The 121,076-nt window shown below is 41.2% G+C and overlaps 2 protein-coding genes, 2 long non-coding RNA genes and 1 pseudogene across 7 annotated transcripts in view; 3 read left to right on the top strand and 2 right to left on the bottom strand.

Annotated features, from left to right (window-relative positions):
* The first annotated feature begins 10,581 nt into the window (after nucleotides 1-10,581).
* On the top strand, nucleotides 10,582-11,206 carry LOC133498394 (uncharacterized). The gene is made up of 4 exons (XR_009794298.1): nucleotides 10,582-10,702; nucleotides 10,782-10,856; nucleotides 10,954-11,032; nucleotides 11,113-11,206. It is a non-coding gene; the product is annotated as an uncharacterized LOC133498394 (long non-coding RNA).
* Nucleotides 11,207-14,182: 2,976 nt separating this feature from the next.
* LOC133498391 (excitatory amino acid transporter 2-like) lies at nucleotides 14,183-49,334 on the bottom strand. Its single transcript, XM_061815142.1, has 11 exons — nucleotides 49,212-49,334; nucleotides 21,141-21,280; nucleotides 20,756-20,908; nucleotides 18,843-19,093; nucleotides 18,612-18,720; nucleotides 18,392-18,518; nucleotides 18,046-18,279; nucleotides 17,181-17,375; nucleotides 16,892-17,026; nucleotides 15,246-15,456; nucleotides 14,183-14,320 (listed from the first exon to the last, which is right to left on the bottom strand). Exons 2-11 carry the CDS (start codon nucleotides 21,268-21,270, stop codon nucleotides 14,249-14,251), a joined length of 1,617 nt encoding a protein of 538 aa, XP_061671126.1. The 5' UTR covers nucleotides 21,271-21,280; nucleotides 49,212-49,334; the 3' UTR covers nucleotides 14,183-14,248.
* LOC133498740 (5S ribosomal RNA) lies at nucleotides 35,885-36,003 on the top strand (annotated as a pseudogene).
* slc35c1 (solute carrier family 35 member C1) lies at nucleotides 36,281-81,463 on the bottom strand. Of its 4 annotated transcripts, XM_061815144.1 has the most exons (6): nucleotides 80,973-81,463; nucleotides 55,328-55,434; nucleotides 54,870-54,923; nucleotides 50,350-50,415; nucleotides 49,212-49,717; nucleotides 36,281-39,502 (listed from the first exon to the last, which is right to left on the bottom strand). In XM_061815144.1, the coding sequence occupies exons 4-6, from the start codon at nucleotides 50,385-50,387 to the stop codon at nucleotides 38,922-38,924; spliced, it is 1,125 nt and encodes a 374-aa protein (XP_061671128.1). In that variant the 5' UTR covers nucleotides 50,388-50,415; nucleotides 54,870-54,923; nucleotides 55,328-55,434; nucleotides 80,973-81,463; the 3' UTR covers nucleotides 36,281-38,921. The 4 variants fall into 4 exon arrangements, 3 of the variants coding, with proteins under 3 accessions (XP_061671128.1, XP_061671127.1, XP_061671129.1); XM_061815143.1 differs by lacking the exons at nucleotides 54,870-54,923; nucleotides 55,328-55,434; nucleotides 80,973-81,463 and adding an exon at nucleotides 50,509-50,656; XM_061815145.1 differs by lacking the exons at nucleotides 50,350-50,415; nucleotides 54,870-54,923; nucleotides 55,328-55,434; nucleotides 80,973-81,463 and adding an exon at nucleotides 49,915-50,004.
* Nucleotides 81,464-114,918: 33,455 nt separating this feature from the next.
* The window catches only part of LOC133497902 (uncharacterized), a 6,381-nt gene continuing 223 nt past the window's right edge, over nucleotides 114,919-121,076 (top strand). The window contains exons 1-3 of the long non-coding RNA XR_009794139.1: nucleotides 114,919-115,526; nucleotides 120,549-120,771; nucleotides 120,851-121,076. The exon at nucleotides 120,851-121,076 is cut by the window's right edge and continues 223 nt beyond it. This is a non-coding gene — a long non-coding RNA (uncharacterized LOC133497902). The remainder of the gene's footprint in view (nucleotides 115,527-120,548; nucleotides 120,772-120,850) is intronic.

Below are 121,076 nucleotides of genomic sequence, written 5' to 3'. Positions count from 1 at the left end.
CCAAGGAGAAACTTGCTCTGGTTGATGGAGTTGACCCCTACGAGTTACCCAAACAGGAATGGACAACAGATGTGACATACTATCCTGCTGTAACTTAGCCTGACAATGTGAACTATTTTATCTTAACTCCAAGTGTTTATACCATGGGTGACCTGAAAGCTTACGAGAGCATGGATGGATACAATCAGTTTGTGTGTGGCTGGGTTCGCGATGTGGGAGCTGTTGTCAGAAATGGATACCACCTAGTCAATGGAAAGATTAGTGTTACATTTCATATGATCTATATATCATTACACTGTGGCTTTTCTCAGTTCAATGTAGATGTTCCCACTACAGCTTTTTAACAAATCCAATTAATTAATTCATATACATTTAAATGTATGTAATGTTTGTGAGGCCAGGAGTAGTTTAATGATCATTTGCAACTGATAATTTGACAGTTAAGTAACATCATGGAGGAAAGAGTATAAGTAATTTCTTTTTGTTATGTTTCCATCTCATTGTACTACATATATTTCCAAAATCATATTTGAAATAGACATTTTTTTCAATAAAATATGAATTTCTTTACCGTACATTCTTTTGTGAAATTTTCATTTGCTACAATGATGATGGGTGATTGCTGAACAAAGTGGGAAAATTGTTGGTGCACATTGCAACTGCAAGGCTGGCCTGGGAGAAGCCGGTTCACATGTTTCAGCACTGCTGTTTTGGGTTGAAGCCAACATCAGGATTCGGGACTCAAAGACTGTCACACAAGAGAAAGCATCCTGAAAAGGGGGCCAACACCTTTAAAGGATGTAGAGTATTGTCCAATTGGTGAAATTGACTTTACTTCAGCAAAGACAAAAAGCCTTATCACAATGTTTTGACAGTATAAATGTGCTGTAGCCAATGTTATGTAAGTGCGAAAACAAACAAACCAATTGTACTTCAAAATTTTATTGTCTCCTTCTCCATCTAACATATCAGGCTGTTCTGTACCTTGAAAATTGTGTTGAGTTCTACTTGTAACAGCCACGCACTGTATTTGAAACAAAAAGCTATGTGCTAATATAGATATATATGTATGTAATGATGTAAAAATGTACAAATTTACATGAATTGCAATAAATCCCTTCCAAATGTAACAGGTTTCTTTGTTTTCAATTTAGACCTGTTGATACTATCGTTGAATAGCAAAATGTTCAAGGAAGAATGCAAAGTCCATTATCTCAGTGATTTCCAACCTTTATAGAGCCAATATATATACAATATAGGCACATATTTTACAATTGAAAAATCCCACGGCACATCAAAAAAATTGAATGTCTCCAAAAATGGATAAATTAATTACTGTATGTACTTCCTGCTATCTAATAGAAGAGGATTTTTTAGTTCTGTCTGTGATTGTGCCCCACTGGCATAAATAGATGAATAAAGATACATTATTTCTTGGAAATAAATGTTTTTTTAAGCAATTACATAAATTTGGATAACTTCCCACGGCACACCTGAAGAGCGCACACGGCACACTAATGCACCCGACACACTGTTTGGGAATCACTGCATTATCTTGAGCTTATAAAGCATGCTTGGGTATTATATAATTCCACAAAGACATGCAGTTAAGAATGCTCTTCACATATTTTTATGAATAAAGGGACACATTTTATTTCAATTTGCTGTACAGAGGGAATATTCCACTGATTTCCATAAAATTGTTTGTTGGTTGGAACCCAGTCCGGATTAGTGGAATCATACAGCTGTCCTGGCATGCCTGAAACAATAATCATAAATAACAAAATCTTAATATATTTATTTTTTGTTTGGCCACCTTACTTAATAAAACAGATCACATCATATTCAAATTTCAATAAGTTGTTGAAAGGATGCTGATGTTAAAATAAGTCCCCAGTCCTAAAATATTTCATAATTTAATTCATGATACTCAGTACAGTATCAAATAATAACCATATTATTCAGTGCACACCAGAAAAACATTTCAAAACAGTTTCAGAACAGTATTCACGTAACATCATTATAAGTACAAGCATGTTTTCCTGTTTAATATCAGCTTCAATGTTCACATGTTCCAAGTGCCAACGCACCATGCAGCCATACACGACCCACCATTGCCTGGGCTTGCAGATCTACGTCACCGGTTTACTTAAATGTATCACTCTAACAAAAAACACTTGCCAGTGACAAAATCATCCGAGCGGACACAATACTGGGACAGATTAGCCGTGTTTACATCTGAAGAGTTTGTTTTCAAAACGCGACATAGGCATTTTTTTCAGATTTACGAAACTCGCGCCAAAATTATCCAGCTCCGAATGGTAGTTATCGGGATACTCTGATTTTTGTTCAAAGTGCTACATATCGTTCTATATCAGCCAAGGAAGATCGCGTTTTATTTCAAAATGCAACATATCGAGATCTTATTTAGAGCAAAATGCGACATAATTTCGTTCAGTCAGCGTGCACTGCTGAAGCAAGCAGCATCCAATCAGAATTCGTCTAGAGGGAAGTTCCGGTATCTTCTCATTTTGTTGTTCAAAATATTTCACCAACGATCATTAATGAATGAATACATTTTTATAATTCTATACAATCTTTTTTTTTTTGCCATTTTTTATAAGGAAAGTTATCGGCTATGACTTAAGAAAAGTTTACATTAAAAGGAAATCAACACCCTTGGAGTAGACTCAATTTCTGTCTATGAGCATTATGAATACTGTTATTATTACTACAGATTTATATCCTATTCTGCAGTGTTCTTTCCCCCGACAGCGACAGCTATGAATAAAATCAAAAGAAAGCAGACTCAATGAGTCAGATTTCAAACAGTGAATTTGTGAGTTTGGAACTGATTTCATTTTGGAGATGTGTGTATGAGATCGACTACCTATTTTTTTTCTGCTGGTATCCCTCGCAACCCATATTAACCTTGGTAGACTGGTTTGAAGCAGTTTACTTTCTTAATGATCTTACATCAACTTATAAACAAAATTAATCAACTGAGTGCAGAATCGCATACAGATACACAAAATTACAATGATGTAAACTCAGACTTTCCAAGACCTCATACTGAACAACAGTTTCTAAATAACTGAAAAACACCTTTTTAAAAGAAATTCCCATTTTTTTCATCTCCTTTTTCAACATCTGACATTAGTGAGCTAATTGTGAAAATTGTGACTGGTGACTGACCCTTATTTCTGATACCTAACTCTCTAAATGTGGTGGTCATGGTCTTAAATATTATTTTAAAATGCTTGAAATGTTGAAAAGCAAATACTTTTCATGATTGCCTATCAAAAGCAACTGATTTTTAAAAAAAAAAATACAGCTGCTCCTGAATGTTTAAGGCAAAATTTGGATATGTCTCACTTTGCCAAGAATAGAATGTTTGGATATGTCTCATTTTGGAGAAACAATGAAATTTGTCATCAAAAAAACTCGGTCAATATTAAAGCCAATATTTTTTTATAGTATGGTGTTTAGTTACTTTTTAGCATCTCTTTCCATCCCCCAATAGTTAGAAACATAAATTGAGTTTATTGTTTTCACTTCAATACCAAGCCCTTTTCTCAAAATGAAAAAAACGGATATGTCTCATTTTGAAAACAAACTCTTCATTCTGCTCTGGACAATGCTGCCAGCTCTGTTGGAGCAGCCAATCACAGCACAGACGTTAACCATTCCTGGAGGCCGGTTGGTTTGTGCAAGTTTGAAAAAATAATGGGCTCACTAGTGTGTGGCAATACGGCCCCCCGGTGCACTTGTTTGTTGTTGTTGTACCCAGGCACTCGCATTGTTCAATCGACTTCTAGTTCCAGGAAGGCAGCCACTTTCTCCGTACATTTCCACAGGTCCATTGGTCAGCGTAGTGGGAGCCACTGCGCAGTTGAAGATGTGCTGCGTGTCGTGAGGGCCCTGTGCGCATTTCACGCAGAGGTTGACGATAGTATTGCCGACACGAGCCATATAGTTACTTTGCATGTGACCCTCCAAGCAATCGCCCGGTCTTCCAAAATGGCGCGAGGCCGAAAATCACCTGATTGTGATGTCATGTCGCAGCCCTCTCTTGGAAAGGTCATCGTTGCCATTAGAAGGGAATGGCGCTCGACTGTGTTTCCATTTTAGACGACAAAAACAACAGCTTTCATGCATTGTTTTCTTTCAAATATGGGTGACGATCTAAATACGATAGTTGACGACTGCCATTGTCAACCCAAATATGGATTTTCTAGTACATTTCTAAATTGAGAAAGCAGTTTGTGGTAAGTTTAAGATGGTTTTGTTCTTATTTTGGATCATCCTTATTGTCATGAAGATGCATGCATGTACAAGAAATGTGTTCTCTGCATTTTACGCATCACATATTATGTCACATTAGCTCTGTGTTATGGTCACAAGTAACTAAAAAGATCTTTTGAGGTACGTGCTACTTTTGCTCATGCGCACGCTGCACACTTCAGGCACTTGCACGCACATGCACACAACACTTCAAATTCACATTTTATTTAGTTTTAACAGTTTGACTTTTAATTTATGGTCGTTCATGGTCTTACAAATCAGAAGCTACCATTTATTCTGTACTTAAGTAGTTATTGTTTTTCACAGGGTACTTTCTATAATCTTAACTCATTTTTGGGAAAATTACTTTACTTGCGTTTTATTTCAGGGAGTCTTCGGGTTAAAACAGTCTCAATCTAAGACGTTTCGACTATACAACGCCCGTCCCTGTCCGCCATTTTGTCTGGGTAATGCTTGTCCGTGTTTGTGCGCTGGGATTATCTTTGCATTTTTTGCCCTCCTTTTTAGACATCATCACCCCAAAGAATAAAGCTGTCTTTTAGCAATGCTTCTGTAGCCAAAAGAAAATCCATTACCATGGAAACAAAGGTCAAGATTATAAAAAGATTGGAGAAAGGAGAGACACCAACACCACCAAGGCTTCGGTCAGTCAACCGTGGTGACAATTATTAAATACAAAGCCTGTATTTAAGCGCATGTGATGGAGGGTTCCATTCTTCTGTCCGATAATATGATCACAAAACAAGGTTCTTTGATACTTGTCAAGATGGAAAGGATTGAGGACCAGGTTCCTTCGCAATAGCTAAGCACACCCTCCCCTTCTTCTTCTCCATCCACCTCTCAGCAGTAATGCTAAGTACATCATCTTCTTTATTTCAATGGATTTGTTTTTTATACAAAGTATTTTGATGTAAATTCTGACTTTAATGGTGGAATCCGACTTAAATCGAAATTCGAGTTAAGTCGTTACTTTAGGAACGGATCTCTGTCGTAGTCCAGGAATTCCCGTACTTTCAAGTAACAGAATACTGTATTCTTACTTGGGTACAATCTTTGGCTACCCTAGCAACCTCTGTATATGACTGAGCTTGCTGTTTGTTTCACAGTAGGTGCAATATTCTTTTATTTGTAGACACAGGACAGTTAGTATTTTGTTAAAGAAAGAAAACCCCACAAGTCAAAGGAACATGTATTTTCCTGTAAGCATTATCCCTTGTTAATATTAGTATTTTCGCAAATTGTAGTCTCATCAGTTTCAAGTCATTTTTCTGATGAATGTTGGTTCTTTTTTTTTTTTTTTTTTAAACAAAAGCATACCAATAATTTTCCCTGTGTGACGTTTAGGAAGGTTAATGTCAGGTTTAAACAGCCTAGGACATTTAAAGTAAAATTATCAAGGAAGGAAGACAAGAGGAACTTCTGGCTCACGAGGAGAACGTGGAATCTGTCTCTTTCACAATCTCCAACCTGTTCTAATCACATCTCCACGTCTCCACTTTTTTATTCCTTAGCGTGGTCCGCATCACACAAAGCAAATTGTGACAAACAAAGCATGCGTAACAAAAATAGTCCATGTGAGAAAGAAAATATGAGAAAACTTTATATCCAATTAATCCAACAGAAAGAATATGGAATCTTGAGGACCCAGTTGTATTCCAGGGCTGCACTGTTAAACCTGGCACATGGTGTCTTGAATCTGTGCTGGGTGCAAAGAATTCTCAACACTATCAAGCCATTCTGTAATAAAATGTGCTGGACAGTTTCAGCAAGCGTGGTCACACTTGCAGATTTTCCAACAGAATAATGACACAAAAACACATTATGAAAAATAACAATGTCTAAGAAGAAAACAATGACCTATACTTCTATATAGTCCAAATACTATTGAACTGAACTGAACTGCTGTTAACAATGCAGAAACATACTCTAGAGTCTAGAGAAGTCGCCTTTCAAACCTGAGAACGTTGGAGTACTTTGCCAATGAATAGTGGGGTGAAATACCTGTCGAGACATGCTTGAAGTCTCATTCGGATGTGAAAAAATCGTTTAATTCCACTGATACCCTCAAAAAGTTGTGCAATCAAATCTTAGAGAAAGGGTATTTTTGATCTGGACATTTTCATAAATTTATCTTTTAAGATTACTTGTTGGATCACAAAAATAAAATAATAAATAATTGTTATTTGTTAAGTTTCAGTAAACATTTACACATTAATTATTTATGTTTTTGTCAGTATCAAGTTATATTAGCGGTCATTGTGAGGTTTTCTTTCATTAACAGAGGTAACAATGTTATACACAATGGTAGCTCTCCTTTTGTAATTTTTACCCTGTGCTTTGGTTAAATCCAGCACATTTATCAAAATCGGCAGACAAAACAATTTTAGCGCAATGAGCTTTCATGACATAGCAGAAGAAAAGTGTGGAAATTGGGTTCGTTGTGAGTTCTTTTTGAACTCACAGTGGAGTAAAAGTGAAATTTGGATGAACATATTTATGTTGTTCTGCAAAAAGTAAAGAGTAGCTCCTCAATGTTAGTTTAAGTTTAAGTACTGGCAATACAATTGTGATGGGCTTGCTCTTACTGTTCAGGCAACTCTGGTCAGTTATAACAAAGTTATTATATGACTCATAGTAACCATTAAAGTAATTATTTATTACGTAAAAAGAAAATGGATTTCATCATCATGAAATTGTATTTCAGTGTCACTATCAGTCTCATAACCTAAATCTTCACATCCATTTCACCTAAATATAATGTTAAGTAAAAGTGACGGAATTATCAAAAAAAAAAAAAACAATTCTAAAACCAACCAATATTAATACAGACTCTGGATGAAACTATGCAGTCATCTGCAAAGTTAGTAAATCTAAAAAAGTAAATTCATGCCATGGTTACACTATGTTCTCTGGAGTTATCATTTCGTGTTATTTTATATTTTACACACTAACTTGTATTTAGCAATTATTTGAAGTGTCTTGTGTACCATTTGTTTTCATGAGGATGTTCTTCATATAAAGTATTACATTTTATAATTCAGTCTTACATCGTGAAACTTTGTTGTCACTATTGCAAGACTGGACAAGTGCTCACCCACGCATGTTGAGCAATTCAAAAGAACTTTGCCAGTTCTCTATTATGCCTGATAGCCGAAGGCTACACACCTATGATGTGCCTCAGTCACCATTACGTCACACCACTTACTCACCTTATACACACTACACGTTGAACAAAATCTCTCAAATCTTCAAAATGATGTAGCTAACTTATTCTCAGGTGAGAGTTCCCCTGAATGATGGTGACCGTGAAGGAAGGTAGGGAAGGGAAGGTCCTATGACTGCATCACACATTGAGATAACCGGAAAATACAGAAGAGAGAGCTAAAGAAAAGTTGAGAGCATCACAAAGACAGAGAGACAAAGGACCTGTGTTTTCAGGAAGGGGCACAGAGACAGCCAACGATCCTGAGAGTCAGCAGGCTGAGATTGAGATACAAGCAGAGTGTGAGACACAGACAGAAAATACAGTACAGTATATGACCATCAGGTCTGCCCGTCCATCCATCCATCCATCCATCCATCCATCCATCCATCCATCCATCCATCCATCCATCCATCCATCCATCCATCCATCCATCCATCCATCCATCCATCCATCCATCTTCCGCTTATCTTGAGGTTGGATCACTGGGAAAGTAGCCTTAGCGGGAAAGCCCAGATTTCCCTCTCACGAGCCACTTCATCCAGCTGCTCCATGGGGATCCTGAGACTTTCCAAGTCTAGCTGGGAGACATAGTCTCTCCAGCGTGTTTTGGGTCATTCCCACGGTCTCCTCCTGGTGGTACCTGTTTGCAACACCTCCCCAGGGTGGTGTTCGGGAGGCATCCTAAACAGAACCTCCTCGTCTGGCTCCTCTCAATGCGGAGAAGCAGCAGCTCCACTCTGAACCCCTCTCAGATGGCCCAGCATCTCACTGTATCCCTAAGGGAGAGCCTTCAAAACTCATTCCTGCCGCTTGTATCCGGGGGATCTTGTTCCTTTGCTCACGACCCAAACCTCACTGTTTTTAATGGTAAAATGCAGTAAACAATCTAATAGTAATGTGTTTTTATATACAGAATGGATGAGAGGGATGTTTTTTTTGTCTTGAGTTAGTAATAATTTACAAAATGATATATACGCCTTGCCGTTTTTTGAACGCTTCATAGAAAACAACTTGAATGTTGAGTCACACACCACTTTTGCCTTTGCGTCAGAACTATTTCACAACTTTAATAATTACACCACAGTACTGTATAATCTTTGTTCTTTAGGGGGGCACAAGGGTTTTGAGACTCAATGTTCTGAACTGATAGTTTTTTTTATTATTATTATTTTAAGATGGAATCCTTGGAAGAGATTTCAGTGGATAAAGTCAGTCTTTCTGAATAAAACATTGTTCAGTTGTGAATGACAGATTTCTGATGAGGAAACCAAAAATTCAAAACACCGATTGTTATGATGAAGGGGAGTTATACACCACACTAAATCAAAACCACAAGATTTCAGCGTGCTCTGCTTGACAAGAAGGAAATGGGCATGGGAAACGTGCGAGGAAGTGGGTGTGTTCACAGGTGTTCGAGCCCTTGTGTTACCACTCATTGTGCTCACGCAACACAAACCTGGGGCCTATAAAAGGGTGAGGTGTGAGTAATCAGATTCAAGACTGGCTGAAAATAAGCGTCATTGTTACTGTTTGGAACAAGAATGAAGACCCCTCTTCTTTTTGGAATTTTTCTTGGACTTTGGGCAGTGGTCTATTCTACACTTGTTAATTGTAAGTGGCAGTCCTTGTGCTCCCCCCATAGTTTTTCTACTTTGGCTGGTGGCTAATTTAGTATTTTTATTTTAATTGTTGTTTTAAGGTTACGGTACTCTAACAGTATTGAGGAAATGAATCAATTTAAATGTATTAGTATTCATACTGTAACACTGTTGTTATTATAGACATCAAGAGCATACTATCGTTTTTAGATCGTCACCCATATTTGAATGTCATTTTCAGTACATATGGCATTGATTCAATTATGTCTTTTTCTCACCAAATTAGTCAGTGTTTGAAGTATTACCACCTTAAGTGCTCTTTCTGGTGTGCCATACTTTATCAAGGCCTTAAGAGCAATGTTTCATTGTCGCAGGGCAAGTTTCAGTCGGGATGTCACACCAAGGCATTTATCCAAAATATTGGTTGAATTCTTGATCTAGAAAGAAAAAACTGAAGAAAGCAAAGACAGAGTACACACCAGAAAATGTCATAGGAAACCGGAACTGAATATGAAAAGATGGGATCCACAACTTCTTTTTAAGTACATAATCACTCGACAGAAAAATAGTCAGGTTAGAATATGCGAATACATGGTAGCCTTTATTAAATTGTATTTAAATTTACCATAAAATTGACAGTTCATTACAAAATGGCAAAATTTATGAATCCCAGTTTATGATTTTGCTTCCCATTTGATAATTGAAATACATTTTCTGGGTGTCCCAAAAGTTTGATTAATTGATTTTCTAATGAAACTCCCTCTCAACCCACCTGCATATGAGTAGTCACCCAGGTTAATCATTACTGTCACACCTTAACAAAGCAGACACAAGTTTATACAAGAATTCCAGGCAGAACATGCAATCTCCTTTTAGGTCATAGATTACTCCTCAGGGGTGAGGAAAAAAAAAACTTTCCATGTCAAGTGTGGTAGGTAAATATTTGTGGTGATCCTTGTATTTTTCCATCTCTTTCAATCAGCTGTGACCCAAATTCCCATTACATCTGAGGAAGACGTGCTCCAAGAGGCTCTGACGGATGGGTTCCTTGTCGATCAGTTTCCCTCGCCGTCACTCAAATCCGAAGCACTTCAAGAAAACTCGACCACTCATAAGTCCAACCAAACATTCTTTGACACAGAAGACAGTCATAATCATACCCGGTTGAATGAGACCACTGAAGGCAGCACGTCAGGTGACGGGTTCTTCAAGCTCATGGGTGAAGGTCATTCAGCAACTGATAAACTAAATTTGTCAAGTTCCAACTCATCTGCTACCCTAAGTCCTCACGCTAACTGGACCTCTTTGGTAGAGCCAAATGCAACCCAGTCAAGTAACACCACAGAGCCCAGTCTGCCCTCCCAAACAAATAACTCAGAGAGTTTTTATTCTGGATCTGGAAATAGCGAGTTGCTAGACAAGTATTCTTCTCCACAACCTAGTATGAACCATACTCGAGATGATGTGGCAAGATCATCTTTCTCTAACATAGTACAGGAGGGTCTAGGAGATGAAGATTCCGGGTCAGGAGCAGGATTTAGACTGGCTAAGGAAAAAGCAAAAGCCAGACTCTTTGAACTTCCATCTGTCCAAGGTAAACATCCGTTATAGAAGCATGAAACCAAAACATCAGATGATAAACATGAAACTTCTTTTTTTTTTTTAACATCCAGATGGTGAATTTTACCAAGTTCCAAAGTTTGAAAATCCTCCAGGATCAGATCAACACAAAGGGCACGTGACACCAGGTGATTGTCACACAGATTCAAATGCTTCTAATTTTTAAGAGACATTTAAAACAAACACTGTGTATCAATAACCCTCCCAACTCTCCCCTATCACCAGATTGGATCATCATTATGGGTTTTGTTGTTGGCGTTGCAGCTCTGGTGATGCTTTGTGCTGCTATCGCTACCAGAGACAAGTGAGTCTCATTAACATTGAAGAGCGTAAATATTGTAATCTTAATCTCTGATATTTTTATGTACCATTTCTTCTTTTTAGGTGGAATGCGCCGAGACAAGCATCAAGTCCAGAAACCGAAGTTGACTCCTCACAGGGGCAGAAACCAGAAAATGAAGCCTTCCTTCAAAAAGACACACCCAAGGAAAATGGAAAGGGTGTAGAGTACACCGTTATCCCATTGGATGACCTTTCAGAGAAAGATTTACACTGACATAAACATTTTATTCCAAGAATGTCGACCTTTGCCCCCTCAGATGCTGGACAAAAAGATTCAGGGTAGTCTTGCAGCTTTGTATTGCAAGAAATATTTGGCTTCCTGGTGACATTCATAAATACTTTGCAACCATTACGCATTTCTATTTAGTTAGTGTCATACACTTTTGTTACCCATTAAAATATGGCCAATTAAGGAGTTACAAGTCTTTCTTCAATACCACCACGTATTTCAATGCGATAGTCAAATGAGTGGTAAGTATTGCTATGTTGATAGGCAATAAACAAATATGTATGTATGCATATGTATATATGTGTGTGTGTGTGTGTGTGTGTGTGTGTGTGTACCATCATCATGACTAATTATTTTTGACTATTTTTGTAATAATGTTATTGTATGTCAATTATGAAAGCACTGAATCGACTTGTGCAGCTTTGTAGAAGTTCCTATTCTGTACCATATGAAAGATGCTTAGAGAAATAGGTCCACCAGCATCTCATCAATAATTTATTTGTATCATTTGATATTTACATACACAAATGAAAACATTAGACACACTTTTGTCAGATGTTTTTTTGCCTGACAAAGACTTCTGCCCTGCAGTTGTTCAAAATGCGTGTAAATTTGGACTGTCTAGGTCAAGGTACATGGATGTCAGAAAGAAAAAAGAAATAGAAAATATATGTTGAATTTACTAAAGAGTTCACATTTTCATAAAAAAAAAGAAGATAAGAAAGAAATTACTACCCCAGATCAGTTGACCAAGAACATTTCCTGATCAGATCCAAAAAGATGCAAGGAAATATCAAAGTGAAGTTTTAAACTCAAGGGATAATATATTCGATTCACATGAGTTTGGTATGTAGATCATGACGCCGATCAGAATCAAGACAGATTTTTCCCATCTTCCTGAAAAGTGCAAGTTCAGTTTAACATGACACAGTTTGGTTGAGAACAGTATTGGCCAGACATTTCAATAAAATATTTACATCCAAAAGGGATGTTGTGTTCTTCCCATTCCATTCTTGGGCACTGTCACACAACAACATATTCTAATAACATATGCATTGTGTATTCAAGCCTTTATGTAGCCATGAACAGTCCAGCTGAAACCCCAATAACAAGGTGGCAAAAAGTTGTGGTACATGCAGGTCAGTTATTCTGGTACCTACCACATTTATGGAAACACATACTCTAAGCGAGATGACCTGTATTCCTTGATGATAAAGGCCCAAATGGAACATCTGACACAGGTCGTAGTAGTACTACTTAGCTGCCACCAACTTTTTCCAAGTTACAAAGATGTTTAACTTTTCTCATGATCCTAAAACAAGCAAATGGAGAACCAAACCATTACACAATTTATTTGATAATCAGCCTTATTCCCCTTGATCATGATTTGGAACTCATTAATTACTCTGAAATATGAAGGGCAAATATTGTAGCAATAATAAAACTTCACAAACAATCACAAAAACTACTGGCCCATTGCGGGGTATGCTAAACATATTCTAACATTGGTGACTAATTATAGAAAGTATAGCAAAAACAATTCAGAACAATGACAAGTAAGCTTAACACAAGTGTTACACATTTATCTAAAGAAAGTATATATACACAAAGTGCAAGGAGGCACTTTAAGCAAGAATATTTTTACATTAGGTGTTACTTTCTTTAGACCAAAATAAATGAGTGAGATTAAAGAGATGACAAAATCAAATGCTGTCGACCAAATCAATTCTGCACCTGACTACACAAATTAAGATGAGTAGTCACAACAAGAAAAACAAATTGGTCATGATCAAAGTCTTGTAGATGAGGAGGGCCCAGCCATCCTCAGTCAGCCTTTAAACTGGATACAAATATTTTCCTGTATTAATGGTGGTCCCATATTCACTTGTATCCTGAAATTTCCCCGATATACTTCCTGAGACATGCAGTTGATTTCTTCAAGGCAAGTTAAATATATAGCAAAAGAGAAAAACACACACACACAAAACATTGCACTGGGTTTGTATGTCGGAGTCATGCATGTCTACATTTTCCGTCTTTACTGACAGTCACTCGGCTTGTTTTCCATGTTAATCTTTCCCTTTTGTGCTCAGAAAGAACACATGATATATGAACACATGCATTCCAGACACACCCTATAACTGCTCCTAAAAATTCAGTGTTTCAGCATTGAGAAAAACGTTTACAAAACCTTGGACAAAATGACTTGGAGTGTACCCCCATGTACCGGTTTTATAACAACTTATCATGCGCTAGCTCTTGCCACAATTAGACACCATTGGTTTTCCCCCTTATGGTCTAAGACATAAGCTTTCGGCTTAGGCGTGACTGCGTGTGCCACATCAGAGTGTAATCCCATTAGTCGAAAAGTAAAAGGTACTGTCTTGCATCAGCCTGTCTTTGTATCGCACACAGTGATGCATTTTAGGTTTTCCTTCCATAACCTACTCATTGACCGTGTTTGCATTTTAAGATACCATTACATCTAAATCCAATCACCCGACCTTGAAAATGGGTAACATTCACCGTTTAAAAAAAAAAAATCTAAAGCATTGATCTTGGGATTTGCACCAGCTCCATGCTGTGCTTACTTATTATTTGCACTATGCAACACAAAAATGTTAAATACAAAAGTGAAACGAGATATTACAAAAGGTTGAAGAATTCTGTACCTGACTGAACATGAAGTTTGCAGCAGCAGCACCAAGTAAGGCCCAGATTCATTTTCAACCAAAATGTTGTTGGAACTTGTGTTTGGTTTGTGCAAATGCACATTCTAAGGTCATGTGAGGCTACCCAGATGGATAAAAGAACATCTTTAACCCTAAAGATGTATTCCTGAATAGTCTCAATGGTAATTGTCAGTTGAGTATTACTTTTATAGTTTTGTCATCAGAAGATAAAAGCTTGTAGAAGTTAGGGTAAGGCGCAGCAGCTCCTCGGTCTGTTTTAATCACATTTCCATGGTTCCTCTTCAACAAGAGAGAACCCTGCAGTCTTGCCATTTTTGCCCATGGTGACCTGAAAGCAATTATCAAAAGTTTCTAACTAAGGGCCGAAGGCACCATCATAACAAACTATTTGTGGTTGGAGCAGAGAAGCCAAAAGTTCTTGACATTCAGGCCACTGTCCTCAAGGTGGACATTTACGTGGGATTTCCCAGCGTATGTCTCTGAAGACTCTTGTAATGAGAGAGGAGGTGTTTCATGGTTATAGAAATACATAAAAACAGGATGAATGCATTTTGAGAGTTGGCCATGTATTTAATGGATTCTCTGCCCAACCGAATTACAATACGCCGAATGATGAGAATGCAAGTTCAGCATCATATGCAGTACAATGCAGTATCACCACCTCGTAAACATTTTTATGCTGCTGCTAGTAAAATAGCTTCACCATAATTAATGAAGGGTCTATTTGAATTAGCCTGCACATTATTTAGTGAAACAGCAGTCTTTATGTCATACCACAAACAAACATTTATCCTTTCGAGTATAAATAGAATTTAAAGAGTAGTTTGGTTGGGGCTGCCTTGAATACATAAATACATGTCCAATTATTAATGTAACGAAATAGTCACTTTCTTTCTGAGTTATAGACAACCACAAACAAATCATCGATACTTCAACATGCTGTATAAGGAATGCAACAAACATCTGTTGATCTGGTTGTAATACACAGACAACTTTTTTAAATGTAAGAAAAAAAAAATATGTAGAAAAATCCAAAGCGTTTTGCTCAGATGGTACCACAAAAACTGCTTTTTCATAATGCTGACTGCGTCAATCCAAAGAGATTTGTTTAGCTTCCCCGATGTTTTCCTTATTGAACATGACATTTACACATCCACTAATGAAGGAAGTCATAAACACAAGACAAAAACAAACACAGAGAAGAGGAGAATCCGCTACATACACGTCTCTATATCCGTTAAAATGAAATGTACCTTGCAGTCGTCTATCAGGATTGAATTATGGTGAGCGTATACATTCTGGTTGGTGTTATTGTCAAAGAAGGACTTTGTTTTAGTCATCTCAAAATCCTCCAGCCGAGATTGTTGTGCATCAAAGGAGTCGAGCTCATCTTTGGAAAGATGGTATACAATCCCAGCTCCATACGAGTCACCAACCACATTGACTGAGGTGCGGAAGCGATCCCTGCATGTCGAAAAAAGTGAAGATGGCCGCCCCAGTTACAGGGAGACGAAAGGAAAAACAATTACATTTACCATATTTTTCTGCCCTAACCACTTGTAAATTATAGCATTTTAAATGTAAACTATCAAATGGGCACAGCAAATCTATCATATAAGGTGTATGAAAAACGTTTCGGAACTGGTTGAAAACTAGATGAAAAAGTATAACCCGACAAGCAACCAGCACAGCAAGAAAGGGATCCTGTCACAGGTCAATTTATGGCTGCTTCACCTTCACAACATGGCTCTTCACAATGCCCTGAGCATGTGACAGTTCCTGTCCAAGAAGAGCATCACTGCGCCGGAGCAATTTCTCAATTCACGCCATGTGGATCAGTGTGATTTTTTTTTCCTCTATCTAAAGCTCATCAAGGGGCCTTGTTTTGAAGACCTGGACAACGTCAAGGTGGCCAGGAAGGACCACAGACAAATTATTCTTCCAGGGGTGCATGAAGACATTGCAGAAAAGGGTTTATATGTGTGTTGGACTCGAGGGGGCTTACTTTGAAGGGAAAAACTTGTAGTTTTCATTTGAAATATATTTTGTGACATGATTCTTGGAAGTTCTCTGACACACCTCGTATTTGTGCTGCGTTCTGGCAGGACTGAACTCATTATTGGGTTTATAAAAATTCACCTTGCCTTGTGAAATGTTTATTTTATTGATGATTATGCTGTATTGTATCTGATTTCCAATATTTCCTGGGATAATATTTGCTGTAACCAGGTCAGTGTCAAACCATGAACTTTTTGGAAATCCCAATGTATAATACCACTGGAATGGATAGTAAGGCCTTTAGCTTAGCTTCTACAGTTGTTTTATCCATCCCAGTTGTCAAATACTGGAACAGTTTTACATCCTTCCTAGCTTACCCCGTGGTGCATGGAGCTTTACCCAATGTATAATCTGTATTTATTTCCAAGGGTGTGGTTTTGAAATTACTTCTGATGACAATATGATGCCCTTTTAAAGAAAAGATAATTGGGTGATAACAGTGAAAATGACATACTGCCTATTGTTAAAATTACTTGTATTATCAGGCCAAAAAAGAAGAGAAAGGAGTGAATTTCTCCCCCAAAATAAATCCCGAGTCATTTTTAGAAATGAAATGAGGATACTTGAAGCTGTGTGACGTGTATGAAAACGTTCTGTTTGATATTTTTTGAAGACGATGACATTAATTTTAATGATGTCTATTGGGAATTAAAATTTGTGTTAAGTGCACTTTTAAACTTTTGCATTTAATGCACCATAGTAGGTGAAAAGTTTGGAAAAGTAAACAGACTGATTATTATGTAAACCGTGGGTTTGTTTAGAAAGAAGAGCTTTTGAATGGATTCAATGCACAGAAATGATAATGACACCTATATGAAATGATTTGGAGTGCCTTACTCACAGCAGCCAGTCGACAGCCACAAGAAGGCTGATGTCCTGAGTGGGAAGCCCCACTGCTGTAAGAATTAGCAGCATGGTTACGAGTCCAGCACTGGGGATACTGGCCGCTCCAACACTAGCCAGGGTTGCTGTCATACTATAGAAAACAGACATTCCAGTCTCAGAGAAAAAATGATAGGCTAAAGCGCCCACTTTGTATTCTTTCATGATGATGTGCGCTTTTAATCATGATTAATGGTACTAAGTGTGACTCAATTCCATGTTGATCACAAGTAGTGTGACATCCTCACCTGACTGTGACAATTTGCCCCCAGTCGAGATCAATTCCATTCATCTGAGCAATGAAGATGGCAGCCACGGCCTCATAGAGTGCCGTGCCATCCATGTTTATGGTGGCACCAACGGGGAGGACGAAACGGGTTACTCTCTTGTCAATTTTCAGATTCTCTTCTAAGCATCGGAATGTGACAGGCAAGGTTCCAGCACTTTCCAAAGTTGGAAGAAAAGAAAAATAGAAAAATTTATAGTATAAGTTTGTGACAGTCTTGCATACTCAGAATGGCTAAGCGTATAAAGAATTGTATTTCCTTTTTTTGGGGGAGTGGAACTAATGTAACTGGGTTGTAATTGGGATGTTTGCAAACAAATTTGCTGTGTTCCTCTACTCCCACAAAAAATATTAAACTGAATTATTTTGATTCATTAATTATTTAATAATTTAATAATTATTTGAATCATCAAGAAAGTGCACATTAAGTTGAAAAAAAAATAGCTGTGACTCAACAGCTGCAATGTTTGTTTTGTTTGACAATTAGTACTTCTTGTAGATGGTGGAGAAGCAAGCTGGCAGGAACTTTAAAGGATTGAGCTCACCTCAGGAGAGGAATGAGTGCATTTTGTGTCATTAATAAAACACAGAGTAAATGAAAAATATTCCACATGGAAACAAAGTTGGAAGTTGCTGCTGGCATGAATATTTCAGTTACTGCTTTTAATAAAAGTTACCGTTATTATTTTCCATATGACCTCAGAAACAAGGTAATGGTGAAAGCGTTCTTTAAATAATTAGTAAATCAGGATAAACACGTAGCAAATTTGTTCTACCCACTGTGACGTCACTAGAATCCTAATTGAAAAAAAAAATAATTATCATACCTTGATGCTGTTCCAAGTGCCGTCACCCAAGCTTGGAATATTCCCATGAAGAATTTGAAAGGATTTTGTTTGACTATTACAAAATATATTAATGGAAGGAAGATCCCTCCATGGATGATGAGGCCCACTATCACAGTGATCATGTACATTCCCAGCTGTCGGGCAACCACCTCTAAATCAGCAATGGAGATGATTTTCCCACAGATTAGGCAGGCAATTCCAAGTGGTGAGTACCTGAAGCCCAACGAGAAGAAACACTGCATTTAATATTGAAGGAGCATCAACAGTACACTGTAGATAATGTTCACTTTTCCCTTTTCTGGCTTTTTCTGAGGGGTACACTTACCACATAATTGCACTAACAATCTTCATGATGATCTCATTCAAGATGTTAAAGAACTCAAGCATAAGCTTGGCCTTATCCCCCATTTTCCCCATGATGACTCCGAAAGCAACAAAAAATCCAATCAAACCTTTGAGACAAAACATAAGTGCAAAGTAAAAGTCACAATGCAATCACAGTATCCTTAATACTTTTTTTGTCTGAAATTGGATCAATAGTCTACCAAGGACATTCATTCCACTCTTGAACTGAAGTGACCTCTTGATTGTGAACTGCGGGGGTGCTTTGGTTCTGTTAGTGGGCACTGGTACTTTTGTGGTCACTGTTTGTATCTACACAAGAAGAACAGAACAGCAGTTAGAGCTATGAAGAGAGAGTTATATATATTGTACATCATATATCCTAACTTCAGGGCACTGGGCTGCACATTAAGCATTGAGGGTAGGAGGCTTACCTGTTGGAAGCATGCTTGCACCAAATTTTCTGGAAACAGATTTCGGATAAGATCAAAGAAAGCATCCACACTAGAAACATCATCATTCTTCTTCCCCTGTCCAAGATTCGCTCTTAGCTTGGGGTTCCCTGGATGGATTAGCAGCACTAAGATCACCCCCAAGATGGCTGCAATGACTGTTGTTGACATGTAGTACACCATGGCTCTGGTGCCTAAACGGCCACTAGATTTGGCGTCCAACCCAGCCAATCCTGTTATGGCACAAATTTGACAAGAAGATCTATATAAGTACCAAGCATAATCATTCTGCAGTTTTGTGTGGCTCATGTTAATGTGCTGATTGTATAAAAAATAAAAATGTATGAAATACCTTTTTCATTGATTATCCATCCATTAATTTTATTTCCAATTAACCAGGGAAGCATCCACTTATTCAGAGAACCACAGAATGCCACCGTCCCAGTTAATACATTAAGTGGTCTTCCCACTGATTCACAATGTCCCTAGTTGAGATCCCCATGCTCCCATCACCACCAAATACAGTTTTTACAGTGCACAGTCTCCTCCTGAGTAGACAGGAATTTCAACAAAGCTGTCCATAACTCATACTCCAGACCAACCCAAACTCCTCCCATGTCAAAAGCTGCATGGCGCTCGGCCTGCCATTACCCTTCAGCTCTCTCCAGAGTCCCACAGGTCAAAAAAGCTATCTAGGACTATTTCTTCAGCTTGATGGCATCACCCACCAGTGGTGTCCACCACCATGTTCAAGGATTGCCTCCACGACTGGCACAGACCGCCACCTCAACAGTGGAGGCATGGAACAAGCCCCACTCAGAGTCAATGTCATGAACACCTTGCAGGATGTGGTGCAAATTATGCTAGAGGTAGGAGGAGACTCTCACAAAATGTTTCATTGGGCCAGGCCAGACCAGAACCCCACCCCCTCCTCCCGCCCCTGCCCTTCAACCCCCACAAGTATCTGTTGAGGCGAGCTCAATTGTTTCTAGTAAGAACCACTACACACACACACACACACACACACACACACACACACACACACACACACACACAAATATACACACAAATGTACACAAGCAAATAGAATACATTTTAAAATGAACTCATTTTGTGTTAATGTCTCTATTCGCAACTGAAACCTTTTTGTCTTCTAGCCTTTTCTTAGTCCCTTACAATTGGATGCCTAATTATTCAAACATTTTCCATACCACTTTTCCTCACTCGAGTCACAGCCATGCTGGACCCGATCCCAGCTGTCTCTGGGTGAGAGGTGCCATACACCTTGAACTGGTCACCACCCAATGGCAGGACAGGTATGAACAAACAACCATGGCACTCACGTTCATGCTGACGGGCAATTTTCTTCAATTCTCTTAAATTACTGGTAACCTACGATGAATGGTTTTGGGATGTGGGAAGGAACTGGAGTACCTGGCGAAAACCCATGCAGGTGTGGTGAGAACATGCAAACTCTACACATGTGAAACAGGATTTGAACGAGGATCGTCAAAACGATGAGGAGTTGCTACTTGGTCACTGTGTTGCCACTAGATAGATGATTATTTCAGTGCTGATGTGAATTGATAAATTAAAGTTATTTTTCCATCAAGCTACTAGTACATAAAGATGTGCGCGAGCTTTAACAAAATTCAAGTATAGGAATAGGATATTAATTAGAATTCAAAAATGACGATGTTCATAAGGTCCAATTCATTATTTCAGATTCCTGGAGCTATAATCAAGCTTATAAGACTTTGTAAACTCAAATTATTTTTCTTGGTGTTCACTGTTTTAGCTTGAGGCTCCAGACTCTAGCCTGCAGACTGCAGTCAAGAACACAGAACACACAAATCAAGCAGCACATTTGCAGCCACCACCTTCATTTTACCCACCTGTGACCAAACTTGAAACAACAAGAGGCAAAATAAGCATCTTCAACATCCTCATTAGGATCTCCCCTGGGAAGCTTATGATCATGATAACATCAGGTGGGAGAGGTGATATGTGTCGTAGCAGCATTCCAGCAATGGAGCCCAGAAACACGCCTGAATCAATGATGAACGACAAATAGATAAAAAGGCAACGCCAATTATATGTCAGACTATGGTCACCATTGCTTTGTGCCACTGTTGAAAACATTCAAAAAACAAAGAATCATTCTGTACGGCTACCACTATGGTACCCACTGGGTACTGCTAGTGCTATGAATCCAATCTTTTTTCATTGTTTAGTTTCTCAGCTAGTAGACAATCAATACTAATATGACCTTAAACTCACCAAGAATGGTCAGAGTTAGAACCATGTTCTTCATGATTTTATCACATACACTGCTACAAGCACTCTCACTCGTGTCCACTGTGGGCTCCAAGTGGTCCTCATCCATCCGGACCTCCACTTGCTTCTGCATCTTATTGGCACTGTGAGAAAAGAAAACAAAGAAAAGCTTTTCTTAGAAGATGGAAATAAAAAAGTGAAGTGGCTGGATGGTTTTTTTTTTCAAATTGAGCAAAACAAATCAAAATATTTCCAACAAATGAAAATAAATTAAAAATATTTTTAGTGGCCTTGTTCAACAGTGGGAAAATGGTCGATACTATGATTTATGTTTGACACTTAAAATATTCTACACTTGGTTGCAGAATTTTCAGACAGTGAGGCTAGTACTGAGATGAGTGCAAAAAGCACTATAAGCATTATTACTGAGACCCTACAATGCAACAAAGATATAAGTACATGCACAGATGACTAAGTTCATTTTAAGACTAATCATGTACTGATGGTTACGAAAGGTGCGTAGAAGAAATATAAAAAATGTCAGGAACCTGTGAATTGGTATTCCAGCCAGAAATAGTTTCAAAACATTCCATAGTTCCTCTGCATCTCTGGTTTACTTTCACAAACAGCATTTTTATATCACCCTTAAATTCTCTATTGGATTAAGGTCTGGGGATGGGCCTGACCACTCCGTAATGTAAGCATTGTAGTTCTGCACTCAAGATGCTGCTGGTTTACTTTTTTTAAAATATTCATTTACAGGTAGATGGCATTTGTCTTTGGCATAAGTACTCAAAGCAATATTGTGGCAAATTCTAGCTGATCCATGATCTTGATCTTGTATGCGATTAATGGGCCCCTTACCATACTATGACAAACATTGGTTTTCATCAGCCACAAAATGTTGCGCCATTTCTTTCAGCAACTCAATGAGTTGCCTGGACAACTGTAACCACTTCAGCACTTCCTGTTTTTGCAACAATTGACCTACAGGATGGCTTCTAGATGATGGCTTAGTTTCACATGGATGTCTGCAAGAATTGTAGAAGAATTGTGGAATGCAATCCAATCATCCTGGCCCAGAATAAAAGTTCAAAGGTGTCAGCATTGTATATAGACTATAGATTCCATGCTATAACGGTGAAGAAATTCACAGAAACCGTTCAGCAAATACTAAAAAAATAAAATGGTTATTCTCAGAAAAGCAAAATATTCAAGATAGATGCAATTAAAATCAGAAATACTTGACACAGCTTTAAAAAAAATATTAATTACAACCCACTTCATTGCATGTATAGATTTAGAATACAATGTCCAGTGTTACCCATGCATTGCATGCATTGATTTAGAATAAAATGTGCAGTGTTACCCATGTTGAAAGTTGCTTTTCTAACAACACATTGCTATTACTGTATTCTAAACACAACAGTTTATTCAATGTATTCCTCCTTGATACAAAATCCTTCCCTCTACAGTTTTGTCATTTTTTTTCCAGAACTGTTTCCACAATCTATATAACTTAAAAAATAAACAACAGTATTGAAAACAACCTGGTGGAGGATATTGAAACTTCATTTAAAGAAAAGATGTAAGTAGAGCATCTTGTTTCTTCCCACTTGAAAGTTTCAATGGGTCTGTTTATGGTGATTTTGTTGCTTACAAGTCACGCAGATTACTGCTGACCCAAGTTTTTCATCACACAGCTTCATCACAACACTGATGCAACATCTTGGAATGTTGTGGTCTTGCGTAAAGCCTCTTGGACTTAAAGATCAGCTCTCCCCTGTGTGGCATTTAAAGCTACTGTAGAGTACAGACGTTCAGAGTTATGCAACAAAGCTCATGCCAGTGAAACACTTGACCTTATTGACATTAACACCTGGATTATTACTTCTAACAGCAAGCAAAATATACTGTAGACATTTTCTATTTTGAGTTGAAAAGTAAAAAAAAAAAATAATCTTTTGTAAGCAATGAGAAATACTGCATATCACCTTGAAAAATACACATTTACTTTAAGCATGAAAAGATTAGCAGAAAAGGATGCGATTTTATGGACCATGTAAACACCATGCTGGCTGGTCGAAGTTTGATTAGATATCAAATGAACTACTGAAGAACTTTGTGTGCGACATGTTTGAAGGAAGAGAACTGCCAAGCCAAGCCAATCATGTCTGTCTGATACATGGTGCTCCAGCATTAATGAGACTTAAGTCTTTTCAAGGGGATAAAAGTAGCACCTTCAGCACACAAGTAATTGTTACGTAACAGAAAAGGGGCTTCCCGGGAAAAGTCAAGGTGCCACCAAGGTGTGCCTGGTGAATATAATGCAGGACATTTCCCAGTTGAGATCTGTTACTGCATTTAGATAGAACTACTACAGCTCTGGAAATGAGAAATTTAAACCAAATGGCAATTATGTTGGAATGTTTTCCTTTCCAATTCAAATTGCATCCACTGTACTGCGCACGAAGCATTAACCAATAAACTATTTTATGTCATGCAAAAGGGAAAAAAAACTTGTAAAAATAAAAAAAAGGAATCACAAAAACAATGACTCTAAGTTTATTTCACCTTGGAATGAATCAAAAGCACAATGACTGTAGGGACATGTTTTTGCGATAGCAAACAATGTACACACCTGCATGGATAACACATAAATCAAGAATGAAATCAAACTGTTCAACAATAGTCTGACAGATGTACACTCGCAATGTTTGTTTAGCATATCACATGAATTTCCATATTGCAACATCATACTATGCAACACATGTATTCCAAAGGCACTTACCTGATAATTTGCAAGCTGTGAAGAATGTAAATTGTATTTGAGATTGGTCGCACTGCTATCCGTCAGGTGAAAATGAATAAGGTCATGGCTTGTGTAGGTAAATCCAATTTGAAGGCCCAAAACAAAATATATTTTATCGCCTCAGAATGGGTTTAGTTTGCCTTGAAATGTTGCAGATCACTTCCTATTCAATATGAAAAATATACAGATCCAGATTCTCAGATGCTTGCATATGCAGCTGCAGAGACTTGTGGAAAGGTAAATTGGCTTTCCTGGAGCTCTGACAGAACACAACCAGACAAAAAGGGTGGAGTCAACCTGGCCAGATTAGCAATGGAACAAAATCCTTGCTGCTGTTATTATTTCCCCCAGTTCTGCCCCTTTTGACAGGCAGGTATTTGGATTGTTTATTGAGGGTTTCTCCAAACACATTGATAAATTAATAAAAACTAAAACGCAATGGCATAGTGACAACATATTTTCCTAAAATTATATCTATATAGCAACGTAGTAAAAGTAGATGGCAAGGTGACTATCAAAAAATCCATGTTGCAACACACTGTTTCTTTTTTTGTGTTGAGTGTTCGTTTGAATCGTAGATAAATCTATTCATCTTTATTCAACTTCCACAAATGTCCCTCCCCCAAAACATCTACAAGCTTTTTCCAAGCTAAGAACTTTGGCTTGTACATTATACTTCTGTATATGAATTATTGCTTCAAACCATTTTACACACATTTAACAATTGCTTTCACAGGAAATACAGTAAACTTTAGATTTGGGAAATAGTATTAGATTATATCAATCATGATTGTATTTTAGTGTAATTTTGTTTTACATAGCAAAACAAATAAAGTTAAAAGCTATGTTAATTAAACTATATCCATCCAGCCATTCATTGATCCAGCCATCTGTTTTCTACACTACTTGTAATCGGGGTCACGAATAGGCTGGAGCCAATCCCAGCTGACTTTAGGTAGGTGGTAGGCCACACCTTGGATTGGTCACCAGTCAGTCGCAGGCAACATAGACAAACGTCCATTCACGCTGAATGAATTAATGTAATGAAGCTGTGCTGTCTCTTACAATTAAAACAATCCCGATTTATTAACTACATTATACTTGTAAAAGAGAGTGCAAGGGCTTACCAGTTGTATGAGCGGAGAAAAAACTAAGCAGGTTTATGTCCTGGAGATCAGAAATCATCACTGAAATAACTTTATACTGACAAAAGTATTTGGGCAAATTACTGAAAATGACAAAATTACAAAAAGGTATTAATTCTTTGGTGGTTCAATAGGATTATTTTACAAATTCATGAAAGTGTCCTGTGCAAATATGATCCACCATTAACTTTACCGTACCATTAACTTTAACATTTTGTTCCACATTTTGATGCAAATCTTGTATTCAAGCAATTTCTGTAGCCATCATTGAGTTCCAACTTGTGCCGGCAGGATTTTTGGTCCATGGTCAGTGAGCAAACTGTTGCAATTGCTTAAGTTTTTATAGGTGAATTCATTTGTCAGCTGCTTCCACAGCACTTAAATTGGATTTACAGTACATCAGGGATCACAGTAGGAATGTTTTTTTTCTCATTCTTTTTTTAAAAGATCATTATGTTCATGGACAGTGTGCTTTTGGAGACAAGGTTCGCGAGAGCAGACTTCGATGGTTAGGACGTGCAGAGGTGAGAGAGTGAGTATATTGGTAGAAGGGTGATGAGGATGGAGCTGCTAGGCAAAAGAGCGAGAGGAAGACCAAAGAAAAGGTTGATGGATGTTGTGAGGGAGGACATGAGGGCAGTGGATGATAGAGAGGAGGATGCACGAGATGGGTTTAGATGGAAAAAGATGACACGCTGTGGCGACCCCTAATGGGACAAGCCGAAAGGAAAAAAGGAGAAGAAGAAGTTCATGGACTATGTGCACATACATTTATCAGAATGCATGTTAATATTTTGCACCTGATTTCGCCTTAAGTATTCAGACCCTTGCCTCAGTATTTAGTAGACACTCCCTTTTGAGCTAATACAGCCATGAGTCTTTTTTGTAATGACGCAGCAACAAGTTTTGTCTTCATGATTCTTATTTTCTCTGACACGCACTGTGATTCGTCACTTATAGAGATAGGTGTATGGCTTTCCTAATCAAGTCTAATCACTATAATGAAACAGAGATTGACTCCAATAAAAGTGTTGAACCATGTCAAGGATGATGAGAACAAAATGGACAACATAGTTAACTATATGAGTGTTACAGCAAGGGTCTGTATGTTTATGGCTTTGTGATATTTCAGTTTTTCGTTTTTAAATAATCAGCACAAATAAAAATTCTGTTTTTTTTCTGTCAGTAGGAGGTGCTGTGTTTACATTATTGAAATTATGTCAATGATTTTAGCAAAAGGCTTCAATATCTCAGAAAATTTTAAGGGGGTCTAAATAGTTTCCATCCCCACTGAGTACTTAGACTGGTCACCAGTTGGAGATTAGAAAGTGAGAAAACAGACACGCTCAGAGCACATGGCAAACCATTTGTCCATGCAATTTCACACTTCATGTCGCCTTTCCCCTATGCACTCCACACCAAGTCGACCTCATGCTGCAACACCTGACAACACACACAACGCTTAGACTGCAGGTGTCTATAATTAACTAATCCATCCTGAGCTATCCTAATCCAGCACACACAGAGATGGATCAGACACACTCAGAAAACTGGGCTGCAAGTGTAGTATCTTACAGCGCACTTCCTTGTATCTTTGAAAACACCAATTTTCCCCCACAGTCCTTTTCAAATGTGCAGTAGAAGGTGTTCAAGTCATCGGATCGTCCTTTATTATTCCCAGCATGGGTCACTTGTATTGGGTTAGGGATTGTAGTACTTGCCAGACGTTAGCAGTAAACTGTTTTACTAACTTGACTGCATAGTTTATTTTTGGAATGTTTATTTCTTTACTCAGCTGGTTTCTAGCACGACTGTACAGGGGCCTATTGCCACTCCAATATGCATCCTCTTTAGCCTGGCAAAGTTGCTTAAGTTTGGCAATAAACCAGTTTGTTGTAATTGAAAGTGCCAAATTACTTTGATGGTACACACACCTCTTCACAGAAAGTGTTCGTATAGTCATTCAGGCTGCTAGTTGCATTTCCTTTCTGTGCAATCTAGACAGCTTTGAAGTTCTATCTTGGCTTCGTTGGTCCACTTTTTCCATTGTTTTAACCGTACGCTTTCCACAATTAAGTTCTTGCCTCTATATTGGTATCAAGTGAATTAAGCAGTGATCAGACGAGCCCAGAACTTTGCGAGCTATGCATTATTAAGCGTAGTATAGCAGTGATCTAAAATGTTATTTTCCCTGGTAGGACAGTCAACGTGCTGCTTGTATTTCAAGAGTTCATGGTCGAGTTTGGTTTTACTACAGTCCCCAAGAATAATGTGGAGTGAGTCTGGGTGCACTTTTTTTTCAATTTCGTTTACTTGTTCAGTGACCGTTATCAGTGGAGAATTCATGTTAGCATGAGGCAGAACGTAAACACCGGCAAGAATGAAAGCTGCAAACTCAGGAGGTGAGTTGAATGGGTTACAGTTCAAAATCAGCGACTATAAATGTGGGCTCCGGTGTGTGCTGAGCTCCATGTTGTCAGTTCACCGTTTACATTGATAAAGAAGCATATCCTCCTGTTTTTTGTTTTCCGCAATAACGCCATGATGCGGTCTGCCCAGTGAAGATAGATTCCTAGAAACATTACAGCACCATTGTCGACACTCACAAAGCCAAGTCTCCATAAAGCACAGGGAGGGTGAATGTTCAAACTCTTTTCCAGTCTTTTTCAGAAGATGAAGCTTGTTCATTTTGTTGGGTAGGGAGCGCCGGTTTGCAAGGTAAATCAACGGAAACGCCAATCTATATCCTCTCTTGCGCCGCTTCTCCCTTCTTCATCTTTGTCTCCATTCATCATAGATTGCAGGCCTCGCCCCGGTGAGTAAATCAAGGAAGAGACTGAGTACATTTTCTAAAGTTGCTGGAAGAAAGGCCGGAGTAGACTCCGCGATGTTTAGCAAGTTTTCTCTTGTGTAAGTGAATTGTGTTATGTCTGCAAAGATGAATGAAAAACAGAGAGAGCACATAAGTGAGGCCTCCAGACGGATAAGCACCATCTTGGTGTTATGTGATAAATGTTGCCCACTCGAGATTCAGTGCAGCCTTGTCCCCGTAAAAAGGGTGCTCCATCTTAAGTCTCTTTTTGTGGTTTCTTCTTTTCTCCCCAAATTGCCGGATTGGGGGATTTAGATCAGGGAATGTTGTCAGTCTTTGTCAACTGTTGGGCCCTGAAGTCCTTCAAGACATGATTAAAGGGCTGTCCAAACAATCTTGACTTGATTAGATAAATAGTTCAAATAGATAAAATAGAAATGGAAGTTACTACTATGTCATTGTAAAGTTCAGTGATAGCTACTCACTTGATTGTTGCATTAAATTAAACCTTCGAGTAACTTGTAGGGAACTAATAAGCAATTGTCTATTTGAATTTTAGCATTCATTGCCTCGACTTTGCTGTCAAATCCACCAATTCATCGACCCGTTATCTGAAGTCCAAATCAAATCCATTGATTGCAGGAAGTCAACAGGAGTTCAGCTGTCAAATAATGTGTTATCCTTATCCATGCTAAAATTAGTTTTTGATTAACTGAGTGACCTCATTTGTTGCAAATCCTCACAGAAGCAGAAACACAAGAACAAAACCTTTGCATGATGAGACAAACAGACAGCGCATACTCTGGAAAAACTAATAAAAAAGGCCAGACAACCATAGCAGACAATAATTAATTATAACTACGCAACATGCTGTTAGAGACCGAATGGCATTCTTTTCATGGAAACGGAGCACAAATCACCTATGCCAAACATGTTTGGTGTGCTCCATTTCCACTCTCCATTTAGTGAACCTAAGACCATTTGAATGAAGCCTCTGCAGGCTTCCTTGCATTTCTGTTAAATATGTCTCACAGTTGCGCCAAACATGCTCTTGGAGTTATTATTAAGACATTTAAGCAAATTCATTTTCAACACAGACATTCATGTTTCAATGAAAAGGAGAAAATTGTAGTTGTAGTGCACACAATGGTCAACAAAGCAATTTGTCACTATATCTATGAGAATGTATAAGCTGCATAATGGGCCCATTTGGTTCTGTTTGGTTATGTTTGTCAACCTGAAAGCAGATGACGAATGGTAATCTGTGCTTCAGTCATGGAAGAATAGGGGTTGGAAAAATACAGAGTACAAATGAAAGAAAGGTACAGGTAAACACAAAAAGGTTTTGTTTTGCCCTTGGCTAGAATAGAAGAATGTATTGAAAAAGTAAAGTGCTTTTTTTAATTCATGTTTTAAATTTAACTCTTTTTTTTCCAATAACGCTTATTGACAGTTATTGTGGGCTGTGGAGAGAAAGGAAAACACATTCTTAATTGCAAAATCCCATTTTATCAAAATTTAGCAGGTTATATACATTATGTTGGCTCTAGTTGTACCACAGACTGAAGTGAAGTTACATTGCCATCAAGTGTCGTTGTACTGAATTACAACACGAAAAGCATTCATTTAGTTGCTCAATTGCAAATGTGAGGCTGAAACCATTACATTTCCTCCATGTTCCTTCCTTCATCTGCAAAACCATAAAATTGTATTTTTACAATTTCTTTTTGTACATCTAAAAATATATCCAACAATAATTTTAGAAATATAAAGAAAGTAGGTGGCACGTTGGTCTGCGGCAGCTGTAGAGCGTTGGCCTCACACTTCTGAGGACCAGGGTTTAAAACCCCAGCCCCGCTTATGTGGAATTTGCACGTTCTCCCCGTGCCTTCGTGGGTTTTCTCCAGGCACTCTGGTTTCCTCCCACATTCCAAAAACATGCAACATTATTTGACCACTTTAAATTGCCCCTAGGTGTAATAGTGGGCGCGACTGTTGTTTGTCTCTATGTGCCCTGCAGTTGGCTGGCAACCAGTTCAGGATGTACCCTGCCTCCTGCACTTTGATAGCTGGGATAGGCACTGGCATTCCCACAACCCTTGTGAGGATAGGCTGCTAAGAAAATGGATGGATAAAGAAAGTACAGTATTTGTTTTCCAGGCACATGAGCATCTTCCTTTCTGTTCTGATGTTTAACTGGGACATGTATCTCGGCTCTTGCCTGCAATCCTGAGCACTGACACGTGAGAGTAACATAAATTGATGGCTTCCCCCCAAATACATAGAGGAGACATGAAAACATCATACAGAAAGAAGATCTTACACCATTTCAATGTTAATAATGTATACTGCATCACTTTACTATTGAAAAAAGTAAACTCTTGATTGATGTTGGCCAGTGGAACACTGAATCTCAGAAATGACCTCGTAATCACTTACTGAACTACTCGCTATGTTTTCTTTTAAATTTTCCAGTTTTGTATTCAACCCACCATCCAGAGCACCACGCTCCAGAGTGGAAAAACTGAAAATACTTTATTTTACTGGCTGAAGTGAATGGAGATACTGCTTGGCAAAAGACAGGATTCATCCTCAGATCCAGAAAAAGGGGCATCATTCGTCAGTACTTTTTAGAAATGAAGTGAGAAAATCAGTGGCGTGTTGGAAATTCCTTTTTTGGAGAATAATTCAGGAACCAATCTTGTCTTTGTTTTTTTTTTTTTTTTTTTTTAAGACAAGTGAACTAAAACATTCAGAGAGAAGAAAAGAAAGAGGAGGCAAGGGGGTGCTGGTGCTCTTTGCAATTCCACACTCTCTGAATCAGAACGCCCCCCCCCCCCCCAAAAAAAAAAAAAGCATTATAAGGAAGGTCCTTCAGTTAGGTTCAGTAAATTTCAATAATCAGGACATTCCAACCAGCCACTTGGGAATATCTTTGAAAAAGACAAACAACTGCTTCCAAGGCTAGGATATCACGTTACACCAGTCAGGGAACAACTAAAAGAATACAATACAATACAAAATATATGCATGAAACCTTAGAAATGTTATCAGTAATGTTGTCAACTCAGTCTCACATCTTAATTATATAAATATTAATGAGATACAAACAAAATCACTAAGTAACAAGCAAGCACTTCAAATTTTTTCATAATTTTTCACCTTTATCTAGGATTAAAGAAATCTTAGACAGGCAATTTAAGCATCCAACAAATGAGTAATTCTGAGTCGTGCTCACCAATCATAATGTCATCAAAGCAATTTGAGGAAAAGTTCTGTTCAAAGGTAGGAGAGTGTCAGCGGTCTTAAGAAGCATGCTAATGTTAATAGCTTTGTGAGTTTAACTACCTCATGCCTAAAACAGTGTAGACCACCTAAAACACTCACTATTTATGTATTTTTGTTCTAATTTCACAACTTCCAACTTCACTCCTGGTGTCTTGACTTACTGTGTGAACGTGTCTCACTGGATGGCAGGGCCAGGACATATGAGGAGTTGGATGTTAAGTGGTACAGGGGGCAGAAATACAAGTCAAAAAGGAAAGAAGGTTGGAAAAGTTGCAAAACGGCAAGAGTGAAGTTGCTGATATCGGTATCAGCGTAAAAGGTTAGATTTTGAGAGTGTGACACACGAAGGAGGTTGAGAAACCTAATTGTCTGTACATTCCAAAGGTGGGAGGAGAAAGGGTGTGCGTCAAGAGGTTGAAGAATCAGGAAAGTGGAAACAAAAACAGGTTGTACTGAAAACATTTGTGAAGACAAACAACCGCTGTCTGAGCAGAAACGTACCATAGATGTGAAATTCATAGAGTATGCAACAAAAACAAAAAATCTGTCATAGGTGTCGTCTGTGTAAAGTCCTCAACTACCAATTATCAAAAGTGGACGTACTGATACACACATTGATTCCAATAATTGGAACAATTAATGCAAATCCACAGAGGAAGTACTAAAACAGACAGCATCATTCAGCATCATCAGGCTGATCATCCCCACTGCTCTTTGCAGAAGAGGAATGAGTTGGAAGTTGGAGGAGGTAGCATTGGAAGCAAGGAAGTGATGCGTGAATCCATGTAGCTCTTGGTTAGCAGGAAGGAAAACTTCAAAGGCCATGACAGTGGCGATATTTCTTTGTCATCACAAGTCGCTGGATTTAAATGTCATCAAGGAGTCCCTTGGCTGCTCCATGGCAGTACTGAGAGGACTTGTTTCCTGATATTGATTAGTCATTGTGCAATACCTGAACATCTTGAGTCCATCACCAGACATGGCATCAGCAGATGCAGATGATCCATTCCAATGGAGTGCCTAATAAGACATTCTCACAAAGGGGATAGGACGCATGGGTATTGTCACCTTCCAAAAAGACAATGACCATACCACACAGCTAAAATTACAGAGGAGTAGCTTCAGAACAACTCTGTGACTGTTCATCAATGCCCCACCCAAAGCCTGACTTCACCCCAATTGACCATCTCTGAAGAGACTTGAAGATGGCTGTCCAGCAATGTTCATCATCCAACCTGACAGAACTGGAGAGGCTCTGCAGTGAGGAATGGCAGAGGATCCCCAAATCCAGGTGTGAAAAACTTGTTGCATCGTTCCCCAAAAGATTGATGGCTGTATTAGCTCAATAGGCTGCTTCTTGTATATACTGAGTAAAGGGTCAGAATACCAATGGCTGTTATTTCAGTTTTCATTTGTAAGACATTGCAAAAATTTCAACAATTAATTTTTTCCCCCTCAATATCGGGTGCTGTGTGTACATTAATGAGGGGAAAAAAGAAAAGAAACTTTATCTTTGCTGACTGTATGGCAGTGTGGAGAATAGCAAGAATAACACTGCACTGATGCTTGTAATTGGTATGAACCTTGTGTGTGTATGTGTGTGTGTGTGTGTGTGTGGAGGGGGTAGGATGTCTCAATTTGCTGCCGTACAAGGCAAGTGAAGCGCTTTTGCTCCTGGACTGCCTCGTAGGACTCCACATTGTAAATGGACAACTTTTACAATTCAGTTTGCATTTTTGAGTGGCTAATTGAACAAGAGACTAAAGTGTGCGAGACGCTGAGGAAGAACAGAGGTGAACCTCAGCCAATAAGATCGGTCGTTGAGTGGGAGGAAAAAATGCACTGTAAAACTGCTAATATGCTACAAAAACACAATGCAAACAGTGGATGTGTGGAAAAAAAGGACACAAAAAGATGCCTATTTCCAAGCCAGAGTGGGTTGTGAAATACAACATGCACGTGAACGAAGTTGATAAACTTGACCCGAACACTGCGTATTATACATGAATGAGAAGGTCGACTAAACCGGCTAACAAATGCATATATCAATGCATATATTCTGTACAGACTGAAAAGAACAGGTAAAGCTCTAGCTCTTACAATTTGTAATAGGGGTACAAAAACCTGTACCACAACACACAAGGGTGCTGGTGATGTACAGCACCAAACTCGGTCACTGAACAGTACCGTAATGACCTTTGCAAGTTGGCTTGACGGACAGCTGAGCAGCACATGCTTGAATATCTCATGTCCACAATCAAAAAAAGAGACCACAGAGAAAACGCCGAGTCTGCCTGCGCCAAGAAAGTGCAGTGAGACAACCAGGTGGTGTCTCTCTTGTTGTATGCCCTTGGACAAAGGAGATTGCTTTCACATTTACCACACACACAAAAAGGACTTTTAGTAGGGTCAGTGTGAACATGCACACACGCACACATACACACACAGACACACACTACATAACTCCCTCATCAATACAGATGTTCTCTTCAGGATAGTAGTGTGTCTTGAATTAATTCACCAAGTAGTCCAGCATTTGCCATACATTGTACATTTTGTCTGACGCATCATGTGACGCATTTGTGTTTAAATGGAGGAACCGCTAAATTGTTTGATACCGGTTTCTTGCCATTGCTTTGCTAAAATGTGTGGTCCAGTGTTGTTTTTTTTTTGTTTTGTTTTTTGGAAAACTTGTTCAAAGAAAGGAAAAAAAGAAAAAAAAAAGTCTCAAAAATGTTTTGAGCTCTGGACCTGTGAGCAGTTACGACACATTGCTTCTGCTGTCTGGGAGACAGCTGGCTTGTGCTTTAAAAAAATGTGAGCAAACTTGTTTCTTTCTTTCACAACCTCAAGAAGCTCATTTGTCAGGAACAGGTTGAGGAAGTATGCTGGCTGATCAGAGTCCACGTCCGCGGCAGCGCCAAGGAGCCCAGGGTTGCCCTGAATAAGAGCTTTCTAGGTTTTCAATCAGAAGGCATCAACAGTCCCACTGCTGTTTGATGCACTTTCTGTAAATGATTAAAAAAATAATGTCTATAAAAAGAAACACTGCTGCAATATTTTTTTCACCTTTCTTGCCGATGTTGGAGCTACCATCTGCAAATTATGAAGTTATGTTCAATAACTACAGATTAGGTTCTACAGTGCGAGTGGGCAAGGTAAAAATATATATATAAATATACATAACACACATCACATTGTTTGAAAATCATATTTTTGTGCACGACTATCAATAAAATGACCCAGCAAATATGTGTTTCATCTTTCATCATTCATCAAACATCTAGGTGTTGTTTTTTTTTTTTTCAGCAGGTTGCATGATTTGTATTGTAGGAAAAAAAAAATTCTCGCTTATTTCTGCACATTCCATGCTAGAAATGGTAACCGTAGTAACCACTCAGAGAATGGACATTAGCTTTGAGGTTAGCACGTCCTTACCTCTTTCGTGACTTTCTGGGAGCTCAGGGACTGATGCTCTGCTGCTCCAAAATGACACCGATGGACAGTAGTCGCTTGAAAAACCAGGTTGAAGGCTCACAGATGTCTAACTCAACATTGGTAGTTGATGTTTCATGGGAATTGTCCACACCCACGCGGTGAGGACATTTCAGATAATTCCAGGGCCACCCTGGAGAACAGCTGGCAACTACAAACTGACATCCTCCCCTAGCCCAATGTGACCCGAATCCATACCTCTGGAAAAAGTGACTGCACTGTAAACCTAATAACTGCTTAGGCCGCCCTGAACAGCAAAAACTGCAATCAAGCATTTGTTTGCAATGAGTCTCTTACAGTCTTGTGGAGGAATTTTGGCCCAGTCATCTTTACAGAATTGTTGTAATTCAGCCACAGTGAAGGGTTTTCAAGCATGAACAGCCATTTTGAGGTCATGCCACTACATCCCAATAAGATTCAGGTCAGGACTTTGTAAAGGCCACTCCAAAGTCTTCATTTTGCTTTTCTTCAGACATTCAGAGGTGAACTTGCGAGTGTATTTTGGATCATGATCAGGCATCATGATCTAGAAATCATTTTAAATATAAATTAAAGAAACTTTGCCCAGTAGTTTGAAAAAAGGCTGTTATATATTAGCTAAAAGATAAGCAATGACTAAATACAGGTTAATTATTTGTCTGCATAAACTATTAGTAGACAATCGCCATTTATTACCATGCATGAATTTGTATCATCTCAGTATAGTGACTTTCGGCCTTTTGCCGTCAGGGGTCGCAATGGCAAGTCACTCACATTTGTTCTGCACTCTTCTTAAACCAGATGCCCTTCCTGCGTAACCCACATATTTATATCCAAGCTTGAGACTGGCAGTGGCTAGGGATTGATGCAGTGACTGAGATTCAAACCTGCGCTGTCTGCATTAAAGACAGCATCGCTTTCCACTACATTCCCAGGCACTTAATAATTCTAATAAGCATGCCCCAAATAGTTTTGGTTAGATTTTTTTTCATTACTTTTTCCAGTTAAAAGAACATCTTCAAGATAAAGTTTCCCGACCGGGTTGGGCCGGCCGGTCAGGGCGGGAAACTTTATTTTGAAGGTTTCCCGACACAGTGAGCTGAAAAAAAAAGGCTGGCGTGACAGCCAAAGATGCCAACAACGTAAAAGATGCTTTCCGGTAATTGAAAAAAAAAAATTCTGGACAAGTGTAAAAAACATTTATTATAGTACATACACTTACGGCCATGCTACCCAGAGAACGCCCGATCTCATCAGAACTCGGAAGCGAAGCGGGTTTGCCCCTGGTTAGTACTTGGATGGGAGACCTCTTGGGAATACCAGGTGCTGTAAGCTTCTCTCTCTGGCTAAATGCAAAAGGGTTGTGTCAGGAAGAGCATCCGGCCTAAAACTGGGCCAAACAAATATGCGTTCATCTAAGATAACATACTGTGGCGACCCCTAACGGGACAAGCTGAAAGGAAAAGAAGAAGAAGATATGGTACATACAGGCTTTGCTTCTTCAGAAATTCCACATTCTTACTAAATATGCGTATATATATATATATATATATATATATATATATAATTTTTTTTTTATTTATTTTTATTTATTTATTTTTTTTTACTGTAAGCTACAGTCCCAACAGGTCAGGCTTTACAATGCTTGTAGCAAAATAATATGATGACTTTCACAACAAGTCTGGATGCCTCAATAAAAACTTGCCTGACGGGCAGAACAATCCCCTCGGTTCTCGCCTGCGAGCCGTACATTTTACATCCTTGATACAAGTTATTATCTCACAAATAAGAATGAAACAGGAAATACGGTCAACTAAAAGTTATTTCTTGACTTAAGCACAACAAAATACATTTGTAAATACTGTAATGCGTGTTTATGAAATACAGTGGAACCGTGGTTTACGAACAACCAAGTTTAAAAAAAAAAAGTGAAGAAAAAATACCTCAGGTTACCTACTATTTTCAGGTTACAAACAGTGTTGCAGTGCTCGCATAAAGCTTGGAACTTTGTACACTCACATCACATAAACATCCCTGGCTCCATCTGTATGCCCAAGATGGCTGCCATTTAGGGCTTGCCATAAACATCCATCCATTTTCTTAGCCACTTATCCTCAGAAACGTTGTGGGAGTGCTGGACTCTATCCCAGCTATCTTCGGGCAGGAGGTAAGGCAGCCAATCACAGGGCACATGGAGCCAGACAACATATCCTATCACAATCATACCTAGGGGCAATTTAGAGTGTGCAATTAATGTTGCATGTTTTTGGGATGTGGGAGGAAAACAAAGTTCCTGGAGAAAACCCAGACAGGTACACGGGGAGTATGCAAAGTTCAGAGGCGGGGTCGGGAACCCTCAACTTCAGAACTGTGAGGCCAGCACTTTACAGCTGCGCTCACCGAGCTGCCTTGCCATAACCAGTGAACGTAAATTAACATCGGAGTGCCAAGACACTGTACAGCAATTTGCTAGCAAGCCCACTGGTACTTTATCATAAATTGTGTTTTCACATATTTCTATATTGCACAACATTTATTTTAACTACATAACGATCAAAATATGGATGGAACAAATTAATTTATTTTGCATTCATTTAAATGAGAAACCATTACCTTGGTTTGAAAATGTTTCGCTTTGAGAACGGGGTATCGGAACAAATTAAATTTTAGATTACAACTGCACCCTGATTTGGTGGTGACATACAATTTTGCCAGCCAATGCAAAGTTAATTGCAGTGTTCGCCCCCCATAAAAAATAAATACAATTTTAAAAAGTACAACTGAACATTGACTTATGACTGAACAAATTTACAGGTTTTACAAGTTTAGGAAGAATCTCTCAGTCAGGTTATTTGCTTAGTGCTGTACGCCAACTAAAGTAGGAGAACATTCATCTACAAATTCAGTCACATTATTAATTGAAGTTGTAAATCAAGGTACCAATGAAGAAGAAGAATCATCTTTATTCTCATGAAAAAGCCTGCACACAAAATTTGTTCTCTGGATTTTACCCATCTCAGTTAACCACTGGACCACAGCTGACCAGCTGATAGCATAAATACAAATATGTAAACGTTCACTCTATAACACAAAAAAACTGATTAAAGTTCAATCCACTACATAAAGGGTTTTACCTCATCCATCCATCAATTTCTCGTAACGCTTATGCCTTGATCAGATTACAGGATTTTAGCTCCAATATTGGCCCGGTTAGTTATAACGGGCAAGTTCCTCAATTGGGTGTGACATATTCTGTCGTGAACGACAAAACGTCTTGTAGTATGACAAAAACCAACAATTTGGCTCGATTATACCCCTATGATGCAAAAATGAAAGTCTATCACCTTTTATTTTTTTTTTTGGAGGGGGGTATCATCCATGTAGTGTGACATATTGACAACAACTGACAGATATTGCACCTCGACGTTGACCAATAGGATATTAGATATAGATATTATTTATTTTATTTTTATAGATATATTAGATATATGATACATATTGTGACCAACACTTGCCTCCCATGCCTTCTGTTGTCAACATATTTGGTCGCTGTTGTCCCACATTAATTTAAGCACACAAATCAATGTGTACTGACACTTCAGAGAATGATTCGAAAGAACACGGTCTTGATTACATACAAATGTTAGTGCTACCAGTAGCATAGTTGCATGCTTACGAGCCATATTGTATTAAAAGTATGTGAACAGACCTCTTCTTGAATGGACAGCCCACTATCGAGCACCAGTGACAACACCACACTCCCCCCTCCCCCCATTTTCTTCCCAACACCAATACATTGCCGCAATCTAATGCTGTGCTGTGGATCAAGTCTCGTAGACCAGAGAAACATGTTCTGTTTACACTTCATTGACAGGGTTTATTTTGACAAGATAAAGCCCAGTGATCATAAAAGACGGAATATGGTGCTATCCGAATAACTGACACGTCGTGTCGTTATGGCAGCAATTTTGACATAGTGCAATCACAAAAGAGCAAATTTCTCTCTGCAGCCTGATCTTGGCATTATCCTCGTTACGCTCATGGGTGTGCTGGTTCCGATCTCATCTTATTCTGGGTAAGAGATTGGCACATATAAACAAATAACCAGTCATAGTTAAAGTCACACTTATGGGAAATTGAGTCATTTGTCCTCAAGTACATAAAAAAAAAGTCAGAGGGAGACAAAAACTTTTAAGAACATTCTTAGATTCATGCTTTATCAAATTAAAATATTTTCTGCATCCATGAGTGCACTATACGCTTGTGTTTCCTTTCTCCCCAAATAAAAGTCTTTCTCTAGCGAAATCTTGAGACTGTCTTGAAGGAATCTTCTTCATTTCTTGACTCTTGACCCACGTGTAAGCTGAAGACCCAGCAAGAACCAACATATTACTAGTCCACCACAGAGGGCTCTTACTGTAAGAGTTGTACACCACTGCAATAACAGTCTGAGCACAGGCTTTTGCTGTGCCTGACACATTGTGCGTCAGTGGACTGGTATACTTGATCTGGAGGCCTGTGACATAACCAATGGCAAACCCAAACACTCCTCCAAGCGTCAGCATGCCCCAAAACTCAAGATCAGCGAGTCCACTGAAATTGCTGATCCGGCCCACCTCTCCAAACACAAGAATGAGTGGGAGGAAGAGGACGCATGCATTAATGTTGTTATAGTAGGATAGTTTCCAGATATTTCCATCCACTGCAGGCATCACTTTCTTAGTGAATATGGCATTGAGAGATACACATGCACTGGCTACCACGCCGAAGGAGACACCTGACAAGGAGAGGGAGCCTGCCAAGCCTTCCTGGTCTACACCAAGCCAGAATCCACCTGAGAAACAACAACACAAGAAGGATGATATTTTCACACCTGTTCAGATGCCAGGTTTTTGGGTTATAAAAAGTGAGACCAGGCTAATTAGCTTCCAAAATTTTTCCAGTTAATGACAAATGTTTCACTGGCAGATGTTTCTTCAAGCAAATGGTTAATGTTGAGTCAGTTGAGTACAAGGAAAAAAAAAACACATACACAGGGCCTGGGTCAAACTGTGTCCACATCAGGGGTGTCAAACTCCTTTTTGTCGTGGGCCATACTGTAGTTATAGTTTCCTTCAGAGGACTGTTATGACTGAAAACATAAACCTTTTATCGCCTCATCATATTTACACATGAAATTTATGAACTAGTTTTGGAATCAGAAATCAAGGGTAATGGGTTTTTACAACTATTCTTGATGTTGATGTTTGGTAAGCCAAAAATGCTTGCAATATCTCAATGTTATCATTTATGATATGACGATTTAAATTTTTTGTACAGATTTTAACAAGAATCATGGAAGTTGGGACACATGATTCACCTTCACGGACCACATAAAATCATGTGACGGGCTGGATCGGGCCCTGGGCCTTGAGTTTGACACCTGTGGTCAACATAATCTTAGACTATACAAAGTCATGAGAAGATAGCCAAGTGAGATTCACCAGTGCAAGTAAAGCCAGTTGGCACGGAGTTCAAGGGGGCAATTGATTTGAAAAGATAAATTTAAAATAAAGTAAGTTTCTTCCAGGGTCACCACAGCGTGTTATCTCAGAAGAACGCACATGTTTGGCACAATTTTTACGCTGGATGCCCTTCCTGACCCAACCCTTCTCAGGGAGTGGAGGCCCCAGTGGGATACGAACCCACAACTCCTGGTTTACCAAACCAGTGCTCTAACCACTAACTACGGGGCCTCCTTATAAAAAGATACATTTAAAATACTGTATATATTTACCCATATTATTGTCTGTCTGCTACAATTGGTATCATTTACTATAATTGCTGTAATATCCATCCATCAATCCATTTTTCAAGCCACATATCCTCGCAAGGGGTCCAAAATGCTGGATCTTATTCCAGCCAACTTCACCCAAAAGGCGGACAACACCCCTAACTGGTTGCCAGTCAGTTGCAGGGCACACATTTCAGTGCAGCAAAACTCTGGCTTGATCAGGCAAACAAGGCAATAAAACATTATATTAAATGTAAATTATCGTCAATAGAGATGCTATACATAAACAGGCAAGTGATTCAAAATAGTAAAATTTTTTGTTTCCAGTTGAGCTCAGCTGCGCCAGAGAACTGCACCGTATGGTCACTCATTCTGAAACTCCGGCTAATGACCAATGGGCAAGCAGCATCAGGCAGCACCACCTCGGTGGGATGAGAATGAATTGAAATAAATGTACCAATGAACTGAAAGTAAACTGTATGTACTGTTGGCCACAAGTGATTTGTTCATTGAATTATTTCATTTGCGATCCGGCAAGGAGAGGCATGTGGCCGTAAGGTGGTCGGTGCTTGTTGTGGCGGCAATCCCTGATCCCGTTGGTGGACACCGACGGTGAGGAATACCATCAAGCTGAAGAATTAGTCCTATCGGGCCTTTTGACCCTGTAAGACTCCTGAGCCAGCTAATGGGTACACATCAGGAGGGGGGAAGCTGCGCACCATCAACACTGTATAGTGCGGATGCGTTGCTGCTGAACCTGACTCAGGATGTTGTGAGTTGGTGGGAGAAAACTTTGAAGTCTCATTAGCGGGGCATTTAATAAAATTAAATAATTTTGGTGATCTTGAGTGATGTGAAACAGGAGTTTAATCTGATTTGACTTCAGACAGTAAGACAACAAAATATATATAGTGTATGTCAAGCTCAGTTTTCAAATGTATGTCTACAATATATTATCCAGTTCAGGGTGTACTCCGCCTCTTGCCCGAAGATAGGTAGGATAGGCTCGAGCACTCAAGCAAGCCTTCTGAGGATAAGCGGCTCAGACAATGAATGGATAGATACACACACACAAAAAGTTGTATGAATGACTCTCCTCTCTTGCATGTGTAAGACACCTTTTCCTTTTGCATGAACAAAAATATTCACAGTCACAGGGAAGTACCTTCTCCTTACGTCTTCCTTATTTTTAACTTTTTATTCTTAGACCTGCAGCAAGTTACTCTTTGGTGGAATACCCACAATATCTGCAACAGCAGAATTGCAGCAGCTCCTAATGGACATCCAATTCTTTTGTACACTATCCCTCATCTCTTTGGAGGACAAGATAAATTAAAACATGTCTCTCATGAGGCAGTCCAGGCCTGAAGACAAGATTGCCAATGAGGACCATATCCTTGTGATGAGATTGTATTCAAGATGTGCTGTTCTATAATGACAGAAAATTTCTTACACTCACCCACAACAGCAAATGAGGGCAAAAAGCTCTATCTCTTCCTGAGACCATACATACATAGTAACCTATACATTTCTATTTTTTGTATATATATTATATATTTTGTATATATATACGGAAGCAATATTTTTCTGTTCATTTTTACTTCCTCAAGTTTCTTCCGAGCTAAAATAGTGACTGTCTCCCAGGGCACAGAAATCAACAATTAACCCCACATGGCAATTATACAGCACTACACATCATGTCCTCATCACCTTAAGAGGTCTTTGTTTGCTACAAATCTAAGCCTGCTGATGAGCCACCAAGAAGGATTAAAACATGAAGAATAGATTATTATAGTGCATCAAACGGTGGCATTTATATTGTAATTGTACACTGTCCCTGAATTATTGTGGTATGATTCCATGGTGATCCCAAATGGGACTCTGGCTCATACATTTAAAATACTGCACGCCTTTAAATCACTGGACGTCTAGTAAATTATCCATCATCAATTTTCCGTACTGCTCATCCTCACTAGACTCACAGGCATCGTAGAGCCTATTCCGGCTAACTCTGGGTGAGAGACACCCTGTACTGGTCAGCATCTAATCGGAGGGCACGTAGATGAATTATCTTTTACTAAAATTGTAATACGGTAGCCTTGGATTGGGAGGCTGATATCACAGTTAAATGCATCTGCTATGAGAGGAGTTTATTTGAATGGAGTAACAAATGTATTTAAATTCAAGGCTTGATCATGTATTTACTCAAAGGATGAAGAGGAATACATGTATATCAGGTTATTTCAAATTGTGGTGAAGTGTGTTGGTGAGATCATGTTTAAATGTGACTTGTACATAAATGAGATTGAGCACCCAATCCCCTATTGTTCATTGATACCAAAAGATGTGATTAGCTGGCAACCAGTCCAGGGTGTCCCTCTCGCCCGAAGTCAGCTGAGATAGGAGCCACAACACCTGTGACCCTTGTGAGCATAAGTGATTAAGAGAACGGGTGGGTGGATAATACCAATGGCATTTTTCAACTCTGATTTCACCTGTGTGTCATGTTCAAACTTGTTTTTTTTTTTTTTTTAATCAGCAATGTACTGGGCTCATACTGAAAACTTGGTGAACTGCTGAAGCAAAAAAAATTAATTAGTTAAATGACTAGATATTAGAAAATTACACATTTTAAAATAAGTTTACTGTACTTGTGTTAACATTTTATAACTTTTATAAAGAACCAAAGTCTTCATGAATCACCCATTGTGATCACAAAAAATAAAGCAATAATTAATATTCAGTTGATAATTTGCAAGCATGTATTTATTTCGAGTTACCTTGGATTGGAAACAACATGTAGAGCAGCACTCACAAACAGTGTTGTTGAGGTTTAACTTCAACATGACAAATTATCACCTCTCATACTTATTGCTCTCTGGTAATTAACAGGTCACAACTTTAGTCAGTAACTCTCACTGTGGCTTAGTCCCTGACAAGAGTCACATCACTGCTGAACTGAAATCCTGACAATGGATTTCTGCTCTCCTTCCTGCCATCTGGGAGACATTGATGGAATGCTCAGATCTTTCCCCCAAGTGTGTGGTCCATAAACTCTGTCCAAAATGCAGCATAGACACCCCTTGAAAAACCATCTGCAGTCGCTCCTTTTTCATCGATGCAAGTGTATTGTAAGAGGTGTTTGCAGAGTGCTGCATCCTCTACTCCAGAAGATGGACTCTTTATTATTATTTATTAATTTTATGGCGCTGACACAAGATAATATAGAGCTGTGGAATAACTTGATTGATCACCTGTATTTGCTTTGTCTGGAGTTTTGAACGTTGCGGTTTGATACAAGAAGAGTGACTGATGGGATGGCCAGCTAATCTACTTCAAATTGCAGGGTGGCTTGATGTATGAAAGCGTCACACAGATAACCTGCCATGGCTTCTCTAAGGAAATAGCCAATCATCACATATGATCTGTTAGAAATTACATCTGCATCAACGATGGTTTGAGGATCAACGTATTGTCTCTCAGCTGTACATCAATATTTGCATCACATCTTTCCACAAGTCTATCAGTCTATTAGTGAAAAGGTAATACCTAAACACCCCATTATTAGTACATTGTGATATCTTCATCAAGCACAGCTTCCTCGTGATAGTCTAATGTGGCATAATGCAATGCTTCACATCTCCCAAATGTACTTTTTCAATTGGGAAAGAAAATGTTCTTTTGCATACTGTAAACCGTCAGCTTTTTGGGGACTCTGTGGACACATCAAGCAACCTCGATCCCCTTCCTTTGCATTTTCTTTTTTCTTTAAGTTCATGAATTCACTGCCACTCAATTTTTGTAGTCATCTTTTCACCCCATTTGCTGTTTTTTTTTTGTCTAGGTTCCTTACTGCTTTACAGTTGAAGTCCCCTCATGATCACCTGCATTATACTCATTCCCAGCGCCCATCTTTTTCAAGTGATTTATTTGTTATTCTCGTTTCTTTATTTGCATTTTCCAAACAGAATGGTCTTGGTGCTAACAGTTATCCGTATGTTGGGATTTATTCGGCCAGACTCTCGTCATCCAGGAACCCAATGACTGTGCCATCCATCTATTAAAACAGAAACAAATGTGTGCACAATTCAATGGGCTATGCACACTTAATTTATGTAGACTGATACCACTGTGTAATGCAATTGTGATGCAGTCTAAAAATTCATAAAGTCATAAAATACTGAAAACACCAGGAGTGCCCAATGATATGATTCTATCACAATACTTAAGTCAGAATTGAATTATTGTGACAGAGAAGTACCAACAATTTTATTAGTGTGTATATCTTGTATGTATATGTACATAGATGGATATAGATACAATCTTGTTTTTCTGACCTGAAATGCACAGTAAATTGCCCACTTGGCCAGAGGTTACGTGGTCAGTTCATGAGATAGTTCCATTCCAACGACAGGGCCATAATTTGTAAATCAGAATAGACTGTTGTCTCTAAGTAACATGATGTAGTAAAGTGATAATTGCAGTATTATTTATTTATTTATTTATTTTACAAAAAACACTTCCCGGCCATAAGAATCAAATGAAGAACTAGTCAAATTCTGCAACGTCACGACACTGCATTTGTACAAAAACTAATTTATTGAGTGTCGTTAGACACTGTCGTAAACTGTGGACTCCGTTATTTTTAGCTGACAGCAAGTCTGCGACCCACCTATGATTCGTGACCAACCCACCAGTTGAGAAGCAATGCCGCAGAGGATAACTACTACAGCAAACAAATCACCTCCATGCCTTGCTCGACATACACCAATAAAACTCACACCAGAGTTTCATTCAGTTAACTTGTGCAAGCACGAGTTGGCTGGCTATCATACAAGAGCTAAAACAATAAGATACTGTGAATAAACTTACATGTTTTTGCTCCAGGCATAAGATGCAATCTTCTGGTACACCATGACTTTGTAAAGAGCTCAGCAAATCCACGTTTTACATATCATTCAATGATAGAGGCCATTTCTAGCTGTATGTCCTCAACTCCACCTTGAAAGGATGCGAGTGACCACAGGGTTGCAACAGGTTGAGACCCTCTGTGAAGCCAACTGTTTCATGTTAAAAATATAATGTTGGAACATTAACTTTACGATGTAAAATGAGAAAACAATTTCTTAATCTGGAATTTATCACATTATAACATGAAAAGTATCGTGTTATGATGTGAAACATATCACATTATAAAATGAAACCTATGAGATAATGTGAAACTTATGACGTTGTAACATGATAAACCCTACTCAGGTGGCAAATGGTGGACAGAAATTGGAAAATGGTTTATTGTTCTGAGGTACAACAACTATGCTGTGATATGGTGTGAAAGACTTAATTTTAAGTAGTCAGTGCTATTGCAATGCAGCCCTATGGGGGCACAAACCAGTGCAATCTGTAGGCCGGTCCCAAGCCCGGATAAATGCAGAGGGTTGCGTCAGGAAGGGCATCCGGCGTAAAAACTGTGCCAAACAAATATGAGCGTTCATCTAAAGAATCCCATACCGGATCGGTCGTGGCCCGGGTTAACAACGCCCGCCCCCGGCACTGCTAACCTGCAGGGCGTCGGTGGAAATTCAGCTACTGTGGGTCGAAGACAAAGAAGAGGAGGAAACCGGATCCAGCGTCAGAAGAAAAAGAGGAATGCACAGAGCCTACAACTGAGTGTAGGGACTTTGAATGTTGGGACTATGACAGGAAAAGCACAGGAGTTGGTTGACATGATGATTAGGAGAAAGGTTGATATTCTGTGCATCCAAGAGAGCAGGTGGAAAGGTAGTAAGGCTAGAAGTTTGGGAGCAGGGTTTAAATTATTCTACTACGGAGTAGATGGGAAGAGAAATGGAGTAGGGGTTATTTTAAAGGAAGAGCTGGCTAAGAATGTCTTGGAGGTGAAAAGAGTATCAGATCGAGTGATGAGACTAAAATTTGAAATTGAGGGTGTTATGTATAATGTGGTTAGCGGCTATGCACCACAGGTAGGATGTGACCTAGAGTTGAAAGAGAAATTCTGGAAGGAACTAGATGAAGTAGTTCTGAGCATCCCAGACAGGGAGAGAGTTGTGATTGGTGCAGATTGTAATGGACATATTGGTAAAGGAAACAGGGGCGATGAAGAAGTGATGGGTAAGTACGGCATCCAGGAAAGGAACTATGAAGGGCAGATGGTGGTGGACTTTGCAAAAAGGATGGAGATGGCTGTAGTGAACACTTATTTCCAGAAGAGGGAGGAACATATAATGACCTACAAGAGCGGAGGTAGAACCACGCAGGTAGATTATATTTTGTGCAGACGATGTAATCTGAAGGAGGTTACTGACTGTAAAGTAGTGGTAGGGGAGAGTGTAGCTCGACAGCATAGGATGGTAGTATGTAGGATGATTCTGGTGGTGGGTAGGAAGATTAAGAAGACAAAGGTAGAGCAGAGAACCATGTGGTGGAAGCTGAGAAAGGAAGAATGTTGTGCGGCCTTCCGGAAAGAGGTGAGACAGGCTCTCGATGGACAACCGAAGCTCCCGGAAGACTGGACGACGACAGCCAAGGTGATCAGAAAGACAGGCAGGAGAGTACTTGGTGTGTCATCTGGTAGGAAAGGGGAGAAGGAGACTTGGTGGTGGAACCCCAAAATACAGGGAGTCATACAAGGAAAGAGATTAGCGAAGAAGAAGTGGGATACTGAGAGGACGGAGGAGAGGCGAAAGGAGTACATCGAGATGCGACGTAGGGCAAAGGTAGAGGTGGCAAAGGCTAAACAAGAGGCATATGAAGACATGTACACCAGGTTGGACACGAAAGAAGGAGAAAAGGATCTCTACAGGTTGGCCAGACAGAGGGATAGAGATGGGAAGGATGTGCAGAAGGTTAGGGTGATTAAGGATAGAGATGGAAATGTGTTGACTGGTGCCGGTAGTGTGCTAAATAGATGGAAAGAATACTTTGAGAAGTTGATGAATGAAGAAAATGAGAGAGAAGGAAGAGTTGAAGAGGCAAGAGTGAAGGACCAGGAAGTGGAAATGATTACTAAGGGGGAAGTCAGAAAGGCACTACAAAGGATGAAAAATGGAAAGGCAGTTGGTCCTGATGACATACCGGTAGAGGTATGGAAGCAATTTGGAGAGATGGCTGTGGAGTTTTTGACCAACTTATTCAACAGAATACTAGCGGGCGAAAAGATGCCTGAAGAATGGAGGAAAAGTGTTCTAGTTCCCATTTTTAAGAACAAAGGGGATGTTCAGAGCTGTGGGAACTATAGAGGAATAAAGTTGATGAGCCACACAATGAAGTTATGGGAAAGAGTAGTGGAGGCTAGACTCAGGACAGAAGTAAGTATCTGCGAGCAACAGTATGGTTTCATGCCTAGAAAGAGTACCACAGATGCATTATTTGCCTTGAGGATGCTCGTGGAAAAGTACAGAGAAGGTCAGAAGGAGCTACATTGTGTCTTTGTGGATCTAGAGAAAGCCTATGACAGAGTACCAAGAGAGGAACTGTGGTACTGCATGCGTAAGTCTGGTGTGGCAGAGAAGTATGTTAAAATAGTACAGGACATGTATGATGGCAGCAGAACAATGGTGAGGTGTGCCTTAGGTGTGACAGAGGAATTTAAGGTGGAGGTGGGACTGCATCAGGGATCAGCTCTGAGCCCCTTCCTGTTTGCAGTGGTAATGGATAGGCTGACAGATGAGGTTAGACTGGAATCCCCTTGGACCATGATGTTCGCAGATGATATTGTCATATGCAGTGAAAGCAGGGAGCACGCAGAGGAACAATTGGAAAGATGGAGACATGCACTGGAAAGGAGAGGAATGAAGATTAGCCGAAGTAAAACAGAATATTTGCGCGTGAATGAGAAAAGTGGAGGGGGAAGAGTGAGGCTACAGGGAGAAGAGATAGTGACAGTGGATGACTTCAAATATTTAGGGTCAACAATCCAGAGCAATGGTGAGTGTGATAAGGAAGTGAAGAAACGGGTCCAAGCAGGTTGGAACAGCTGGCGAAAGGTGTCTGGTGTGTTATGTGACAGAAGAGTGTCTGCTAGGATGAAGGGCAAAGTTTACAAAACAGTGGTGAGGCCGGCCATGATGTACGGATTAGAGACGGTGGCACTGAAGAAACAACAGGAAGCTGAACTGGAGGTGGCAGAAATGAAGATGTTGAGGTTCTCGCTCGGAGTGACCAGGTTGGATAGGATTAGAAATGAGCTCATTCGAGGGACAGCCAAAGCTGGAAGTTTTGGAGACAAGATTCGAGAGAGCAGACTTCGATGGTTTGGACATGTTCAGAGGCGAGAGAGTGAGTATATTGGTAGAAGGATGCTGAGGATGGAGCTCCCAGGCAAAAGAGCGAGAGGAAGACCAAAGAGAAGGTTTATGGATGTGGTGAGGGAAGACATGAGGGCAGTTGGGGTTAGAGAGGAAGATGCAGGAGATAGGCTAAGATGGCAAAAGATGACACGCTGTGGCGACCCCTAACGGGACAAGCCGAAAGGAAAAGAAGAAGAAGAAGAAGAAGTCAGTGCTATTGCCATTCATTTGCCGGTGATAGTAGCAGGTTAGTGCAAAACAAAAACGAAAAAATGTTTGTAAACAGTATTCTTTCTGTTTCTCCATTTGGTACAATTTGTTGTTAATTTAAATGAAGCTCTCCAGGATTCCATTTTAGGATTTTTTTTTTGTCACACATAAGGTTTCTCTAAAATCCCAAGACTACTTCAGATTATTTCTGACCGTTTTATTAAAAAGCGAAGTGGAAAAATGAATTTACGTACCTAGAATAATCCCACAGCACAATATGGCGTTGAAGGACGTGGTCTGTTTCAAGATCCCATATGACAGCAAAACATTAAATACAGTGGTGAGGGAACGTCCCACAGTGTAGAAGGCCACTCCGACGTATTTCAGACACAGGTTATTGAATGTTATCATGCCGATAAAGACCACCGAGAGGGGCAGAACTTCGCGGGACGTCTTCGCGTCAAACTTGACCGACGGGAAGTCAATCAATTGCGGCCAAGCAGCAGACAACAACCGCATGAACCAGCAGAGCACGACAGTCACAACACACTGGTAGAACGTCACGAACAGCGGCGCGTCCAGGTCGCGGTTGTCCAGTAGGTAACTATTGAGGAACACCATAGTAATGGAGACGAACCAGTACAATGCAACCACAGCTGCTATCCTTGCAGCCCGGAAAAGAAAGGTCTCCTCGAGTCCGTCTCGGTCCACCATTTCCTCACCAGCCATCCTCAAAATACTGGAACGCTTCAGCTGCGTCCTGTTCATAATGAAAGAGGAAAGTATTCATCTATATATCGCCAACTGGAGCAAACAAACCGCCTCCTAACGTATCTTGATGACGGCGAAAATTACGTCACTGCCGCCCAAAAACTCAATAAAAGTGCTCTTTTCCATGTCATTATTGTGCACAATTTTCTAAAGAAAAACAACAAAAAATAAAATTAAATTAATCACCGTCATCTGAGTGGCGAATTTGACGTAAATTCAAATTTACATTGTTTCATTGCTTGTATCTTGAAAGTGAATTTCGAGACCGGAAATGATGTAGTATGACATCAATTCCTCATTTAAGTATGCTTTTATTTAAAGAATTTTATATAACCATTAATTCATCAAAATTGACTGAGCTATGTAGACAACTAAGACATAAAAAATGGAAAATAATAGAAATCCCCCCCCCCCGATAAAAATGTTAGCGGTCACGTGAAAACGTTTACAAAATAAATAAATAAAATTAAAGATCCAGTTCCAGTTCTTAAAGACAAATACAGTATTGTATTCGTTTTTACCATTGCAATTTTACATTTGTGACTATGAAACTACAGTATACTGTTCTGTTTCTTTGGAACGTATTAATTTGTTCCAGCAGTTTTAGATAATTATTCTGACCTGATTTTTTGACAGATTCTTTTGAGTGAGTTCTTCATTGAACGGGTCTGGAGTCTTGTCTGTGATCTGTGAAAAGTAACCAAAATTTGTGATTAGCCGCAATTATTTTAGGATTCAACAAAATTTGAAAAGTTATATTAATATCCATCCACTATTTACTTTCTGTGCATCTTATTCCCACAAGTCTCGCGTATTATTATAAGTATATTAGTGTAAGTATAAGATGGCATCCATTTTCTTTGGCGCTTATCCTCACGAGGGTCCTCAGAACTGTTGAGGCCAACGCTTCTCCTTCACATTTCTGAATGCGGCCGGTGGACCTCTGCGTTGTGTCGTTTTAAAGACCCCGTCGTGACACAAGATTCGTCTCTGAGCCAATCTCTATTTATTTGACACAACTGCCGTGAACAAGGCGAAACAAACACTTTGTGGTTTCCGTCGCATCAAGCTCGGACCGAGACAAGTGTAAAAAAAAAAACAACCATTATCCTCTATACATATTACAAAGTGCGAATACTCTTCAGCCACGATGTAATTTACCAAAACATACATCGTCCAAAACAGGACGGGTGAAGACGGTCGCGGTACTTATTCCGGGAGTGCGTGGCAACTGTGAGTATACGTGGGGGTGCAAGGAAATTGTGCGGTACCTAATTGTAACGTTCCCCTCAAGGTTAATATGTCGGACAACTATTTACAAATTTTGTGTGATTATAAACATACACTAAACATATACTTTTAACTCGGTTACATGAAGACCAAAGTTCAAATTTGGCCGCACCTGTGAGGAGTTTACATGTTCTCCCCGTGCCTGCGCGTGGCTTTTCTCCGGGTACTCCCGTTTGCTGCCTCAATCCAAAAACATGCATGCCAAGTTAATTGAAGACTTTAGATTGCCCGTAAGTGTGAATATGAATGTGAACACTTGTTTGTTTATTGGGATTGCCTGGCGACCAGTTCAGGGCGTACACCCCATCTCGCCCAGAGTCAGTATAGATGGGTTCCAGCACACCTGCAACCCGAGGGAGGATAAGCGGTCCAGAAAATGATGGATTAGGGTCAACACTTAACTGTAATGTAGCATTACGACACAAGATGGCAGCCAACGAACGATTTTTTTCCCCTCACGCCGCCTTCACGGTAAACCTGTACACGTACATGATCATGTATTTTGTGACTTGTAAACACTCACACAGAAATTTAAAAGATACAATGTCAGTCTATCATTTTATTAGTGACGATCTATGTAGGAAATTACCAAAAGAGCTATCTAAATACTTTGAATGACAATATTAAATTTGACTTTATTATAATTTCACTTCTTCTTCTTCTTCTTCTTTTCCTTTCGGCTTGTCCCGTTGGGGTCGCCACAGCGTGTCATCTTTTGCCATCTTAGCCTATCTCCTGCATCTTCCTCTCTAACTCCAACTGCCCTCATGTCTTCCCTCACCACATCCATAAACCTTCTCTTTGGTCTTCCTCTTGCTCTTTTGCCTGGCAGCTCTATCCTCAGCACCCTTCTACCAATATACTCACTCTGTCGCCTCTGAACATGTCCAAACCATCGAAGTCTGCTCTCTCGAATCTTGTCTCCAAAACTTCCAACTTTGGCTGTCCCTCTAATGAGCTCATTTCTAATCCTATCCAACCTGCTCACTCCGAGCGAGAGCCTCAACATCTTCATTTCTGCCACCTCCAGTTCTGCTTCCTGTTGTTTCTTCAGTGCCACCGTCACTAATCTAATAATTGGTGGGGATTTTTCTCTTGCTTGTTGGTTTTAGTTTATTAGATTGTTTTTGGACCGTAAACAACTGCAGGCGACCAAAACTGCCATTTAAAAAAGTGCAGGGGGCATAAATTACAACAATGTGGAGACCAGATTGATGGGATAGACGGTGTGGAAAAAGGAAAGTAGTATCATATAATATGGCAGCCGACCTATTCTATTTTATTTATTGTAGCTGTCGGGCGGAATGCCCTAACCTAAAAAGACCTATTTTTCAGCAAATAAAAAAGAAAAATGACAGCTTGCTTGACTTTTCCAAACAGTACTTTGTTCAAGGTGGTATTATACTGTTGTCATATATCATTGCACTCTCATTGGAACAGCTACCTCACATGAACTATGCCGCTATGTATAGTCACTCAAAATTATGTTCAATCACTAATTTAATAAACTGATAAATGTATTCAGGTGTCATTGGTTAAAATTAGACAAACAGACGCGAGTGACAAACATCGTCATCGTAGTTTTTTGTTTGTTTGGTTTTTTTTGTTTTTTTTGTTTTTAAATCAACTGAGTGTCCACGGAGCAGAAAACACTTAAACGTCCATAAAATCCTCATCAGGTGTTTGCAGTTATGGCAGCCACCTGTGCCCATCAAAGTCTGCAGGCAAAGAAAAAGTAAAATAAAACATTTAGTGTGTCACAAAATCAAATGTCTGTTCAACATCTAGTGCTTCCGAGGACCATCCTCAGGCGCTGTCACTATCTTGCCGGTCCAGCCCTAGCTGTGCAGGTGCCCGCGCGTCCGCGCTGATTGGCCCCGGTGTATATAGGAACATGGGGAGGACTGGCGCCAGATCGTTGCGGTTCACGCCCCATTCCAGCACTCCCGTATCTCTGATCGCATTCCCGTGTGTACCGACCTCCTGCTGTTCTCCAACCGACCCCGTAAGCCTGACTCTTTTGCCTTCCTTGATCGATCTCCCATGTACCAACTCCTGCCTTCCCGCGGACCTGCTCTCTACGCCCGACGTCCGGACTACCGCTGCTGCACAAGACTGCCTGCCCAATCCCCGACCGTGGAACAATAAAGGTTTTTCCCGAATTACCTCTGCGTCTCCCGTGTACTCCTGCATTTGGGTTCTACCTCCGTCTCGATGGTTCGTGACAGGCACCTCAAGTGACTCAACAACAACAACATCATCATCTGAAATTATTTTATCAAGCTTTCAGATAAAATGGTATGAACATGGTGGCGTGATGATTGGTGTCTGCTGTGAAGCTGTCCTGCACATCAAAATCTGCCTCTGTCACACGATCCCACTATGCACCCAACAAGAACACCTGTGTCATCTATCAGAACTCTTTTCAAATGTCACTAGCGGCATTTGTGATGCAATTGCTCAAACATTAAGCAGATGATGCCTATTTTTACCAGATCAATAATGTATTAATCAGCCAATAATGTCACAACTTATTATGTTATCAAAGAAAATCTAAAAATGTAAACAAAACCGAACTGACAACTTTGACATCCCAGAGACTGACACAAACAAACAATGACATTAACAATGGACGTAAAAGAACTGAAAGAAACTAGGGAGTTAAATACATGCGGATAGAAGTGACAACAAGGAACACGTGGAAAAGAGCGTGGCAGGAGGGAGCTGATTGGTCGACAAGGTAGAAGGTTAATGGGAACAGGTGGACATCATCGATTGAGGACTGAAGACATGAAAAATATGAAACAAAACCAAACAAACAAAAAACACACCGTGACAACAACAAGCCTAAAATTGCTATTGAGCCTACTCGTGTAGAACTATGGAATACAATATGTTCACAGTACTGGATAGGACTAAGTATAATGTTGCGATTTCGTGGCTACTGAAGCTGTCCAGCATTGGTTCCCAGCCAGGATAAATGACAGGCTTGTGTCAGGGAGGTCATTTGGCGTAAAATCAGCCAAATTAATCATGGGAGTGATTTTCTGTGGTGAAGGAAGGGGCTGAAAATCACAATCAATAGTTATGTGATTTGAATGCACTGTGCACACTTTTTGCAAGTCTGTAAGCTGCTCGCTTACTATGAAATACAAGAATAATATGCTTCAAAGAAATTCAATAAATCCTTTCACCATTTTCCCTCATAAGCAACGCCATACACCACTGAGTGTCTTAATCTTTGCTCTGAGACTGTGACCTTCACTGACAAATGTCTTAACATTTGAATGTTTCTAGAGATTAATAAATGCATTCACTTATATACAATTTATAACTTGATCCTTATATCTTTTATGCTTTCAGTTATCTTTCAAGTGTTCTTGCCTTCTTTGAGTAGCTGAAGCATTTATTCCAAATGGGTCAACTGGTATCACATCCATTGCTACAATGCAGTCATTTTACGGGTAGAAAGAACATTTCTGGTGAGCTGGTCTCTTTAAAACACATTTCTACCTGCAGCAGAATGGAAACTCTATCTGCCTCCAAGAAATACAGTGGTGTTGTACATCTTTTCCCGAGACTTGGAAACAAATAGCTTGACCTTCGCAGAGTTTGATATTCATTTGATGGCCTGCTTCCTGATCCATTCCCAGCTGGAGCAATTTCCACTCATTATTAACAAGTACAACAACATAGAGTGTGCTGTAGGTGGCACCTTGGGTAATAGAAGCACTGAAATATGTTTTAATAGTATTTAATAGCAACCAAATATTTCAGTTATGAAACAAGAAATGAAAGGAAAGAAATGCAACAGTAACAGATTTTTCATATTATTTTATGAGGACACTCACTGTATTTTGTTCTGTTTGCACACTGATGAGTTGCTCTCCTTGGTCTGGACACCACTGATAAAAACAAAAATATATTCATAAAATAAATAAATACATGACTTGTATGCTTTTGTGTTTGCATTATTGCATAATCTCCCCCCAAAAAAGAACAGTGATTCATATCATCATACTCAGTAAAAAACGATCATCTTGAGCTTTGAAATGAAAAGGCATTTAATTTGAGACATCTTGTCACATAAAATAACAAATCTTGCAATGCTTTTACATTTGAGATATTAGGACTTCCGGAAGAATTAGGTCCATTAAAATAAAAGAGCTATCCTAAAAAATAAATAGCACATCTAATCATTAAGAGTCTCTTTGACTATTTGGTACAATCTGGTCATTCTTCTTCCTTCTTCTCGCTCATAAAATGCAGTTGCAGTATACAATATATTGTATGTGAGTGCCCTACTTACCTCTGTCACACTGATGATGTCTGCCTTTGTTCAGTTGGCTGCAAATGCCTGACATCAGAGACCAAGTTGAGTCAGATGACTAATCCTCAGTCAAGAGTACAGCAGTTCTGTGGAGAAACATGGGGGTAATGGTCGTGCCGTTATCTTTGACAAAGCCTTTTAGCCATCCATTTTCTTTGTTTTTTCCCATTCATGTATGCCTGTACGGTAGATCAGAATCAACTCACACAGTTTAGGTATAGGTTAAGATTCAAACAACAAAGTGAGATGCATGGGAAAAATTCAACTCAAAGTGACACAAACACCTACGATATATGGAATTGCACTTTCCCTTTCAATTATCCTGCATTCAGAGAAGTTAAATACAAATCCGGGGAGGATGATGATCAGCTGGTAAAGCGTTGGCCTCACAGTTCTATGGCCCCGGGTTCAATCCCGGACCCGCCCGTGTGGAGTTTGCATGTTCTCCCTGTGGCTGCGTGGGTTTTCTCCGGGGACTCCGGTTTCCTCCCACATCACAAAAACATGCAACATGAACTGGACACTCTAAAATTGTCCCTAGGTGTGATTGTGAGTGCGACTGTTTGTCTCTTTGTGCCCTGTACGTGGCTGGCAACCAGTTCAGGGTGTACTCCACCTCCTTCCTGTTGACAGCTGAAATAGGCTCAAGCACTCCCCGCGACCCTTGTGAGGATAAGCGGCTAAGAAAATGGATGGATGGAGATACATATCCTGGGCCCACCTGTGTGTACTTTGCATATTCTCCCCGTGCCTGCGTGGGGTTTCTCCAGTTACTTTGCTTTCCTCCCACATCCTATAAATATCCATGGTGGGTTGACTGGAGACTCAAAATTGCCCTGAGGTATCAATATGAGTGTGAATGGTTGGTTGTTTTTATGTGCCCTGTGATTGGATGGTGACTAGTTCAGAAGTAAAAGCAGAAGATGTTGTCACAGAGGACTTTTTGGGACATTCGTATGACAAAATCAACGTTTTAAAATGAAATCGACACTTTTAGATTGAATCCATGTTAGAGAGTGACTCCATGGAGGTCTAAATAGACCTTTAATGGCTGTGGTTTTCAGCATTTAACAGAATTGTCTAAATGGACTAAATTGTTTAACATAACCAATATATAATATTAATTAATGTATTCACAGGTGTGAATCATTACATTGCAGTCAATTATAACTATTATACATCTATCCATGCATTTTCTGTATTACCTATCCTCATTCACTTTGCAGTTGTGCTAAGTCTATCCCAGCTATCTTCATGCGAGAGGCGGAGTACACCCTAAACAAGTCAAGCCAATCGCATGGCATTTAGAAACAGAACTCATATTCACACCTACTGGTAATGAAGAATCTTCAATCAACCTATCACACATGTTTTGGGGATGTAGGCGGAAACCAGAGTAGCGGAGAAAAACAATGCAGGCACGGCTTGAAGATCCGCACTCCAAACAGATGGGGCCGGGATTTGACCAGGATCCTCAGAATTGTATGTTAACTAGTCTCCCACCTTGGTGCCATATACATTTATACATCCATCAGTTTTCTGAGCCGATTATCCTCATGAGGGTTGCGGGAATACTTGATCCTATCCCAGTTGTCATCGGGCTGGAGGCAGGATACACCCTGACCTGGTTACCAGCCATTCTCAGGGGACATGGAGACAGGCAACATTGGGTGGAAACCGAAGTACCCGGAGAAAACCAATGTAGGCACGGGGAGAATATGACAACTCCACACAGGCGGGGCCGGTATTGGAACCCCGGCCATCAGGACTGTGAGGCCAACACTCCACAGCTGTGCCAACATGCCAGCTGAAGTATAAGAGATGATACACTAAATTGCAATTATGGATTGAAAAATGAAAAATGGTCTAAGAATCTACAGTGATACTTTTCACACTTTTAAGGGACCCTTGCTAAAACGATTTAAGCTATTACTGTTCTCAGACCACTTTAATATTTGATCCCATTCTGTCTCAGCTACTTAAAAGCTGGCATGTTCCCCCTAATTGTTGCATGGGGTCATACACCACTCAGCGTTCCTCGAGGGGAATCTTGCCTTCATAGTGCAGCAGGAGTATTGTTTAAGTGCTAATTGGCCTGTGGTTAACTGCTGTGATGCTCCCTTTATAGTGAGGCCTTTCCACTGAAGACAGACAATATGTAGGACAGACCAATTTAAAGGTGTATTGCAAAGTTCATTCCAATGAAATGTTAAAGTAAATTGACAGACTTTCACCATCAATCACTGGAATAATAATTATAGATTTCAAAAATGTATTCACAGGATGCTGCTGTAATTCAAATAAATTAATACTCCAGTCAGATATCTGATAAATATTAACTTGGTGACAGCCTTTGCATTTTGATATTTTCCTTAGGACAGTATTCCTTAAATATCAATAAAATATAAATACATTACAACAGGTGTCACGGTGGCACAGCTGTTGGGCGTTGGCTTCACAGTTCTGATGACAAGGGTGCAAATCCAGGCCCCGCCTCTGTGGAGTTTGCATGTTCTCCCCGTGCCTGCGTGGGTTTGCGCCGGGCAATCCGGTTTCCTCCCACATCCCAAAAACATGCAACATTAATTGTACACGCTAAATTGAACCGAGGTGTGATTATGAGTGTGACTTGTCTGTCTCCATGTGCCCTGCATTTGGTACCCAAATTCTGGGCAGTTCTGGGTGTACACCTCCTCCTACCCGTTGACAGCTGGGATAGGCTCCAGCACTCCCGTGACCCTCGTGAGGAGAAGTGGCTATGAAAATGAATGGATGGATAGATTACAACAATTACTAGAAGTACAAGACATCAACATAATTAATTTGGGGCTGTGGAAGTGATATGTACTGATTTCCACAATTACAAAGAAAACCTGAACTGGAACGAAAATCACTGTGTTTCTGCACACTGGGTGAATACGGATTATCTAACATGTCATGTCAAAGTATGTCATATAAAATATGTTATTTGTAAAATAAACTGGACTGAACTAATTTTAGCAGTTATGGGTGGGTCCCTGATATTAGCACCTGGTTTATGTTGGGTGCCAGGTGTTCATGGAGAGCAGTTAACTTCTTTCGCCAGTAGGCGTCTTATGTCGGGCTCTGATGCTGTCCAGCTCTTCATCTTGGACACTGTTCTTATCTATCTGCCGCTTTTATGGTGACTTATTTTTGTTCTGAGATGTTGCTGTGCTCTGCTTTAAGTCTGCCAGCCATTGGGTGATGTTCTTTCTCCTGCAGTATTGCTCTATCGTACCCTTTTGAGGTGTGTTTCGGTCCTGCTATCATGCCAGGGAGATTAGACTTCAGATGAGTTTTTGGAGAACATCATTAATCTCATTCATTCATCAAATGCGTGTATGCCCACAAGTTTGCATAATAGTGTGCATAGGATTTATCAAATTGGATTTATGCTTGGGGACGTGTGCACATTTACAGAAAGCTCAGGCCGTGTGTATACACAAAACCTTGTAGTAGGAAAGTAAAACTACAAAAAGAAGACACTCAAAAAGGTCCACAAAGCAATCTGAGTGCACATTTGGCTCTTATCCTCGCCACTGGGATATTTGAGTAGGAGATTGGAGACATATATGGCATTTTTCCAAGCCGAATAATGCCCAGTTATTTCCCTAACTGAAATTTACAACAAGGATTTCCCAAACATATTTGGAGAAATAGATTCCTACACTCATTTCAGGACTATCACATAAGAAATTCAGGTATCTGCACAGAATGGAGTTTCATTCAATCATTGCACAAATAATCTGCGATCCACATTGCTTGAAGGAATACACAATCCATTCATTCATTTTACCAAATACTGAATGCATGCGCGCCTCAGTGGGAGCTATTGTTGAGAATGGCTCGCTACACGTGGAATGATGTGTCCCCAGTAATGTTTCCTCCCCCATTTAATTAAAAATAATAATCGTGTGTTTGACGTGAGACATTTTAGCATTAAGCTTGATATCAAACGATTTATTTTTATTTTCAAGTCTGCTCTTTTCTCCCACCAATAGAACAAACAGCAGCGGTGAAATTCTCCCACTGTCCCACATTGTTTTATTCCTGCTACTGGTAATATCTGCATTAATTTTTTTTGTTTCTGTCTATCCATTCATTTTCTGAGCCACTTATCCTCAAGAGGGTTATGGGGATGCTAGTGCCTATCCCAGCTATTTTCGAGCAGTACACCATGAACTGGTTTCCAGCCAATCACAGGGTACATATAAACAAACAGCCATCCACACCCACATTCCCACCTACGGGAAATCTCGAGTCTTCAATCAACCTACATACATGGTTTTGGGATATGGGGGGAAACCAGAGTGCCTGGAGAAAACCCATACAGGTATGGGGGGAACATGCAAACTCCACAGAGGCAGGGCTGGGATTTGATCCCTGTTCCTCAGAACTGTGACGCACGAAGGAAGTGGAGGAACAATGAGAAAGATGGAGGCATGCACTGGAAAGGAGAGGAATGAAGATTCGCCAAAGTAAAACAGAATATATATACGTGAATGAGAGGAGTGGAGGGGGAAGTTTCAGGCTCCAGGGAGAAGAGATAGCGAGGGTGGATGATACTTGACACTTACAAATACTTGGGATCAACAATCCAGAGCAATGGTGAGTGTGGTGAGGAAGTGAAGAAATGGGTCCAAACAAGTTGGAACAGCTGGCGGAAGGTGTCTGGTGTGTTATGTGACAGAGGTGTCTCTGCTAGGATGAAGGGCAAAGTTTATAAAACAGTGGTGAGGCCAGCCATGATCTACGGATTAGAGATGGTGCCACTGAAGAGACAACAGGAAGCAGAACCGGAGGTGGCAGAAATGAAGATGTTCAGGTTCTCGCTAGGAGTGAGCAGGTTTGATAGGTTTAGAAATGCGCCAAAGTTGGATGTTTTGGAGACAAGGTTCAACAGCAGACTTCAATGGTTTGGACATGTCCAGAGGTGAGAGAGTGAGTATATTGGTGGAAGAGTACTTAGGATGGAGTCCCCAGGCAAAAGAGTGAGAGGAAGACCAAAGAGAAGGTTGATGGATGTTATGAGGGAAGATATGAGGGCAGTTGGTCAGAGCGGGAGATGCAGGAGATAGGTTTGGATGGAAAAAGATGACACGCTGACAAGCCGAAAGAAAAAGAATATATATATATATATATATATATATATATATATATATATATATGGCGGCACGGCTCAGCTGGTAAACCGTTGGCCTCACAGTTCTGGGTTCAGTCCTGGGCCCGCCTGTGTAGGGTTTGCATGTTCTCCCCGTGCCTGGGTGGGTTTTCTCTGGGCACTCCAGTTTCCTCCCACATCCCAAAAACAGGCAACATTAATTGGACACTCCAAATTACCCCTAGGTCTGATTGTGAGTGTGCCCTGCGATTGGTTGGCAACAGTTCAGGGTGTACCCCGCCTCCTGCCTGTTTTCAGCTGGGATAGGCTCCAGCACTCCCTGTGACCCTAGTGTGGATAAGCAGCAAATAAAATGGATGGATTCATGTTTCTCTCTCTCTCTCTCTCTCTCTATCTCTCTCTCTCTCTCTCTATCTCTCTCTCTCTCTCTCTATCTCTCTCTCTCTCTCTCTCTCTCTCTCTTCTCTCTCTCTCTCTCTCTATCTCTCTCTCTCTCTCTCTCTCTCTCTCTCTCTCTATATATATATATATATATATGTGTGTGTGTGTGTGTGTGTTGTGTGTGTGTGTGTGTGTGTGTATACCCCGCCTCCTGCCAATGGATAGGCTCCAGCACTTCCATGACCCTTATGAGGATAACCGGATAACAACATGGATGAATGAATTTTCCACTTCCAAGTATTTTGCAATAAATCAGGTCAAACACATTTTTTTCTGACCAATGTCAGAGTGTGACATTTTAGCAGTCATCAAATGTAATAGGCACAGTGAAAAAATATTGGAAAAAAATCATACAACCAACCACAGAAGTTAATGACATTAATGAGATTTCTTAGAGGCACTTTTTAGAAATTGGTATCATGTTTGTAACTTTGTTGGTGAAACTCGTTAGAACCAAGCAACCAATTCAATTTCATAACTGTAAACAAACAACAACCAGTTTACAACGGGTACTTGGATTTGATGCAAGAATCTCCCAAAATAATCATACAAGGATCAATTAATTATTTCAGAAGGAATAGGAGACATGACAGTGAAATATGTATGTGGAAAAAATTGTCATCTAATTACAGTGGGTGGATTAATAGGGAAGCATTTAATTAGCTGAGATTTCTTTCCAGTTGAAGACAGGTTTTGATCTTAGCCATATGGCACATCCTTTGGACGTTGCAGTTCACAGTCTGTTGAATATGAACAACAGTGCTTTTGTCCACTGCCTCAAAGAAAATAAGCTTTACGGTGACAGTGAGTGTAACAGCCTAAGGTAGTATCGGCTATTGAACATACTTAATATACTTTTTTCAGGGAGGTTCTGTCTCATGCAAATGAATCACCGCTTCCCACCTCCCTGCATTGCTGCAGGGCCAATACAAGTAGTTGAGTGTTTACTCGTTTTGCAGAAAATGTCTTATATTTACTTACAGATCACATTGTCATGATGTGGTGCACAACTGACTGGGTTTATTTCTACACAAATAAAAAACATGATGTACTGTAGATCAGTGATTCCCAACTAGTGTGCCGTTAGAGCTCTTCTGCTGTGCCACAAGAAATGATAAAATTTCACTTTATTGGTTATAAAATTATTATTATTTTTTTTTTTACAAATGTGTTTTTGTTCATCATTCTAGGGCAGTGGCATATTAAGACAGACAGAACATATAAAAGCTATTCTATTATACAGCTGAAAGTGTATAATTGACTTGCGTATCCACTTTTTGTGAGATTTTTGTTTGGTGGTGTAACATTTTTCAAATGTAAGACATGTGCTCTTACTCAATAAAGGTTGAGAATCGCCGCTGTAGATAACATCTCATTTTATTTATCCGACTACTATTTTTACAGTTTGCATGTTCTTCCCGTTTCTTTGTGGGTTTTCTCGAGGCACTCCAGTTTCCTCGCACATCTCAAAAACAAACTCTAAATTGCCCTTCCATGTGATTGTGAGTGAACAGACTGTTCAGGATGTGAGGATAAGCAGCTAAAAAAATGGATGAGGGATGGACGAATGGATGGATGCTATTTGATGCTATAGGTACCTCTTTGTTTAAATGACAAACTTAAAAGTGTATTTCCAGGACAAACAGTTTGCTTTGTCTATTTGTTTCATGAGGATATTAATGTAGCATTGAGAAAATGTATTTGCATGACCCTCCACATCCACAAAGTGACTTGTTGCAACATTAGCAGAGGAATGAGTCCATTTTATACAAACATTGTTTAACATTTATATTTTGTTTCAAATATTGGTTTTAACCTTGCTGTCGAGAGGGTTGCGAGCATTCAGAAGGAGCATGGAGGTAAAGCAATATGGAAAGTCAGCCCAGCAATGAAGATAAGAATGTAAATCGGAAGAAGTCACCCTGTATTTGAATAATGAAAGATCCTAATAAATGTGGGTGAATCCCCCTTTTGAAGATCAATATCAAGTTATAGTAATCTAGCCTATTATCCTATTTCATACATGGAAAGTTAATTTAAGACCATTTTTTTAGGTTAAATTTTCCTTAGTTTGTTGTTTTACAGGCATCAACGGTGAAACGCTTGTAGAGCAGTGGCATCACAGTTCTGAGGACTGGGGTTCAAATCCAGACACCGCCTGTGTGGAGTCTGCATGATCTCTCCATGCCTGCGTGGGTTTTCTCTGGTCACACTGATTTCCTCCCACATCCCAAAAATATGCATTAATCGGAACCTCTAAGTTGCCCCTTGGTGTGATTGTGAGTGGGGTTGTTTCTCTCTATGTGCCCTACGATTGGCTGGCAAGTTCAGGGTGTACCCTGCCGAGAGCCCATTGACAGCTGGGAAAGCTCCAACAGTCCTGTGACCCTCATGAGGATAAGCGGGTCAGAAAATAGATGGATGGATGTTATTTTACAAGTCATATTTTTAAAGTAATTGTTGGGCAACATGCTGGTATGAATTTGCATTTTCATGTTTTGTATTTTTTGCCAATTTTCGATCCATACCAGCACAGTATATCTGACCCCCCCAAAAAAAGAATAAAAAAAACGTGACAAGGGTGAAAGAGAGCTTCTTCAGCTGGGGACAGGTAGGCTGAGGCCAAAAAGGGATGGTCAATTCAGGCAGGTGGCTTCCCAAGAAACAAACACACAACAAACAAACAAACAAACTGTAAAGTCGATTCAAGTAGTCTCAAACGATACAATTTCTAAAACTTGTGAAATGAAACACACTTTTTCTCCAAGTACCGTATTCACTATAAAGAAATGCAAACAACTCCCAATTTTAACCATGATGAGCCATAGATCACACTAAATTATGATTTGGACTCCAATGTAAATCTTACATTCCATATTCCAGAATCTCAAAACCACTTTCAAGCTCCAATTGATTTATGGCTCAAATTCATGGGGGATGTTTTTATGTAAGATGGAACAAGCCCAGTATGTAACCTTAATGTGTGACAAAATCCTTACAAAACAGCCAACATTTCAAAAGCAGGTAAATTAGTTTCGCTTTAGCTAATGGTTTCTCTTTGTATCTTGCAAAAATTGTTCATCTTCTGGCAGTTATCATCTTGCAATAATGTTTTTTCACTTCTATTAGCTTGACGCAGATTGAGCAAAGAGGATACATAAAAAGGATTTTCTTCTTTTATTTTTAAAATGGAGTAAAAACACCCCTGAGTTGCAGCTTAGGATAACCAGGTCACACAATTTTGTTCTGACCACTGGAGCTCTAAATTAAAGTGCATGGTGGAACACTGGGGGAGCAGCTTATAAATTGGCTAGCAGCGCACAGTTGCAGGATTTTCTACAGACTGAGAACACTGGTGTGTGCATGTGTGTGTGATGTTTTTAAGGAAACTCTTTAAAGATAATGGTTTGTAATTTTGGAGACTTGTAGAGTTGACTTGCCAAAGTACTCTCACTCTCCAAATCTCTATCTCCTCAATGGTATATCAATGATGTATCGCTAGTGTGTCAATTCTGTCAAGCTGTCATTGGCTCAGAATGTGTAGAAATGCCATGACCCAATGTAAAGCTTCAAAACATTATGAAGGAATTGGGCGAAAAGTGAAACAGCGATGACATTCGAAGCTTCAAATGTCTTTGGGCACGTGACACTGGTGTTTTAATACAAGGTCCGACATAGAGTTTCGAATAACTGCGCTTCAGGAAGAGTGACACAAGCTTCAAAGTCTCAGCATCATTTGCCCATACTGATTGAAGTCAAACTCCAGTGCTTTACCATCATCAAGAGAAATCATTTTCATTTCAATCGAAGTTCAACATGCAAAATTAACTTCTTGCTTTAGTTTCAATGAAGGTTTGGGTTCAGGCTTCACTTGTCTAAAAATGATCCGATGGCTTACTCAAAACACATCATTGCAGTTTTCAAGTGGATAGCCATAGCTCACAGTACTCCCACCCAGATCTCTTTTCTGTGCAAAACGTTGTTCATCTTCTTCAAAACGTTGTTGATCTTCTTCACCGCATACAACTTCTCTAGGGAGGAAAGCTTGTGAGCAATTGGCCAATTTCACACTTCACTCCATACTGATTATGGAATCAATATACAAACAAAATATTTTTCTAAACTGAAAACAAATATAACAGTTGATCACCTCCATGGCATTTTTCCCACAATGGAAATCTTTTATACTTCAGAAAGGTCTTCTCAACTCTGTTACAGAACTTACTATAAATGTGAAACACTCGTAGTGGGCTTTGCTTCCACATTCTTGACCAGTTCGTCCCAAACCAGATCCTTTTGGTGCAAGTCTGAAGATTGTGCCTTTATGTATTCTAAAAAAAATAATAATAATTCAAGGTTGTGTAACCTTACTTTCTTTTTGTTTTTAGTTGTTTTTTTTTTTTAAAGTTCTGGCACTTCACTGATGATGTAGTGGTACACACGCCTGATTTTGGTGCAGGCAGTGTGGGATCGATTCAGTGATGATTTCGATATCTGCCCTGCGACTGACTGGGGATCGGTTCAGGGTGTAGTCCGCCTTTACCCTGAAGCTCGCTGGGATAGGCTCCGGCTCTCCTGTGACCCTTGTGAGGATAAGTGTCTTGGATAATGGATGGATGGATTTCACCTCTAATCTTAATTTGTGCCATTTCAAGTTTTTTATTAGACTAGAACTACTATAATTTCAATACAAAAACGCTGGAAAAATGGTGTGAGGGGTGTTCTAAAACATTGCCTGTAAGAAAATAATAATCACATCGATATTTACTTTCCTAAATATGTATAAACCATATTCTCCAACATTTTGACCTCGAACAGATGAGGTGTTTAAAGAAATGAAATGCATTGAAAGGTTCATCATCAGTTTAATTCATTTACAGTAGAATGCCCAACAGCATCTGTGCATTTTTTTTAAAAACTCTTTCTGCTGCGAACAGGGAAAATGTTTGTGGAAGGGAGCGAAAGAGAAAGAGGGAGAGAGAAACATCTGTGCATTTTTAAAAAGAATACAGACTATCGTCTTATACACAAGCAACAGTTCTAAACACAAAACAAAAAACACTGCAAACTTAGTATAGGTCAAAGATGTAAGGTACTGTCTAAGATACGCATTAAATATGTACATTCATTGTTTGTCAAAATGGTTATAGTCTTGTACAAATTTTAATATATAATTTCAATTCTTTGCAACAACGGTAATAACTCAATTTTAAGTACTTGAAATCTGTCCTTTGCCTGTATTTGTGTGTAACAGCCTGTGCCCCACACACACCTGAACACACACAGACACAAAGCAACACACCCAAGGACACAAAAATGTTTCTGAATGTTTCTGACTTCACACGCAATGATCATTTGCAAAATTGAAAGGATCTCCAATCCAGTTAGGAACGTTTTAAACAGCCCAAAGCTTTAAATGAACCTTTAACAACATTAATATATCTTCTTCTTTTCCTTTCAGCTTGTCCCGTTAGGGGTCGCCACAGCGTGTCAATCTTAGATGAACGCATATTTGTTTGGCACAGTTCTATGCTGGATGGCCTTACTGATGCAACCCCTCTGCATTTAGCTGGGGATAGAAGCTTACAGCACCTGGTATTCCCAGGACGTCTCCTATCCAAATACTAACCAGGGCCACAGTTTCCGAAATCTGACAAGATCAGGCGTTCTCAGGGTCGCATGGCTGTAACTCTTTAACAACATTAATGTATAATTTGCATTTATTCTTTGGGTTGATCTGGATTGTGTTTTCGAGTATCGGGGCAAACATCTGAATATTTTATGTATATATATTTTATATATACATATATTTTTCATGAGGCCTCACTTGCCCACAACTTCTTCTTCTTCTTTTCCTTTCGGCTTGTCCCGTTAGGGGTCGCCACAGCGTGTCATCTTTTGCCATCTTAGCCTATCTCCTGCATCTTCCTCTCGAACCCCAACTGCCCTCATGTCTTCCCTCACCACATCCATAAACCTTCTCTTGGTCTCCTCTCGCCCTTTTGCCTGGAGCTCCATCCTCAGCATCCTTCTACCAATATACTCACTCTCTCGCCTCTGAACATGTCCAAACCATCGAAGTCTGCTCTCTCGAATCTTGTCTCCAAAACATCCAGCTTTGGCTGTCCCTCGAATGAGCTCATTTCTAATCCTATCCAACCTGGTCACTCCGAGCGAGAACCTCAACATCTTCATTTCTGCCACCTCCAGTTCAGCTTCCTGTTGTTTCTTCAGTGCCACCGTCTCTAATCCGTACATCATGGCCGGCCTCACCACTGTTTTGTAAACTTTGCCCTTCATCCTAGCAGACACTCTTCTGTCACATAACACACCAGACACCTTTCGCCAGCTGTTCCAACCTGCTTGGACCCGTTTCTTCACTTCCTGACAACACTCTCCATTGCTCTGTATTGTTGACCCCAAGTATTTGAAGTCGTCCACCCTCGCTATCTCTTCTCCCTGTAGCCTCACTCTTCCCCCTCTACTTTTCTCATTCACGCACATATATTCTGTTTTACTTCGGCTAATCTTCATTCCTCTCCTTTCCAGTGCATGTCTCCATCTTTCCAATTGTTCCTCTGCGTGCTCCCTGCTTTCACTGCATATGACAATATCATCTGCGAACATCATGGTCCAAGGGGATTCCAGTCTAACCTCATCTGTCAGCCTATCCATTATCACTGCAAACAGGAAGGGGCTCAGAGCTGATCCCTGATGCAGTCCCACCTCCACCTTAAATTCCTCTGTCACACCTAAGGCACACCTCACCATTGTTCTGCTGCCATCATACATGTCCTGTACTATTTTAACATACTTCTCTGCCACACCAGACTTACGCATGCAGTACCACAGTTCCTCTCTTGGTTCTCTGTCATAGGCTTTCTCTAGATCCACAAAGACACAATGTAGCTCCTTCTGACCTTCTCTGTACTTTTCCACGAGCATCCTCAAGGCAAATAATGCATCTGTGGTACTCTTTCTAGGCATGAAACCATACTGTTGCTCGCAGATACTTACTTCTGTCCTGAGTCTAGCCTCCACTACTCTTTCCCATAACTTCATTGTGTGGCTCATCAACTTTATTCCTCTATAGTTCCCACAGCTCTGAACATCCCCTTTGTTCTTAAAAATGGGAACTAGAACACTTTTCCTCCATTCTTCAGGCATCTTTTCGCCCGCTAGTATTCTGTTGAATAAGTTGGTCAAAAACTCCACAGCCATCTCTCCAAATTGCTTCCATACCTCTACCGGTATGTCATCAGGACCAACTGCCTTTCCATTTTTCATCCTTTGTAGTGCCTTTCTGACTTCCCCCTTAGTAATCATTTCCACTTCCTGGTCCTTCACTCTTGCCTCTTCAACTCTTCCTTCTCTCTCATTTTCTTCATTCATCAACTTCTCAAAGTATTCTTTCCATCTATTTAGTACACTACCGGCACCAGTCAACACATTTCCATCTCTATCCTTAATCCTTCCCATCTCTATCCTTCTGTCTGGCCAACCTGTAGAGATCCTTTTCTCCTTCTTTCGTGTCCAACCTGGTGTACATGTCTTCATATGCCTCTTGTTTAGCCTTTGCCACCTCTACCTTTGCCCTACGTCGCATCTCGATGTACTCCTTTCGCCTCTCCTCAGTCCTCTCAGTATCCCACTTCTTCTTCGCTAATCTCTTTCCTTGTATGACTCCCTGTATTTTGGGGTTCCACCACCAAGTCTCCTTCTCCCCTTTCCTACCAGATGACACACCAAGTACTCTCCTGCCTGTCTCTCTGATCACCTTGGCTGTCGTCGTCCAGTCTTCCGGGAGCTTCTGCTGTCCATCGAGAGCCTGTCTTACCTCTTTCTGAAAGGCCCCACAACATTCTTCCTTTCTCAGCTTCCACCGCACAGTTCTCTGTTCTACATTTGTCTTCTTAATCTTCCTACCCACCACCAGAGTTATCCTACACACCACCATCCTATGCTGTCGAGCTACACTCTCCCCTACCACTACTTTACAGTCAGTAACCTCCTTCAGATTAAATCGTCTGCACAAAATATAATCTACCTGCGTGGTTCTACCTCCGCTCTTGTAGGTCACTATATGTTCCTCCCTCTTCTGGAAATAAGTGTTCACTACAGCCATCTCCATCCTTTTTGCAAAGTCCACCACCATCTGCCCTTCAAAGTTCCTTTCCTGGATGGCGTACTTACCCATCACTTCTTCATCGCCCCTGTTTCCTTTACCAATATGTCCATTACAATCTGCACCAATCACAACTCTCTCGCTGTCTGGGATGCTCAGAACTACTTCATCTAGTTCCTTCCAGAATTTCTCTTTCAACTCTAGGTCACATCCTACCTGTGGTGCATAGCCGCTAACCACATTATACATAACACCCTCAATTTCAAATTTTAGTCTCATCACTCGATCTGATACTCTTTTTACCTCCAAGACATTCTTAGCCAGCTCTTCCTTTAAAATAACCCCTACTCCATTTCTCTTCCCATCTACTCCGTGGTAGAATAATTTAAACCCTGCTCCCAAACTTGTAGCCTTACTACCTTTCCACCTGCTCTCTTGGATGCACAGAATATCAACCTTTCTCCTAATCATCATGTCAACCAACTCCTGTGCTTTTCCTGTCATAGTCCCAACATTCAAAGTCCCTACACTCAGTTGTAGGCTCTGTGCATTCCTCTTTTTCTTCTGACGCTGGATCCGGTTTCCTCCTCTTCTTTGTCTTCGACCCACAGTAGCTGAATTTCCACCGACGCCCTGTAGGTTAGCAGTGCCGGGGGCGGGCGTTGTTAACCCGGGCCACGACCGATCCGGTATGGGATTCTTTAGATGAACGCTCATATTTGTTTGGCAGTTTTTACGCCGGATGCCCTTCCTGACGCAACCCTCTGCATTTATCCGGGCTTGGGACCGGCCTACAGATTGCACTGGTTTGTGCCCCCATAGGGCTGCATTTCTCACTTGCCCACAACTAATTTCAATAAAAAGGGAGAAGACGACTTGCGTTCTTGGGAAGATCGAAAGTTCTTGATAAAAATGAGACATGGAATTAAACATACAATTCGGTCATTATGAAATGCCCTACTCTTTAAGGTAGAAAAGGGAGCCATACACTTGGAAATTCTTTATGACCCAAGCATGGATACTTTCATCAATGCACTGGGTGCATGCACTGCAAAATATGTAAATTTGAGACAGTTGAGATGTGATCAAAGCACCAACTTAGTAGGCGCTTAAACAGAGTTCATTGAGAAAATAAAAGACATGGACTTTTAAAGCAAATGAAGGAACATGGATGTGAGTTTGTGATGAACATTCATTCCTCTAGTCACAAGGGAGGCGTCTGGAAAGGCAAATAAGAACTATCAGACGTGTTCTCATATCAATTCTTGATCAGTCAGCAAAATGACTTGAAAAGTACCTCTCTGTGCCTTTCTTATGAAATGATGCCAACTGTAAATGGCAGAACTCTCACAAAAGAGCAATTAAATGATCCAACAAGGCTGAACCTTTAATGCCGAATCGCATTTCCACAATGAAGTCAAGCATCATACTGGCACCTTCTCGTCAGTCCATACATCTTTACCTACGCAAAATATGGTGACAGGTACAATTTTTGGGAAACAAATTCTGGAAGAGATGGAAGAAATATCTTCTTAACCTTCAACATAGACACACATGGCATAAGGATAGAAGAAACACAAAGGTCAATGATAATGTTGTTCTTTTTTAAGACACCTCACCACAAAATCATTTCATCTTGTCTTTTTAGACAGAAATTGTCTGCTTTGTAAAGATGTCTGCGCTCCCCAAAAAAACACAGTATTTGTCAATGAAAGTCAGGGATAGTACAGTACAGACTTCACTTAGCTACTTATTTAATTGACAGAGCCTTGAGAAATGTTCATCTCCAAATTGTCCAATTTGGACACGTCCACTTATAAAAACCTCGGCATCCAAACATTGCACTTTAGTCCGGAGATCAATAAAATCTCGCTTCAGAACGTCTGATTGCTGCTTGAGAATGCCCAGGGCCCCTGTGTATATAATGACATTTCACTATTGGGTGCTGATTAGGGATATTCAGGATTTTTTATAGAGATATCAGACACTGTGTAATTGGTAAAACACAGTACTTTAGTGTTCTTCATACTGCATAAACGTTTCACATCCTTGAGAGGTCCATCACGAACTATTCACGTCTGGGATCCCAGTTTTCTCTTGTAATTTTTTTCCCGGTAAATTGTTTACAATAGTGTGTACGCTGTACTGTATATAATTTGAGTATATATATGCACCATATACACTGTTGTATTTGTATTTGCATTATTCTGCAAAGGTAAATAGTGGCATGGTAGCGTGACTGGTTAGAGCATCCGCTTCACAATTCTGAGGACCAGGGTTCTGTGTGAAGTTTGCATGTTCACCTTGTGTCTGCGTGGATTTTCACCGGGTACTCTGGTTTCCTCCCACATCCACAAAACATTCATGCTATGGTTGATGGAAGACTCTAAATTGCCCAAATGTTTGAATGTGAGTGCTAAAGGTTATTTGTTTATAAAGTATGTGCCTTGCAATTGGCTGGCAACCAGCTCGGCTGTATCCTGCCTCTTGCTCAGATCGGCTTTGATAGGTGCTAGCACTCCTGTGACCCTTGTGAGGATAAGCGGATCAGGAAATTGTCTGGTGGATGGAAGGTTTCATCATTGAAAGATGACGGGAAATGGAAATTATCCCACCATGTTTTTTTTTATTTACAGATGAAGAAATGAGGTGTGATGGTTTTGTTCACTTTGAGGTTTTAAATTTTGTTGTCTTTGTTAGGACTTCATACAAACTTGATATACCAGCTTGTTGCTGTTAGCTGGATGGCCACATTCATATGGATTGAATCCAAAATGTTCCTATATAGTTGCTGTTGTATTAGCATTTGGAACAAATTCCATATATGCCACAAAATTTTCTGTAAGAGCAGTCCGCATTTCAAATGCTTGTGTGTGCATATGCCCATGGACAGGACCAATGAAATGAAGTGTGCTCGCAATTCACGAGCTCCGTTTTAGAGACCACGATAAAATCATGTATCTATTTTCAAGTCACAAAATAGTTTTTTCTTCCTTAAATGACTGGACACCTCTATGCACCCTCTTATTTTTTTTTGCTGCTGCACCATTCAGAAATTAGGGTGCAAATGTGACTAAGTCATTGCCACTCCCATGTCCTGTCTTATTAAAACAAATAAAAGGTACTTCAGATTTTCAGTATGGCCCTACCTTACTCAACCACGCAGATTAATTATACAAAATGATTCCCTGCTAATTTTTGTGCCTCTCACACAGACAGACATCAGATGAGATACTTGCATGTATTTTTCTCTACCGGGTCTTTAATATCTTATCACATATAGTAGTATGTGATCTCATGACATCCACATGTCAGTTTTGCTCCTTGCACAATGCCCAGCAAATGTGGTGTATTATGGGCATGTTTTACACAGTGCCATGGCATCTTGCATTAAGACAATTAAATGCACGATATATTTAGCTCCAGTGTCTTTTATGACATATAGAACACTTATCAGACATTGCTTTAAGTACACGACCCGAGGAGCAGTGAATGTAATAAGTGTGAAACATCACACCCACGCCCAATTCTCACTTACACTCTCACTTTGTAAGTGTCATCTGAACTTTTATTATCTGAAGGTGGAATATTGGCAGGACATTTTCATGCCGTGTAAATATCACACATATAGAACAGCAACTATGAAAGAAATGGTGAATAAATGGTGAATTAAAAAAAAAACAGAAAACTTCCATGATTTGAAGCATTAATGCACTGGACCCCCATGTTCCCAAAAAAAAGCAACATTTATTCTTTTATTTTATTTGATCCCTTATCAGTTGGTATACAGTAGTGTAAAACTCCTGAAAAGATCAGACCATAAATGATTCAATAGTACTTGTAATACAAAGTACAAACCAACAATACACATAGACAAAACTCTCCATTGTTGTATTGTACAGTCATCATTTCCTTGGAAACTGTCATGCTCCTGGCATCCTGCTCAGGTTGGGCGTGGGCACCCAATTAGTCGGCACACACCTGCACCCTGTTTTGGCTGATTACACCCGGTACTTATAGGACAAAGGGGACAACTAGTCCTCCGCCAGATCGTTGATTCCCATGCCTCGATCCCGCACTCCCGTATACCTGACCTACTGTGTACCAACCCTCGCCTGTTCCCTGACCATCCTAGTAAGCCTGCCTCTTCTGATAATGCTGCTTTTCCTGACTGACTCGCTGATCATTGACCACAGACCGAATAAGGGCTTTCTGTACACTACCTTCTTGCCTCTGGAGTCGTGCATTTGGGTCCACCCTCGAGCCTCGTTCGTGACAGAACGATCTGGCCACAACATGGACCCAGCCGACTCCGAAGCCATCCTCCTCTCATTACAGTTCCAGAGCAGACGTCTGGCGGAGCAGGAGGCTGCTCTTCAGGTGACAAATCAACATCTCCATGAGATCTGTGCCCGGCTGGAGCTGTGGCTAGCATCCAAAGCTAGCGCGGCTGCTACGCCGACGATGGTCACTCCGCCTGTCGCTCTGAGTCCACCTGTTCCGCCTGTCATGGAATCCCCACGTGCCACCATAACTCCGCTCTCCCGACCGGAACGTTTCTCAGGCCACTCGGGCAACGTTAAGCCCTTCCTTGCGCAGTGCGACCTCCATTTTGAACTGCAAGCGTTCGCTTTTCCCATGGACTGCTCCCGGATCATATTTGTCATTTCCCACATGACGGGAAGGGCGGAGGCGTGGGCCACGGCAGAATGGAGTGGCAACTCGGAGATCTGCCGTTCATGGACGACGTTCGTCTGCGCGCTGACCCAAGTATTCCAGTACGCACTCATGACAATTCGCACTCAAGGCCGTCGCCGCGTGTCAGACTACGCTATCGAATTCCGGATCCGGGCCGCCGAGAGCTGGTGGAACGAGGAGGCTCTCCATGATGCCTTCTACCAGGGACTTTCCCCACAGATCCGTGGTCACCTCATTGCCGTGGATCTTCCTCCTTCGCTGGACGCCCTCATTGCACTGGCCTCAAGGAGGATCAGCACTTGGCCGTGCAGAGGCAGATGGACGGCATGACCGAGGAGGAGACGTAGAGGCTCAGCCCGGTCACTTCCCGGCCGCCCACGCTGCTTACTACGTCAGAACCCATGGAAGTGGAGGGGCTCGGCAGCCCAGCGGAGGAGCACTTACGCCGGCGACAAGAAGGGCGTTGTCTCTACTGTGGTCATCTTGGAGACTTAATCGCCCGCTGCCCGGTTTGACCGAAGCGCTCCGACATTAGGATCTCTACGCCGGTGAGTGTGTGGTATACTGTTGCTTAGTCAGGGCAGTCGTTTTTGCACCTCAACGTAGGAATGGACTCTCACACATGCCTAGTGACCACTTTCATTGACTCCGGTTCAGACGCTAACCTAATAAATCCCCGTGTGGTTGAGGCGTGCGGCGACCTTCCCCACACAGCGTCTTCGTATCGCTTACGCCGCCAACGGCAAGTTCCTCTGCCGGGTTTCACAGCGCACACAAACCTTACGTAGGGACTTTCCGGACACGCACACGGAATGCATTAGTTTCCACGTATTTAACTCTAGCTGCAGTGATATAATCCTGGGGAGCCCGTAGCTCAAGAGACAAAAACCTCACATTGACTGGGTCACGGGTCGGATAATGGCATGGGGTGAGGACTGTCACAAGCAGTGTCTCGCCGCTCGGAAGGGCGGAGGGATTCAAGTTGCTGAACTAAGTACCGCTTCCGAATTAGCCACGGTGCCCTCTTGCTACCATGATTTAAACGAAGTTTTTTTTTTTCTGAGTTCAAGGCAAAATCTCTGCCGCCACATCGGCCTTATGACTGTGCTATCAAACTCCTCCCTGGCACCTCACCTCCCAGAGGGATACTGTTCTCTTTGACAGGACTGGAGCACCAGGCAATGAGGGATTACGTCGAGGAGTCGCTGGCAACCGGACTCATTCGCCCGTTGTCCTCACCAGCCGGTGCAGGGTTTTTTTTCGTTAAGAAGAAGGATTCCACTATACGACCCTGCATCGACTACCGAGGATTGAATGACATCACGGTCAAGAACAGGTACCCCTTGCACTTAATCGCTACGGCATTTGAACTCCTCCAAGGAGCCCGGATCTTCACCAAACTGGACTTGCGCAGCGCGTATTATCTGGTGCGGATCCGGGAGGGCCACGAATGGAAGACAGCTTTCAACACTCCCATGGGGCATTATGAGTATCTTGTGATGCCCTTCGGATTGACCAATGCCCCGGCCGTCTTCCAAAACTTTATTAATGACTTGCTTCGGGAGTTCCTGAACAAAAACGTATTTGTATATCTTGACGACATTCTCATCTTCTCAGCAGATTTGACCTTGCATATCCGATAGGTCAGAGAGGTGCTCCAGCGTCTCTTGCAGCACCAACTGTTCGTGAAATGGGAGAAGTGCGAGTTCCACAGAGCATCCGTGTCCTTTCTTCATCCTGGCAGAAGGGGAGATACGGATGGATCCCGGGAAGATCGACGTGGTGCTTCGGTGGCCCACCCCCGCCAGCAGGAGGGACGTGCAGAGGTTCATTGGCTTTGCAAATTTCTAAAGAAAGTTCATTCGGAACTTCAGCGCTGTGGCCGCCCCTCTGCATGCCCTCACCTCTCCGCACAAGGTTTTCGAATTGTCCAGGACCTTCCAGGAGGCCTTCAATAAACTTAAGGCAAGTTTCAGTACTGCACCCATCCTCAATATCCTGGATCCAGATTGCCAGTTCGTGGTGGAGGTGCACGCATCGGACTCGGGAATCGGAGCCATTTTGTCGCAGAGGAGTCCCAAAGACGGAAGGATCCACCCGTGTGCGTTCCTGTCTAGGAAGCTAACCACGGCAGAGAGAAACTACGACGTGGGGGATTGCGAACTGCTGGCGGTCAAGATGGCTATGGAGGAGTGGCGGCACTGGCTGGAGGGCTCACAAGTACCGTTCGTGGTCCTCACCGACCACAAAAACCTGGAGTACCTGAGGACCGCAAAGCGGTTGAACGCCCGCCAGGCCAGGTGGGCTCTCTTCTTCACCCGCTTCCGCTTCACTCTGTCCTTCCGCCCAGGTTCCAAGAACGACAAGCCGGACGCCCTCTCACAGCTCCATGAGGGGGAGCGCACGGCCTCAGTAGCGGCTCCTATCCAGCCAGAGGCATGCTTTCTGTCCGGCTTCACCTGGGCGGTCGAGTCGCAGGTGAAGGAGGCCCTGGGAGAGACGCCGCCGCCCGCGGATTTTACGTCTGATCGCCTATTCGTCGTTCCATCACTTCAGGGAGACGTCGTCAATTGGGCCCATTCGAACAAGACGGTCTGCCACCCGGGTATGGCAAAAACTCGTTCTGTGGTCGAGCAAAGGTTCTGGTGGCCCAACCTCAGCAAAGACGTGAAGGAATTCGTCAATGCCTGCCCGGTGTGTGCGGCCAATAAGACGTCCTGTTTACGACCGGTGGGTGAGTTGTGGCCTCTGTCCATTCCTTTCCGCCCATGGTCACACATCGCGTTGGACTTCGTCACCGGCCTACTGCCCTTTCAGGAAAACGCAGTTGTGCTGTCTGTAGTGGACCGATTCTCCAAGATGGTTCACTTTGTGCCACTTCGGAAGATCCCGTCAGCCAATCAGACAGCCCAGCTGGTGTTGGACGAGGTCGTCCGTTACCACAGGTTCCCCGGGATATTGTCTTGGACAGAGGCCCGGAATTCAGCGCCCGCTTCTGGAAGGAATTCTGCACCCTCATCGACGCTTCGGCCAGTCTAACTTCGGGCCATCATCCAGAGTCTAACGGCCAAACAGAGCGGGTAAATCAGGAATTAGAGACCGGAGTTCGATGCTTAGCATCTAGGGACCAGAGCACGTGGAGCCAGTACCTCAAATGGGTTGAGTACGGCCACAACTCCGTACGCCCCGCCTCAACAGGTATGGCTCCACTCCACGGTGTGCACGGCTATCCTCCCTCTCTGTTTCCCTCATTGGCCAAAGACTCTGCGGTGCCGTCGGCCCTGGCAGTGGTACGACGCTGGAAACGGACCTGGGAGGCAGCCCGGAGGACGCCGCTGCGCATGGGCAACATCTACAAGTCCGCAGCGGACCGCGAGAGGAGAGCCGCACCAGAACTCAGGGTGGGGCAGCGAGTGTGGCTCTCCACCAAGGATCTCCTGCTGCGGATGGAGTCCCACAAACTTGCTCCCAGGTTCGTTGGTCCGTTCCCGATCACCAAAATCATTAACCCGGTTGCCGTATCACTTAGGCTACCCAGGTTGATGAGGGTGCACCCTACGTTCCACGTCAGCAGACTACGCCCAGATTGTCCTTCGCCGCTGGTTCCTCCAGCCAACACCCCCACCCCCCACCCCCCGCCCCTCCGCTTCGTGGATGGCGGGCCGGTAAACACAGTGCGCCGGTTGCTCTCTTCACGCCGCAGAGGAAGGGGGTTCCAGTACCTGGTGGATTGGGAGGGATACGGACCGGAAGAGTGCTCTTGGATCCCCTCGCGCTTCATTGTGGACACCTCCCTCATCAATGAGTTCCACGCGGCCCATCCAGATGCTCCTGGGCCGTCGGGAGCCGGCCATTGAGGGGGGGTTACTGACATGCTCAGGCTGGGCGTGGGCACCCAATTAGTCGGCACACACCTGCACCCTGTTTCGGCTGATTACACCCGGTTCTTATAGGACACGGTGGACAACTTGTCCTCCGCCAGATCGTTGATTCCCATGCCTCCTTCCTGCACTCCCGTATACCTGACCTCCCGTGTACCGACCCTCTCCTGTTCCCTGACCATCCTAGTAAGCCTGCCTCTTCTGATACTGCTGCTTTTCCTGACTGACTCGCTGATCATTGACCACGGACCGAATAAGGGCTTTCTGTACACTACCTGCTTGCCTCTGGAGTCGTGCATTTGGGTCCACCCTCGAGCCTCGTTCGTGACAGAAATAATCTATTGATGATATGTGTGAAAATACAGTGTATATATACTTTTGGTGAAGACAATAAATAATCCATAATGTTTGTATCTGAGAAAAAATCAGAGAGTGGACTAAAAAGTCGCATTTGAAGGAAGGTTTTTTCCATTACAAAACAATACCGCTTGCTTAATATTTAAGTGGGCATTTATTATCAAATCCTGAATAAAACATGAATTGAAATATGTACCTATGAAAACCAGGAGGCTTGTGTCTCTGATGTCTTCAGCACTACCTCGCTAATACTGGATATTGCGCATATTTTAATTTCGTGAAAACAATTATGGGAAGTTTGTTTTGAAAAATGAATACACCTGAGTAGACACCAAACAAATTTAGATTCGCATGACTATTTATTCAAATGTTATAGTAATACATTATGCATGAATGTGTTCAAACAATAAACAATGACTCGAGAGTGGGCTGTATTACATAAGCTTCCCTTTGATCATTCAGTGAAGAATCAAGTTTAGGAAATCAAGACAGACTTCTTAAACCACAGCTGTATCAGTAAAAGCACCTCTGATTGGTTTCAAAATTAATTCAACATTCTAATCGAGCAATTTTCAATGTAGCACGTCACATTTAAAAAAATGAAAATTGAAAAGTTATTATACAACAACAGAACAGTATTAATGGCAAGAATTGGTACTGATTCCTCCAAATTCCAATACACATTTTCCAAATTGGTGTGCTTGATTTTCTGTGCATCTTACTTCCCTTCACATGGCACAAACATTTCCATACAGATTGCAAGTGTTTGTGCTCTGCCAAATGTTCATGTGGATAATGTAAATCATTGTAAGATAACAGAGTAGATCGTATTGATGTGCATGTAGAATTATTTTCACAGTGAAGCCCAGTCTTTTTCTGCTCAGTGTAATAGTGACTTTGGGATTGATGCAGTGTATCAACAAAAATATTTCATCTACGATCCCAGGAGAAATTGCTTAATTTTGTTTTATCGGGCTTTATCATGTTCTGTTTTGATTTATATTAATGGATTTAAAGAATTTTATTCTGTGCGTGTGTATTATTTGTTCAACATTGATTGCATCTGGTTGGGTGAGGGTTAACACTGATCTACCTTATCAACGAATCACCCTTTTCTTTCCTTCAATCAAGTCCTCTGTGCCTCATTGTGTCATTAGTCTTGATTCTCCCCAGCCTCCTTGTTGCGCATTGGTGGGCTGAGCCTTCTTCGTCAGGGTTGCTGACAATAACAATGAATAGTGTTTATAAGCACACAGGAGCAAAAGGAGGAAGTGTGATTTATTTTTTTCCTCCATTATCTTAAATTTTTTGTTCTGTGGTCTTAGCCCTGGTTCAGAAATAAAAATATTCAGGCTGTTTTTGTTCCAATATTGCCTCTTCCTGACTGAGGATGATAAACGAAAGATTATTTTATGTTTTATACAACTATCCTGTAATATATCCAATTTGCATGACCAATCAGCTAAATGTGTGCTGACATTCAAAGACTCCCGGTTACACGACTCCGTGAATTGTGATGTGAAAGTGACCTGTAGCCAATCAAAATGCTACTTTGTCTGAGGAACAAGGAAGCTCGTGTCTTTTTGTTACATATCTAGCAACCTGAACCTTTTTAAGATCAACTTGGTTTCCCAATATTCTTCTGCCATCCCCGGAATGTCTTGGTGTCAAACTGAATATCAAATGCATCTGCTGCAGCTACTGGCGACATTTTATGTGGAGAAGTTAGATTTTGGGATTTGCAAGTGGATTGGAGAGTGTCAACATGCATTAGAGTGAGGGTAATTGGGATTGAGTGCTAATAGACTCTTGGACAAATTGGAAATACACTCCAGCTGTTCAGGCACAGAGAAGTCCTTCACGGATAAGACAAAGAGCCCTGTGGATACCAACAAATGCAGACAATGAGAAATGTACCAGCGATCCCTGTTACTTAGATATTTAATACTGCATTAATCCACAATCAATTCATTAAGTCAGATCTGACCTTCACTCTATGACTTTTGCGGTGTGGAGCCTTATCAGGCTCATTAAAAGATAAAAACAACCTAAAAGACAATGAAACAAACTTTATTTTTCATATAATGTAAGCGCTACCATTTTACTGACACTATGACTTTGCAAATGTATCTTTGTTTCTGAATACAAATGGATTTTATGTTATGCAATTTTTTTTGCCCTACATGATTCTTGTTGAAAAACATGTTGAGCAAAGGTGACACGTGGACGACCAGTTACATTATCAGCCTCACAGTTCAAAGTACCGAGGTTTGAATCCCGGCCCCACCTGTGTTGAGTTTGCATGTTTTCATCATGCCTGCATGGGTTTTCTCAGGGCACTCCAGTTTCCTCCCACATCCTAAAAATTAATTGGAGACTCTAAATTGCTCCTCGGTGTGATTACGAGCGTGGCTGTGTTCTGTCTTCATGTGCCCTGCAATTGCTTGGCAACCAGTCCAGGGTGTACCATGCCCCCTGCTTGATTATAGTTGGGATAGGCTCCAGCACTCCCACAACCCTTATGAGATAACTGGCTCAGAAAATGGATAGATGGTTGGAAATTAACTTAAATGATTTCAGCAAATGCCTGCAGCATAACAAAGAATGAAAATTTTAAGGCAGTGTGAAGACTCTCCATTCTCAATGTACATGGAAGATACCCACAAATCCAAACATGCTACAGTTTTGGGTGTTTTACGGCTATTCTAGGGCCAAATCATTTGTCTTCAATTGTGTCAAATGTCTGTCAAGTCTGTCTGTCACCATGGCACTTGATCTTTGGGCACTGTTAAGGATCATGATCTTACCCTACAATGCTAAATGCTTCATTTATTTTGATATGATTTCTCAACTTTTTTTTTTTACAGAAACTGCTACTATGGAAGCTGAGCAACAGAGACATTCGCATATTTCTGAGGCCCCTTCTGACACCAAAGCTCTTTTCGAAAAGGACAAGACCACACAACCGAGTGAAGTTACCTGGGCAATATTACACTGGTTCTTCAGAGCCGCCCCCGTTGCAAAGCCCGACGCGCAGCCTTCGTGGAAGATGTGACCGCCGAACGCGGCGCTTCAGCTGGTGTGGCTGAGTTTCGGCTCGCCGTGCTATATAAGGAGGGGGTGGAGCCGAGCTATGTTGCAGGCTGAGTGAGACATTGTTGGCTGGGCGACGCGCACATCGACACGTTTCATACGCGGACCTTTTGTTACGTTATGAGAAAGACCGATTACGTGGTCCGCCCCAAACATTTTTTTTTTTTAGTAGCTGTATACCCACCTACCTGTTATTTGGAACCCACGAAGCTCTCGTCCTTTGCACCCGTGCAATCCATTTTTCACAACGAACAGGGTCTCTTTCAAACTTATGAAGGGTAATTCCATTCTCCCGAGTGTTCAAGCAATGTCCAGCAATGCAATGAGCCGGCATTTTGGCTAACACGAAGGAAAAACGAGCTACCTTTGCGGAAGTAAAACTAATGGAAACAAACGAGTCCACGAGGGGGAGGTACTGTCCTTTACTTCACTTCCTGCTTCTTCTCGACAACAAATTCCTGAGAGGATTTTCATGGCAGGAGTTACAAAAAGCTGTATACGTCAAAATCATGTTTTGTGGTGAAAAAAACACATGGAACCATATGGGCTGTGGGGTTTTCATTAATAATATACCAAAAATCATCCATTTGACGACACTTGAGCTTTAAAGCAGTTAGACTTTTCAGATCTACACAGTCTATTTATTATTGCCAAGACATTCTTATGATAATTCGAATCAGCCAGTGATCACAAATATCTTTATTTGATTTTTCTAGATTCTTCACCACTTTGTCAAGCAATGTCAAGATTTGAGTACTATATCTGCACAATTTAAGTTATTGTATCACTTTCTAATTTCGTGTGATTTTGAGTGACAAATCACACCAGTGTACTCTGATATAAAACTGTGTAACTGCTAAACAAAAACAGTGCAGTTTTGGAAGTCTGTGAAGAGAGAAAACTAACAAAATCTCTCAATTATTACTGATGGGAAAGAAAATTGTTTCACTAAGTGAATGAAATTAATTTTTATTGAGTACACTTACAGAATAACTACTTAGAATGACTGAAGCATTTTTACATCAGCAAGGGCTTGTGTATTTAGTAGTCTCTATCTCTCAGAAGGGTTATGCTTAATTATTTGAGAGGATTCCTAGTGGAAAAATGTTGAGAGCATGACCTATGAAAGAACACGTTCAGTTTGAGGTTAGCTGTGTTTAACAATGTATGCCATTCAATGCTTACATGGAGCTTAGTGCTAGTCTGCACATTGTTCTTGAAATAATTCATTCTCTTGCTAAGTATACTGTGTATTGTGGTATCCCCCCTTTCTTCACATATTCACAGTCCTTTTCACTCATTGTACCCCACCTCCTGTGCGAAGATATCTAGGATAGGCTCCAGCACCCCTGCAACCCTTGTGCGGATAAGCGGCTCAGATAATGGATGGATAGATAGATGAGGAAAATATTCTTAGAATACTTGGAAAATAAGTGCTGAATGATTTATTTCTATCCACCCATCCATCAGTTTTTCCTCACATGGGTCGTAGACATGCTGAAACCTATCCCAACTACAGTATATTTGGAGGACACCCTGAACTGGTTGCCAGCCACTTGCAGGGCAGATATAAACAAAGAACCATTATCAATCACATTCACACCTACAGGCAATTTAGTCTTCAATCAACCTATCATGCTTGCTTTTGGTAAGTGGGAGGAAACTGGAGTGCCTGTAGAAAACCCACGCAGCCACAGGGAGAACATCCAAACTCCACAGAGACAGGGCTGGCAATTCAAATCCAATCCTAACCAGTTGTCCACTGTGCCGGCCTTTTCTTTTCCACACACACAAAATATTCAATGACTGGGAACAAAATGTAAAGCAAATGTATTTTATATTGTACATTACATTCACAAGGTAGCTCAATCTGCTTTGTGTGATTAACAGCATATAAAGCCAAACAGAAAAAACAACTTACGGTATATACATTCAAAGCAAAGAGAGAAAAAAGTATGATTAAAAAAGCGTACCATGCAAAAAATTATGTAAAAGTGAACATGCTCTAAAAAGCATGAGGAAAAAAAAAAAAGAGTTGTTTTTGAACTGGACTTAAAGACATTCAAACTTGAGGTTGACCTGTTAAAAAATGGGAAAAAAAAAACAAGTAAATAAAAGAAATATTACATTAGTAGTTGTGTTTCAGGAAAGAAGCGTAATGATTCCTTATACCCTGACTAGATTTAGTCCTTACACAATTGACCACTCCGTACAGGGCACTTAACCACGCCTCCTGAAGTTACGTCACCCCACGTGTGCTAACCTCAGACAAACAATGAGCAAAAATGGCGGCGCAGGACGAAAAGACTAGAGCAAAATTGTCTGATTTACCATTTCTCACTCGCATTCTTAGCGAATAGTGAAATATCATTGAAAAGCAGACAGCAGGACTTCAAGTATTTCAGCGAGGGGTATTTTAATGGTATTTACATGCATATCGACGGGGAAAACATTGATATTAGCGCGAGATCTTTCCGGAGTCAGAGGAAGACCGAGAAGCCACATAATATAATATATTATAACCCAAAGATGAATTTGTCATTGATATTTTCCTATTTTTGTGTTACCTATCACACTTGTGTGCAGAATCTGTATGTGTATCTGTATAGCCGTTTGTGAACCGCCGTATGAAGGAAAAGAAGGCGGGGCTTGATTTACGAGTTGTTTCTCTCATTTTCTTTGTGTAACGTCACGCGCTCCCCTCAATAATTATTCTTGAATTAGTGCCGAACCTACGTAAGTCCCGACCGAGTACGACAATCACTACTTTAGTGTCCTCAAACATCCTTCCTTCAGTCTTGGTGTCTCGGTGCACGTCGAAGGCTTTTAGGACTCGCTAGTCCGGTTTAGCTTAGCTCAGTAGCCACAAACAGAGACACGTTTGTGCAATCAGATCATCGCAAAATATCGCTCAACACAGATCAAGTGTGTCAATCATTCACACGTAGCTATGTTATGCAAGCAAAGAACTGCTAATTCATTTATATGAGACATGTATTGAAAATCAAATATAGGGCATACCTTCGTGCAAACATAGTCCGGTTTAGCTTAGCTCCCTAGCCGGCAACAGAGACACGTTTGTGCAGTCAGATCATTGCAAAATATCGCTCAACACAGATCAAGTGTGTCAATCATTCATACGTAGCTATGTTATGCAAGCGAAGAACTGCTAATTCATTTATATGAGACATGTATTGAAAATCAAATATAGGGCTTACCTTCGTGCAAACATATCTGTTCCAGTTGATTTTAGATGGATTCAGTTGATCATACGATCTTCCACAAAGTTTGATCCATTGAAGATATTTTTCGTACTCTGTCTTCTGTTCCGGTTGATATTAGATGGATTCAGTTGATGATGCGATCTTCCACAAAGTTTGATCCATCTAAGACATTTTTCGTACTGGGTCTTCGGTTTTGGAAAGGGTACGAATTGAACTCCACCAACTCGCCTTTCAGGATAACTGTCGTCACTATTACAAAGTCCGTGATTACACCTCTTAACCATATCTATTGTTAAAGAACCCAAATACACGATAAAACGCTAACAAAAGCTATACTGGACCATGCAACGTTGTCTGAGGGAAGGGGCGTGGTTTATGCAGATCTCTGGCCTCTGATTGGTCAGCGACGCAGATGACGCAATTTCTATGGAGGGGTCAATTATGGCCCCAGCACTGCCTGTAAGCCTTCACAGAACAAAATAGCAAAACGGAGGTCAGCTTTTTTGATAATATGTTGGTGACATGCTACGGTCTGTTTAATATGTGCAGAACCACAGTGTCTTCCGATTGAAGTGAATATTAGTCCATGTAAAAGGTTATTCATATAGCCCAAGATATCTATCGAGAAGACTGATATTAAATTAATGAAATAGACATGAGCAGTCAGGGGAATTTTCCTTTGTTTTCATCCATCATAGACAATGGAAAAAACTACACTTTGTAAACATTTACTTTGTAGTGTTTTTGGTATAACTCAGCTGTTTGTAATGCAAATTTGGCAAATAAATATTTTGAACAATATGGTCTGCTGAAATTCATTCCAAAATTTTGACTAGTTCAACTGTTTTTATACAAAAAATACAAGCAGCTTTTCCCATTGTTCTTTTTTTTTTCTTTCCAAGAAGCAGGTGTGGAGATCACATGTGACACCAAGATTTAGCACTGCATTTCATCTGTACCACTTTCCTTGCAATTTTGGCAACACTCCAGACTTGAAAAACCTTGCCTTCACGATGCGTCTTTAGAAACTTGGATCTGGGGTTATTCACACACGATATTATTCTGGAAGTGACTACATACAAAAGTCACATATTTCTGACTTTGTAACATGACTCTGGCACTGTACTTCAAAGTAACAGTTGTACTGCCTGTTAAATTACAGTGTCATGGCTGTGGGTGAGGAAGCAATCAACAAGATGTCTTTTCTTTTTTAAAGTCCAAAAACTGTCCTGTGTTTTGCCAAGTAGGAACATTTGATCTCCAAGCCCCTGGAGGCCCAACAGTCACAGAATACCGTTCTCTTCTATTTTTTTCTTCTTGATGTTCTACCAAGCATCAATGCATTTGTATGCTTGGTCTTTGCTTTCTCTGTCATCAAAATGAGGAAACTCGATTTCTGGCATCATTTCAATGTTCTTGGTAACTCATAAAGATCACTGGCAATTGTAACTGCCTTTTATTTCTTCAGAAAATCCAGTCTCTTATAACCGATGACACCAGTTCCCTTTTGGAACATAGCATCCCTCCCCCCATTCAATTCGAGCACACCTCAGTGGGGTGGCATGTTCTGGTGAGACTGATGGTAATGCATAATCTTATTAATTTGTTACTGCATCAATGGGTATGTGATGGGACTAAGACTGAACATGTTGCTGTCACTCACAATCTCTGACGTCCTTCCACACATCAGCCATGGCTTCACAGCACCGTGTAATTGTATTTCTTTACAACTGCAGAGATTTCATTGAAGATAATATTTCTGCCTTATTTTTAAAAGATCGTCTTGGAAGGACTTCTTGTTATTAACGATGTGACGAACCCGGAAATGATGTTTCAGTGGCAGCTTTCACTGTTGAACTATATTGTGTGAAATGTGACTGCTGTGTGGCCAGTTGGGATTTTAGTTCGTTCACTTTTCTCATTCCAAGCTTGCTTTTTGGCGGAATGTCGGTTCGGTGTCGTATTTTCCATAAACAATTTGGAAATGCTGCAACACATTTCACTACACTGGCAGATGAGGCAAATGCACTTCGAAAATGACATCATGAAAAAAAAGTCCGCCTCCCATTCCGTATGAAAGTGATACGTTTTTGTCTTCTTTACTCAAGCATCCATACTCATGTTTGAGAAGATTTCTTAAGCGAGGGCTAAAAATGGGGGGGGGGGGATCACTGGCTAGCATGTTTTCCAGTACTGTCGTTGTTTGCACATGCGTGGTGAGCTAAAGTTACAAAAAAAAAAATACAGGTGAAGTCTTTTATTTTTTTTTTCGCAGCACGCCATCGCGATTGACCAATACTGCCTCGCAATCGACACATTGAGCACCCCTGGGTTAGAGCCTTTGTAAGTGAGCTAAGGTGTCTTTGACCTATCTTTGGACAGTTTCCTTTAATAAATCTCAATCAACTTAAATTACGTCTTCTCTTTATATGATGACTTTTTCCTATACAACTACCTCAGTGCTCTACAGTATTTAATTTGAGGTCTGTCATACCCCTGGAATCCCCTAAGGATTAATCTTGCATCACTACTTTACTTCTGGGATTCACTGCTTTGTCAAGGACACTCCAGGCCATTAAATGTTTGCTTTCGTTTTGGATTATTTTTAGACCATACAATTGAAGGACAATCACTTTGCTTTGAACCACTATGTTGCTCTAATTCCTTTCTACTGGAGCTTTGTTTCTGATTGGTAGTCTCTTGGGTTAGTCTATATGCTGTTATTTTTATACACTAAATCAAAACAACCAGTCCATTCACTCCAAGTGAGTGGGAAAGTTCACTTATTTATTCCAATCATGGTTATTGTAAATGTGTATATTCCTCTTTCACAAGTATTGCTCCTGAGAGGATGACAATGGCGTGTTTAATGCTTGTTCTGTGAGAATGCTCAACGGTATTTTTTGAGAGCAGAATACAGGCCAAGCGTGATATATCTCTAATTTCTACTTTTCTCTATATATATTTTGGTAACAGCATTTACTTCCACTGTCCTCTAAAATTGTGATGTGTATCTCCTGTCATGCAACATTCACAATGTTATATATAAATCCCAAAATGTCCATCCAATACATTCTGCACCAAAGTGGAAATGTATTTTATGGTTCTCTTTTTGCAAAACTTTTGCAGTTTTTGTGCTTTGCAGAGTATGATGCATAATTACTCCATCCATCCATTGTCTGAGACACTTATCCTCACACAGGTCACCGGAGTGCTAAAAGGTCGCCATTTGCACTCCCATTAACACCTATAGGCAATATAGAGTCTTCCTTTAACCTACCTTGGATGTTTTGGGGAGAACGTGCAAACTCCACACAGGTGTGTCCGGGATTTGAACCCTGGGCCTCAGAACTTTGAGGCCAATGGTATGCAGCTGCACCACCATACCACCCTATATTCTTATCATTCTTATAATTTTATTATTCTTAATAGAAGTAGTATTATATAACAAGTGGTAAAAATTAAGAAGTTTAACTTTAATCCAGAATTTAGAATTCAGAACTGTGAAGTTCCTTCCAAACTTTCGAATGATCTTTTTCTTTAATGTCTGCTACACTAACATTGTCATTAACAACCTGTATTTTCTCAGTTAATGCCAGTAGAATTGATGTCATTGTGTGTAAAGATAAACTCTGCAGGGCAGCTGGAGTGTGTCCGTCGACCCCTAGTTTATACCTATCCTTTTATCCTGTCTTGGGCTACATCCTTGTAGGAGTGTGACACAGCCTCACAATGCCTCAGCACTTTTCCTGTGTGTGACTCAACAGTTTCAATTTGTTTTATCTAATGTGAGCAAGCATAGGGTGCAATGCATAATTCAAGGCCATAGCACCGGAATGTTTACAGCAGTAAACAACCAAGACAGGAGCCTGAACTTAATCTAAGACATGTGCCTGAAAAAAACCTCGCCAAACAGAATCATAGTACAGTATACAATCGTCATAAAGTTATATAGTAGAGGTATCAGGTTATTGTCTCACACTGTTTTCAGAGGCGTGATGTAGTCCAAAATGATTGGCTTTTCACATTAATTAGGGAAAAGTCATGAAAGATTTATGCTGTTTGTTGTTAGAATCTAATTTACTACTGTTTAGGGAGATGGTCTGAATGGGAAACTTATTGATGACAGAGTAGGAGACTCTAAAGAAATGATGGAAGTATTAAAATGACCTGCTGCTCAGATGGTAGAAAACAAAAGTACTCTCAGGAAGAATGATTATTTATCAATCGCAGACAATTTAGTCACAGAGAGGCTGATTACTTCCTAATGTATAATACATCACCGTGTATACACTACTGAGTTGTCTATTATATTTAGTGTTGGGCCACTTAAATCCAGTGGTAGTCGGCAGTAGCGTGCATTTCACAGTGGTCATCAACTATGAAACAAATGGAAAAGAAACTTGTCCACCTACTCAGAAGTTCCACAAATAAATGACGATAAATATTTTGTAAAATTAGATTTCATGCCGAGCCATCCTTTTTCTACCACCCATGTTGTGCTTAACCATGTGCCCTTTTGCTCGACACTGAGCCCCTCCCGGATGACCGAGCTTCTCACCGTATCTCTAAGGGAGAGGCCGGAAAGCCTGCGGAGGAAACTCATTTCGGCCGCTTTCATCTGGGCTGTTGTTCTTTTGGTCACGACCGACAGCTCGTGCCCATATGTGAGTGTAGTAATGTAGATTGACTGGTAAATTGAGAGCATCACCTTTTAATTGAGCTCCCCCTTTACCACCACAGACCGATACAAAGTCTGCAACACTGCAGACGGTGCACCGATCCGTCTGTCGATCTCCCGCTCCATTCCTCACTCATGAACAACACTCCAAGATAGTTGAACTCTGCCACTTGGGGAAAGATCTTATCCACGACCCGGAGAGGGCACGCCACCCTTTTCCAACTGTGAACCATGATCTCAGATTTTGAGGTGCTTATTCTGATCCCAGCCGCTTCACACTTGGCTGTGAAATTCTCCAGTGAGAGTTGGAGATCACGGCTTGATGAAGCCAACAGAACCACATCATCTGCAAAGATCAGAGATTCGATGCTGATGCTACCAAACCGGACACACTCTACGCCTCTGCTGCACTTTGAAATTCTGTCCATATAAGTTATGAACAAAATCGGTGACAAAGGCCAGCCTTGGCAGAGTCCAACTCTCACCGGAAATGAGTCCGACTTATTGCCAGCAATGCAGCTGAAACTCTGACAAGGGTTGTACAGGGATTAAACGGCTCGTATCAGGGGGTTCGAAACGCCATACTCCCGAAGAACCCCTCACAGAACTCCCCGAGGGACACGGTCGAACGCCTTCTCCAAGTCCACAAAACACATGAAGACTGGTTGGGCGAACTCCCATGCACCCTCGAGGATCCTGCCGAGGGTGTAGAGCTGGTCCACTGCTCCACAGCCAGGACGAAAACCACATAGCTCCCCCTGAATCCGAGATTTGAATTCCCGACGAACCCTCGTCTCCAGCATCCCTGAATAGACCTTACAAGGGAGGCTGAGGAGTGTGATCCCCTATACACACCCTCCGGTCACACTTCTTAAAAAGTGGGAACACCACCCCAGTATGCCAATACAGAGGCACTGTCCCCGATGTCCGCGCAATGTTGCAGAGCCGTGTCAACCGGGACAGCCCCACAAGATCCAGAGCCGTTAGAGACTCCAGGCAAATCTCATCAACCCCTTGGGCCCTGCCACCAAGGAGCTAACCACCTCGGTGACCTCAACACCAGAGATAGAAGAGCCCGCCTCAGAGCACCCAGACAGGCAAGGCGTGTTTGTGGAATTGAGGAGTTCTTCGAAGTATACTCCCCACCGACTCACAACATCTCGAGTTGAGGTCAGCAGTGCCCCATTCCCACTATACACAGTGTTGACAGTGCAGTCCTTCCCCCTGAAGTTGTTCTCCCTGGCATCACTGAACTCCTACGCCCAGGTTTTTGGCTCAGTGACCACCAAAACTGCATTCCGCTGGGCCAGCCGGTAGCTACCAGCTGCCTCGGGTGTCCCACAGGCCAAAAATGCCTGATAGGATATAGAAATAGAAATAATAAAAATAAAACAAGTCGAGAGGAAATAAATGTTTCCATACATCAATCTCAAGACATGCGTAACATCGTCCATTTCCAAGACCACTTTAAGTGTGTATGTAATATATGTATGTAAGTTTGTGTGTTTATTAGTGTCCATGCAAATATATTTAGAAAGTGACTGAGCACTGCAGTAATGAGTGAGGATGTTTATGAAGGGGGAAGCTCTGATGCATTGTCACTGTGAATCTTTTCAAAGTTTGATGAGCCTCCACAGCCTCATGCCTCATCAGGTTAGCTGTACACACCCCAAAGAACAGCAGATAATGGACATGTCACAAAGAAGAACATTTGTATAAGTAGGCAACAGGACTGAGCCACAAAGCAATACAGTATTTTAAAAAATACTTTACAATCAAGGCCACACGAGAAAGAACTGGAGAAGGCCACATATTTGGGCTGCATGATTGAAAAAAAATGACATTTCGTATTTTTAAACTGTGATATATTTTGCAATGTGAAAAACATACTTGTGAACTCATTGAAGTCTACCAGTATTTAAATGGAGAAATTAAATGTAGTCATGAGTGGGAAACAGTCCAGACATGAAACTGAAATTATTTCATGCCCAGTAATATTGTCTCACCGTGACCATGTCATAGATTCCAAACACTTTTACTTTATTTTTATTATTATTTATCTATTATTTTAAACATGTGTTTTATCAATATACACTACTTATTACGTATTATGTATTTGTACATCTGAGTGTATCGTTGGTGTGTACGCCTGAAATTTTTCCCTTCATAAAGGGTACAGAAAGTAGTCATACCCCTTAAAATTTTCACTCTGTTATATTGCAGCCATTTTCTAAAATCATTAATATTTTTTTTCCTCTCATTAATCTATACACAGCACCACAAATGGGGTTTGCTTTGGAGGCCTCAGCATTGTGTCTCTGCTTTTTGCACATAATATGGTTCTGGTGGCTTCATCAAACCCTTATGTTCAACTCTCGCTGGAGCAAATGCAAATCTGGAGTGATGTGACTCAACTCTGTATCGCTCTGCCATGGTGAACAAGGAACAGATGCAAAAGACAAAGCTCTCGATTTATCGTTCAGTGTACATTCCGACCATCTCCCATGGTCTCGATCTTTTGGACGTATGAAAGTGAGCGAAATGAACTTCCTCTGCAGGATGCCAGGGATCTCCCTGAGAGATAGGGTGAAAAGCCAGATAATGCAAGAGGTTTCAGACTCGATCCGCTGCTCCTCCCCATTGAGAGGAGCCGGATAACGGATAAATAACTACAAGTGACGTTCTCCCCCAGTAGAAAACAAGCCGGCAACCTAAATAGCTTTTACTGTAGATTCAAGATAGACACTTCCACTCCACATACCCATCAAGCCGCACCACCCTCCACTCTACCAATTAACATCCATGAAAGTGACGTCAGACAGATCTTCAAACAACAAAAGATCAACAATGCACCGGGCCCAGACTTATGAGACCAAAGTCATCATAATGTTCTATGACATCCTCATGATGATATTTAGTCAATAATTTACAGGAGGATTGTGACTAATAGTTTACATAAAAAAATCTACAAGTGATGAGAGCATATCCTGGTGTCGCAACAACGCCCAATGTCAATTGTTGCCTTTACATCTCAACACAATAGCATCCTGTCAATTTTAAAGGTCATCATGATGACTTTTAATCACGTCTCATCTTTTTTTGTCTCTCTCACTTGGTGACCTTAATAGGCATCCTACCAGAAAACAAAAATTGAAAATATCCATCCATCCATTTTCTGAGCTGCTTATCCTCACAAGGGTTGCAGAAATGCTGGAGCCTATCCCAGTTGTCATCGGGCACGAGGCAGGGTACACCCTGAAATGGTTCCCAGCCAATTGCAGGGCACATGAAGACAGACAACAGTCGCACTCACAATTACACCTAGGGCCAATTTAGAGTCTCCAATTAATGCATGTTTTTGGGATATGGGAGGAAACCGGAGTGCCTGGAGAAAACCCACACAGACAGAACTCAATGAAACAATGGAAAACTTACTGTGTTTGTGCATACTCCAAGCACTTCACTGGGTGAGGATGCAGTCGGGGTTTGTATAAAATATTTAAAAGGATTGACTGGGAGCCGGAAGATGCATGAGATTGGCTTGGATGGAAAAAGATGGCACGCTGTGGCGACCTCTAACGGGACAAGCCAAAAGGAATAGAAGAAGAAGAAGAATGACGAGGAGCCAGTGTAAAGACCTTATAATTGGAGAAATATTATCTGATCTCTTTGTAATGGTCAGAATTAAAAGATCATTACAATAGTCAAGTCTACGTGAGTTAAAAATGTGTCCCCAGGTTATTTGTAAAAATCTGATTAGTCTTCAATGATTATGATTTAAGGATTAGCTGGGACAGGCTCCAGCACACCCATGTCCCTGGTGAGGACAAGTGGTAAAGAAAATGGATGTACAGAGTACAACTGAAATGAATGAGTAAGTCAGATGTCCTTTTAATTATTTTTGAATACATTTAAAAAGGAGCTTTTTCAATGTCAATGGGGATGGCCGGATGTTTGGACACATGACGGAATAGAAGCAAGTGATGGTAAGAATAATGGTGTTACCTTCAGGGGGGAGGGGGGCAGTAACGATCAATATACCATGTCGGAGCTCCATCAAAGCAGGAAGAGGAAAGGATGGGTTCCGGTTCCACACAGTTGGAGGGGGGTGAATAAAGGCAGGAGTAGTCGGCAGACTTTCCATTACAGAAAAAACAGAACAGGAGTGGCTGATATTGAATTGACTAAATACTAAGGCCCGATGAGCTTGCTGGAGGTTGAGACTTGGTGGAATGGAGGAGGGCAATATTTTTATGGTTAGTCCATATGATGAATGGAGAAATGATCCCCTCCAGCCAGTCCCTCCATTCCTCAGGGCCCAGACGACGGCCAGCATCTCATGATTTCCTATGTCATATATCCATTCTGATCGTGAAAGGCGACAGGAAAAGAAAGGCACAGGGATGTAATTTTTGGGATTCGAGGTGCCACTGGCAGAGAATGGCCCCAGCTCCACTGTCAGAGGCATCAACCTCCATCATGAACTGGAAGGAGGGGTTGGGGTGCCTCAGGATAGGGATACTGGTGAATAACTCCTTCAGGAATATGAAGGCTTGGGATGCAGTCACAGTCCACTGAAATAGGGAGGCTCAGAAAATGGATGGATGGATGATAGCTTCCTTTGTTAAAATACAATGGGGCTAGGGTAAGTGATTCAATAATGGGCTGGAGAAAGGGACTCAGGTGTCAACATTTCACATGATGGCAACTCACACTATATACATCTCAGACTGACTAGGAACATTTACAAAACAACCAACACTCTTTAAAGATTCTGTATTTAATATTCAGAATCAGAAACAGCTTTATTGGCCAAATGTGTAAAAACACACAAGGATTTTTTCTTTTGGTAGTCGGTGCTGCCATGGTACGACATTCAGAACAAAGAACAACAAAGTAACAAGAACAAAGACAAGAGATATTTCTGTTTATAGGAACTATTCCTTATAAAAGTCACAGATATGCGAGATGCAAAGTCTTCTTCATTTGGAACAGGTAGGAGATAAGAGTCTATCTGTATCTAATTATCTTTCAACCATCTATTAATCATGTAGAAGATCTACAAATCCTTTTTTATCTCCTCTTCTGATATTCCTTGAAGCCGCAAATGACTGGCTGCTGAAAACGTCCTATCAGAGCATCACTCATCATCATTCAAAAACCAGGTGACTAGGGGGGAACCATTCCATCATGATATTCCAGTCTCACCTTGTCAGTTTCACCAGATATATGTCTCTATTGACTCCGCAATGTTCATCTGAGCAAGGCCTTCTGGACAGGAAAACAAGACAATCTTTAGGCATTTGTGTCATACTGGATATTCTGATGATTACGTATTTTTCAAGATCTCCCGACTTCTTTCTTAGTTGTGAACAATAACTAGTTGACATGGTTTGATTGCAAATTCAAAGAATCCATCGAGGCTAAGGCAAAACACTTTCTTATCAAGAAATCACTATACATTCTGTACTGCTCACAAGTATTATCACATTTAAAGTAGTGCTCAGAAGTTTAGTTTTTTACAATCTCTGTTAAAAGTGCAAAAGTGTCAAGACAACAATCCCCAAGATTCTCTGTCTTCACCATACAAGTGGCTTGTTTTTAGGCTTTAAAAGTTTAAATTCACTTTCAGTTTTAAGTCACCTCATAAAATTTAAACCTGCTCAACTAATAATTTATAAAACAAAATATAATCTACAGCCAGATGATATTCAGAGCAGAGATTCTTAGAGAGAAGGGAGCTATAATCCAAGGAGAATTTTTAATTTTAAGAGTACTCAAGGACAGAAATTGAAAGCTTTTGTGTATCTGTATGGGGGTCACAAATTTGGAACTGAATAAATACGGACCAAACATAACCCAGTTAGAAAATAAATATGAAAAAAATTGGAAGAAATACAGGGAAGGCCTGTGGTGGTATTTTAGTAATAGTAACATTACCTTGTCGATTCTTTGTCTAAGTATTTATTCTTTTTTTTTCGGCTTGTCCCATTAGCGGTCGCCACAGTATGTCATCTTTTTCCATCTTAGCCTATCTTCTGCATCTTCCTCTCTAACACCCACTGTCCTCATGTCCTCCCTCACAACATCCACCAACCTTTTCTTTGGTCTTCCTCTAGCTTTTTTGCCTGGTAGTTCCATTCTCAGCACCCTTCTGCCAATATACTCACTCTCTCGCCTCTTAACATGTCAAAACAATCGGAGTCTGCTCTCTCTAACCTTGTCTCCAAAACATCCAACTTTGGCTGTCCCTCGAATGAGCTCGTTTCTAATCCTATCCAGCCTGTTCACACCAAGCGAGAACTTCAGCATCTTCAATTCTGCTACCTCCAGTTCTGCTTCCTGTTGTTTCTTCAGTGCCACCATCTCAAATCCGTACATCATGGCCGACCTCACCACTGTTTTATAAACTTTGCGATTCATCCTAGCGGATAATCTTCTGTCACATCGAACACCACACATCTTCCGCCAACTGTTCCATCCCACTTGGACCCATTTTTTCACTTTCTTACCACACTCACCATTGCTCCGTATTGTTGACCCCAATTATTTGAAGTCATCCACCCTCGCGATCTGTTCTCTCTGGAGGTTCACTCTTCCTCCTTCACACCTCTCATTCACGCACATACATTCTGTTTTACTTCGGCAAATCTTCATTCCTCTCCTTTCCAGTGCGTACCTCTATTTTTCTAATTGTTCCTCCACTTACTCCCTTCTTTCACTGCAGATCACAATATCATCTGCGAACATCATGCTCCAAGGGGATTCCAGTCTAACCTCGTCTGTCAGCCTATCTATTACTACTGCAAACAGGAAGGGGCTAAGTGTGGAACTCTGACGCAGTCCCACCTCCACCTTAAAATCTTCTGACACACCTGTGGGACATCTCACCGCTGTTCTGCTGTCCTCATACATGGGCTGCACTATTCTAACATATTTCTCCGGCACACCAGACTTGCGCATGCAGTACCACCGTTCCTCTCTTGGCACTCTGTTATAGGATTTCTCTAGGTCTACCAAGATACAATGTAGCTCCTTCTGACCTTCTCTTTACTTTTCCACGAGCATCCTCAAGTCAAATAATGCATCTGTGGTACTCTTTCTAGCCATGAAACCATACTGTTGCTCGCAGATACTGACTTCTGTCCTGAGTCTAGCCTCCACTACTTTTCCCCATAACTTCATTGTGTGGCTCATGATCATTATTCTGCTGTAGTTTCCACAGTTCTGAACATTGCCTTTGTTCTTGAAAATGGGGACTCGTACACATTTCCTCCATTCTTCTGGGATCTTCTCTCCTGATAGTATTCTATTGTATAAATTGGTCAAAAACCCCACAGCCACCTCACCAAATTGCTTCCATACCTCCACTGGTATGTCATTGGGACCAAGTGTCTTTCCATTTTTCATTCTGTTCAGTGCCTTTCTAACTTCCCTGTTACTAATTATTGCCACTTCCTGGTCTTCACGCTTGCCTCTTCTACTCTACTGTCTCTCGCATTTTCTTCATTCATTAACTTCCATCTACTTAGCACAAAACTGGCACTAGTCAACATATTTCCATCACTATCCTTATTCAGCTTTACTTGCTGCACATCCTTCCCGTCTCTATCCCTCTGTCTGACCAACCTGTAGGGATTCTTTTCTGCTTCTTTCGTATCCAAACTGGTGTACATGCCGTCATATGCCTCTTGCTTAGTCTTCGCCACTTCTACCTTTGCCCTATGACGCATCTCAATGTATTCCTTACGTCTCTTCTCAGTCCTCTCCATGTCCCACTTTTTTGCTAATCTCTTTCCTTGGATGACGTCCTGTATTTTGGGGTTGGGGTTTTGGGGTTCCACCACCAAGTCTCCTTCTCCACTTCCCAAACAGAAGACACCCCATGAACTATCCTGCCTGCCTTGTACCTTGGCAGTAGTATTCCAGTCCTCCGAAAGGCCACACAACATTCTTCCTTTCCCAACTTCCATCACCTGATTCTCTGCTCTACCTTTGTCTTCTTAATTTTCCTAACCATTACCAGAGTCATCCTACACACCACCATCCTATGCTGTCGAGTTACACTCTCCCCCACCACTACTTTATAGTCAGTAATCTCCGTCAGATTTCATCTTCTGCACAAAATATAATCCATCTGCGTGCCTCTACCTCCGCTGTTGTACATCACTCTAAGTTCCTTTCTCTTCTGGAAATAAGTGTTCACCACGGCCAAGTCCATCCTTTTTGCGAAGTCCACCACCATCTGTCCCTCAAAGTTCCTTTGCTGAATGCCATACTTAACCTTCACTTCTTCATCACCCCTGTTTCCTTTGCCAACATGTCCATTGAAATCTGCACCAATCACAACTCTCTCTTTGTCTGGGATGCTCAGGATTACTTTGTCTAGTTCCTTCCAGAATTTCTCTTTCAACTCGAGGTCACATCCTAACTGTGGGGCAAAGCCGCTAATCACACTGTACATAATACTCTCAGTTTCAAGTTTCATCATCATCACTCGATCTGATACTCTTTTCACCTCCATGACATTCACAGCCAACTCTTCCTTTAAAATAACCTCTCCTCCATTTCTCTTCCCACCTACTCCATGATAAAATAATTTAAACCCTGCACTTAAACTTCTAGCCTTACTCACTTTCCACCACTTTCCACTTGCTCTCTTGGATGCACAATATATCAACCTTTCTCGTAATCATCATGTCAACTAACTCCTGAGCTTTTCCTGTCATAGTCCCAACATTCAAAGTCCCTAGACATAGCTGTAGGGTCTGTGCATTCCTCTTCTTCTTTTGCCGACTAACCCGCTTTCCCCCTCTTTTTTAGTCTTCGACCTACATTATCTGTATTTCTGCCTATGCCTTGCATATTAACATTTCCGGGGGTGGGCATAGGAAGCCCGGGCCACGACTTAACCGTTATGGAATTTGTATGATGAACCCTCATATATGTTTACCACAGTTTTACACCGGATTCCCTTCCTGACAAAACCCTCTGGATTTATCCGGGCTTGGGACCGGCTGACACGTAGCATAATCTTGTGCTGCCCAACGGTAAGTATACAGTATATGCTATTTGTGTAAGTACGTACGTTGTTACCATAACTGCTTGGATATCAGGCCGTATAATAGTACAATATGTATTATTGTGTGTAAATGTGTTTAGTAAAAAAATAAAAAGTCAATTGCATATAGTGCATTATATTGTATTGTCATATTAGATTGTGTTTTTAGAGTGAAGTTTGGTCGCACAGCAGTTGTAGATGAAAAAATGTTCGAATATTGAAAATGGAATGGAAATTGAAGGGGTAGCAACATATAATTTATACATCTTTCGAGTCCCTCTAAACATGGACTCAACCATCCTGATAATTGACCCCTCCGTACAGGGCACTTAACCACGTTTCCTGAAGTGACGTCACGCCAAGTGCGCTCACATAAGACAAACAGTAAAAATGGCAAATACAATACAATACATTCTGAACTGAGACAGACTCTATGCTTCTGATTTCATTCAAATCAACGATATATTATAGATTCTAAATACAATACATTCTTAACTGAGAGAGACGCCATGCTTCTGATTTCATTCAATCATTCACACGTAGCAATGTTATGCTAGCGGAGAACGTCTCATTCATTTATACGAGACGTGTATTAAAAATCTAATTTAGGGCATATCTTCGTGCAAACACCGTCTGGTTAAGCTTCTGGCCGCGAGCCAGCAAGAAATCAATATGTTTGTGCAGTCCGATCATCGCTAAATATCGCTCAACAAAGAATAAGTGTGTCAATCGTTCACACGTAGCAATGTTATGCTAGCTGAGAACGTCTCATTCATTTATACGAGACATGTATTAAAAATCAAATTTAGGGCATATCTTCGTGCAAACACAATCTGGTTAAGCTTCTGGCCGCGAGCCAGCAAGAAATCAATACGTTTGTGCAGTCCGATCATCTCTAAATATCGCTCAACAAAGAATAAGTGTGTCAATTGTTCACACGCAGCAGTGTTATGCTAGCGAAGAACTTCGAATTCATTTATACGAGACATGTATTGAAAATCAAATATAGGGCATACCTTCGTGCAAACACAGTCTGGTTAAGCTTCTATGTGTTCCGGTTGATATTAGATGGATTTAGTTGATGATGCGGTCTTCCACAAAGTTTGATCCATCGAAGGCATTTTTCGTCCTGGGTCTTTGGTTTTGGAAAGGGTACGAATCGAACTCCACCAACTAGCCTTTCAGGATACCTGTCGTCACTACTACAAAGTCCGTGACTACACCTCTTAACCATATTTTTTGTTAAATAACCCAAATTCGCGATAAAACGCTAACTAACCCTATACTGGACCATGTAATGTTGTCAGAGGAAATGGTGGAGCAAAAACGGGCTTTGGTCTATGCAGATCTCTGGCCTCTGATTGGTCAGTGACGCGGATTGCACAATATCCACGGAGGGGTCAATTGGTTGAAGTACTGTTTTTTTAATTGTTTTGTTTAGTTTTACTTTGTCTATGTTTGCATAGGTGATTGTTTTGTATATTGTTTGTTTGTTTGCCTTTTAATAAAATAAAATAGTGCAAGGATATACAGTACTATACAACTAACTATTTAAAGCTTTTCGTTTGTCAACATCAACAGACAATGGTGATACATCATCCATGTGGTTTGTTTTTTTTGCCTTTTTTGAGAATGCACCATTAATCGAGAACTCACCCTGGAGGCCATATTCCATGGTGTCAAGTTTCCATGTTGTCAAGAAACTGTAACACAAGGCACATTTTTGCTTAAAGTGAATCTATATTAACGTGACGTATATCTTTGCCACAGTGTCACTTCAAAAACAGAAAATGTTTTCCGTCACAAGATCGAGTGGCCTCCTTATGACTGCATACTCTCTCCCTTTTTATCTTTGTCTCCTGTTCCAGAACAGTAAACTGCCGGTAACCCCTCGGTCCCAAAACAGGGCTTGTGGTGCTGTCATCGTCGCTAAATGACTTTCATAGCCAGTGAGGGAAAGTCACTGTGATCCAAGTGCTGCCGGAATCATTAAGGGACTCAGTGGCTAAAGCTTCTGTCAGTGATCATTCCCAATTAGGATTCCATTTTGTATGGCACCTATATTTAGCACCCGTGTAGGGATAGTAGTAACACTGAAACCACTGAGGTGGGAGATGCTTTAGGAAAAGGATCCACAGTGTAACCACTTCACCATCAGAGATAGGTAACATATTTCAGAATAGTCTTGCTGTTTGCAAGGAATCTGGACATTGTGTGGTACTTAAAGACCCAGTAAAGTTATACTGTATTATATGTTTTGAAGATAATTATTTTCGGATAACTAAGTATCATTTGGGGTGGCTCCCTTTCATGCACAAACTATTTTTTTTCTTGTGGTTGAAAATGACATTTTCAATGATGGGATTTCTTTTTTCAGTTGGTGATTTACATACATATTCAAATGCAACAAACCTGCAGCCTTATTAAACAAGATTATTAGGGATGTGTCCAAAGTACTTTATAATGGAAGTAATATGGAAAAACGTAACTGTAGATCATTATTACCTAATCTGACAGAAGTGTCTCAGGAATTACAGGCAAATCAGGATTTATCATTGCAATTACATTTAATCACAAACATAATCTTCTGCCATGGTTACTCTGAGATTATAGTGGATTATATTGGATTAAAACCATTGACCTGATTTACTCACTGGTTGCCTCCTAAATCTGACCTTCAGGGGTTGGATTTGGAGGTTTCGAGAAACTGTCACAGACTGAGAGTCAAATACCTGTCAGTCGAATCACTTGTGAGTTTGCAGAGAAGTTTATGGAGATACATGTTCCACCACTGTCACGTGTAGTAGCACTCCATGATCCAGTTGCCTTATAAATCTATACCTTTTATGTTCTTATCCTTAAGAAAGAATAAAAAGTCCCTAAAGCATTGAATTCAAAAGTGCAGTGCAATTAGGTAGTATAGTTACAATCTTTGTGAACAACTGTTATATAGATGATTAGCATACAGTGCATAATCCTTCCCATGAGCTCAGCATCCTCACTAAACATTTACAAGTTTGATTCAACTTCTTTATTTACGGTGGATATTGACATTTCTTGGTGATTTTCGATGATGGTTCCCCCCATAGTGGTGGTAGTGGTGAGATGCAACATCTCGTTTGCAAGGGGAGCCCAACGGTGTCATCACACGAGAAAGTCAACATGATAAACTCAAATTTCACTAAAGAATATGTTTGAATAAATAAAATAAGGACTTTTTATGACAAAATTCAGGTTTTCCTCTGCACTTGGTTCAGATTATCATTTATCCTCTTCATTGGCGTTTTCATGCCTCTAATGGCAGAATTATAATTACTCAGCAGGTTTATAATTATATTTAGAGGTTACATTTAACAAGATGCCCAATTATTCTAGATTATTAATTGAGCAATAATGAAAAACCAGTGATGAAGCAAAAAGAGATGGCTGTGACATGGAATAAATTTAACTGTCTCAAATTATTTGGCAAATTTTAATAGGTTGGAGACTACTTTATACTCAACACACTTTTCTCTAAAATGAGCTTTGACTATTTAAAATGTTTACTTATTTTGATGCTCAGACAATATTTTACGCCAAAATGAGCTAAACAGTTCGATTGTGCCTAACTAATTATGATAATATTTGGTCAACATTTATAAGCAAAAAATATGCATAACATAATGCAACATCCTATTAAGCACTAGTAATTAAAAATTCCATGGAGGTGAGCATAAAGATCCCCTGATACAGTTGTGGGAACACACACTTATACATTAATTAATGAAGGCCACCATCCCAGTATGATAATCCTCAAGTAATCCATGCAAAGAATTGTGTTAACAGAGCAGTCCCAAACATGTTTAAATAGAAGGTTAGAAGTCAAAACGTCTTCTTTTTCTGATGCAAGTTGGTAATTATTTAAAAAAAATACTTTCAAATCACCAAATTGTGACCCTTCATTTTTACATCATTCCATGAGTAAATATTAGCAAGCCTAGTTTGTTAAAAATGGATTGGCAGGAACTGCAACTGTGTTAGACTGTCAACATCCAAGGTTCAGATTCATTTTTGCCTTTTAAACTGCCTCAGAGAAAATACTGTCATGAGCCTACTGGGCAGTTATGTATCTAGCTGCTAGCTGCTCACACCGGTCAGGTAGCAACCTATTATTCTACCATGAAATCAATGAGAGCATAGTAAATTAGCATATTAAATTAAGGATTTGACATGATTCTGGGATGGTTATGTGTTGATGTTGGTGGCAAAGTACTGTATTTGATGGTCATTTCAACAGCAGTCAGGACTACCGTCAAGGAATCGGGACTGGTATGGCAGTAGCATTGTTCATGAGAAGCCTTAATGAGGAGTGGAGGCCAAAATAGCAGCGCAATAATTCTTAGAGCACTGAATCAATCACAACTGGACTGGACTTGTTCCAATTACAATTAATTCAATTCTCTGAGATTAAAAAACCTGGATGAAAGGCATTGATGTCCAATGGTGGGGCACAGCTGTCTGGCATGTGGAGAAATTGAAAAAAAAAAAATATATATATACAATTGAAAAAATAAATTCCCATGATTTTTGTGTGTGTATTTTAATGGTATTGCACCTAGCTTGACTTTGATTTGTTAACCGGAGGCAGAGATTGATTACATATTGGTTTGAAATTAAACTAGCTATAATACAGTCTAAACCATCATATAGTGCTGCTGGTTTTTGTAGCATACTGGAAGAGTCCAATATCCTGATTTCCTGGTTTGGTATTGTGACCTTCGTAATGGTGCTGTAACATTAATTACAGTTGACAGAAGAGGGCGACATTGGCCACAATGGCTACCTCCTAGAATTGGTGATAGATGTATTGTATTTATCACATTCAGTTCTTATTCCACAAACACAATGTAAAACAGAGAATGTTTAGACTATTGGGGACACATACAACATACAGTATTCTTGCCCAAAAAATGCTTCCCTTTCCTTCTGTTTTGAAATCTTTTAAGTATTTTGGAGGAATGTTGTTGAATCTTGATATTTTGTGTCCACATTTGTGTTATCAATCTCTTCTTCCCTTTATGGAACACTTGTCAGTGTGATAGAGTAGATCAGGGCTCAGCAACCTTTTTGAGGCTGAGGGCTACTTTGTGAGTACTGATCGTTTGAAGGGCTACGTGACCTGTTTGCGGCAAATTTCTGACTCAGTTCATTACACGTACATAAAATATTTTTCGTCTAATTTATTGTAGTAAATGACATTAGAGGTAGTTTAAAATTTTAATTCACATAAGCAAGACAGATTCAGAATTTAAAGCACAAATAATAGTAACAATTTGTTGCCAATGGTAATGTTAGAACATGCCTTGCAGGTGCCTTATATGGTCCTCGCGGGCTACCATTCGCACGCGGGGACCGCGTTGGTGACCCCTGGAATAGATCTTTGAAGTATTCCTTACTCTGTACCATTATACTCCTATTTTAAGTCACCGGGCTCAAACTTGCAACTAATTTGCCTTAAACAAAGTAATCAGACTCATTTGTTTTAATTGCAGAGAGCCCGACATTCATTAATGTTTTTTTTTATTTGTCTTACAATCAACATGACTTTGCTTTACTTTTTTCTGGTATGGAATTTTTATTAAGCAATTGTGAAAATAGGAGCAGTGATAGGAACATTCTGTAGAATGATGCATTATTCATACAAATTAGATGTTGCTACTCTTGTGTAAATGGGATCCTCCTAAGGGAAATTGGGAAAGACAGGTGATGGGGAAGGCACTGTCCATTCCTCCTGCAGGGCCTGAGCATCTGTCATTGTAAAGCCCACAGCCAGTTTACCAAACAAGAAGCATATGTGAGGTTTTATCTGTGTCTCTGATGGGCTGCCAAGATTCATGGCTAAGGGGACACAAGGCAGTCATGCATTAACTCCCTCCTCACTCTGCTCAGTCACCACATCTGCCCTTCTTTATGTTTTTAAGTAATGATGGACTTATAGTAGCTGTGAATGTATATACACATTAGGGGAGCACGATATATTGTTTGATCACTGCCATTGTGCTCTGTGCATATCATTCCACCAATCTCAATCCATACTCATGATAGTAATAATGTGAATATTTTAAAACAGTAAAACATTCTCTTACTATGAACAAGGCCTGATATTAGCGATGGAGAGTACACCACTATGTCAGGCCACCACATACCTACAACGCTCACCTCTTGCGCCAGTGAAAATCTCCCCAAAAAATTATGGTAATTTTTCGCCCCAGAGTGTATTTTCGGACCAAAATATTTCATCATGGTCAGGCAGGATGTTATGATAATGAAAGGGATCACCGCAACACCCGCTTGACTAGATCAGGATTAGTCTCAAGTCAATAGTCGACGCTAATGAACCTAACCAATGGAATAGCAGCGAACAACAAGGGAAGCGACACCTTGAAGTGAGCTTCGTGAGGATAAGCAGCTCTTAAATGAATGGATGCTACAAGACTTGCATCATGGCTTGGACTTGAACAGCAATCGTTTGTGTTTGCCAGTGTATGTTTCCTGTTCAGTTTGTCACAGGCACACTGAACACTTTTTGTTCTAAATCTCTTTTACTAATGGGGTTAAAGCATGGAAGGAGTCCCACATGCCAAAAGATCCCAATAGGACTCCTTCTTCAGCTTGACAGTATCCCTTACCGCTAGTGTCCACCATACGATTCGGGGTTTGCAAACACGGAAGGTACCAACCACATTACACCCACAGCTTCGGTGTATGCTCAGATATGGAGGTCCTGACAATTATCCACTCAAAATCAATATCCTCAGCCACCCCCAGGACATGGGTGAGGTTCTGTCAGAAGTTAAAGTTAAAATTCCTTCTGTAAGGAATTATCTGACCGGCGTTCCCAGCAAAGCCTCATGTTTAAATCTGGCCTCGTCTGTGTGGAATTTGCATGTTCTCCTCGTGTCTTCATGAATTTTCTTTGGGGACTCCGTGGTACGAGTGGTACGGAGAATGAATGAATGAATGAATGAATTGATGATTTTGCTGATAGCCAAAGGATTTTGAGATTTTTGTGATTGTATCCATCAAACAGTTGATACTTAAATGTAGTTATACTATTTAGAATATGTTTGGGAGTGGACTGCACGGTGGAACAGCTGTAAAGCGTTGGCCTCACAGTTCTGAAGGCCAGGGTTCAATCCCGGCCCCGCCTCTGTGGTGTTTGCATGTTCTCCCTGTGCCTGTCTGGGTTTTCTCCGGGACCTCCGGTTTCCTCCCACATCCGAAAAAGATGCAACATTAATTGGAATCTCTAAATTGCCCCTAGGTGTGATTGTGAGTGTGACTGTTTGTCTCTATGTGCTTTATGATTGGCTGGCAACCAGTTCAGGGTGTACGCTGCCTCCTGCCCATTGACAGCTGGGATAGGCTCCAGCATTCCCGCGACCCTCGTGAGGATAAGCGGCTCAGAAAAGGGATGGATGGATGATTGAGAGTAGCAAACCATATGCTAATGTTACCTGAATCTCCTTGGAGTGACAATATCCTCCACAGGGTATGCAACAAAGGGATTTAGGGGATCAGAATAGAAAAACAGTTGCTGTCATATCCCGTTTGGAAAGCTCGTTGAATGCTGTGAACAGTTCCATGATGAATGATCTTTGCTCACTCTACACATCTATCGTAATCTCAATCTTTCATTTGATAAACACAAATATTAGCACACTTGGATGCACATTTAAATAATCTTGGGCTACCCACGCACATGTGCACGTACACACACACACACACACATTCACTTGCAAGATAACAATTAACACATTTATATAAGTACGGGGCGGCACGGTGGAGCAGCTGTAAAGCATTGGCCTCACAGTTCTGAGGACCCGGTTTCAATCCTGACTCCACCTGTGTGAATTTTGCATGTTCTCCCTGTGCCTGCGTGGGTTTTCTCCAGGAACTCCGGTTTCTTTTCATATCCCAAAAACATGCATTCATCGGAGACTCTAAATTGCCTGTAGGGGTGATTGTGAGTGCGACCCATGTGAGGAGAAGTGGCTAAGAAAATGGATGGATGGATGAAGAATGCTCATTTGGTTATGTTAATGCAGTTAACGTGGAATGCAATTTTTCAGTCATGAGCCTTTAAACAATATTATGGGTCACGTGAACAAATTAGCTGAACACAAAGTTCAAGAATGTCCCTAAAGCTAATACAACTGAACTTTGTAGTTATTTTCTGAAACTTATGTTTGACTTAACAATCTTAATATATGCCATGCTTTACACTCAATAGCATGGCTGCTCGCCCAATGTTCCACTGTCCACTATTAGTTTTTTGGTGAAAGTGTACAACAAAATTACTCCGCCTCCCTCTCCTTGCGTCATTATTTGTTCAATGCTTGTGTCTCTCTGGCGATTAGTCCACCATGTCCCGGTTATAAATCATAATTTTTTTCTGTCATATTTCCTGGGCAAATAGCTAATCATAGCCACTGTCATATGCAACAACATCATAGACCATTGATGATTGCAATAATGATTCAATAATTTATCACTGAGAAATGGATTTCAACCATTTTGACTGTTCAAATTCAGCCTATAATAGTACCAACATTGATTCACTGTCAGCTTACTCTCTGGAATAACATTGCTTAAATAGCTTGGCCAACACTGCCCTAAACCCCTACTGCAGTGACCAATTCGCCAACCCGTCATCACCGTTATCATGACCCAAACCTTCGAAGTCTGCCTGTGCCTTCTCGTCCCTCATTTGTGAATCACCATAGGATGTCTACTTGGACCAAACACTCCATCTTGCCAACAAATTCTAGTAATAAAACCTCATTTTAAGTCAACACCTGTATCTGTCTGTGTGAGGTATAGTTAGTTGCCTCATTACAAAGGCAGTAAAACATTATGCACATAAACACTTGGACTTGCATACAAAGAAACACCCTAATAAAACCTTCATCTTCTTTTCCTTTCGGCTTGTCCTGTTAGGGGTCGCCACAGCATGTCATCTTTTTCCATCTCCTGCATCTTCCTCTCTAACACCCACTGTCCTCACATCTTCCATCACAACATCAATCAACCTTTTCTTTGGTCTTCCTCTCGCTCCTTTGCCTGGCAGCTCCATCCTCACCACCCTTCAACCAATATACTCACTCTCTCGCCTCTGGACATGTCCAAACCATTGCTCTCTTGAACCTTGTCTCCAAAACATCCAACTTTGGCTCTCCCTCTAATGAGCTCAGTTGTAATCCTATCCAACCTGCTCACCCAGAGCGAGAACCTCAACATCTTATTTTCTGCAACCTCCATTTCTGCTTCCTGTTGTCTCTTCAGTGCATGCCTCCATCTTTCTAATTGTTCCTCCACCTGCTCTATGCTTTCACTGCATATCTAAATATATCATCTGCGAACATCATGGTCCAAGGGGATTCTAGTGTAACCTCATCTGTCAGCCTATCAATTACCACAGTGAACAGGAAGGGGCTCAGAGATGATCCCTGATGCAATCAAACCTTCATCTTAAATTCTTCTGTTACGCCTATGGCACACCTCACCACTGTTCTGCTACCCTCATAAATAAGATAGACATACAGTGAAGAAAATAAGTATTTGAACACCCTGCTATATTGCAAGTTCTCCCATTTAGAAATCATGGAGGGGTCTGAAATGTCCGCTGTAAGAGAAATCATCTAAAAAGGAAAATCCAGAAATCACAATGTATGATTTTTTTAATGATTTATTTGTATGATCCAGCTGCAAATAAGTATTTGAACACCTGAGAAAACCAATGTTAATATTTGGTACAGTAGGCTTTGTTTGCAATTACAAAGGCCAAACGTTTCCTGTAATTGTTCACCAGGTTTGCACAAACTGCAGGAGGGATTTTGGCCCACTCCTCCACACAGATTTTCTTGTCGCTGAGAAACACGGAGTTTCAACTCCCTTGAAAGATTTTCTATTGGGTTTAGGTCTGGAGACTGGTTAGGCCACGCCAGAACCTTGATATGCTTCTTATGGACCCACCCCTTGGTTTTCCTGGCTCTGTGTTTCGGGTCATTGTCATGTTGAAAGACCCAGCCACGACCAATCTTTAATGCTCTGAATGAGGGAAAGAGGTTGTTCCCCAAAATCTCACAATACATGGCCGCGGTCATCCTCTCCTTAATACAGTGCAATCGTCCTGTTCCATGTGCAGAAAAATACCCCCAAAGCATGATGCCACCACCCCCATGCTTCACAGTAGGGATGGTTTTCTTGGGATTCACCTCATCATTCATCTTCCTCCAAACACAGTTAGTGGAACTATGACAAAAATGTTCCATTTTGGTTTCATCTGACCACAAAACTTTCTCCCATGACGTCTCTGTATCATTCAAATGGTCATTGACAAACTTAAGACAGGTCTTGAGATGTGCTGGTTTAAGCAGGGGAACCTTCCGTGCCATGCATGATTTCAAACCATGACGTCTTAGTGTATTACCAACAGTCACCTTGGAAACGGTGATCCCAGCTCTTTTCAGGTCATTGACCACGTCCTGTCATGTAGTCCTGGGCTGATTCCTCACCTTTCTGAGGATAACTGAGACCCCACAACGTGATATCTTGCATGGGGCTCCAGTCTGATTGAGATTGACTATCATGTTTAGCTTCTTACATTTTCTAATGATTGCTCCAACAGGGGCCTTTTTTTCCACAAGTTGCTTAGCAATTTTTCTTTCGCCCTTCCCAGCCATGTGGAGTTGTACAATTTGGTCTCTGGTGTCTTTGGACAGCTCTTTGGTCTTGGCCATGTTATAAGTTTGAGTCTTACTGATTGAACTGATTGGTGGAGAGGTCTCTATATGCAGCTAACAACCTCACACAGGTGCATCTGATTCAGGATAATACGTGGAGTGGAGGTGGACTTTTCAAGGCGGACTAACAGGTATTTGAGGGTGAGAATTTTAGTTGATAGACAGGTGTTCAAATACTTATTTGCAGCTGTATCAAACAAATAAATCATTAAAAAATCTTACATTGTGATTTCTCGCTCATAATGGACATACACCTACAGTATGATGAAAATTTCAGACCCCTCCATGATTTCTAAGTGGGAGAACTTGCAATATAGCAGGGTTTTCAAATACTCATTTTATTCACTGTATTTCTCCGCCACACCAGACTTCTGCATACAGTGCCACAGTTCGTCTCTTGGTACTCTGTTGTAGGCTTTCTCTAGCTCTACAAAGATACAATGTAGCTCCTTCTGACCTTCTCTGTACTTTTCTACGAGCATCGTCAAGGCAAATCGACTTTCTGTTATACTCGGTTTATTTGACCATAGCACACAACACTTACTATTACTATTACTATTTACGGTGATGCGCCCGTGCAACCCCCGCTCCCCTGCCGCTGGTCGATCGCGAGAAAAGTAGAACTTGGGATAAAAAAAAGTCTGGCCACGCCTCCTGTGTATTCTCTACATCTAAACCAACCTCTCAGAAATGCATCAAAAAAAATCTCTGCAGGCCATGTAATGGGTCTGTTATTGTTCTTCGTCAGAGCCACGCCACTCTCCAACACGTCAAGTTCCACCTGTGTGTATTCTGGATCAAATGCTTGAACAGTGTACATTGTTATTTTTGTTCTGTTTGCTCAATGGTGGGAGTAGTCATAACACGAAGCATCGACTCGCTGTTATACTCGCTTTATTAGCTCTTAGCACACAACACTTCCCGGTTACTATTTACGGCGATGCACACGTGCAACACACACCCTTCACCCCCGACGCCGGCCAATCGCGAGAGGCTGGCTGCTTGAAAAGTAGAACTTTGGGTAAAAAAGTCTGGCCACACCTCCTGTATATTCGCTACATCGAAACAAACTCCTCAGAAAAGCATCAAACAAATCTCCACGATCCAGATCATGGGATTATTCGTTGTTAGTGCCACGCCCCCTCTCCAACATGTCAAGTTCTGTGTGTATGTTTTCTGGCTCAAGCGCACAGGCTTGAACATTGTACATCATGCTATTTTTGTTTTGTCCATTCATCCATCCATACAGCCATCCATCCATTACCTACCGCTTTTCTGGATCAGGTCGCGGGGGAAGTAGCTTCAGCAGGGATACCCAGACTTCCCTTTCCCCAGCCACTTCTTCCAGTTCTTCCGGAGGGATCCCAAGGCGTTCCCAAGCCAGCCGAGAGAAAATAGTCTCTCCAGCATGTCCTGGGTTATCCTCGGGGTCTCATTCCGGTAGGACATGCCCAGAACACCTCACTAGGGAGGCGTCCAGGAGGCACCCAAATCAGAAGCCCCAGCCACCTCATCTGGCTCCTCTCAATACGGAGGAGTAGCAGCTCAACACTGAGACCCCCCTGGATGACCGAGCTTCTCATCCTCTAACGGATAGCCCGGACACCCTGCGGAGGAAACTCATTTCGGCCGCTTGTATCCAGGTTCTTGTTCTTTTGGTCACGACCCACAGCTCATGCCCATAGTAGAGGGTAGGAATGGAGATTGACTGGTAAATTGAGAGCTTCGCCTTTCGACTTAGCTCCCTCTTCACCAGAACAAACCGATACAAAGTCTGCATCACTGCAGATGCTGCACTGATCCGTCTGTCGATTTCCCGCTCCATTCTTTCCTCACTCGTGAACAAGACCCCAAGATACTTGAACACGTCCACTTGGGGAAGGATCTCATCCCTGACCTGGATAGGGCACGACACCCTTTTTCAACTGAGGACCATAGTCTCGGATTTGGAGGTGTTGTTTCTCATACCAGCCACTTCACACTCGGCTGCGAATTGCTCCAGTGATAGCTGGAGATCACGGCTTGATGAGCAAATTTGCAATGCTGAGGCCACCAAACCGGACACCCTCTACGCCTCGACAGGACCTAGAAATTCTGTCCATAAAAGTTATGAACAAAAAAATGATATGGACAAAATCGGTGACAAATGGCAGCCTTGGCGGAGTCCAACTCTCACCGGAAATGAGTCCGACTTATTGCCGGAAATGCAGACCAAACTCTGACAGCGGTCATACAGAGACCGAACACCTCATACCAGGGGATTCGGTATCCCATATTCCTGAAGAACCCCCCACAGGACTCCCCAAGGGACACGGTCGAATGCCTTCTCTAAGTCCACAAAACACGTGTAGACTGGTTTGGCGTATTCCCATTCACCCTCAAGGATCCTACTGCGCTCTCTTGGTACTCTGTCATAGGCTTTCCCTAGCTGGTCCACTGTTCCACGGTCAGGACGAAAACCACTTTGCTCCTCCTGAATCCGAGACTTGACATCGCGACGGACCCTCCTCTCCAATACCCCTGAGTAGACCTTACCAGGGAGGCTGAGGAGTGTGATCCCTCTATAGTGGAACACACCCTCCGGTCACCCTTCTTTAAAAGGGGGACCACCACCCCAGTCTGCCAATTCAGAGGCACTGTCCCCGATGTCCACCCGATGTTGCAGAGGCGTGTCAATCACGATAGCCCCATAACATCCAGAGCCTTTAGGAACTCCAGGCGAATTTCATCCACCCCTCGGGCCCTGGTACCAAGGAGCTTTTTAACCACCTCAGTGACCTCAACGTCAGAGATAGAAGAGCCCGCCTCAGAGCACCCAGACTCAACTTCCTAGTGGGAAGGCTTGTTGGTGGAATTGAGGAGGTCTTCGCAGTATTCTCCCCACTGACTCACAACATCTTGAGTTGAGGTCAGCAGTGCCCCGTCCCCACTATACACAGTGTTGACAGTGCACTGCTTCCCTCTCCTTAGGCACCGAACGGTTGACCAGAATTTCCTCCAAGCCGTCCTGAAGTCGTTCTCCATGGCCTCACCAAACTCCTCCCTCGCCCGGGTTTTTGCCTCAGCGACCACCGAAGCTGCATTCCGCTTGGCCAGCCAATGCCTATCAGCTGCCTCAGAGTCCCACAGGCCAAAGATGCCCAATAGGACTCCTTCTTCAGCTTGACAGCATCCCTCCCTGTTGGTGTCCACCAAGGTGTTTGTGGGTTGCCCCCACAACAGGCAGCGACCACCTTATGGCCACAGCTCCAATCGGCCACCTCAGCAATGGAGGCGCGGAACATCATCCACTCGGATTCACTGTCCCCCGCCTCCTCTGGGACGTGAGCAACATTTTTTCGGAGGTGGGAGTTGAAATTCCTTCTGACAGGGGAATCTGCCATCCGTTCCCAGGAGACCCTTACAATACATTTTGGGCCTGCCACGTCGGACTGGCATCTTCCCCCATCATCGGAGCCAACTCACCACCAGATGGTGATCAGTTGACAGCTCCAGCCCTCTCTTGACCCAAGTGTCCAAGACATGTGGTCACAAGTCCGATTAAACGACCACAAAGTCAAACATTGAACTGAGACCTAGGGTGTCCTGGTGCCAGGTGGAAATGCGAACACCCTTATGCCTGAACATTGTGTTTGTTATGGACAATCCGTGATGAGCAGTCCAGTAACAGAACACCACTCGAGTTCTGGGGGGTCGTTCTTCCCAATCACGCCCTTCCAGGTCTCACTGTCATTGCCCACGTGGGGATTGAAGTCCCCCAGCAGAATGATGGAGTCGCCAGAGGGAGCACTCTCCAGCACTCCCACTAAGGACTCCAAAAAGAGTGGGTACTCTGCACTGCTGTTTGCTGCATAAGCACAAACAACAGCCAGGACCTGTCTTCTACATGCAGGCGGAGGGAGGATACCCTCTCATCTAGCAGGGTAAACCCCAATGTACAGACCCCAAGCCAGGGGGCAATAAGTATACCCACACCTGCTCGGCGTCTCTCCCCGTGGGCAACTCCAGACTGGTGTCAGAGCCCAAGTGGTGCGTAGAGGCGTAGAGGCCCCGGTGATCCGCCTCCGGGCAAGGGAAACCAAGATTCAATTTTTGCAGTCATCATCGTGGGTTTTGGACTCATACTTTGTCTGGTCCCTCACCTAGGACGTGTTTGCCATGGGTGACCCTACCAGGGGCGTGAAGCCCCAGACAACTTAGCTCCTCGGATTATCGGGCACACAAACCCCTCCACCACGATAAGGGGATGGGTTGAGGAGGGAATTTTTGTTTTGTTGGTTTATAATCATTTTTCACAAAAATCAGCCACAAAATGCCAGATAATGGACATTCACTGTTCAGTGAAACCGCGAACAATGGGGTGTCACAACAGCAAGCACTGCAGGCGTGGCAAACGCTGATTGGCTGTCAGTTTTCCAGCCGGGCTAAATGGAATGTCTGAGCAAGAAAGGAGTTTTGATAATACTTTTCCAATTTAGGGATGTTTTATGGTGAAATCTGTGAATAACTCTGGCATTAAAAGAAACACTGCACCCTCATCTACTAACTTTTAATGTGTGTTCGCATTTCTATAATTTGGGGAGTCTTCCTTTAATCACCTTTACCTGCTGCACATACTTCCCATCTCTTTCCCTCTGTCTGGCCAACCTGTAGAGAACCTTTTCTCCTTCTTTCATGTCCAACCTGGTGTACATGTCATCATATGCCTCTTGTTTTCAATGTATTCCTTTCGCCTCTCCTCAGTCCTCTCACTGTCCCACTTCTTTCCTAATCTCTTTCCTTGTATGTCTTCCTGTATTTTGAGGTTCCAACACCAGGTCTCCTTCTCCCCTTTCCTCTCAGAAGACACAACAAGTACTCTCCTGCCCGTCTCTTTGATCACCTTGGCTTTTCCGTGAACTCCTCCTGTTCATTGAGAGCCGATCTCACCTCTTTCTGCAAGGCCACATAGGATTCTTCCTTTCTTTGTTTCCACCACCTGGTTCTCTGCTCTACCTTTGTCTTCCTAATTTTCCTACCACCACCAGAGTCGTCCGACACACCACATCCCGAGTTGTCGAGCTACACTCTCCTCTACCACTACTTGTCACGACGAGGCTCGAGGGCGGACCCAAATGCACGACTCCAGAGGCAAGCAGGTAGAGTACAACAGCCTTTATTCAATCCGAGGTCTATGATCAGCAAGTCAGTCCGTAAGAGCAGCAGTAACAGAAGAGGCAGGCTTACTTGGATGGTCCGGGGACAGGCGAGGGTCGGTACACGGCAGGTCAGATATACAGGAGAACGTTCAAAGCAGGCAGAAGTGTCGAGGGATTCAGGCTTACGGGGTGAGTCGGAGAACAGGCGAAGGTTGGTACACACAGGTTGTCGATCAGGGATACGAGAGTGCTGGAACGGGACATGAAGCTCAACGATCTGGCGGCGGACTAGTTGTCCCCCGTGTCCTATAAGTACCGGATGTACTCGGCCCAAACCAGGGTGCAGGTGTGTGCCGACTAATTGGCTGACCACACCCAGCCTGGGGAGGATGCCAGGAGCATGACACTACTTTACAGTCAGTAAAACAATAAAACCATTAACCACAAACCAACACAACCGTTGGCAGATAGCATTTAACTCTGACAATGAAAAAAAATGTATGACAACCTGCAGGGAAATGCGAGAGTTGGTTCTGGGAGGGATGATTTGTGTGAGGCAAAATTCAATAATGAGCTTCCTTCATGGAGTTGTGGAGTTGGTCAAGGGTTTTGGCAACTTGTGTGCGATTTGATTTTAATGGGAAAGACAGTGCATTTCTTAAGCGCATGCATCAGATCACGTCAGGTTAGTTTTAGGTATAATCTAGTGTATGAATAAAAACTGAACTTAAAATCTTTTGTCCCCTACATTTTTAATTGCAAACTAAATTTCCATATTTGTGAGCAGATAATTAAGCTATTCAATGTGTTTAAAAAATGCCCTGTAATAGACTCTATGTCATGCAAAGAATAGGGTCACCATTTTAAAATTCTTATTTCAATGCATTTTTAAAGTTATGTTCATAACACAAACCCATTTCTAACATACAAAAAGGCATAAAAAATAAAATCTGTGCAATAGTTTGATGGTTTGTAAGTGTAGTGTATTTTAGCATTGCATTAGATAAAAGCTGAGTGAGGAGAATTACGGTCCGAGCTTAGAAAGTAAGATAGTACTCCCCGTGTAATTCTACTTCAAAGAAACTCTAAGGTCTCTTCAAAGGAATTTAATGGACCTTTGGGGTTTTTACAGTTAGCCCCCTCATGGGTGACCACTCGGGGTTATCCCCAGGGGTTCTGTTAAAAAATCTGCATTTATTGGTTTATTGCACCCAAATATTCAATATTCACAGACTTCCCGGGCCAGAAAGGGGGATGTGGCATTGGTGAGGAACAGAAAGGAAAGTCCCTGGTGGAAAGATGAGGGCGGGACCTCCTGTCCACACTCATAGGGAAGGAGGATTGTTTTAAGGAGAGAACAAAGTTTTTGGGGTTCGTTGCAGGTGTGGATGCTTCAACGCAACATACGATCGGACTTGTAGCTTGCAGCTGTGACACCTCTTAAAATAATCAGCCCAAACTTGAGTCTCTGAGAGTGCTTCCTCCTTCCTGAAAAAAAAAAAAAAAAAACAACTTCAAGGCTCTTCAATGCTTTGTATGTGATTCAATAAAGGTAAGACCAGAAGAATCAACCATTTGTTTTTTGTTCAAATGAGTCACATGATTACTCAGAGATTCATGGGAATTTCCAAGTGTGTATATTACCTGATGACGTTTCCATTTGGAGAAACACTTGAGACATATTCATTGACATGCTATTTGCGGGACAAGGCTCAGGATATTGCAAGTAATGAATCATAGATTAGTAGGAAACAGTGCTTTGGTAAATTTCAAATATATTTGGGGGGTCTGTGGGGATTAGGTTTATATATTTTTGCCTTATGGCTGGACTGGTTGTTGCTATGCAGTAACGTTACAGCTTCCTTGTGATGCTGTAACAATTAAAAGGGGAAAAGAGCATCATATGGGTGTTCAAAACTCCAGAATTAAATAAGAAAAGGAATACTTCCATTTTTTGGAAGCTTATCATTGGCAAATTAGTTTAGAGAAAAAATAGTTCTTGGACTTGGCCCATGATATGGTGTGATATTTTTTTGACAAAATAACATTTACCTTGCATTGATTTGCACTCCACATGAGGGAGGTTTGCTGGGGTACAGGCTGTATTACAAATGACAAATTACAAATATTTTGGAAAGGGTCTCTATCACACATTTAGTACACCCAGACTTCAGCTTCTAAGTGTTCCCCTGTAAATGTAATCTGCTCAAGACCTTCCGAATTCCTAGTGCTGAGTTACACACTTGCACCCACGCACACAAACACATTTTTGAAACAGTCTAACCAGTTTTATATTCACCACTGTGCCTTTGCCCCAGAGGCATTTTTCAAGAAAAACTCAACTTTGTGAGGATAGGTCAACCAAAATAATTGCAGCTGTTGCTTGTTTCAACAACAACAACAAAACTTTTTTGTGGGGTACTTTCAGAACAGCATGTACAGTTGCCCTCCATAATTATTGGCACCCCTGGTTAAGATGTGTTTTTTAGCTTCTAATAATTATTTTTTTTCTAAATAATATGGGACCTTAATGGAAAAAAAGACAAAAATCCAACCTTCAATGCAAGTGCATTTATTCAGTGGGGGAAAATCCCACATAAAGAAATAATTATTTGACATCAAATAATGTGTGTCACAATTATTAGCACCCCTAGTGTTAATACTTTGTCCAACCCCCTTTTGCTAAATAAAACAACACCTAATCTTCTCCTATAATGTTTCACAAGATGGGAAAAGACAGAAAGAGGGATCTTCAGCCATTCCTCTTTGCAGACTCTCTCTAAATCATCCAGAGACCTGGGTCCTCTCCTCTTCAGCTCACCCCACTGGTTTTCAATGGGGTTGAGGTCTGGGGACTGAGATGGCCATGGGAGGATCTTGATTTTCTGTCTGGTGAACCATTTCTGTGTAGATTTGGCCATATGTATAGTCTCATTGTCTTGGTGAAAGACCCAGTGACGACCCATCTTCAGCTTTCGGGCAGAGGGACAGATTTTGATTTAAAATGTCTTGGTATTTCAAAGCATTCATGATGCCATGCACCCTAACAAGGTTCCCAGGGCCTTTGGAACCGAAACAGCCCCACAGCATCAATGACCCTCGTCCAGGCTTGTTTAGCACTGTTCCACTTGTTTTGAACTTCTTAATTATTCCTCTCACAGTGGATATGGGCAACTGCAGTTGAGTGTCAATCTTCTTGTAGCCTCTGCCTGACCTGTGAAATTCGACGCACATCTGCCTCGCTTGTATGCTGTCTTCCTTAGTCTTTCCCATCTTTAAGAGTGGATAAGAGAAATGGCCTCTGTGTCATGTCATATTTATACCCAAGGAAAACAGGAAGTGATGAATTACTAATGAAATGGGTTACTCTGGTACTCTGGTACACTCTGGTAAACTTTGTAAAGTACTGTAGAAATGTCAATAATGCTTCAATTATATTTATTTCCTGGGAATTGTTAAGGGTGCCAATAATTGTGGAACAGGTGATTTAATGAAAAATAATTATTTTTTAGTGAGGGATTTTTTCATTTTCTTACAATTCATTTGAGTCGAAGGTTACATTTTCCTAAAATTTTCAGTGTGCCAGTATTCTTCTGCAATAAACACTGAATTTATTTTAAGGCTTTTAACACATCTTAACCAGGGGTGCCAATAATTATGGAGGGCACTGTATCTTAAACAGACAGACAGCAAGAGGTGGATCAGTTGACTGAAGGCACAGGTCAGAAATTCAATCATCTGCCACTAACAAGAGGCTGTGTAAACCCGTGCAACCACATTATCCATCCATCCATCTAGTTTCTGATCCGCTTATCTTCACAAGGGTCGCAGGAGTGCTGGAGCCTATCCAAGCTATCATTGGGCAGAAGGCAGGGAACACCCTGAACTGGTTACCAGCCTATCACAGGGCACATAAAAACCGAGCAAATCTGTGAGGCCAACGCTCTAGCCAGTTGCACCACCGTGCTGCTTCTAATACCTCTTTTTACCTCTCAAAAAGATTAAAAATAATACTATACAATAAAAAAATACAGCACAGTGGGTCAGTTGATAAAGCGTTGGCCTCACAGTTCTGAGGACACAGGTTCAATCCCGGCCCCGCCTGTGCGGAGTTTGCATGTTTTCCCCGTGTCTGCGTGGGTTTTCTCTGGGCACTCCGGTTTCGTCCAGGCACTCCGGTTTCCTCCCACATCCCAAAAACATGCAACATTATTTGGACACCATAAATTGCCCCCAGGTGTGATTTTGAGTGCGGCTGTTTGTCTCAAAGTGCACTGTGTTTGGCTGGCAACCAGTTCAACGTCTACTCCGCCTCCTGCCCGTTGACAGCTGGGATAGGCTCCAGCACTACCCGTGACCCTCGTGAGGATTAGCAGAAGAGAAAAAAAATGGATGGATGGATGGATGGGGATTTACTTTAGTCTTTTACTCTTGCTATTTGGTGTTTTGGTGAGCAGCCCACAGCTAAATTCAAATATAAAAGAGAAGCTGTAAAGCAGACTGCATGAGCGCAGTTGAGATGGTCCCAGTATGAGTTTAGCTGTCAGAGGTGATAATAACACGTAATGTTACAGGATTGGCCTCCTAACTTTTCCGTGCCGAGCTGACCCTGTCCATGAAAGTCTTCTCTGATAAAAACTGCCACAGCAGTTAAAGATATGCTGGGAATGCGATTACCCTGAGAGAAAACACCAGTTAGTAAACACATTCAGTGTCACTCTAACATGTGCACACATGCCAGATACTACTTTGGACATAAATAAAATACAGATCATTCCTTACATTGACCAAAAATTGAGTCTGCAGTCTTGATACATTTGGAAAATTACTCCAATTCGGAGGCCACCCATATTTTCAACAGATAAATTTGTATGCGCCTTGTGACCGTCCGGCACCAAACACGGATGATGTCTGCCTTGCTTTGTCTGCCCAATGTCAGCAAAAAAACAAATATCGGATTAGATGTAAAATCTCAGATGTTGCCATCCTTAAACAAGTAGTCTAATCCATGCTCTGCTTCACACCAGCACTTCTATTATTTGGTATATTCCCTTGTAGGCCTGATCGACTCCGAGTGCGCATATCTGTCAAATCAACAAATAATGTGTATGTGTAAATGATCATTCATTCATTTATATTCAGTACCATTTATCCTCATTATGGCCACGAATATGATGGAGCCTATCCCAGATGACCCTGAGTAAAAGGCGGAGTACATCCTCAACTGGACTCCATACAATCGCAGGGCACATACAGTATAAACAAACAACCACTTGCACTCACACATTCACACCTGTGCGTAATTCAGAGTCTTCAATTAACTTACCATGTGTGTTTTTGGATTGTGGAAGGAAAACAGAGTACATTCACAGAGATAACCCACCGAGGCAGCATGGGGCACTTGTGAGGATCGCCGGCTCAGAAAATGGATGGACAGATATTTTAATTGCAAAACAATAATACAGTGATAATACTAAACAATACCAATTGTAGTAGCTCGAGAGGATCATATATGTCAGTGTGTTATTGTCAATTTCATATTAATCTTTTCAAATAAAACTCCCCACTTAAATTCCCTACAGCTGCCGCATCTGCTTACTTTGCACTGGTGAGCTCGCAAAGTCAATCTCCTCACCACTCATGATTTTATGTGTAGTCTGTTAAAATTATGGCGACACCCATATCCTATGTAAATGGCTTTTGTCAAGGGTTGACTAACTCAACATTGGCCATTAGCATGGAGAAATGGATGCTAGTGAAAGGTATTCCGTGAGGACAAATGGTTAAAATCCCTCATGAGCACGTTCACCACATAGTTCCTTGTGTGAACGGCTCACTTTTCGTACTGGTTCGCAGTTAACTTCTGCATGAGACACTGCATATATACTGCAAAATTGTTCAGCACCGATTTGTGAACGATGAAGTTAAACAAATGAATCACTCGTATCTAAGGGATCACGAACAAAGTTCAACGAAGGATTCACTCATGACTAATGGATTGTGAAAAAAGAAGCTCAATGAACCCATCACTCGTGGATAATGGATCACGAACGGTGAAGTTCAACGAACGTATCACATTGGGCTAACAAGACATTCAGTCCCTCCCCAGCCTGCACAGCACTGCCTGATGCTGCCTGCCTGCCTTCATTGCTGGATCTGTTCTCTATCAGGAATAAATGTCACAAAGTGATGGACCCACTCAGATTTTTTTAATACAAATACCAATATTTAAATAAATGACCCCTGGTTTTACACAAACTTATATTCATTAACTATGTTTGGGAAAAAAATATTTAGGACAGGGAGTCGTCTACTCCTGACATGGAAGCATATTACTGCCACACGCTTACCTCCGTAAACCTCTCTGTGACAGATGGTTTATTATGTTTTTAAAAATACGCATTGCTCTCAAATGAGTCAATTTGGCATTATAAATACTTCTTGATAATTTGAGATTGAGAAGAATAATTTCTACCTGAAATTAAATGATTGGTACACAGGCGTGTGTATTTTGTTGGGCACCAGCCATCCTGTTTAATTGCTGAAATCCATTGATCTTTTCTAATCTTGTCAGGTGGTCGATTTGAAGAACTGTCTCATCTATTGTGACAACCAACAGCACAATAGGTCTCGGGCATTGTGAAAAATCTGCTCCGGTTCAACGACTCCCGCACTGCCGAGCAGCTTTGTTTGACCGGCAATATAGCAACGTGAAAACCGTGACGTCACGTGTACAAGCTCTATAAGACTGTCTGTTCCTGGAAATCCTTGCCAAAGTATTGCAGCTTCTCCAAGCGGTACCACAACACACCCGCCTCTTGTTAAACACTATTCCTTGTCCCCTTTAATTATTCCCATGTCTCTCCTCCTTCTCAGTGTTTCCCCATTGTTCCTGTTCTACATCATCCCTGCCACACCTCCAACAACCCAGCCGCCTGCCGACACAACCCTGGACCACCTCAATTACTTTCATAATAAACTGTGCATCATAATCTATCTGCCGCCTCTTACTCTTGGGTCTAGGTCCTTTGTATTTGTGAAAAGTTGGTGTGGAAGATGGTATTGAATTTTGAATAAATTTTAAATAAAAAGCTCTGCAAAA

Source organism: Syngnathoides biaculeatus, chromosome 3, assembly GCF_019802595.1.
Source record: "Syngnathoides biaculeatus isolate LvHL_M chromosome 3, ASM1980259v1, whole genome shotgun sequence".
NCBI lineage: Eukaryota > Metazoa > Chordata > Actinopteri > Syngnathiformes > Syngnathidae > Syngnathoides > Syngnathoides biaculeatus.
The sequence above is the reverse complement of the archived record's forward strand: the minus strand, read 5'-3'. Positions and strand labels throughout refer to the sequence as shown.

Bases quoted from the DNA above. Each gene is read 5' to 3' on its own strand.
- LOC133498391 (XM_061815142.1), bottom strand. From the start codon at position 21,270: ATGCAGAAGCAAGTGGAGGTCCGGATGGATGAGGACCACTTGGAGCCC. The intron at 18,721-18,842 runs GTAAGCCTCCTA...CTTCTTGTGTAG, and splicing joins TGCAAGCATGCTTCCAACAG to ATACAAACAGTGACCACAAA. The intron at 18,280-18,391 runs GTAAGTGTACCC...GTTGGGCTTCAG, and splicing joins ATTGTTAGTGCAATTATGTG to GTACTCACCACTTGGAATTG.
- slc35c1 (XM_061815143.1), bottom strand. From the start codon at position 50,579: ATGCCATCTTATACTTACACTAATATACTTATAATAATACGCGAGACT. The intron at 49,718-50,349 runs GTCAGAATAATT...CATTATGAACAG, and splicing joins AGAATCTGTCAAAAAATCAG to GACGCAGCTGAAGCGTTCCA. The intron at 39,503-49,211 runs GTACGTAAATTC...GTTGTTTCTCAG, and splicing joins GTGCTGTGGGATTATTCTAG to GTGGATTCTGGCTTGGTGTA.